Below are 144,179 nucleotides of genomic sequence, written 5' to 3' on the forward strand. Positions count from 1 at the left end.
AATACAGACACTTTAGTTCGAGTTCAATACACGCGATAGAATTTCAAAATAAAAGTTCGCACAATTTCTTTCGAAAGGTTGCACATATCTATCATTTAAACTAAGTAGTAACAATATGGCATTTTAATGCACTATTGTTTAAGACCACTAGGACTTAGATTATTCATTTCAAAATCATAATATAATAGGGAACGTTATATGTTTTTATGACAATATAATTGAATTGTTATTGATTTATGACTTCTGAATAGCGGTATTCTCATGTGGCCTTTATTTTTTTAATTGTAACATATGACTGATTTTTTCAACTCTAAATAAGTTAACAGATGTATTTATATTTATTTGCAAAAGGTCGATTTCTATCCGACACAACTCATTTTAAAATGATTTTACGAATGAAAATTTTCAAATAAGTTTGCAAATCTTCACACATGAAATTTTACTTCGATCCTTTACGGTATTTTATATAAAAAAAAACCAACAACACTATACTTCTTATGAGTCTTTTAATGTTTTTGTCTTTGGTTCCCTACTCAGATTAAATATTTAAAATACAGAAAATCCATGCTATTATAATAGATTTCACAAACATTATAGACATTTGATCTTTTTGACTTCATGTTATGCAAAACGTCCAAGGTCCCGTACAAGCTTTTCTTTAATTTTGCGTCCGTCGTCTGTCGGTCGTCCCATAACTTTTACAAAGACCGTCTCTATTTAAACTACAGGGCTAAATTTAACAAAAGTTAGCCACAATTATCATTGAGGTATGCAGTCTAAAAAACATGTCCCATTGGGCCTTCCAACATAGCCGACAAGACTAAAAACAGAAAATATGGATAAAATTGAGAATTGTTAAATATCTTGAAAACAACTTTCTGACCATGAAATATGAAATGTTCAAAATAATAAGATCTACCATCCGTTCAGAAAGACAAACCCGGTCAGACGACTTCACTGGTAACTCTCAAGTAATGACAAATTTTACCATTTTGCATATTATATAGAATATTATAGTACCAGTAGAGAGACTTAAACTTCATGTTACGAAAAAGGATAGTTAGACAAGTTACCCATCAGTCAAATGACTGAAATCGTATTGCCTATTATTTTTAAACTAAGTCGAAACTTTCATATATTTATATCAAAAGTGGACTACAGAAATATAAAAAAATAAAGAAGACTATAAAACAGTCAACAACAACACTTATAACAAACGGGCAATCTATTTATGTAAGAAGAAATGTGGATAGCATTTAAATATATATAAGAAGTATGTGTATGAGGACAAGAATTCTCCGCTCTAGCTTTACAATTTACTAAGTTAAAAAGAGGCATAATTTTATAACGTTAAATAACACATTGCCCAAATACGAACTTTTTTCGGTATGCTGTGGTTCTTGGCAATGTGTGTGAGTTTAGTAAAATTGAACGAGGAAAATTTATGTAAAAAAAGGCAACAGTATTATACAGATGTTCGAAACTCATAAATCGATAGGAAAAAAAAACAAATTCGGGTTGTAAGAGTGAAATCAAAGTATTGAAAGGACGATCAAGAATAACACTTTTAAAAAGCTCAATCTTTTTTTCACTAGTATTTTTTGTCATGGTGTTGTAAGTTTATCGTTGACATATAAGTTTGGAATTTCTACTTGGTATTTTTCACCTCTTTGGAACATATGTCCACCCTACGTAACGGTCCTCCATAATGATAAAAACACATACTATATAGTAAGATATAAATATCTCTCCATATTTGACAAAACGTGATAAAACACAAAGGGAAAAATCGACGGCCAAATACATAACGAAAAACAAATATGACAGAAATCCACCTAGCTAGTCTAGATTAGGCACATAAACCATGTATGTATATCTTCACACAATATAGACTTTCTCGGGAGTATATACCTTGCAGAAAACATCTATGGGCAGAAAGCCTGCAATTGAAACTATAATTACGGAAACTTTCACTAGATAGTGAATCGATATAAATTTTAGAAAAAAAGACTTTATTTATTTTTAACCAAATGTGATATAAATGTATAATAATAGGTAACAACGACCTGTAAAAATAATTAAACATGTAACATGCGTTGTTTGGTGTATTCAAGATCGCCATGACCAACTTTGGAAAACTGTACAAACAATTAAATTAGTACTGTAATTGGTATTTGGAGCTTTTTCACTCAAACTCGACGTACTGAAAATAAAAATATTTCATTTATTTTCTGTACAAAACGGTATTTGAAATGGCACAAAGAACCCTTCCCTACCCCTTCTGGAAACAAAACCGAGAACTATAACAAAAATTCTCATTTTATTTGAACTTTTGGTTAATATAAGTAAAAGCTGAAACGACAGTTTATGACAATACACATATCAACCCAAAATTTAATCATGTTTCGTTCTTTCATAGATGGTGGTTGGTACGTACCTTTGACCTATTCTTTATTTTTTATGAATACAAGTATTACATTTTGGTAAAGGTTGATATTAAAGTAAACAGGAAAATCAACGACAATATTTTTACGATTAGTGTTAAGCTTTTAATTCATTATTTGGTTTAAATACAATATTCTTGCCAAATCTTCAAGTCGAAATATTGTTAGTTTTTTGGTGTGGTGATCGTTACGTTAGTTCTTTATATAACTTTAATATTTACTTACTTTGGGCAAAGGATATTTTCAAAAACAAACACAAAATCCAAGGCAAAATTTTGAACTTCATTTTGAACTCATTTTGGTTTGAATGCTCCGTAATTGATAAGAGTTAAAAATTAATTTCAAGATTATATAGAATAACTTTTGTTGGACTCAGTTCATTATTAAACTAGGCTATTGACAATCAGTCGAAAGTAATGGTATATTCCGAAAGAAAAATATATCACATTTACATAATATCTCATCCATGTATAAACGGTCATGTCATGTAAAGTAATATCCTAAACTAAATTGAATTCCAACTACGGACCTACATTATTTTAACATTCAAAATACAAAGACGTGATACAAATAAACGACCAAATTTTTTTCAATTTTTGCGGTCGTATAAAAATGGAATAAAAGGTTCAATTTATTTCAAATACCTAATTTTTTCAGGATTATATACAGAAAATTAAAACCTGATTTTGACTGATTAAAAATACATCGAGAGTTTAATGTATTGTATCGATTGCGTATGCGTAAGGTTAAATTCAAAATTTATGACACAAAAGAGTGCCCACCATTTTATTGAACAACGGAAGCGTTGCATTAAAACAAACCACAGCTAAAGCATTCAAACAACTTTGCTCCGTTTGCAAACACTGTTTTGTTAGATCCGGTTTTAATTTGGAAGTGCTTATTTTGTTTGGTAAATTAAACGTGTCTTGAGAAGATACATGTGTGAGTCCGACTTCATATTCAGAGCCAAGAACGAGACAGTCCTAAAAAAGTGCAAAATGGCTATGACGTTAAGCACGATGTTGGTACTATTAAGCGTTTTACGGCCTTCCTAGAAATAAGGCTATTTCGACGATTTCAACGAAAGGTTCAGGCGTTATATTATTGATGAGGTAGATTTACTGATGTGAATTTGGTAACTGATTTCGGTTTGTCTACAAAAATGCATAGTTTTACAAATAAAATTCAAAGTGGTCGTATATTTTAATGAATATTCATTTCCAGGAGTTGTCAGTTTTTCCAGGGCATAATTGATAATTTTCCTTTCGATAGCAGTTCACATTGATGAATCCGATACATTAATTTCCAAATTTACGCAGATTTGTTTTATATTATAAATTGGATTTTGAATTCATATTCATATTTTATTGCAGATTTCTACATTTGTACATACTCCTTTTGTTGCATTTCTGACCTTTCCCGTTTCCTTTCGATATTTAATCATTTCCCGATGCTTTTTTGTCGCAAAATATTTAAGAAGTTAAACCTTCGGGATTCATGTTTTAAATTTTTTCATTTCCGTATTTCTTTGTTTGTTATAATTGCCAACAATGGGTTTTCTGTAGTTTATTTTATTATAAAAAAAAATATACATGTTACTTTAGACGATTTAAAACTTGCAGATAGACAATGTTCCTTACATAAAACAAATATGCTATAAAAACTTAGATCCCGATATTTTTTTTATATCAATCTCATTTGGTCAAAATTTGAATTTAAACTTAAACTGTTCCTTTCTCATACATTGGTTGTAATTTATATACATGTATTTTTTATTTTCATTCGAAATAAACCTGAAACAATTGGGACACAAAACAGCTATAATTTTCAAACGATCTAAAAACATTGTAGCCTAACGAAAAATATATAACACTATATTGTTTAAAAAGAAAAACAGAAAAACCTTTACCACCAAGTTTTATTTTCTATGATATAACTATGCTTATTTGATAGACAGCTGGATAAAACCTCAATTTTAAAGAAAGGCAGCTTTCTTTTCGTCGGCACAAGATGGCTATACTTTTTGAAGTCACTGCAATAGAAATTATACGCATGGTTTCCTGCAAAAAATATCATGTACCAGGAGAAAAAAAAACTTTCAAAGTATAATAAATACTTTTCCTCTCAGCTTTTTCATTTTCCCGGTTCAAATGCGCAATCTGAAATATACCTACTTTGCATATGCTTGGCCATATTTAAGACCGTTCACAAAAGAAACATTATTCAGATTACGGTTTCAGTGATATTGATTTTGCTTTAACACTCTAATATCTATAACAATAGCAATATTCTTGTGAAGTTTTACGATGATCGGAGAAAATACCTTTAGAAAGAAACGGAACTCCGATCTCTTGCACACAAAACGAGACGTTGGACAGTACGTTTTAGCGTAGAAATATGATAATTAAGTGTATATTTCTTGGAATTTTAAATGCTGGTTCCTTTTTTTCTTTAATTTCAAGTCTACTGTAATGAATTCAATGAGAAATCACTATACTTTTTATCGAACTGACCGGTCTACGTATTTATTTGTATGCTAATCTATAGCAAAATGGAATTGGTACCAACATCGTAAGCAACGTCTATGTGTTTTGCTTTTTTGAAATAACTTCATTTCTTCTCACCACACAAATATAAAATGTAACGATAATGCCCAGATCAAATGTAAATAGTAACATTTATTTAAAGGACAGGGTTCAAAACTGAATTGGTCATCATAACCCATAACTTTCCCCACAAAATTAGGCATGCTAGTAACGTGTTTCTCATTGTTTATAAGAGAAGACAAAGTATCTGTCTATAGTGCTAAACATGACTTTGAATAACCCTGTTAATGATAAGTGAATATTTCACCAAAGATTTCATGTGAAAGGCGAACGATACCAGAGGCATTCAAACTCATAAGGCGAAAATAAACTGACACCTCCATTGATAAAATAGACAAAGACAAACAATAGCACAAAAGCACACATAGAAAAACTAAATATTACTCAACCAGTGTGTGTCGTGTTATAAAAAGAAACCCCAATAAACTGACTTTAGGTCGTGTTCACATTGAGGTTTAATACGTGAGTGTAGTGTAAGTGTCCTCAAAACGTAAACTAAGTCTATATCGTTCCCAGTAATACAAATCAATAGTTACATGTTATTTAAATCGGAGTTTGATTACATGCAGTCGATAGTTTATGTGGGCCTTTTGTGATTAAAGTGTACATAACACAATATATTCATTAATCGAATACGATGATGAATTTCTTGGGAATTCACATGATCTTAATTTTATGCGACTATCATCAGTGAGAGGCTATACTAGCTATAAAACAAGATTAAATCCACAGTTTTCTACATAAGAAAATGCCTGTACTAAGAAAAGATAAATATCATGTAGATTCAGAAAAATATATGAAAATAGAATTTCTTATTTGAAACATTTTATCGCTGTTTTAGGAAATTTTCCTTTGATCTTGCTGACTGATAATTTCCTATCTCAGCGGATTCGAGTGATAGAAACTAATGGGACACGTGTCATTGTCACTGAAATTGACATCGTCGACAAAGGTAAAATAGCGATAACAGATTACCATTGGTCATTTCGACTCGATTTCTTTTTTCACTTTCGCTTTACCGACTAAAGCAAGAAAATCAATCTTTGAGATGATCAACGATGATCTATAAGCCTTGATATTATTATTTATTGTTATTATAGTTATTGCATAAACATGTTGCAAATAGTATTAAAAAAGGTATACCAAAATATCAAACTCAAAAGTAAAATAAACAAGAGAATCTCAAGAACTTGAATCGTTCACCTGTTATTTTATGCTTAAATTTATTTTCACAATAACAATTTTGCGTTACAGTTATATTAGTGAGTGTCTTAAAATTTCCATTTTAAATGTCTTTTGTATCTGTCCCATTTTCTTCAAAAGCCCCCCAAAAATTCATTTTATACCATAGGTTACATTTTAGCTATGTTTCTGACGTACAAAGAAATAAAATAACAAATGTATACTAGATATTCTTAATCTCATTCAGTCTAAGTTTTCGCTAAATTTGATTCAGCAGTTTTAAAGCAAGCAAACTAGATCAACAAATTCAGCAAAATTATCTTTGAAGGACAGTAACTCCTTAAGGGTCGATTGACAATTTTGGTCATATCAACTTATTTGTAGATATTACTTTGCTGAACATTTTTACGTTCTACAATTTTTCTTTATCATTAATAGTATTCAAGATAATAACTAAAATCTCTAAAATTTCCTTAAAATTACCATTCTAACATGACGCTTTGAGCCCACACCCGTGGAAAAATATGAATATATTTCATGGGCTGTTCCGATCGTACGTCATAAGATTTTTTAAGAATGAGCTTCCCTGCGTCATCGAACGATGACGTAAGAATATAAGCATTTTACGGGAAAATACACGCATGTGAAAACGAAAATTTGCACGAAACAAGGAAACGTAAACAAACGATGCTAAAATGTGATATAAGCTTTTTCTTAAAACATATCAGACATATAGGTAAATTATCATTTAAATTAATTCAAAACTATCTTAATACGTTATTGTAAATAGTTTAAGCATGTCACTAATTCAGTATGCTCCGTTCTTTTAGTGCGTTTATTCATGGGAACGGCAAATATTTGCCTCCACCTAGAGCGCTTTGATCCATGAGAATTGCAGTATTTGTCCTATTAGAATCTAAATATTTCATGGGAGCTTGAATATATCGTGATTTTACCACGGGTTGTTCCTTTATGCCGATATTTTACACCTCGCTATCGCTCAGGGTAAAATATTTGTCATAAAGGGCCAAACCGCAGTAAAATTACGATATATACAAGCCAACATGAATTATTTCTTAAATTAAGTGGTAGCAAACCAAATGAACAATTTCACTTTACATCAGATTTGCTCTAAATGCTTAAGTGTTTGAGATATAAGCTAAAAACTGCATTTTACCCCTATCTCTATATTAGTCATGGCGGCATGTTTTTTGACGAAACAGAAAATAAAACACAAACTTTATTCTAGATACCATAAGGATCATTTAGCTTAAGACTGGTTGGAATTAGTTCAGCGGTTTCAGAGGATAAGATTTATTCAAAGTTAGATAACATGATAAACAAATTGTGAATGCAATAACTCCTTAAGGGGTCAACTAACAATTTTGGTCATATCAACCTATTTGTAGATCTTACTTTGTTGAACGTTTTTGCGGTTTACAGTTCATTTTTCTCATAAAACTTTTAAAAAATATAGCCAAAAACTGCAAAATTTCCTTAAAATAACTAATTTATAACACGGGTTATCAGATTCATCTGAAAATTTCAGGGCTGATAAAGCTTTACCCAATGAACACTTTCACTCATGTCAGATTTGCTCTAAATGCTTTAGTTTTTGAAATATAAGCCAAAAACTGTATATGTTTTATTTTTAGCCATGGCGGCAATATTTGTAGATGGACACTACATACCCTAAGGAACATTCGTTTTAAGGCTAAAGGTATTTGGCTCAGTTGTTTCAGAGGAGAAGATTTTTTAAACAGTTTACGACGACAGACGATGACGACGGACGCCAAGTGATGGCAAAAGCTCACAGAATAAACAAACATAACAAAGAAAACTAAACATTGACCACTGATATATGAAAGTGAGGTCAAGGTCAGATGAACCATGACAGACAGGCATGTACACCTTACAATCAATGTATGCATTATATATACTAAATAGTTGACAGAAACTTTAAAACAAACTTAACAATGGAAACTTTTACCCATGAAAATGATGGTACCTGCCAGACAGACATATTATCCTTACAACTCTTCTATACAACAAATCTAGTTCGCCTATTGCTTACAGTTAAGAAAACAGACCAAAACACAAAACTTGAAATTAAGTAATGAACCGTGAAACTGAATAACGTCAATGTCAAATAAAACCTGCCAGACTGACATGTACATCATAAAATATGTCCATACACCAATAATAGTTGATATATTGCATATAGTATTAGAAATACATAGAGGCTCTATGTATGGGAATATCAAACAAAGAACACTCTCTAACATGGTTTATTAATAAATCTTGCCTTGCTGATAAATTTTGGGATTTATAGTGTTTATTTATCCATCATAATGAGACATAACAGACAAAAAATATATTACTCTAAATATCATAGTTTGCATGATAAATAGTAAAAATGAAGAAATAAATCCTAAAATTCGACATTTATGAGAAATAAGTCCTATAAGAATTTGTCTAACAGTTTTGGCATATATATGGACAATTATTAGGGCTCATTATTTTCCTATCAGAATTTCTCTATTTTTAACGGTTCAAAAATTAATAGACAATACTTGCTTTTTATCCCTATGTTCTACTTTAAGACATGTCAACCCTGTTGGTTGGTAGGTACGGTTATCTGACACATTTTTAACTAGATGTTATGGTGATTGGGGCCACATTTGGTTAAATGGTCATGTCCCGCTTTTTGTAGATCTTACTGCTGAACAGTTTTGCTGTTTACAGTTTATCTCTATTCATTTAAATATTCAAGATTATAACCAAACACTGTAAAATTTCTATAAATTTAGCAATTCTGAGACAGTTCATCAACTGATTGTCTAATTCTTCTGAAAAATCCAGGGCAGATAGGGTTTACCCTTATGAACGTATTCATTCCTGGTCAGATTTGTCATGGCGACCATCTTGTTTGGTGGACAGGGTCGTCGAGTAGATACCCTTAGGATCATTTCGACCGAGTTAGATTAAATTTGGCCAAGCAGTTACATAGAAGAACATTTTTTTGGTAAAAACTTACAAAATTTTACGAAAAGTTGTGAAAAGTCGACCTTAAAGGGCAATCACTCTTTTTGGGGTCAATTGACAATTTTGGCCATGTTGTCAACAATTTTGCTGTTTACAGACTATCTCTATCCATTAAAATATTCAAGATAATAACCAAACCCAGATGCTCCGCAGGGCGTTGCTTTATACGATCCCAGAGGTCGGACCCTGAACAGTTGGGGCAAGTATGGACACAACATTCAAGCTTGAAACAGCTCTAAAATTGGATTGTGATTAAATAGTTGACACAACATAGGTTTCTGACAAAGAATAAATATAGTCTCAGAACTTTAACTTAACTAGAGGCTCTAAAGAGCCTGTGTCGCTCACCTTGGTTTTTGTGAATATTAAACAAAGGACGCAGATGGATTCATGACAAAATTGTGTTTTGGTGATGGTAATGTGTTTGTTCATCTTACTTTACTGAGCATTCTAGCTGCTTACAATTATCTCTATCTATAATTAACTTGGCCCAGTAGTTTCAGAGAAGATTTTGGTGAAAGATTACTCAGATTTATGAAAAAATGGTTAAAACTTGACTATAAAGGGCAATAACTCTTGAAGGGGTCAACTGACAATTTCGGTCATGTTGACTTATTTATAGATCTTACTTTGCCAACATTTATTGTATTTTAAAGTTTATCTCTATCTATAATAATATTCAAGATAATAACCGAAAACAGCAAAATTTCCTTCAAAATTACCAGTTCAGGGGCAGCAACCCAACAACAGGTTGTCCAATTCATCTAAAAATTTCATTGCAGTTATATTTTAACTCCTAAAGGGGTCATTTGACCATTTCGGTCATGTTGACTTATTTGTAAATCTTACTTTGCTGAACATTATTGCTATTACAGTTTATCTCTATCTATAATAATATTCAAGATAATAACCAAAAAACAGCAAAATTTCCTTAAAATTACCAATTTAGGGGCAGCAAACCAACAACCGGTTGTCCGATTCATCTGACAGATAGATCTTGACCTTATGAACAATTTAACCCCATGTCAGATTTGCTCTAAATGCTTTGGTTTTTGAGTTATAAGCGAAAAACTGCATTTTACCCCTATGTTCTATTTTTAGCCGTGGCGGCCATCTTAGTTCGTTGACCAGGTTATCGGACACAATTTTTAAACTAGAAACCCGAATGATGATTGTGGCCAAGTTTGGTTAAATTTGGCCCAGTAGTTTCAGAGGAGAAGATTTTTGTAAAAGTAAACGACGACGGAGGACGACGACGGACGCAAAGTGATGGGAAAAGCTCACTTGGCCCTTCGGGCCAGGTGAGCTAAAAACTTAAAATTTTTAAATTGGACATTTACCTATTAGTATTATGGACCTATAACCAAAATGTAAATACATGGTTAGATTCAGCAAATCATAGAACCCCATGCCAAGAATTCAATTATTGATGAAATCAAATAATGTCCAATTTTTAGACCTTTATGTGGACCAATTTGAAAACAGGACCAAAAATTGAGAATCTAAATACATGGTTAGATTCAGCATATTGAAGAACCCAATATATTATTTTTTTGTTAAAATCAAACAAAGTTTAATTTTGTACCCTTTCGAACCCTAATTCCTAAACTGTTGGGACCAAAACTCAAAAAATAAATCCAAACCTTCCTTTTATGGTCATAAACCTTGTGGTAAAATTTCATAGATTTCTTTTTTCTTATACTAAAGTTATTGTGCAAAAACCAAGAAAAATGCTTATCTGGGACCATTTTTTGGCCCCTAATTCCTAAACTGTTGACACCAAAACTTCCAAAATCAATCCTAACCTTCCTTTTGTGGTCTTTAACCTTATGTTAAAACTTCATAGATTTATGTTTATTAATACGAAAGTTATTGTGCGAAAACCAAGAAAAATTCTTATGTGGGTCCTTTTTGAACCCTAAATACTAAACTGTTGGGACCGAAACTCCCAAAATCAATCAAAACTTCCTTTTATGGTCACAAACCTTGTGTTTAAATTTCCTAGATTTCTATTTACTTATACTAATGTTATGTTGCCAAAACCAAATGTTTTCAGACGACGATGGAGACAACGCCAACGTCATACCAATATACGACCAAAATGTTTTTGTGGTTGTATAAAAATGCAAAATTTCTTTAAAATTACCAATTTTAGGGCAGCATCTGAAAATTTCAAGTCAGAAAAATGTTGTCTCAAATTTACCCCACGTCAGATTTGCTCTAAAAGCTTTAGTTTCATAGCTATAAGCCAAACAATGCATTTTGCCCCCATGTTCTATTTTAAGCCATGGTGGTCATCGGATAATTTTTTAGAACTAGATACCCTAAAGATGATTTCATTAGGCCCAATAGTTTTAGAGGAAAGATTTTTTTAAAAAGTTTACGGACAATGAAGACAACGACAGACGCAGAGTGATGATAACAGCTCATTGGCCCTTTGGGCCAGGTGAGCTAAATAGACCAGCACTCAAAAACTTAACTGACAACTGAACCATGAAAATGAGGTCAAGGTCAGATGATACCTGCCAGTTGGACATGGTTGGTGTACTTTTTCTTTAGTTTTCTATGTTGTGCCTTGAGTATTATTGTTAGTCCATATTTTAATCTCATTTAGCCATGGTATTATTTTCGCCCTCTGAGTTTGAATGTCCATCTGATATCTTTTGCCCCTTTTTACAATTATTCAATACACCAAATATAGTAGACCTATTATTTCTTATAGTAACTGATATATGGACTTGACTACGAACATCTCAACAGCATTCCCTTATCCATCGAATAATGTGGACAAATAATTACTGTCTGGCCAGCATTAGGACCATGCAAGGTACGCACATACTAAATACAGTTATCCAATTCCTAATTATAACACGCATGCCCTGTCCACACTATCATTTTCTAGGGAAAATCTCTAATTTGGCAATAAATTAGAAAGATCATGTCATAGGGAACATATGTACTAAGTTTCAAGTTGATAATACTTCAAGTTCATCGAGACTACCTCGACCAAAAACTTTAACCTGAAGAAGGACGGACAAAGTAACGAACAGACGCACATACCAGAAAACATAATGCACATAAAAGGGGCAAAATAAGTGGGGTATAACAAAAGAATTTAACAGACAAAAGTCTGTGGTACATTACTCTTCATCAGATGTGAAGTATTGCTTCTAGATGTGTGGTTCATTCAAATTAAATCTGCTGCATTTGGATTTAAGTTTTGATTAGAACAAGTAACATACACTGTATGAGTTGTTTTCTATTGTTATGAGCCTAATGTACAAAAAAAATATATAGCAAACCCTTGTAATAATATGTTCTTTATCTAAAACATACCTATCTGTGTCTTTGATTTCAGCTTCCATGTTATAGGGAGTATAATCCACTAGAATTTCAGTCAAGTTGTGTACACATATTCCTTTCTGATTTAAAAGTCTCACATTATCTTTCTATTTTGTTGATATTTTCTAACTCTCCTTTTAATTTGAAAAATAACTTTCTGCAGCTCCTCAATTACTCACTCTGACTTCCTTCTTTTTTGTCACTAAATCCTCTTGTCAAGTCACTAATGTGACAGAACCGTAAACTCCATGTATGAAGAGGGAGTCAACAACATCGATTTTACTTGACTGTATTGTCAACTCAATATATAAGGTATAACATAATAATAAAACAACAGATACTAAAGATAAAGTGAGGACAACAACCATGAAAGAAGGGCTGACAGTGATATTAACAAACTGTCCATAAATCCTTGACAATATTAACATCAATCAGAACAAAGAAAATCTCCCGTACCAAAACTTGATACCTTAACTTTATGAAAAACTACATAAACAAAGGTTCAAGAAGTTTGAGTAACCCTTTTCAAAAGATGTGACCACCATTCTTTCTAAAATAATAGATGGCCTATAGAAGAAATGTGACTAAAAATTTTTAAACAGGTGAGCAATCAGATGTGGATTTGTAAAATTTCGAAAGCACTACTCCAAAAGTATTATACATGCTCCATTGAAAGATTATCTACATTGAATCATTATACGGAGCTTTATCTAATTGGAAAAGTAAATATGAAATGCTTGTCAAAGGACAAAGGTCTATGAAACAGAGACATTCCCTCAACATATACACTTAAAATGAATCATCAGAATGTTGGACTGTTTTTTATCAACAAATTTGGTGGATTTATATTTCAGCAGACAGTCAGAATTCCAGAGGGTTTTTAATTGTGTGGTTTGTTTTTGAACTTAGATGTGGTAGAAATAATACAAAAGACAAAAAGAAAAGAATCTTTTCAGATTTATTAATGATGTTCTGTCTCTGCATGAAAACAGAAGTTTATTTTAACATGAATAAAATGCTTCAACGAGCACAGCCTTATACAACCCCACACTCAATCCCAGCCTTCCCTTTGTGATATGGAACCTTATGTTACAATTTCAGAAAGATCCATACTTTTACACCCAAGTTTTGTCTTAAAACTACAAAATTTTTAAAAGCTTATTTGGGCCCCTTTTCGTCCCCTTATTCATTATATATAATTAGCTGTTGAGACCATAACCCCCAAAACCAGCCCCAATACCTTTTGTGGTTTCAAATCTTGTGTGTTAATTTCTTAGATTTCTATTCACTTATACATAAAGTTTTTGTCTGCAAACCAAATGTCTTAGAATGAAGCTGACGCCAACATAATACCAAAAAATTATGATACAAGCATATAATGTCACATGTTTAATTCACTGCAAACTTTACCTGACAATGTAAAAACTATCAGTGGTCAATATAGAGTGATCTTAATAATAGAGTTCTCATAAACATGATTTGAAGAAAATGGATAGTTTTCAAAAAGAAAACTAAATAGATTTAAAAAAAAAAGACTTATTTCAATTTTGATTGCTAAAAAAATATTCTCCTTTCTTATAATTTTTTTTTATAAATCAGCCCGAAACAGAATGCTGCCCCCCCCCCCCCCCCCCCCCTGATACTCTTATTTCAATTAAATTCAGTACTCTTTGATGTTTTTGAATACATTATTATTTGCATACCATGAAAATGGCATTGTATAATCACACCCATCCTATAAATTCCTAGAAATATGATTGGTTAAAAGCGTCTGAGTGGAGACCATGTATGTTCCATAAAAGATTAGAAGGGGACACATGGTGGAATATCTTCCTTAGAGTTTAGTAGCCTATTTAATGTTATTCTACAGGACAAATTTCCTTAACAATACAAAATGATTAAAACTTTAAGCAGATTTTACAGATTTATCTCCCTGTAATGTTATGTCCAACCACAAGTGGGTTATAAACGGTTATCATTATAACTTCATACATCAGACATTAATTTGTTTTCCACAATAACAGTTCTCCTAGTGTCCTTTCAGTATGTATTGTATCTGAGTGATCAAATAAAGTTGAAGTTGAAGTACACACGCTGAATAACTGTCTTCAATAGAAGGCAGGCATTCCATTCATTACAATGTTGAATATCGTAAATGATGAAATTGTGACAGATGCAATGGTTACACTCCCTAACACATAGGATTCTATTTCAACCCATTCTGAAAAGAGAACATAAAAATATAATAACAAACACAACTTATAGGGTGTTTTTGGCACTAATTATATACCTATTTTGTCATTGAAACTGATGATTTTGCTTTTTAAATAAGTTTTTATTGTCATCAAATATTATATAACTGTAATTGCAGCAACTGCCTACAGTTGTCAAATATTTTATTGTAAACTGGGTAATATTATATAAAGCGATATCAAATTAGCTAATAAGTGTTACCAGTTAAGAAATAGATAAGATTTTTCAAAAAACCAAGATATTCTGTAGTAGCCTGTATTGTAATTAAGGTGTGGTCATTAAGTGTAAATCAGAAAGAGTCAGTAGCCATAACATTGTCAAGAAAGTTTTGAGGAAATTCTTAAAATCGTTTCAAATATCAAAAATGTTTAAACATCCTTCCCCATCATTTGCATGACCTTTGTTGTCTGTATTCTAATGGCTTTTTAAACAACACTTATTTATAAGATTTTTTTTTCTCATTTTGTTTTCAAATATATGAGACACTCTAGGAACATTTAAATTAATGTATTGTTGTTTTTTTTTCAATTAAAGTGTGTATGTATGTGTGCATTTGTTTGTGAAGCAGTTAGTGTTCCTGTTGTTCTCTTGTAACAAACTTCATTCTGTATTCAAAAAACAGAATTACTACTCAATGCCGTCTCATATACCATATACCACAAATACTTCGTATTGGTCTCATATACCATATACCACAAATACTTCGTATTGGTCTCATATACAATATACCACAAATTCTTCGTATTGATGAAAATGTAAATTGCATACTGCTAAACAGTATGAAGAAAACAATAAACTCATAAATAAAGTGCAAAGCCACACGACAACGCCGCTGCTCAGTTTATTAAAGATATGAAACAATTCATATAACTTGTATACACAATACAACATTTCAACAATATAATTTCTAACTTTCCAAGCATAAAAACTACACTCCAGTCCTATCAATCATATAATTACGATAAAAGGGGGGACTTATAAATTAAAATTTACCAACTTACTTAAGAATTAAACTTTAGATAAATAAATGTGTGTTGACGGTTCGGCGCTGTCGTGCTGAATGACCAAAACCCCCGTTTTGGCGGGGAAAATGACCGTGCGATAAGCACGACACCTACATACATCATGAACAAACAAGAGAAAATAATTTCACTCTTATTCACTTCGTTCAAACGAAAGAAATTATATTTCTCTTGTAACAAACTTCATTCTGTATTCAAAAAACAGAATTACTACTCAATGCCGTCTCATATACCATATACCACAAATACTTCGTATTGGTCTCATATACCATATACCACAAATACTTCGTATTGGTCTCATATACAATATACCACAAATTCTTCGTATTGATGAAAATGTAAATGACATACTGCTAAACAGTATGAAGAAAACAATAAACTCATAAATAAAGTGCAAAGCCACACGACAACGCCGCTGCTGAACCAAAGAAAGGGACAATATGTAAAAAAGGACTAATAATTAATTTTGAAAAAATATACTAAAGACCCAAATTTTGTGAAACTAACATTCTGTCCGAAAACGAGTCCTTAACGTAACCGTCTTTTGCTGTCTCCGACCTCCAACGTCCATGCCTTTTGAAAAGTCTATCAGAAATACCAAAATTACAAGCTGCAGAAGCTCCACCAGACCTTAGACTGTGAAGGCCAAAAGATTTTATATTTGGCACAATCGGAGAAAATGCTTCTATAAATAGTTCACGCATTCTTGTATAAGAAAGAGGTTTGTTTTCTTTTCGGAACACATAATTTTCCTTGGTTTTTGTCAAATTCTGAAATACGAAAACATCAGTATCAAGTGGATTATTGCTCCATTCTAAAAAACTCTCCAAGTTCTTCACAGGACATAATTTATTCCCGGTTCTCGCAATGATTATTCGATCACCATCTCTGTAAATATCCGTTTTACTTTTCTGTATGAATACTGACATATGACTTAGAAAAAATTGAATATCACAGGTTCTCAAATTCAGCAATTCAGAAACACGTAAAAAACCAGAATAAGATAACAAACAAGCAGAAATAGTACGCTGGTTGTAAAGGTTATTTTCACAATATAACCTGTCGAACATCTGTGAAAGCATATCTGGAGTGATCGGTTCTTTCTTTTTAATCGGAACAGATAGACGTCTCTTAGCTCCTTCAAGAATATTTTTCACTAAATCAGAATCTGTAGGAGAAATAACACTAATAATTTTATGTGCCCATCTAATACTATAAAACGCTTGATTGATAGGACTGGGCGTACGATTTTGTTGCACTAAACATGCTAAATATATAGCCACATGTATTGGTTTGGCCGGTAAAATAAATTCACTAGATATTCCATTAGATAAAGCCCATTTTTTCCATCTCAAAAAACCATAATAATAATTTTGAACGGTGTTGTTAGATTTACTTTCGGTTAACAGATCAGGAAGTAAATGAATTTTCTCAATCAAAGTATCAGGTAATTCCAACAGATCACTTTGGAAAGCCTGCAAAAACATATGTAAAAATAAAAATCACATTAAAACATAATGTACAAAGCACATACAATTTGTATATAAACAATTTCACAATCTAATGTTCACATAACTCGTCTCGCATTTCACTTAAAATTAAACCACCACCACAGCCCCTCAGGCCTACTGTAACATTACCGCCACCAACTCAAGAACTTTTATATTAGTTGTTAAAAAGGTTCAAAATCAAGTCTCAAAGCCAACACCCTGAAGGGTAAATCAATATTTCCAAATACTGATTTATTCCCTTTACCAGAAGTATAGAATTTCTTGTATACAGCCTTTCACCTCTTTAATGAACCCTTCACCCGTAGGACATAACATCGGCCAAAAGCTTGCCGACTTCCATAAAGGTAAAACAAGTGTCCCATGAGCAAAACATTGCCTCATGTAACTTATTACTTTAGACACTAAACATACAGGTGGTACAAACCAACCATTGGCACCTTGCCAGTTAATAGTGAATGCATCGATACCAATCGAGTTCACCGTCCAATAACGGGAATAAAATACCGTTAACTTATGATTGTCATCATTTGCAAACCAGTCTATCTCATGAGGTCCCCATAGGGAATCTACATACATAAATAACTGTTCGTCAATACCCCAATCGTCATAATCAATAATACGACTGATGAAATCCGCTTTCTCATTCAAGGTTCGAGGAACCCAAACTACATCGATAGATATATTATGTATCAAACAATTCTCAAAAATGCACATAGCAATATCCTGTAACTCAGGTTTCATACTACCTTTTTCCACAATAGTTACTACATTCTGGTTATCACTGAACCATTTAATTCGTTTATCTTTTAATACATTGATCATAGATAATAGAATATTTCTAACAGCATTTAGCTCTTTCCAAGTAGAACTCTTTGAAGCCTCACATTCGGACCACATACCATGTGCTATATTAAAAGGTGTTTCTACAACATAGCCACCATATCCTGTATTGCTTGCATCACTATAAACTACAGATTGACATGACACATCTGAAGAAAACTTTTTAACATTTACGCGTTCTAAATTTTCTCTCCAAAATTTAATTTGTATCAAGCTTTCTGTTGATAAAACAATACAACTATTCCACGAAGTCATACTTAAAATATCAATGCTTAAATGTTTAGACATGATATAAGCAACGTTTCCAATGACGTATGACATGGACACTATTTGTCCCACTAAAGAAGCAACCAATCGTGCATGGACTTTGCCATGTTTAGATACATAATATTCAACGTCAGCAATAGTTTTTAAAACCTTTTGAACTCTTTCGTTCGGAATGGCTATAGTGCCACGGTTTGTGTCAATTGAATAACCCAAAAATACCAAAAGTTTCATAGGTGACCATTTAGATTTTTCATTTTTAGGAACAAATCCACTCTGAATTAAATCTTGTCTCACTTGATTTGACATAGTTTTGCAAGTTTCTTCGTCCGTATGAGTGCCTAAACCATCATCTAGGTACATTAAAACTTGTTTACCTTCACCCCTCCACTTTTTTATAAGTGGTCTTGTGATCTTAGTAAATATATAACATGCTGACGAAAGTCCAAACGGGAGAACCAAAAACTTATACCATTTTTCGGTGTTTTCATGCCTCCAGGAAAACCCTAAAAATTCTGTATGTGGCATAAAAATATTAACATGGTGATATGCCGACACAATATCAAACTGGAAACAAAAAGAATTGTTTGTGATAAACTGCATGGCTATGCGAACATCTTCAAATTTTACACTTGATTTCCAAAGATGTTTGTTAACATGACGGAGGTCTAAAATAAGGCGTTTTTTCCTACCGTCTGACGCTGAAACTGTAAGAGGATTTACAACACAAGGTTGAAATTCACATTCCTCAATCAAACCCCTTATAAGAAGATCATGTATATCTTCGGTAACAAACTCGCTATGGATGATTGCCGATCTATTGTTTTTTAAGCATATAGAAGGAGGGGTACTGTAAAAAGGAATTTTGTAACCATTCAAAATAGTATCTAAAATATAATCATAACAACCAATATTTTTCCAAAAAGAATAGTGACTTTTAAGCCTGTCCTTCACAATAATATGTGCCTGACCCTGTTCATACTCGTAGTAATCATTAGTGAGATTATCCGAGTCACTTATCGAAGATACTTTAGTTGTATTATTTTCAATTAAATAATCTATGCTACAATTATACTCATCTTTTATAAAGTCTGTACTATTTCGATTTTGGCTGGATAGGTCTGGGATTGAAGGGACACTGGCTTCTCCAGTGCTGGAACGATCCACAACCATAACATGCACCTTGTCTATTTTGTCGTTGATATCCGCTCGTGCTGGGTTGATTTTGATACAAGGCTTGACCATTGTACCATGACTGGGGTTCACGAAAGGGCTGATTTTTTGTTTGAAAAGTATCAACAAAATGAGAAGGAGTACTAGGAACAGAATAATTAGCCTTCTTAGAAGCAGACTTTTTTCCTTTTGCATTACGTTTGCGTATCGCCCTACTCTCAGCTTTATTAATTTTGCTCTCATCGTCGGAGTCACTGGCCACTGGATTACTTTCATATTGCCTAACAGTCTCCCAACCCCCTTCACTACTATCGGCAATCTTAACAAGTTTATTTCGTCTTTTAATCTTGTCAATTACTTCAGTAATAGTTTCCCGTGCGTAGTCGCTCTTTGAATTATCAATGGCCCAAATAGCTTGTGTCAGGTCTTCTAAAAATTCAGTATTTAGTAGAAATTGAACCTTATTTCCCTCATACTTCCAATTATATTGAGATTCAGTTTTTAACTTTTTAACCTGGGAAGCAACTGCAACGGTAGACCCGTGAACTTCATGTCTTAAATCGGAAATGTCTTTTCTAAGTTTTTCGTTAAAGTCACCCTGGGTTTTAACAGCTTTCATAACGTCTCTAAGAGACACCTCCTGTTCTGGGGTTTCCCTCTCTTCAGGGTCCGACATTACAAAAAATTTACCAACTTACTTAAGAATTAAACTTTAGATAAATAAATGTGTGTTGACGGTTCGGCGCTGTCGTGCTGAATGACCAAAACCCCCGTTTTGGCGGGGAAAATGACCGTGCGATAAGCACGACACCTACATACATCATGAACAAACAAGAGAAAATAATTTCACTCTTATTCACTTCGTTCAAACGAAAGAAATTATATTAATGTTGTTTTCCTCTTATAGTTGATGCATTTCTCTATGTTTTGGTTAGCAACATGGATTTGTTTTGATCAGGGGTATACTACTGTTAGTACATAGCTAAATATAAATTAATTCTATAAGGATTTAGTTTTTAATTAACCTACCCTCTGGCAATTCATTGTCTGTACTATCTTTAGAAATCTCTACTCTCAGGAAACCCAAGGTAGTATCTGTACCATCAAAACAGGATATGTAAATCTCATATTCAGGGAAGGTATCTGCGTTCAAGGTTGCAGAGCTACTCAGATGAATTGTCTGGTCTGAAATTCAAAAGTACATCTTTGTCATTGCCATTTGCAATTAAAACAGGACCTAAACAGGACTTACATAAAAACTAGAGGCTCCAAAGAGCCTGTGTCACTCACCTTGTCTATGTGAATATTAAACAAAGGACACAGATGGATTTATGACAAAATTGTGTTTTGGTGATGATGGGGATGTGTTTGTAGATCTGACTTTTCTAAACATTCTTGCTGCTTACAATTATCTCTATCTATAATGGACTCGGCCCAATAGATTCAGTGGAAAATGTTAACTTAGTGAAAATTTACAAATTTTATGAAAATTGTTAAAAATTGATTAAAAGGGCAATAACTCCCTAGGGGGTCAATTGAACATTTTGATCACGTTGACTTATCTTTAGGTCTTACTTTGCTGTACATAATTTCTGTTTACAGTTTATCTCTATCTATAGTAACATTCAAGATAATAACAAAAAAACGCAAAGTTTCCTTATAATTACCAATTCAGGGGTAGTAACCTAACAACGGGTTGTCTGATTCATCTGAAAATTTCAGGGAAGATAGATCTTCACCAGATAAACAAGTTTACACCGTCAAATTTGCTCTAAATGCCTTGGTTTTTGAGTTATAAGCCAAAAACTGCATTTTACCCCTATATAAAAAAGAAGATGTGGTATGATTGCCAATGAGACAACATTTACCCTATGTTCTATTTTTAGCCGTGGCGGCCATCTTGGTTGGTATGCCGGGTCACTGGACACAATTTTTAAACAAGACTCTAATGATGATTGTGGCTAAGTTTGTAAATTTGTGCCAGTAGTTTTAGAGAAGATTTTTCTAAAAGTTTACAGACGAAGGACATTGGACGCTGATAGATGACAGATGTCAAGTGATGAGAAAAGCTTACTAGCCCCTTTGGGCCAGGTGAGCTTAAAAGTTTGAAAAGAGAGTTTAGTTTTCAAAGTTATGTTTGTGGTACTTTTGTTTATAAATGAATCAATTCTTTGTAGAATAGCAAGTTTTATTCATAAATTCGCAATGAAGGTCTTTAAAATAAACAATTTAAATCGTTTGTCAAAAAAAAATTTTGCAGAATATCCTTCTTAAAGAATAATTGACAAAAAAAAAAGGATGAAGAAATGAAGGACCCCATTTAGAACATCCTTTATGTAAAACTTGTATGAAATACTCCATTGATTTTATTTGAGATTGGTCTTACCTACCAGGTTAAAGATATCTTCTGTTTCTGAATTTGTTTAATCATGTTGCATGTAATAGGTGGTAGACCTATAGAACTTAAGATTAGTCTAAGTCATATTAAATGTAACTGAGTCTAACCCTACTGATGGACATACCTTCTAGAAAAAAGACATCTTCTGTTTCTGGATTTGTTTTTGTCATGTTACATGTGATTGGGTCTGGCCCTTTAGATGGATCATCAACAGTGAAGGTATATAAAGCTCCAGTAGCTGTTTCTTCAATGTAAATCTTCTTGTTGAAATCTGGGAAGGTAGGCGGCTGAAATTCAATTGTTTAAACACATTAATTTGTAAAAGTAAGTTAATATTTCAAACTCTTTCCTGTTTATCAATATAAATTTGATGTTATATTCATGATATGAATCAACATGCATTAAAATAAATAAAAGTATTGTCATCGATATCAAAGAAATATGATCATTCAAATTCAATGATTTTGTTCTTCATAGAAATCGAAAGAAACAGTACAATATAATGCACATCCAATGTAAACTGTGGGACCTAGTTAAATTAATTCTTTTCACAGCACCTAGATATATGAACAGCAACAAATTCAAAGAACAGCCAATTATTGATATAAATAACTATACCCCATTAAATGTTGTTATGGTAACAGTTCCAGTAACTCTGTTGTAACAGGAATCCTCAGCCCACATAACATACAAGTGATACTGGTTTCTTTCTCCAACTATATGCAGCAGATCATCTTTCACATGAACAGATTCTATGAGAAATAAGTGTAATTTCTTACTGTAAAAGTTAGACACTAGGCAATCATTTTTCAAGAGAATTATGACAAGAAGCTATATTTGAAAATGAAAGAAAAAGATTTATGAGCACACTAAAATTATTAAATGCTCACATAAGGCATATGTTTGTAATCTTTATATTGTTCTACTAGTATATTGTCTTAAGTATATTTCTGTCCATTATGAATTGGTAAATGCTTTAAACATTGCCTTTCTGAATATTATATTAAAAGGAAACTGTGTTTTATTTTACATGTTAGTCATGTCATATGTTATCTAGATTTTATATTGTTTCAATTTTTATTGTTTTAATTTCATCAGTGTTCACTCAACCATAAACTTACTAGACCAAGTATCAAAGTAGAAGTACTGATCATTATCATATTCTGGTTGGTAATCAACAAACCAATCAGCATAATCTGTGTCATTGAAGAAAAAATCTATCAGACTGAAATCTATTGGTGAATGGTCTGGTATTGTCTTTTCATAACGTGACAAATTAAAGTAGGGTAGTGTATCTGAAAAATGAGAATATAAGGTTTTGAATTATCATTGTGTCAAAGTTAAATATCTAGAAATGAACATGATTATAAACAGATATTTAAAATTAAAGTATACAATTAAATTTGAAACAGTCAAATGCAAACACCTTATTCCAAATTTGAATAGAACATACTAACACTAACACTAAACAAATTCATAACAAAAATAAGAATGAAGTTCACATTAATATATGTGAAAAAAACAATCTTTGAAAATTTCATTAAAATTCAGTCTTTCAGGGAGGGAAGCTGTAGATAATAGTAACATTTCTAATTTAGTTTAATAACCCAATTTTAATAAAAGGGTGTATAAAAATTCAGGGACATCATCTTCCGTTTTGGGTCAATAATTAAATATAAAAGTTGTTTTCTCTTGCAAAGAGATTGATAATTTCTAGGAACAAAATATATGATGTACTAGCTTTAAACATAATTGTCCTGGAGAATAACATTAAATAGGCTACTAAACTCTATTAAAGGAAGATATTCCACCATGGTATACTGAAGGACAAACATTATTTCAAAATAATGAGTTATGAGAATCAAGACAAAAAAACTTTCAATGGGATAATCACCAGTATACATTATATAAAGTTCTACCCCTTCAAAACTGATAAAGAAACCCAAACATTGAATCTACAATGTACTAACTTTAAACAATAATAACATTTAAAGGGAGATAATCCATGTAGAACTTACTTTAGTTGAAACAATATTTATTAATGAAAAATTGCAATGTAAATATTACAATGATACATAAAGTTCAAATATGGGATTCAGAAACAAGTTTGAAAAACTTTTATAAGTCTATCTTCCTTATCTATGATGAGTTTATTTAACTTACTTTCAACAGTGGTATACTGAATAGCAAACACTTGTTCATACAAAATCTCTTTGGTCCCATTCCAGTTGACCACATCACCATCTTGGGGATCCTCTGTAACAATTTTATAAGTATCTGTAGGACACAGGTTTTCTCTGAGATCTCTGTGTTCAGGATAAGAAGCATTGTATGAAGCATTGCACCAATCATAAGATAAAATCTGAGCTCCACCATCAAACCTGAAATAATCTGGTATATAAGAAGCTCTTCAAATTCATCCTGCAAAATTTCCAAAATATCAAGGCAATTTCTCAACAAATTTTAAACTTTAATTTTTTAAATCATCTTAAAATTAACAACTTTAAAATTTTATTCAAAAATTCATTAAAAAGTGTTTTCATACAATACTGAAATGTTTGATTCCTGGAGGTAATTTGAACAGCATCAAGGGTCAAGGTCAGATTGATAAGATTTGTCATTTGGCATTTGTTACATACACTCCCAATTCATGATGCTTCTGCATCCAAAGTTATATATACTAACCATCCAATAAAATCTCTGGCGACTATTGTGATTCTTTGCTCATCTGGTGGAATGAAGGTGTTCATCTTGTTGAGGTCAGTATCTGTAACAAAGAAAATCATTTATATTAATTTATATTTTAATATACTACTATACTTTTTTTCAAAAGGGTCACTGAACCTTTGGTGACATTTATATGATAAAGATTCCACATGGATAATTTTAACTTATAATAACGACTGAAAGTATAGTATTTACATCTTTTTTTATCAATGTGGTATTTCCGCCTACTTTATAAAATAATTCTTTTAGTTCCAACTGGAGTTTTTTTCACCAGTTGTTTTTTTGTTTGTGTTTTTTTTTTCTTTTTTTCTTTTTTTTATAGTAAACCTAATCATTCATGACATAGTATTTTGTGTATTAAAGGAAAAGAAAATGTTTAATTTTTATTATTTTATCATATTTATGTTTAGTGGTGCCAGTTTGATATAGTGATGCAAGTTGGAATAACTAGGAAGAGTGTTTGAGTGGGGCAAATTGGCTGTGGGCCGAGTTGTCATCAATTCAAGACAAATTGAATACAAAACCAATTCTGCCTGTTTAGGACCAGTTACATAACTTTATTTGGGTTTTAATTAATTAAGTGTTGCTAATTAAAGCAATTACTATGTGAATTTACAAAGTACATTACATATAATAACTATTTATCACTATATAATACTTCAGACGATCATTGGCTCAGAAACAAACCAGCTAAAACAAAATTAATAGTATAGATACATGAGATTTATGCAATAATGTTTTCAAACTTTAATACACAGTAAATACCTGAGATATTAACAGAATTGGTTCCCACAACTTCTCTGTAACCAGGAACACCAATCGATCTCCACACAATAAATTTAAGAGTTCCAACATTCACTGGGTAAAACGTCCATGATGCTATTAGTCCACAACATCGTACAATATCAACTTCACTCTCCATTATATAGGCATTTTCTAATGAAGAAAAAGTACAGTTTATACTTTAATATATATGTGTATTCTGTCTCCAATTTGATCTAATCAGGTTGATTTATTGTTGACACTGAATGTTCCATTTTCATTTCATTCACTAATGGTATTAACTAAGGGTGATAAAATTCAAAAAAAATATATAAAACAAGAATGTGTCCTAAGTACAGGGATGCCCCACTCGCATAATCATTTTCTATGTTCAATGGACCGTGAAATAGAAAAAAATGTTCAATAGACCATGAAAATGGGGTCAAAAGTCTAGTTTGGCTTTAACATTATAATGATCATATCATAAGGAACATATGTGTACCAAGTTTCAAGTTGATTGGACTTCAGCTTCATCAAAAACTACCTTGACCAAAAACTTTAACCTGAAACTTGCACTATCATTTTCTATGTTCAGTGGACTGTGAAATTGGGGTCAAAAGGTCTAATTTGGCTTTAAAATTAGAAAAATTATATCATAAGGAAGATGTGAACTGTGAACTAAGTTTCAAGTTGATTGGACTTTAGCTTCATCAAAAAATGTAACCTGAAGCGAAACGAAAGGACAGACAACGGACAGATGAACGAACAGACAGACTGATGCACAGACCAGAAAACATAATGCCCTATACTATCGTAGGTGATCATAGGTGGGGCATAAAAAGAAAGTATAATTTGTTGGGTAGGTGGGACATATCCAATTTCGTCTAATAGTTAACAAGAGGCTCTCAAGAGCCTGAATCGCTCACCTAATTTTTTTTGGTTTAATCTCTCATCAATGATTATTTTGGCTTTTCAATTTATTTAAATGTTCTTTGAATCGTCCTATTCTCTTCAAAAGCAAAAAAAAAAAAAAATTCTACTATGTTCTATTTTAGCCAGAGGAGCTATGTTTCTTGACATACAAGGAAATGAAATATAAAATTTATACTAGATACTCTGAAACTCTAAGTTTGGCTGAAATTGATACAGCAGTTTCAAAGGAGAAGATTTTTTAAAGTAAGTCAACATGATGAACAAATTGTGAAAAAAGTCTTTAATGGGCAATAACTCCTTAAGAGGTCAATTGACAATTTTGGTCAAATTGACTTATTTGTAGATCTTACTTTGCTGATCATTTTTGCTGTTTACAGTTTATCTTTATCTATAACAATATTCAAGATAATGACCAAAAACTGCAAAATTTCCTTAAAATTACCAATTAAGTGGCAGCAACCCAACAATGGTTTGTTTGATTCATCTGAAAATTTTAGAGCTGATAGATATTGACCTAATGAACATTTTTACCCCCTGTCAGAGTTGCTCTAAATGCTTTCGTTTTTGAGATATAAGCCAAAAACTGCATTTGACCCCTATGTTCTATTTTAAGTAACAGCGGCCATGTTTTTTGACGGATCAAAAATCGAAGCACACACTTTGTGCAGGATAATCTAAGGAACAAACATTCTAAGTTTCATCCAAATCCATTCAGTAGTTTCAGAGGAGAAGATTTTTTAAAGTTAGCAAATATGATGAACAAATTGTGAAAAATTGTCATTAAAGGACAATAACCCCTTAAGGGGTCAATTGACAATTTTGGTCATATAACCTTATTTGTAGATCTTACTTTGCTGATCATTTTTGCTGTATACAGTTTATCTTTATCTATAATAATATTCAAGATAATGACCAAAAACTGCAAAATTTCCTTAAAATTACCAATTAAGTGGCAGCAACCCAACAATGGTTTGTTTGATTCATCTGAAAATTTCAGGGCTGATAGATCTTGACCTAATGAACATTTTTATCCCTTGTCAGATTTGCTCTAAATGCTTTCGTTTTTGAGATATAAGCCAAAAACTGCATTTGACCCCTATGTTCTATTTTAAGTAACGGCGGCCATGTTTTTTGACGGATCAAAAATCGAAGCGCACATTTTGTGCAGGATATACTAAGGAACAATCATGTTAAGTTTCATTCAGATCCATTCAGTAGTTTCAGAGGAGAAGATGTTTGAAAAATTGTTAACAACGACAGACGACGACGACGGACGCCAAGTGATGAGAAAAGCTCACATGGCCTTTTAGGCCAGGTGAGCTAAAAACAATATCTGTAAGGATCTCTTTTTAATATCTTTCACTGATAAATTTGAAAGGGTACCAGTATTAGCACAGTCTAGCTGCTTCATTGCATATTTTTTGTCAGTGTATTTTGCAGCCTTCACATTTAAATATACCTGAGGTTTTAACTTCTCATTTTGGCCCATCTCATATAGAAATTAAATATTTTATTAAGTATTAAGTGAAATTTATAATACCTTCTTCAGTGTCATTGACTGGTCCTAATGTTAAATTTCCGAGGTCTACATAACTAAAATTCCTGGCCTCACAATCTGTAATTATAGACAATCATATCTTAATATATTTAGTGTAAAAGAGCAGAAAAGTTTATTTTAAAAATATGTCATTTACACATTTTGGTATAGTCCTCACTGATTGATCTATGTCCCTCATTTGACACAACTTGCCAGGTAGAGGCAATTATCAATTCTTAAGTCAACTTCAAGGAATCTTCAAGGGCAGTTTATTAAGTTTTGATTCACAAATTATATGTTAGAGCACAGATCCTTATGTATTAGTCTAAGAATATAACCATTCCATTATTTTCAACTAATGACTTTTGTTGAGACATCTACAAATTACAAATTGAGTAACATACTGTCACTTAGCAGAGTAGAAATTCTTGACTCTTTCAGAGCACTCAAAATCACCCTTGATGTATATCTTTCATCGTTTTTTTTACCAGCATATTGTTTTTTTCTGATTCTACTAGTACTTGATCATCAATTGACCTTTGTGTATACCCCTTTACCTTCCTCTCAAAAACTAAGCATTAATTTTGAAATATTCAAAATTCAAAAAGAATGTATACATATATTCAGTTCGAGAAATATCCAATGAAAGGTTAGTATAACTTACAAGTACAGTATCTATGGTTTCCTTTAAGAAGACAGTCTCTTGTCTCCAGTGTATGAGGTTCATCACTCTTCTGTCCACATGTGTTGTTATATCCGTCTACAGTATTAGATTCTGTATCAGACTCACAATACCGAGTCCTTGTTTGATATCCTCTGTCACATGTGATAGAACAATCAGACCAGTGGGACCATTGTGACCATTGCGGGACTGTAGTAAAAAAATGTTTTCATTTCAATATATTATTGGGGATAATAGATAATACGTTCTGTGTGAAAATAAGGACAACTGAGAAACTACATCAACTGTTAAAGTAAGTCAACTGGCAAAATGGTATAGTTACGATGTACATAATATTACAGTTCAAGTGACAAATATAGACAACTGAGAATTGTTCAATTTCTTCAACTGACATCTGAAATTCAACCTAGATCCATAACTACTGCTCATATATGCAAATACCAGATTTTAACAGCATATTTAAGTTTTTAAATATACAAAACAAAGGAAAACAAAATTGCTTAGGCCACGGTTTTTTAATTTGTTGGTTTACGGATTTTCTCCATGAAAAAGTCGGGTCGGTCGGTCAGAAAAAGAAAAAGAAAAAAAATTAAGATCTTTCAAGACAGAAAACTGATATGCAAAATAAAAATATATTTCACCTTTCTAATAATATGTTTGTCATACTATTTTTTCATCGTTCTTAAATTTTAGTTTGATGAAATATTATTGCTGAGCTGTAAACATCGCATGACAATGTCTAATAATTTCCCGTAAAAAAAGGGGGGGAGGGTACACTGACAAAGACGAAATTAAATCGTCATTTCACAAACAAGAAAAACAGATTGACGTCAGTTATTTGACTTAGCTTTTAATCAAAACTTGGTGAACAATAATAAGCACGAAAACTGATAAAGAAAAAAATAGTAAAAACGTCGTACGAAAATAAGTTTCAACACACGTGTCAAAAACGTAATAGACTCGTCCACTGAAAAAACGAGAATATCAGGTTAAATAATTGATTCCAATCTGTTGTCATGCATTCCCGTTTTTTATTCAAATGGACGATATTTTTTTATTATCTATAAAACAAGAAAATATCAAATGAATTGTTTACATTCAGTATTTTAACTTGATGTCTTGAACTTTCACCTGTCCACATTTGGACAAGTCTATTTATATGAGAACATGCATCTTACGGACTGGTGACAAATAAGGGAAACGAACTTATAGTGTAATTGGTTTTAAACACAGGTTTCGTTCCGCAAAATTATTTGCGCAAACGACATTTCAAGGTCATTAATAATTGATTTGTCTATTTTTAGAAACGTAAACTAAAAGTTTAATTTTTCACAACAGAAAGTGTCATCACTTCTGTTAGTGATTAATGCATTTCATTTCATAAAAAAGGATATTTTAATTATTTTTCAGGAATAATGCATTTGTTAGGGTCGGCAAGAATAAAAAAAAGCCTGAAATTTCGATTTTATTTTTATTTTGGAAATCAGCAAAATTGGGTCGGCGGATCCGTAAACCAACAAATTAAAAAATCCTGGCCTTACCAGTAGCTGTGAAAATTTTATAAAGAGACATTGACTGTCTCATAGCCCATCTGGTGCAGAAAATTGGTCCTGTTTATGTTATTAAGTTGTTTAGTATAAAGCTAATAGCTACTATCTAATTTTTATATAAGAATATAAATTAGAAACCAATCAAGAATTGAAGCACTTTTTCTTTGATGTAGAGGTATCTCCACTTATATGTAGGGATATTTATTGTATACAGATCCTTTCAATTTACTTTTTCCTTAATTAAGGTAGCTTACTTATACATCCATATTCCCAGTACATAGTTCCACAGAAAGATATGTATCTATTGGTGTAGTAACTGACTTTAGTCCGTGAGCAGGCTTCATCCTCCCAGCCCCAACCACAGCGATAGTATTCTTTGTATGTAAACTCCACATCATAGTCTCTACTTGTATAACACCAGGTTAAACTGTCGTTAATCAAAACATCACAATCATAATGGTTATGACACAAGGAATCTGTATGAGTTATCCCATTGTGCCAGGTATCTTCTGGTTTATAGAACCAATAATCATCGGTGTTATAATCCCATGCACATCCATGTGTCCAGTTACTTAGAAGTATATCCAGTGAACCATTAGTGTGATAAATATGACATTCTGGAGAGAAGTAATCATTTCTACATGTTCTACCAGAATCTACAAAAAAAATCACGAAGTAAACAGGGATGTTTTATTGGTCTCTAATCATGTACATCTCCAGAATGTCTCCTGGTGAAGAGTACAAAAATGAATCTGGACCTCTTCTGGAGTTATCTGTAGAAGAAGCAATTAAATACAAATTCATCATGCGGTTGCATTTAACATAATGTTATATTTTGGATGACATGAATGAAGTTTGCCATGATTATAACTTATCAAATTCATTCATGGCATTTCATTCAATGCACATTGCTGTATAAGTGTGCTCTAATTTGGAATTGCTCCATTGCTGTTATAATATAGTAAGTGAAAAATAAAATTGGTTAGCAGAAATAGCTGTGTTCATGACATTTTTACTATATGCTTTCATAACTCAAAGCTCAGACCATTTGATTTTCAAGAATAATCTTGAGCTGTACAAGAATTTGTAAATGTTTGTCTGGTATATGATCCAAAAGGACATCTTGTCAAATGAAACCTCAAATTAAACAAAATAATGTATATGTTTAAAAAAAAATAAATGGATAATTTTCTTTATCAAACTTGTGTACATGTTCTTTTTACTGATAAAAATTATTTAGTTTGTTCACAATTAGAAGAAATTTTTATTTTAATCGCTTGCTTCCAGAAAGCAATTCGCCGACATATTTTCAGTATGCAAGCTACCTTAGCCTTCTCATTAAAATTTGGTGATTGTAATACACATGGATCTGTAATTAAAATAAAACTATTATCTGATTATACATGTTATACACATGCTTAATATCCATACTTCTTTGTTGATTGTTTACTATAAGGTGACAATCGGTAAACCTCAGATTCAAAACACTACAATTAATTACCTGCAATATTTTCACATCTTGACAGACAGAGAGAGAGAGAAAAAAATTGACGATTATACAATATGTTTGCGTAAAAAATGCTTAAATCGTGCACAAAAGATGCTATATATGATATATACGCATTGGTTCAAGAATTGGATAAACATTATTTTTCACCAGTCACTCATTTCATATGACTTTATTTTTATATAAGGTTGTCGCTTCATCTGAAAATTTCAGGGCAGATAGATTTTGACCTGATAAACAATTCTACAGCATCTCCAACTTGCTCTAAATGCTTTGTTTCAGAGATATATTCCAAAATCTACATTTTACCCCTATGTTCTATTTTTAGACAAAGTGGCCATCTCTGTTGATTGGCTGGGTCACTGGACACAATTTTAAACTAGACAGATCAATGATGATTGTAGCCATGTATGGTTAGATTTGGCCCAGTAGTTTCAGAGGAAAAGTTTTTGGTAAAAGTTAACAGTGACGTACTATCATGGACAACGGTGATGGACGACAGACACCAAGCGATGAGTAAAGCTCACTTGGACCTCTGGGCTGGGTGGTCTAAAAATGACATGTTTTGACCAAAATGAGATAATTTCGAGCTTTATCAACAATATCAACATTTTAAAAGGTCATCTGGGGTCAAAACAACAATAGGTTGTCTGATTCATCTAGAAATCTCAGGGCAGATGAACTTAACCTGATGAAAATTTTTAACCCCAAGTCAGATTTGCTCTAAATGCTTCGTTTCAGAGATATAGACCAAAAACTGTATTTTACCCCTATGTTCTATTTCTATCCATGCCAGCCATGTTGGTTAGCAGGCGGGGTCACCTGACACATTTTTTAAACAAGATATCCTTATGTCAAGTTTGGTTAAATTCTAAAAACGACAAATGTCGCAGATGACGGACAATATCAACGACAGAAGATGGATGCCAAGTAATGAGAAAAGCTCACTTGGTCCTTTGGACCAGGTAGCTCATTAAATACAGATTTTTTTTTTTTTTTTATTAACAACATTGGCATCCTACAAAAATAATTTTCTGTTGGATAACTTACATTCACAGGTATGTGTGTTACACCTCTCCCATTCGTCTGGTATACTGTCCTCACAATCTTTAGGACTACCAAAATAATTCCATGTTGGGTTGCTACAGTTCCTGTGTCTAACCCTATAACCTCCACCACAAGTACGAGTACAATCATGCCAGTTGTTCCACGTTGTCCAACCTGCATCTCCTGTAAATTAACATTTATTGAGTGATAATTTTCACATATATTTGGCTGTATTTTACTTTAAATTGTACTGGGATAGAAACTAGAGGCTCTAAAGAGCCTGTGTCGCTCACCTTGGTCTATGTGCATATTAAACAAAGGACACAAATGGATTCATGACAAAATTGTATTTTGGTGATGGTGATGTGTTTGAAGTTCTTACTTTACTGAACGATTTTGCTTCTTACAATTATATCTATCATGAACTTTGCCCATTAGTAACAGAGAACTATATTTGGTAAAAATTTACATAAATTTACCAAATTAATGAAAATTGTTAAAAATTGACTATAAAGGGCAATAACTCCTTAAGGGGTCAATTGACCATTTAGGTCATGTTGACTTATTTGTAGATCTTACTTTGCTGAACATAATGGCTGTTTAAAGTTTATCGCTATCTATAATAGTATTCAAGATAACCAAAAACGGCAAAATTTCTTTAAAAATTACCAATTGGAGGGCAGCAACCCAACAACCAGTTGTCCAATTCATCTGAAAAATTCAGGGCAGATAGATATTGACTTGATTAATAATTTAACTTCTTGTCAGATTTGCTCTAGATGCTTTGGTTTCATAGTTATAAGCAAAAAACTGCATTTTACCCACTTTGTTCTATTTTTAGCCCTGGCGGCCATCTTGGTTGAATGGCCAGGTCATCGGACACATTTTTCAAACTAGATACCCCAAAGATGATTGTGGCCTAGTAGTTTCAGTGGAGATTTTGTAAAAGATTACTTAGATTTATGAAAAATGGTTAAAGATTGACTATAAAGGGCAATAACTCCTAAAGGGGTCAACTGACCATTTTGGTCATGTTGACTTATTTGTAGATCTTACTTTGCTGAACATTATTGCTGTTTATAATTTATCTCTATCTATAATAATATTCAAGATAATAACCAAAAACAGCAAAATTTCCTCAAAATTACCAATTCAGGGGCAGCAACCCAACAACCGATTGACCTATTCATCTGAAAATTTCAGGGCAGATAGTTCTTGACCTGATAAACATTTTTATCCCATGTCAGATTTCCTCAAAATGCTTTGGTTTTTGAGTTATAAGCCAAAAACTGCATTTTACCCCTATGTTCTAGTTTTAGCGGTGGCGGCCATCTTGGTTGGTTGACCAGGTCACGCCACACATTTTTTAAACTAGATACCCCAAAGATGATTGTGGCCAAGTTTGGATTAATTTGGCCAAGTAGTTTCAGAGGAGAAGATTTTTGTAAAAGATTACTTTAATTTACGAAAAATGGTTAAAAATTGACTATAAAGGGCAATAACTCCTAAACGGGTCAACTGACCATTTGGGTCATGTTGACTTATTTGTAGATCTTACTTTGCTGAACATTATTGCTGTTTACAGTTTATCTCTATCTATAATAATATTCAAGATAATAACCAAAAACAGCAAAATTTCCTCAAAATTACCAATTCAGGGGCAGCAACCCAACAACCGATTGACCGATTCATCTGAAAATTTTAGGGCAGATAGATCTTGACCTGATAAACATTTTTATCCCATGTCAGATTTCCTCAAAATGCTTTGGTTTTTGAGTTATAAGCCAAAAACTGCATTTTACCCCTTTGTTCTATTTTTAGCCGTGGCGGCCATCTTGGTTGGTTGACCAGGTCACGCCACACATTTTTTAAACTAGATACCCCAAAGACGATTGTGGCCAAGTTTGGATTAATTTGGCCAAGTAGTTTCAGAGGAGAAGATTTTTGTAAAAGATTACTTTAATTAACGAAAAATGGTTAAAAATTGACTATAAAGGGCAATAACTCCTAAACGGGTCAACTGATCATTTTGGTCATGTTGACTTATTTGTAGATCTTACTTTGCTGAACATTATTGCTGTTTACAGTTTATCTCTAACTATAATAATATTCAAGATAATAACCAAAAACAGCAAAATTTCTTCAAAATTACCAATTCAGGGGCAGCAACCCAACAACCGATTGACCGATTCATCTGAAAATTTCAGAGCAGATAGATCTTGACCTGATAAACATTTTTATCCCATGTCAGATTTGCTCTAAATGCTTTGGTTTTTGAGTTATAAGCCAAAAACTGCATTTTACCCCTATGTTCTATTTTTAGCCGTGGCGGCCATCTTGGTTGGTTGACCGGGTCACGCCACACATTTTTTAAACTAGATACCCCAATGATGATTGTGGCCAAGTTTGGTTTGATTTGGCCCAGTAGTTTCAGAGGAGAAGATTTTTGTAAAAGTTAACGACGACGGACGACGACGACGGACGACGGACGCCAAGTGATGAGAAAAGCTCACTTGGCCCTTCGAGCCAGGTGAGCTAAAAATGAACCACTATTTTACCAAGTTGTCTTGAAAAGACTACAAAATAAAACAATTTCTTCCATCAATTGTTAGTAAAAAATATTCTTTAAACATCTTTGTTTACTCAATTAAACCATTTTGAATTATCCTCAACTTATGGCTGGGCATGTTAACAAAATATCAGCCAATATTTTGGTCAATAGATATTTTGATTACAACTGAGATAAAACTTCTGACTGGTGGTCATTCATTCAGGACTCAGAACGTCATTATTGACACAATCTACAGTTGATCATTTTTATTAATGCTTTGTTTGCAGTAGCTAAAAAATGTTTAAGTTATAAGTTAAAACCTATTTACATTTCCCCACATATGCCAGGTAAAGATATCTAAAAACGAGTATCTACATAAGCCTTGTGTTTCAGATGAAATATTATATCAACCTCATACTTACTAACACAATGGTAACGTATCCACAAGTTTGCTTCTCCTTCAGTACCACACTGACTGGCAACATTGGCATTAGTCACATTGAAGGAACAGTCAGTTTTGTTATCACACATGTCTTTTACCCCATAGGTCAAGTTATGTAAGCAGCCATAATGAGGTTCGTAGTTGTAGGTAACATTGTCAATGATGATGTAGACCTTTAGAGGTTCTATATAGTCTGGGTAGGTATAGGATTCTTCATGTTCAACCATACAAGATATAGAGGCTACCTGGCCTTCTCTAGATGTATACTCATAGTAAGCTGTTGTGTTAATATAATTTCAATGATATCAATAAGTTTAGAAAATTAATATAATGTAAAAGTATAAAATCAGGGAATAAAAGCAATGCATTTTTTCTTTGATGACCAATTCAAAATTTGACAGTATTTTACAAATTAATAAAGGCATCTCTTCAAATAAACTTATTGTACTGGTTTTCCTATCCTTATGCACCACAAAAGAAGAAGGTCTGTGAACCGAAACTAATCCTTTTTTTCATGAAAACTTAACAATTTTTATTAAAATCATAACAAAATGCCAAAAAATGAAAACCCTTTCTTAATCAAACATCATTTCTCTACATTGTTGAAGAACAAGGGAGGATACCAGTCTGACTTGGCTGGTTGTATATAATAATCCATTCAGTTCAATACAATAGATTATATTGTATGAAAGTATGCTCACTTCAAATCTGATACTAATAATACTTGTAACTAGAAGCAAAATTTGTAATAGCATTTCTAAAATTGACTTAAAAAATAGAAATTGCCATTAAAGACTGACAAAAATATTAATTTTATGCCTTTAAATCAAAAGACATTGTCTCATTCCTAAATTAAGCAAAAAATACTTAATTATTATAAAAGGTTTATATTTCAAAATGCCACTATTATATTATAATGAAATACTCCAATATGGTATGTTAAACTTAAATATACTGCAGCTGTGCTATTTGAGCAGTCAAACTGCATTGACCATATATTCATATGTGATATACAGTCACTGACCGTATATCACCTTGTTTATGATGTTGACAATGCATTTCCTTAGAGTTTCATTTATGGCGTCAATAAAACATACAGGTTCGCGGAAATTTTACGTCTTCAGCTTAAAATGAAGAAATGATTGTTTTTACCCTAAATACTTTATTTAGAACAGTTAAAGGGTTGCATTTTTTTAATATAAATAAGCCATTAGTTTTCTTGTTTGAATTGTTTTACATTGTCTTATCAGGGCCTTTTACATCTGACTATGAGGTATGGGCTTTGCTCATTGTTGAAGGCATACAGTGACTTATAGTTGTTAATGTCTGTGTCATTTTGGTTTCTTGTGGACAGTTGTCTCATTGGCAATCATACCACATCCTCTTTTTTATATTGCAGTATATAAAGAATAACCATACATGGTCTCGAAATATCAATATCAATATTATTTGTACTTGGCTCGAAACAGGTAGAAATGATCGGCACAGTTTTCTACATGTTTGTAAGCCTTGTACAAATAACATTGATATTTTGAGACAATGTATGGTTATTCTTTATATACAATGGCAGGGAAAATATTTCCGAAGTATATAATATAGTATAAGTAATTTAGGGTTGGCAATATTTTGTCTTTACACAAATAGCTGCCTAATTCTAAAATCTACTTAACATTTATTCCCAAGAAATCCAAGTATATCCAATTTATATGCAAATATTCATTATCAGTCTATTAAACATGTCATCAATTTCTCTATAAAGCTACATACTTGGATAGAGAACAATGTGTTCAATGAGATCTACAATCAGTGTAGATACTGTGAGTTCTGTCCCATCATTAGCTGTTATTGTGATCACATACTGGCTTACAGTATCAAAGTCAAGGTCAGCCCAGCCATACAAATATATAGTCATATCTGTAAAATATCATAATAAATTAATATGAAATATTTTACTGTATATACAGGTGAGAAAAGTTTATATGTGAATTGAACCAAACACATCACCATTAATATTCTGACCATTACTTTGGATAGTCTCCTTGCTCCTTTGAATACGACTTCATATCATCTAAAATCAACAACTAAAAATGTACTGAAGAGACCAATACATTTTAATTTTGAAAATAATCAATCTTTATAAAATCAAAGATCTTGCACACCTTCATATGTATATTCATGCATTTCATCAGAAAATTTTATTAATTCTGATATAAGAGAATAAAGAATGATTTATAAATCAACAGATTTCTTTACTTGAGTTTGCTCTCAGAAACCCACAGTATTCTTTGATAAAGCTTTATTTGTGCCTCCATCATGATCAAATTCAAACATGTTTCAATATTTTGGTGGTCATTATTGCAGCCTGATGTTTCATTAAAATGGACCAGTGACCTTTTAAAAACGCTTTATTGTTAAAAAAGATAACCTTGTTAAAGAGTCACTAGCTATGAGATATATAAAAAATCAAAAGTATGATTTTTTTAGTTCAATCATTAATGAAAGTGAAATAGTGAAATATTTTTTTGCTTTTATCAGCTAAAATGGTTCAATTTTGTCAAATTAAGCTAATAAACATTGATAATAACTTATTCACTTGCAAGTGAATAATTCAACCTCATTAAATCCTTATTCATGTGAGCTCCAATTGAACCCTGTAGAAAGAGACAGAATAACCCATGCATTGTCTGTGTACGGGTATTTAAAGGAAAAGAATGTCAACATTGAAAGTTAAACTAGGTAAATAATTTGATCAACTGGTTTGATCCACACAAAATCATTCTTATACAGGTAAAAACAATGATAAACATAAATTTTTAATCCACAATTCCAAATTTAATGTACCTATAAAAATACAATTGCACGAGTTGCTAAATCTATTTATATCTATGTTTATGTTTACATCGCTTATGTGGTCATAGAAGGTCAACTTGATAGTTAATTAGATGGCGTCTTTGCTAAACTTCACTTTTGATAGTTTGGTAAAATGTTTTACAGTGTTATAAATACAATATGAGAATTTGAGTCAAATCTGTGAACATGAATTTGGCAGCTAGTGCCCCTTTAAGTTTGCTAAACCAATAAAGGAAGCTTTTTATTAGTTGCCATTGTGTGTATCTTAGTTTTCAGCCTTTAATGGATGTGTTGTTCATGGCAGACTCTGTTGCATAGCTGCATTTTACAACTGTTAAATCTGTTATAAACTTGTGGAAGACTAATTGTTTTTTCTAGTGTCAGTGTGTAGTTAAGTGCCTGTCATAATGGTGTATAACACACTGTATCCCTTTGTGTATACTTAACCTAGAGCCTCAATATATTATTTCTTATATGACCTCAAACATTATATAATACTTGCTTTCCATGTAGAAGAAGTTGGTAGACGGACTAACTGTCATTTCCCAAGTAATAACATCCTCATCTGGATCAGTGAGGTTAAAAGTATATACCTCTCCTCCCCATTGTAATTCTGAAATGTTTACTGCTCCTGGCAAGTCATTAAATACTGGAGGCTGGAATAAGAACAAAATAACTTATAAGAAACATACAAACATCAAGAGCATTTGGCATGTTTTAAAATATGCAGTTGCTGATTTGATGGTTACGAGGAAGCATGCTTGTCTCAATTTAGGAAAGCCCTGGTTCAAATACAAATGAAAATGATGTTCAGTGTTTTGTAACAGAAATATTCCACAGCCTCCCCCAGTAACTATACAGTAACAATTAGTAAACAGAATTATAATATACCTTCCTAGTATGTATGTATAATATACCTACCCAGTTATATGTTGTTATGGTAACTGTTCCTGTGACTTTGTTATAGCAAGAATCTGCAGCCCACACTGTGTATTTGTAGTAGTGATATTTTTGTCCAACTTCATGAAACAACTTGGTCTTAACATGTATACTCTCTGTAATTAAATAAAGCTTTTAACTTCATAAAAAAAAAAAAAAAAAAATTCCTATGATATTTCAGAGGCAGATGCCATGTTATTCATCTTTTATATTTTTTATTGTTTGCTTAAGAAAATTTATGATTTACTTTGAATAGGGATGATAGTGCAGTTGGAAAGCAAGTCCTTCAATACATTCGTTGTCGTCAAGCTATATCAGCAACAATAGCAGGGGGAATTAATTAGGTGGCGCTACAGTCGTCCCTAATGTCAAAAAGTATGCCAAATCAATCGGCTAAAAGATTGATGTTAAAAGTATTTTTTGCAACTTGTCATGCTTTTATAATAATTAAATTTTAAAATTTGTAGGTTTTGTGACCAATATAATTTTTTTCGACATACAAACATTACAAAAAATGGCTATTGCTTTATCCTGTCCGTTCTAAAAAAAAATAGCAATCTTTTTTGTTCGCAAAAAATTTTTCGATTTTTCCTAATTTGACGTTTGCGTATCCAAATACAGAAAAGAACCGTTGTAGTATTAAATGAAACAGGGAAACCTATTTCAAATTTATACACTGTTTTGAAGCCATCATTTTTTACTTTTCTACATCAATTTTAGTGACCACCAGCCATGTCAATTTGTATCTGGTTTTAGCTACGTTTCTACTTCAAAACAGTGAAGTTTAGCTACTTTTCATTGTACCTGTTTCAAAGTGCTCTAAAATACTAATTTTATTAAAGACATGAATGAAATTTTGATTAAAAGCTGTGGATTTTCACAATTCCATACGGTACTTGTATTTTAAAGTATCTAAAACCCCTTTTGATCCCCTACACAAATTGACGGTGACAATGTTTTCTTTTTTCAACATACGTCATGTAACGTTTATAACAAAATATGTGTCAGGGTCATATGCAAAGTAAAAATTTACACGTTGGAAATTTAGTGAAACAACAAACAAAGATCTTCTTTATTGTGTTTAAAGCTAAACATCTTGGAAAATTCTGACAAATCTGACAAATTATTGATAGCCTACTGTAAGGATGGAGAAAAGCACAAAAATAGCAATAGAAAATGCATTGCAAAGAAAATTCTGTAGGAAAAAAAACATATGAAAAAAGGAAATAAAGGTCAGTTAATAAAATCTTGCTTATATTATTATCTCTTTACTTAGTAAGTTATATTTCCATTCTCAATTTTATAGTCATAAGAGCAAAAACAAGCTTATCAAGCCAAGTCAGCCAAACAAGAAGTTAATTCATAGAGATGTGTTCTTACAAAATTGAATTTATTCAAATGGCAAATTCTTGTAAAATTTAAGCATCATTGATCATTATTGAAGTAAAATGCACAAAATTTGTCCCACCAGTTTCATTTCACTTCCTATTACTAGTATTCAGGTAAAGAATATATACAATACTTTGTTTATAAATATGTAATTAAAGCAGCTGATACAGCAACCTGTTCAAGAAAAGAAGCCCCATTTTTTCCAAAAAGTTTACTTTCATAATCTATAAAATACCCTGAGAAATAAGACAAAGGGCTATGACATATACCTTTAGCTGATTATGACACATACCTTTAGTTGACTATGTCACAAACCTTTACTTGACTATGTCACATACCTTTAGTTGAGTCGTAATAGAAGTAATCATGGTTGTCAAACATGCCTTCAGCATTTTGCCAGAAGTCAGCATAATCATTATCAGTGAAATACAGGTCAATAACATGTTCATCAATTGCTGTGTAATCTGGTATTGATACACTGTATATAGGCATAGTATAGGTCGGGTTGTTGTCTACAATAGATAAACAATCAAAAGGTTTCGAACTTTGTCCATTACTGTTTTTTAACATATGAAGTATTTACTACTACTGCAAACTGATACGTTGAATACAAAGAATCACTTTTGTTGTGGATAAATGATAATTTATAATTTCCAAATATCATAAAATAGGAGCAACTGATTTCAACATTTTTCTTTGACTGCAAAATGTTAATAGCGTATATCCAACAGTTCAACTTGTGAGAAGTCTTAGTCCATTGTTAGCTATATATAGTAAAAGGCTAATTTAATCATGATGGCTGTTTTCATAGATTTTGAGTAATTAAGTGTTTTAAACAGAAATTCCATGTTACTGAACTACTATTTAATGTTAAAAAAAAACACTGAAATTTATCTGATTTCAAGGGACATAATCTCAGTTATGTGGAACACAAATCATGTCATGTCATTTGGTCTCTTGCGGAGAGTTGTCTCATTGACAATCATACCACATCTTCTTTTCAATATGATTTAATTTTAATTGTACACAAGATCTGTAACAATAATGTTTTTTAACCATGGGAGGTCTGTTCCTATAGAAGGCATACACAGACATGCTGCTTGAATAGTCTTTTATATACGGCTGTCCCCATATTTTGACTATTTTATTTATTATGTCTGTTTAGTTCATGCATCATTGTAAATATAACAGAATTTGATGATGAGACTGTCAACAGAGTGAGAGGTTTAGGGCTATAAAACCAGGTTTAATCCATCATTTTCTGAATTTGAAAATGCCTGTACCAAGTCAGAATATGACAGTTCTTGTCCATTCATTATGAATGTGTTTTGTCATTTGATCTTGCCATGTGGTAAGGGACTTTCCAAATTGATTTTCCTTCGAGTTCAGTATTTTTTTAATTTTATTTTTGATATACTTCAAATCTATGATTTGGTTGCAATTTCACCAAGGTGAAGAGTCAAATGCTCATTAATTTTCCTATATCAATTTTTGAATAAGTACTATTTTCTTGGTTTTAAATTCAGTTAAGATATCAAAATATGTATATGGGATAACAGAAAAATAGCTGCATGTCTGTAATTTCATGTTTAAAACCAGGCCTGTGGTTTGAACTTACTTGTTGTTGTGACAAACCGAACAGCATATACTTTGTCCTTGATCGGTGTTAATTCTGTAGTATTCCACTCTACAAGATTTCCATCCACTGGTTCACTAGTAGTCATTTTGTAAGTATCAGTAGGACATAAATTCTTTCTCCAGTCAATATGGTCATCAGTTGACGGGTCGTAAGTAGAATCACAATTATCATAACCAATGATGTTATTACTGTATTCATATCTACAATATAAACAATGGGTTATATAATTCTTATAATACATACTTTCTTTAGCCAATAAGATCAGGTGTATTTTGTTTTGTTCTGAATATAAATTTCTATAATTGTCATTAGTTTTTAAAAATATAATTGCAGTAAAAAAAAAAAAAAGGATTCTATGGAAATAAAGAGTTTCAGCAAATTTGAAAGAAATTGAAACAATCCTGCTTGATACATTTGCGTCTAAATGAGTCCACAGAAAGGTTGAGAATTGACATTCTTGTCATAAAATAACCACCTTCTTCTTTTTTAGTAATTCCCTCCTGTTTAGGAGCACTAAGATAAGACCGATAAATGTTAACAGTATCTGTACATTTTAATACACAATAAATCCTCATTTAAATATATACGAACAGTATCCTCCACCATAATAACCAGTGTATGTACAACAAGTCGTGAATTTATATATAAGCATTAATATAGGGACATTAAAAGTAATGTAATATTAAAATGACAAGAGACAAAAATAAATACATGTTCGTGAGGCTTGGGAATCATAGTTTTAAGTATTACTAAGTGCTTTTAATGCAATATTAAATCATAAACATGACTAATTTGAATGTTGAGTAATATCATTTAATAAGGCTGAACGTTAATTTAAAATGCCAAGATATAATATAATTAGCATGTTCTTTTAGTGTGAGAATCATAATATCAAGGTAAGTAAATGTTCTTATAAGATAAAAATGTATAAAATCTGAAATCAATAAAAAAAAATTATGGAAGTAGACCTGATTTTTCAGAAAATATGATTGTTTTTATTGTGTAACAATTTGTACACACTTATATTAAAAAAATGTAATTACAAAGGAACAGTAAAATGAAAAAAAAAGATCAAAATCAGCACAATTAAACTTTTACGAGTACGTGATACAAAGCAGTTGACCACTGACTCTTTTCCAAGGGATTCCATATTCATGGTGTAATTCCAAAAGTTTGAATACTAATGTTCAGATTTACAATTCAACAAGAAACCAAGTTTTGTCAGGTTTGTAATGTATTTAATAAATTTATATGTTTCCTATGTTTAACAAAAAGATGAAGAACAACAATAAAAGTTGCTGTTTCTTTACTTTTAGTATTTTTTGCAGTGCATGTGTTGATTTTGTGTCATGAATCAATACACCATATCCTTTGGGTTTTTTTATATAAAAAATAAACATACACTCCAATAAAATCTCCAGGAATAATAGTTATCTGTGAAGACAGTGGTTGGTTAAATGCTCTGTAGCCAACAGCTGTAAAATAATATAAATCATAGATTTAAATAGATTTTCAACAAAAAATGAACAAACATTTACAATACAATTGTATGGTACTGGCACTTGGATATATGAAGTTGAGAACTCCTAATACAATTAGTATAACAACTATGTTTTGGTCACCATGTTGCAGCAGATAAAATGTACTGAAAACAAGAATGTGTACATAGGACACTTATGCTCCATTGCACTATAATTTTCTGTGTTCAGTAGACCATGAAAATGATGTACAAACTCTAATTTGGCATTAAAATTGGGAAGTTCATATTGAAGTGAACATGTGTACAACGTTTAAAGTTGATTCGACTTCAACTTCATCAAAAACTATCCTAACTAAAAACTTTAACCTAAGGCAGACAGACGCAGGATCAAACAGATGGACAAATGCAGACCAAGAAACATAATGCCTACAAAACATAAATTAGTTATATATTTTTTTCATTCTGAAGATGAAAATGATGTGTTCTGTAAATTTATAAAAGTCATAAGAAACCTCAATTTAAAAAAATAATGCATATGTTTTTTCATAACTCAATGGATAGTTTTCATTATAAGACTTATGTACATTTACTTTTTTCTGACGAAAATTCTTTAATTTATTCACATTTAGAAGAAGTTTACTTTATTTTAATTGCTTCCTTCCAGGAAGCAATTTCTCCGACATATTTTCCGTATGCAAAGTGACCTCAGTGTGACCCATCTCCTAAAAATCCGGTGATTGCAATACGCATGGATGTCCTTAAAATAAACTATTGTCTGAATTTACAGGTTAAATACGTGCTCTATTTGCATGCTTTTTTGTTGATTGTTCACAAACAGGTGACAATTGTTAAACTTTGGCTTCAAAACTCAAACCTTCATTACCTGCCATATTTTCACAACAACACGACCGATTGAAAAAAAATTGACGATTACACAAAATTTATGCGAAAAAACTGAAAAATTCTTGAATAGAAGACTAATTTTTATGATGTTTGTTTGCATTGGTTCAAGAATTGGAAGAACATTATTTTTCACTGGTCACTCGTTTCTTTATGACTTTAAATAATTTAAATACCTGGCACATATTCTTTAACAGAACCAACCACTTCATATAGATGATTTTCTCCTGGATGTCTAGTTTTCCTCCATACAATAAACTTGATCCATCCTGTGTTCTTGGCCATTATTTTCCACTGACTGATCTTCCCACAGCATGATATCTCATCAATGTCACTCAATAGGAGATAAGCATTTCCTTAAAGTAAAAAGAAGTCTCTGAAATTCTACAACTAGTTTTATCAATTATTTTCTAATTTTTAACTTTACTACCCATTTTTGATTTATACAAATTATTATATTGTTGACAGTAATTGTTTCAGGAAATATGACATACACATGTAATTTGTTTCGAGACTGAAGACAATTATAAACTTCCAGTCTACAAATTCAATTAGCTTCATATTCTATTCTATTTTAGAAAACCAGCACTTAAACAAGAATTGTACTTAAGAACTAAAATGTCAATTGTTAAAAATACTGTTTCACTTGATTCTTGTAAGTCAATAGGAAACCATGCAAAATACAAAATACAAAATACATCTGCAATTGAACTATTTGAAACTTCAACAGTCCACCATTGTCTTTAACTGAACTTAATCAATTAATCAGACAAGACTGTACACTCCACTGTTTTACTTTTCCTTGAAATTAATTATGTTAAAAGTCTATAACATGATGGTTTTACCACAAGTATAATATAAACTTTACATTATCAGGGTTCTATGATAATGAGGTCATGGTCATATAAACCAGCCAAGACAGACATGTACACCTTACAATTATGCAATCAATACACTAAATGTAGATGACACTCACTCACTCACTCATGGCTTACAGTATCCGATAAACTGACAAAACTTAAGAAACACATCAACTGACTTAAGTTATTTTGTTAAGATCCTTGGAGTCAAATGATCATGAAGAACCCCTGTGAAAGATTCAGTCCATAGAGATATGTCATTAACTAGGAAAATAGTCTGCATACTTCTTATGTTTAGTAAGTATATTACACACCTGCTAATGTTTCTGTTTGGTAAGAACCATAGCTACTACTTAGAGTGGAGTAGGTATTATATGTTGTACCAACACCACAATCTGAAACAAAGTTGTATATTTATCATAAAACCTGTATTAATCTATATTAACCATACCTTTTCTATCTAGTTTTGTATAAGCTTATAACCTAATATTTTCAGGCTAAAATTTGTATGAACTGAACAATGTACAACAATTAGTAAAGTCAGAGACTAAATAAATTAAAATGGATACAGGAACAATTTTTATCATGTGTAAATTAAAATGGGAATTACAAAGTTGATATACTCACAGGGACAGAAATCATGTTCACCCTTCAATGGACAGTCTCTTGTCTCACTATTGTGTAATTCTGAACCTGGCTGGTTACATCTTTGTCGATAACCATCTTTGGTGTCAAATTCATTATCACACAACCTTTGTCGAGTCTGCTGTCCTCTTCCACAAGAAACAGAACAACCTGTCCATTCAGACCAGTAGGCCCACTGTGGTACTGAAAATAGAATAAAAGACTATTTGTAGTTAAGTAACATTCTATTATATAACCGATTTTGTTATACATATGCAAAATAAAAAGTGTAATTTTTTTTCCAATATTATGAATTATCACTAGAATTTAATTTCCAGGTATAAAAAAGTAAAATAAAAAAAAATACAGAACTACGAGGAAAACTCAAAACGGAAAATCCCTAACCAAATAGCAAAATCAAATGATATAACACATCAAACAAATGGACAACAACTGTCATATTCCTGACTTGGTAAAGGCATTTTTAAATTTATAGATTGATGATTGAACCTGGGTTTATAGCACCAAACCTCCCACTTATTTGACAGTTGCATCAAATTCTGTTATATTTACAATGATGCTTGAAAAAAATGGACATGACAGGTAAAATTACCAAAACATGGTTACAGCAGTCATCACTGTGTTACTATCTTAAATCAAACAAACATTTACAATATCGCACAAAAAGCATCTATCAAATTCAAAAAACACATTTATTGCTTTGCATGTTTGACGTCAGAAAATGTAAACGTCACAAAGGAAAAAGTAAAAAAACAAAAATACCGAACTCCGAGGAAAATTCAAAAAGGAAAATCCAAAATCAAAAGGCAATATCAAAAGTCCAAACACATCAAACGAATGGATAACAACTGTCATATTCCTGACTTGGTAAAGGCATTTTTAAATTTATAGATTGATGATTGAAGAAATTTTGTTGTTCAATGTATATTAAATAAAGATATAATTTCATTTCAGGAATGATATATAATTCAGGATGATTGAAATGTATGTTTTATACTGGTTTGTCACTAGAATAACTAAAATGCAAACCATTAATTCAAACACTAAATTAAATGTTATAAAATCAAGACAAATACCTATCCTCAAGTAAAGGTTAATTATGAGTGCACATTATGATTGGACAAGATCACAAATAAAGAAATAATTTTGTGTACAATTAAGGAATAACAGTACTGTAGTTGAAGAGTTGCCACCGTCAATTGTAGATTTGACGGTCGCAAATGCAGTTTTACTGGCGACGCGTAGCGGAGACAGTAAAAACGGAGATTTGCGACCGTCAAATCAAAATTGACGGTGGCAACTCTTCAACTACAGTACTGTTATTCCGATTCTAATGCATTACAAAAAGAAAAATACGATAAAAACTTGAAAAAATGTCTAAATTTGTCCAAAAAAAAAATCCCCGAAACTTCATGAATGATTTTGGCACAAAGACGTCATACAAATGAAAACTTACAAACTGGAGGTTATTACGTTACCTGTCCGATTCAAATTCGGATAACAATACATTAAAACGGCGAATTCGAGGTAGGTGTTGCTTTATTTTCGATTATATACAGTAGATTCCGGTTATTTGCATAGCCTATTTGTCAGACAAAATTATGCAATAAAGCGGAGTATGCTTATATCCGAAATGCCAAATGACAGAGTCAAATATATGAACATCGATAGACAGATTAGGACCTGAAGAAAGATGAACGTCTGTAATACACATACAACATACTGAATGTTGATTTATTCTAATAAAAATTATATGTCTAGTGTCATATGTGTTATTTTATTTTGTTTCTTAAAATAAAGATTATAAACACACTTTGTTTTAGTTTATTTGGGTTCAGACTTTCCTTTACCTGGGATACGAAAATAAACTGTTCTAAAACAGATTTGTTTCTATGACCCATATGTACAATGTACATTGCTATGCTTTTAATTAAAATTTTATAATTATTTTAACAATAGATGTGTAATGAATTGCCTTTGATATGCAGTTGGACATTGAAGTAACACCACGTATATATACGAAACTAACGAGGTGTTATGCAAAGCAGTAATGGGGCCCTGTACGGGTTATTTGCTGGACACAAGTGTTGAAAGTGAGAAAATATAATAATTAAAAGTAAAAACTCTTTTTATAAAATATCAACAACAAATAATTGATGTCTAAAATTCTCTAACCATATATAAATGCCCTACAATAATTAACATTAATACAGATCCCCCAAGCCCAATTACAAAAGTTCACATTGGTTATGTCATGATCGATAATTAGCAGGAGTAATTGTTTTTAAAATTAACCCCAAATGTAATCTATGGACAATTATTTCAATCCAATCAATTATTAACATCCTTTCAAGTTTGAGATAGAATGGTCAGTGTTTTTACAACAATTATCTGTTTGACAATTTTATGACCTCGAGGCTTAAAATAGAACATGGGAAACTTTACCTGTGTAGACATCGAGGTTTATTTTTAAACCAAATTCCATAATATAAACACGAAAGAAACTGTTTTAAAACTTTATTTGAATAACACAAAAGTAAATATATGTAATAATAACGAAAATAAGGATGCATTCAAGCAATTTATACTTACCAAATTGCCGTTTCCGGTCATAAATCTCGTCAGATTTAACTAAGCATATCTAGACGGCAATAATTTTCTATGCAATAAACCGAAAGGCCACTTGTAGAGCTATGCATATAACCGGACAATTTAACATTAGATGAGTGGGAAATGGTTTTGTGCAGGAGAAAACTATGCAATTAACCGAATTATGCTATTAAGCGGTATGCAATTAAGTGGAATCGACTGTAGTAGTAATCCAAAATTTGTTGATTCATCAATTCAAAATGGCAGGTCCCTCCTTAGTTACCCCTGGTCAACTGTGGATTTGACGGCAACTTTTAGCCAATGAAAAAATTTGTTACATCCAAATTGCATTAGAATCCCCCATATTAACTTGTACAGTTGTACTCCCAATACACAATACCACAGTATGACAGGTATTGATGGTTCATCAATGAGGTATTCCTTACTCACTTGTACAGTTGTACTCCCAATAAACAATACCACAGTATGACAGGTATTGATGGTTCATCAATGAGGTATTCCTTACTTACTTGTACAGTTGTACTCCCAATACACAATACCACAGTATGATAGGTATTGATGATTCATCAATGAGGTATTCCTTACTTACTTGTACAGTTGTACTCCCAATAAACAATACCACAGTATGACAGGTATCGATGGTTCATCAATGAGGTATTCCTTACTTACTTGTACAGTTGTACTCCCAATAAACAATACCACAGTATGACAGGTATTGATGATTCATCAATGAGGTATTCCTTACTTACTTGTACAGTTGTACTCCCAATAAACAATACCACAGTATGATAGGTATTGAAGGTTCATCAATGAGGTATTCCTTACTTACTTGTACAGTTGTACTCCCAATAAACAATACCACAGTATGACAGGTATTGATGGTTCATCAATGAGGTATTCATTACTCACTTGTACAGTTGTACTCCCAATAAACAATACCACAGTATGACAGGTATTGATGGTTCATCAATGAGGTATTCCTTACTCACTTGTACAGTTGTACTCCCAATAAACAATACCACAGTATGACAGGTATTGATGGTTCATCAATGAGGTATTCCTTACTTACTTGTACAGTTGTACTCCCAATAAACAATACCACAGTATGACAGGTATTGATGATTCATCAATGAGGTATTCCTTACTCACTTGTACAGTTGTACTCCCAATAAACAATACCACAGTATGATAGGTATTGATGGTTCATCAATGAGGTATTCCTTACTTACTTGTACAGTTGTACTCCCAATAAACAATACCACAGTATGACAGGTATTGATGGTTCATCACTGAGGTATTCATTACTCACTTGTACAGTTGTACTCCCAATAAACAATACCACAGTATGACAGGTATCGATGGTTCATCACTGAGGTATTAGTACGTTCACATTCTGTCCATCCTGTCTCACCACACATGTAGGTATCAGTAAAGTTATGATAAGATTCATGGGCATAGTCTGTGCTACAGAATACAATGTTATCATCACTGACCATCTCAACACAATCATAGTGGTCATTACAGTAACCTTGGAAGATTGATGTAACATCATGCCACACATCCTTGGTGTTATAGTTCCAGGCACAACCATAGGTATAGTTAGCATGTAATATTGTCACGTATCCCTTGGTATCGTAGCTGTTACATACAGGTTCAAAGTTAAATAACCTACAGGTATCACCAGAATCTAAAAAAAAAGATTTATTTTCACCTTAAACAATTGCTATTATTTGTTGATAATTACCTGAGATTGATTTTAACCTCAATCAATTGAGATCACCTTCAGTTTCTGGTGGGGTTTGTGTTGATCAGTCTTTGGTTTTCTATGTTGTTTGTCATATTCTTTTTTTGGGCATGATGTTTTCAGTTTATTTTTGATATATGAGTTTGAATATCTGTTCTGTATCCTTAACTTATCTTTTTGAAGATAATTTAATGTTGGCAACAACTTTTATTGACTGATATAATGTATACACCAAATTTCATGCTTGATAATCTGTCTACTCTATATATATAGCTAGTAAGCTTCTAAAATCAGTTAATTTCAACAAATTAATGTTCAATACAGAAAAATGATTTCTCACCCAAAATATGCAATTACTGTAAGATTAATAACTTTAAAAATGGTAAGAATGCAAAGGTTCCGGTCTTTTTAAAACATTGACATTTATGTTATACTTTATAGTACTATGTTACATGTACATGCAAGAATTATAATGAAATATCTGACGAAAGAATATTTAACTTAGGTAAAGCCAAGGAAATACCTTTATAAAATGGCAAAACCTCTCATTTGTATGACAGTCATAGTCACACTCTTCATTAAGATTTTAGTAACAAAAGTCATATATTTTTGTTCACTGTTAATTTTTGTTTACATATATGTGATAAGTACAGGATATTTTGGAAACTTTAAATGTCAGTATTGAATGTGTTTACATAGTTTATATATTGTTTTAACATAAACATATTTTGAAAAGTGTTTTTTTAAGTTGATTTATCTTAACTTGATGTACTTTATTGCTTTCAAGGTTACACTAATGTAAGTATATCTTAACTAATTCACTTACATGGACAGTCTTGTAAGTTACATCTCTGCATGTCATAATGGATGTCATCTTCATACACTTCTCTTTTACTGTGATAATTCGGTGTTGGATTTGTGAAGTTCCTTTCTCTACGTCTCCATCCTCCACTGCACGTCCTATCACATTCACCCCATTCACCCCAGGTAGTCCAACCACCATCCTCTATTAATATAAGTAATACATTAAATCAATAGTAAAGTATTATCATACTGAACTCAGCACACATCTCTATCTTCAGTAAAAAAACAAATCAAGTATGTTCATAATAACTTTGATGTCCTAATATCTCCCTGGGTAAAATATAACAGCTGAGAACATTTGACACGTAGTTAAACCTTATACTAAGAGGGTGGTAAAGCGGGGTACTGAACAGGGAAACATGTGAAATAAAAATCGCAAAAACATAGCACGAAAAATAAAAATCGGGGAAAAACGCAGCAGAAGAAATAAAATCGTAAATATTAAGAAAAAAAGTACCAGCAGTTATTACTCAGCCGTTCTTGGAGATCATGTGGACATTGTTAATGGACATAAAGACCTTGTGATTACCTTTTTAATACAGTATGCTACTTACGTATGATTTGAAAAAACAAAAATTTATGATGGACTTAATTACATGTATAGCATTATACAATAGAAAGAAGAATGGTAACAATATACATCAATTTCTATTATATTACACAAGTTTCAAAAGGTACTATAACTCAATGACTTTCAATTAGTTCCAATTTACTTTTTAATCAAATGCGGGACAATGCAAGAACGAGAAATCAAGAGCTCCGACACGGATCACGAAAAAAAATAAGGGGAAATACGAAGCACGCACATCGAACCAAACACGAGAAAACGAGAAATAAAACACCAAAACATGAAAACACGTGAAATAAAAAGGCCGAAAACGTTGCACAAAAATAACCCTTTACCACCCTCTACTAAGTGCTAAGGTTAATCTTAACTTTCAAATTAAACTGGTTGAGGATGTCGAGATTAATATATGTCATTGGATTTAAGTCTTGCTGTCTATCTGCCATATAACCTACTTGTGTTTTATAACTATTCACGTGCCTCTGATATACGTACATTCTACATATAAAACAGCAATTGCCAATAAAATAAACTATTTATAAATACAGTGATGAATCGTTATATCAACCAGTGATACCTTTAAGACTACTTACTAATACAGTGGTGAATGGTATATAAACCAGCAATACCACTGTCCCCAGTGCCACAGGAACTTTGAATGTTTGAATTGGTTACATTAAATGCACACTGTGTCCTATTGTCACATTTATCTTGGACTCCATGAGCATCACTATGGTTACATTCATGGTTATAAAACATATAATGTACAGAATCAATAACAATGTATGGATCTGTAGGTGGACTGTATCCCGGGTATGTCTCATAGGCTTCATTTTCCTCTACACAAGACAATGAGAGTTCCAGCCATTCTGTAGTGTTTGTATAGTAGTACACTGCAAAAGAACAAAAATGTAGGTTTCAACTCATCAGCAGAACACAAGACTGTACATCTAGAGTTATAGAAGTTTTTGAATTGTTTTGTTAAAACAAGTTTCACTGTCTCTTTTAGAGCTTGATTTTTTATTGTCATCACTTGAATTGATATTTGAATAGCAATATTTTTCTGTCTAATCCCACTAGTACTGAAAGACAAGTTTTATAATTTTCTATCTGCTTGTACCTTTTAAAAGGAAACTTTCTGAATGTTTAGCCCTAATTGCCCTCTAACTTCATATTTTATAAATCTTTTTAACTTGCTTCTTCCAAGCATAACTGGTGAGGAAACACACTTCTATCTTTTTCTTTGTAGCTGTCCACTCCACCAATGTTAACTACCTAACTTTGTGGCAGTAAAATTCTATTTAGCATGTTTATTTTCCTTACCTTCTGGAAGTCCTTCCTCTGTAATATTTCTTCTAATCATAAATGTGACATTACTTATTCCATAATCTGTTCCATCAAAGCATGACAGATGAATAAGATATTCATCACTGACAGCTTTATTCAAAGAGGCAGAATTATGTAGAGTAATGGTTTCTCCTACAACAAAAAGCAAAACATGGAAGATGTTGATAATCTTTTCAAAAAAATATAATTATAAAGTTATAATATAAATCTATCTAAATAAGTAATATTTTCAAAAGGCAGACCTTTTTACATTCATATAACTATATAATTATTGCTAATCAATCAATACTTGCTGCCATCAACATAAAACATAAATTTTGTTGATATGCAATAATCACCATCAAGATAGAGCATATGGATAGTTGCTAAGCAATACATACTATTAAGAAAAAACATAATATGAAATTGCTAAAGTATTGCCATCAAGATAGAAAATCTTTGCAATTGCTTAGCAATACTTACAATCCAGATAGAACATATTTGAAGTTGCATAGCAATACTAACCATCGAGAAAAAATATATTTGAAGTTGCATAGTATAATACTAACCATTGAGATATGAAATCTTTGAAGTTGCATAGTAATACTAATCATTGAGATAGAACATATTTGAAGTTGCATGATAATACTAACCATTGAGATAGAACATATTTGAAGTTGCATGATAATACTAACCATTGAGATAGAACATATTTGAAGTTGCATGATAATACTAACCATTGAGATAGAACATATTTGAAGTTGCATGATAATACTAACCATTGAGATAGAACATATTTGAAGTTGCATGATAATACTAACCATTGAGATAGAACATATTTGAAGTTGCATAGTAATACTAACCATTGAGGTAGAACATATTTGAAGTTGCATAGTAATACTAACCATTGAGATAGAACATATTTGAAGTTGCATAGTAATACTAACCGTCGAGATAGAACATATTTGAAGTTGCATGATAATACTAACCATTGAGATAGAACATATTTGAAGTTGCTGGCTCTGTACTAGATATATCACAACTTATAGGATCACCACCATTGGAATAATCTATATATTCAAAAGTATATAATCCTCCTGTTTGGATATCATCTATATATACACTCTCTGGTAGGTTTGGGAAATCTGGAGGCTAAAGACAAAATAAATAATATAAAATGATACAATTTTAAAAGCAATTCAAAATTAAGATTCTAAAATTGGAGAAAGAGAATGACATAAAATGTTAGATACTAAGAAATAAGATTTCATGTTCCACTTTTGATGAGTTTGGTTATTCTGTATGCATATCAATTAAAAGTATCATAGGAAGTATAAAAAAGAAGATGTGGTATGATTGCCAATATCATAGGAAGGTGTTTGTATGTAGTATTTGCAAATGGATGTTCAATATAAGCATCATTTTATTAATAATTTCATTTTTCATTGAGTGCATAACATTGGCCCAAATGCCATTAATCGGTTATTTGATTATTTGTTGTTTGTTTTACATCTAGATTTATTACATCTAAAGCATACAATACGATATGAAGCCAGTATGCCTATTCTGTAAAGCAGTGAACTTGTAATATAAACAGTTCTCTTCCTATGTATCTATGGTAACTTACCACATTATATGTTGTTATAGTAACAGTTCCTGTTACCCTGTTGTAGCAGGAATCCTCAGCCCAAACAACATATGTATGTTCCACCTCATGTGTTCCAACGGTATGAGGCAATGTGGCTTTTACATGGATAGAATCTGCAGTTCAAAGTTATTTACCACCATTAGAATTTCTTTTTTTATAGAGAACAAAATTTAGACATTACAACTATATTAGTTTTTTAGACTAGTATAGGAAATGTTAGTAAACAGACAATTTTTCTCTCATTGGTCTTTTTCTTTTAACATTGCAGAAAAAAATTGAACTAATGTTGTAAAAAAAATCCTTAATCTAGAGCAGCAGTTAACAATATTGATACAATTTATGTTTTTTTAACATATCGAATCAAATCAATCAATCAAATGTTGTATTGAAATTCAACTGTAATAAGGTAAACATTTGAAACTCACATACAATTTTTTCACTGAAATCCAGTACTGGGTTATGAGGAATTTTATGTACGTTATTTTGATGGATTGCAATTTACTGATAAAATTTTCACATCAATCACTATATAAAAGTTTTATTCAAAGCATGCTTACTTTTCTGCATTGGCTAGAGGTATTGGGGGAGGTTTCAGATCTCACAAACATGTTTAACCCTGCCACATTTTTGCGCCTGTCCCAAGTCAGGAGCCTCTGGCCTTTGTTAGTCTTGTATTATTTTAACTTTTAGTTTCTTGTGTACAATTTGGAGTTTAGTATGGCGTTCATTATAAATATCACTGAACTGAATATATTTGTTGCATTGAAGACCTGTTGGTGACCTTCTGCTGGTGTCTGCTCTATGGTCCGGTTGGTGTCTCTTTGGCACATATCCCATTTTCATTCTCAATTTTATTAGTACAGTACATGTATTAGCAACTGTAACATACCTGCATATTTGTTGATTTTAGTGGATTGCAATATATGGACAAAATTATCACATCAATCATTATATACAAGTGTTCTACAAAGCATTACTGCAGACCTGTTTTAGAGTGTAAAGGTAAAGATGAATTAGTACAGTATTTACAACTGCGACAAACTACATAGTTACCTGCTTGTGTATCAAGATAAAAATAGTCATCAGAATCATACTCTGGCTGAATATCCAGGAATCTATCACTGTAGTCTGAGTCATTGAAGTAGAAGTTCATAACAAACATATCTATAGCCCTGTGATCCTCTACTCTAACACTGAGCTCACTCATCACAAAATCTGGTTCCGTGTCTGAAAATGTTTTCATGGTTTAGTCTGATAACTAAATTACATATTAGCGAACCACTTTTAAACATTTACAGAGTGCAACAAGATACAATGTTACAAATATACATGCAGAGGCAGATTTAGATGTTTTTTAGGGAAAAAAATTGGTTGTTTATATACGGAATCACTGAAGCATGACTGGAAAGGGCCCCCTAATAGGCAGTCAGTGGGCTCCCATTATGAAAAAAAATCTGGATCCTCCACTGATATGCTTGATCCTGCATTATTAAAAACTAACTAAGTTGATTTCATGGTTTTGCTTAAAGAGGCACTAGCTAAGAGATATATAAAAAACTCAAAATATAATATTTTTGGTTCAATCATTAATGAAAGTAAAGTAGTGAAATAATAATTCGCTGTTAGTAGCCAGTATGTGGTCTAATTCTGTCAAAATAAGCGAAGAAACATTGATAATGTATTATTTACTTGCAAGTGAATAATTCCACCTCTTTAAATCTGTATAACTGTAAACTTCAATTTAACCCCTTAGCTAGTGATGGATAGCACATGAATTGTGGGTGTATAGTTATTTATAGGCAAGGTATGTCAACATTGAAAGTGAAACAAATGTAAATCACAAAAACCATTCTTATACAGATAAAAACGATGATTAACATATGTTTTTAATCCATAATGTAAAATTAAACAGACCTAGAATAATCCAATAACACAAGTTCCTTTTACCTATTTATATCTTTATTTATGTTTTTGATGGTTATCGGAAGTATTCGGAAGCCAACTCATTAATTAATTAGATGGTGCCTAGACTAAAAAACACACAAACCAAAGCTACATATTCTCGACACTGCTATGCCATGTTAATTGCTTATTTCATACTTTTTATGATTTGAATACCGTATATGTTTTACATTGTTACTTATCAAATACAAGAATTTTAGTCAAAACAGTGACCATGAATTTGACAGCTTAATTAAGTACCCCTTAAAGTCAGCATGTTCTAAATGTTTAAATGTTCCTTTAGAATATTTAAACTTCTTTGAACATTCAAATTCTTTGTTTCCCCATTCCAACAGAATCAATGAAAATTGGTTTTCAACAAATAATAATGAATCCAAAGTAAGTTGTTTTTCTTTTTCTGACATTTCAAAAATATTATTCCAAGTTGTTGTTTCTTCTGCAAAAATTGAGAATAAAATGTTGTTTTAGTTAACTGATTTATAAGTGTGATATTCATTTAAAAAATTGAGTATTGATTGCACAAATATTGTATAAATTAGTAATCTAACTGTACATGTGGAAATGAACATAAAACAAGAATGTGTTTCCATCCGCACTATCATTTTCTAGGTTCAGTGGACCGTGAAAATGGGGAAATCTCTCTTATTTGGCATTAAAAATAGAAAGATCATATCATTTGGGAACATGTGTACTAAGTTTCAAGTCGATTGGACTTCCATTTCATCAAAAACTACCTTGACCAAAAACTTTAACCTGAAGCAGGACAGATGGATGAACAGACGGACAGACGAACAAACAGACCAGAAAACTTAATGCCCATAAATGGTGCATAAAAATATTATTAAACTAATTACTTGTAGTAGTGGTAAATTCAATAGCATAAATAGTATCTGAGACTGGTGTTCCTGACCATTCTACAATATCACCATCCATGGGATCTTCAATGGTTGTTTTATATGTCATATCTGGACAATAGTTTATACGATAGTCTATATTATCATCAGTAGAAGGATTAAAAGAGGAATCACAGGAATCTAGTCCAATAATGTTTCCTCCATCATCAAAACTGTCAAATAAAGTTACAAGACATATCATTTACAAAAAATATAATAACAATTCATTGGGACTGTGCAGAAAAAAATCAATGTATTTTTCGACTATTGCAAATTGTACAATATTGAGTCAGATGAGAATTCATTTTGTGCAATAGTACTTTGGCAAATGTGTTAAATATTTGTTGGGACTAAAGGATGGATGGGGAACCACTGGCATGACAGCAGGAAAAACACTGCAACTGCTTTAAGCAGATGATAGAAGACAACAGATACGTTTGACTAAAATAGTCATCCCCTTTTCCTCAAATGGCACCTAAAGAATTAGACTGATCAATGAGTTTGTATTTACATGAGCTACACCATAGGTGCTACATGTGGAGCAGATTCCTGATAGTAAGATAGGGTTCTTGTTGTCAGTCTCTAGTTTTTTATGTAGTGTTTTTTGTCTGCTGGTCTTTTTGCTTTAGCTATGGCGATGTCAGTATATTTTCAACTTATGAGTTTGAAATTCCCTTTAGTATCTTTTGGCTCTTTTTTTATGCAAGTCTCCACCAATCAGGACTGTTTATTTAATACATACATTCCTATGCGATCCCCAGCTACAACAGCAATACGCTCTTCTACAGGAGGTGTGTATGTAAACACTTTGTTCAAATCAGCACCTAAAAAATGAGAAGATAAAATTCCTGTTCAAAAGTTGCTAATTTTTAAAGTTCAACTGGAAGAATTGGTATTTTCCAACTCTTAGCAGTATTTTATCCCTTTGTTGATTTTTTTATAAATAATAAATGTAATGTCAGCCATGTAGTTGAGAGAAAAAATAAAGAACTGAAGAAGGCCATTGGCTGAAACATCTTGAAAAATTGGTTTATTTAAACAATTATATAAAGTATGTTCCCTAATGGAATTTTGAAAACAAGGATTTTTTATAATCAGTGTGTGGTGCCCTAAATCTCAGCTTTCTCTTGTTAGTCAAAATTCTATGAGTAAAAGTTGTCCAGAGCCATGCGCTATTTTCTACAGTTACTGGAATAAAAGTCAAAATTTATTTGAAGACATAATGGTATAGTAATGGTAGAGAAATAAATATTAAGCAAATTAAAAATGATTTGAAATCAGTAAAATTACAGACTTTAATTGAGAACTAATAGTGAGGTAATATCAAAAGAAACAATCTAGTGATACAAAACTATTAGCCACATTTACCTGTAATTTCTACTGTGTTTATACCAACAACTTTTCTCAAATCTTTGTAATCATATACTCCTGCTTGGTTCCACTTCTCTCTACTCCATTCTACTGGTCTCCATACAATGAATTTCAGGGTACCAGTATTGACTGGGTAGATCGTCCAGTCTTTTATCAAACCACAGCAAGTGATAATGTGGATGTCACTTTCCAGAAGGAGTGCATTTCCTATATAAAAAAAATATTTTCAGATATCTATTCTTAGTTCTATCAAAGCACAGAAAGATCTGTGTTAGGCTTAAATTAAAATATTGATTGTTTGCCCTTTACCGACCGACCCTATAAATTCGTTGCGCCTGAAAATCTTTTATTTGTATTTACCAGCAAGATTTTATTTTATTCTATTTTTTCGTTCCTACCAAAAATCTTATATTTGTATTTCCCGCTCAAAACTATTTTATCCGGAATTCTCGGGTTTTATCTTTAACGTATAAGGTCCAGTCCGTTTGGTATCACCTGAGCGTTTGACATGAACTCTTGCATTTGAAGTTTCAAAGCATTTGTTTGAAATCGATGTTCAGCATGTGAACGCTTCCTGAAATCATGATATGACCTACGCTACTCTGTACCTTTATACTTAAAGAGCAGGGTTCATTTACAAATAAGTTCGCTTGATACAAAATTATCAACGTGTATACAAACTAATTTGTGAACGGACACGTTTGTATTCTTTGTAGGGATGGCCTTTTGTGATCCGCAGATCAGGATGATTATGTTAACGATGCCACTATATTATTTATTTCTGATTTGAATCAAAGAGACAAAACCCTGTAAAGTGGAGAATATCGGGCAGTAAAATAGCCAAGTTGTCCATACAGATCATTTATAAATGCGATGTAAAATACGTGACAATTGTCAGAGTTTAAGTCTTGTAGCATTTTTATTGGAAACAAAGGCACACACGATGTTTTTTAACACTCTAGGGACTTTTTCTACTAGTTATGTATGTCTGTCCAGACATATCTTATCAGTACAAAGTCATCTTTTACAGAAAATCTTAAGGTAAGCATACAAGGTACGTAGTACAGAATATAAGTGCAAGTTCAAACTCTTCAAACTTCCAGGCATATAAACGTTGAAGATATGCGGCACAGCTCTATATTTTGATATTTTAAAACAAAATAGTACTGTGCATATGAATTATCTTCACATTCTACGTGATATTTTTTTTTAAACTAATAGTCCCAGAAAACTTATTTGCAAAAAAAACGGACACAAATGACATTATGCAGAGTTTGAATCTATAAAATAAAATATTATACCTACCTGCCTACCCATGACAAATAATATACCGAGCCGAGTTATTTTTTGGGGGACAAAAATAAAATATTTTACCTACCTACCTACCCTGTTTCAAAACATAGGGTCGGAAAAGGGCAAACAAACAATATTTTAATTTAGGCCTTAACAAAAAACTTATTGAAACAGAACTCTTGAAACTTGAATCTGGAATCTGGAATCAGTAAAATAATTAACTTGTAAAAACTGAACAGGCACATCTAATCAAAACAAAATCTGTAGTTTCAAATTTAAAATATTAGATGAAAACAGAGTTCACTAAAATACATATCACTTGCTCAGAACTAATTAAGATAATCTTAATTGCATAAATACCAATAAATTAAATACAAATTTAATAGAAACAGTTTGCCCTTTGATCCTTATATCAGAAACAATGAATTTAAAATCAATAAATTGAGTATCTCTTACAAATTGCTAAATTGCCTATCTATCACATAGAAATTTAATAAAATTGTGTGTGTTCAGTACTCTTGCAAAACTGTTTGTTCTAATACTTGTGTGACAAAAAATACTGTATCAACAAAATACGTACAAATTTGAATTAATTGGAAATTTGGACCCTCAATGCTCTTCAACTTCATACTTGTTTGACTTTATAAATATTTTGATATAAGCGTCAATGATGAGTCTTATGTAGATCAAACTCATGTCTGGCGTACTAAATTATAATCCTGGTACCTTTGATAACTATTATCAACTCTAATAGCATGTATAATTTCGGAAACCAATAATTGCAAACTAAAATTTTTACAGTGACATTTTAGTGTGTGAACATAATTTATTTTACACAGCATTTCCTAGTATAATGAACAAAAAATGCCTGCTTGATATATTTCCTCAACATAGATTACCTGGCATTGTATCAGCGACAGGAGACAAAGTTGATACATCCTGGTAATTAAAGGTGTTCTCTTCACAATCTACCAAAATATATAATCCAATTAAAAAGGTTACCATACCAAGCATGCACATTTGTAAAGGAAATGTTGAATGGGGAGATGGTTTGGCTGCACTTATATTATACAAAACATTCATGATGAGATTCAGGAAGTCTTTCAGTTTACTGACAAAATTGTATAGCGGGTTGGTTATGATCAAATATACTATCAAACTCTATCTGCTCTCCTAGATAAATATGTTCTCCTAAACCCCTTTGTCAAAAGTGTTGGATTAAACAAACAAAAATTAATTAAGAGAAAATAATGAAAAAGTCTTTTTACTACTGGTGGAAAATTTCCATTATCCTCTGCTTTTAACAACCCTTTACTAATTTCAAGACCCTTCAAGCTCTTTTAATTTAACTAATAATCTTTTATATGTAAAAAATGTCATGTTTTAGTATATGTCAGTCATCCTTATATAAAGAATTTTACTAACAGAGGCGAATCATTCCTACTAAGCTTGTAGATCTTGAATATCTTAAATATCATCTTGTCCCTTTTACAATCACAATGTACTACTAGCTTCATTGTTAGTTTCAAATTATTAACTGTAAACCTACATGTACAAAAAGGTTGTGTACCATCCATGATACAGTCTCTATCTTCACTACTCTGTAGTTCTGAATTCTCCTGGGCACATGTCTGGAAATATCCATCATCTGTTGTTACTTCATTCTTACATGTCCTTGTCCTGGATTGATCGCCTCTTCCACATGTAACTGAACAGGACGACCATTCACTCCATTGAGCCCACTGAGGTACTACAAAATGAAATAGAGTGAAACTTGACCATAGATGTATAAATGTATAGGCCTGCCAAGAAAAGGGCTTGTTTTTGGTATTTGGTTTATTTGATGATGAAAATGGTACTACACAAAATGTTTTAAAGATAACAGTCATGTAAATAGAAATATGTTTCCAATAATTGGTCCATAATACTTTGCATGGGAAAAAACAACTTGAATGCAGTTTTTTTTCTCAACTTAAATAGATTTATTTTCCTTCTGAATTGATATAAACAACATTTAGAAGTATACAAAATAAAATAAGAAAATGTGGAATGATTGTAAATGAGACAACTAATCATAAGAGACCAAATGACCCAGAAATTCCCAACTATAGGTCACTGTAAGGGCTTCAAAAACAAGCAAAGTTTGAAAATCTGTGATACTCCAAAAAATACTATATAATATATTCTATAGATTGATCAATTCCTAATGTCTTGTAAAAACTTACTGTGACAGGTATAGCCCCAATACAATGCTCCACAGATAGAATAATACTGCTCAGGCTTGTATGACGGCAACAGTTTAGTACAAGTGTACCAGCCTTTATCATGGCACACATATGTATCAGTGTACTCAAACTCTGTTGTGGAAGATGTGTTTGTGTAGCAGGTGGCTAAGCTACTCTCTAAAATTGGAACTTCACATTTCCAATTATTGTCACAGTAACCTGAGACAGTAGTCTTAAGATTCATCCAAGGATTAGCATGATTATAGGACCATTCACATCCATAGCTCCATGTACCTTGAGTAATCTCAAGGGATCCATTAGTATCAAAACTTGTGCATACTGGTTGCCAGTTGTCATTTTTACAGGTGCTCCCTGTATCTGTAATCATATTAGCAATTATACATTATTACCATCTGTAAATTCAGAAATTATTGCGATTTTGTCATTTTAGACTGAAATGTGAGTTTAAATTATTGAGATTATAATCCTGTTGCTTTTTTCATAATAATTTCTGGCGTATATACTAAATTTAGTCCTGGTATCTATGATGAGTTTATTTTCTGAATTGACAGGAACTATTAAAATGATTGAAGCTCTATATAATGGACTCACTCAAACAGGTTCTTTACAAAAATACAGAAACTGAAACACATACTACTTATTTCAAATATTTATGAAAAATCATTGATGCTTTAAATCCAGTATATATATTTCAAATAACCTTAAATCTATTCTAAGGTCAATACATGATCAATCCATGACACAAAACAGCTACTCTCAAAACAGAATCAGTCAGAGTTGAAGTTTCACTAAACTAACTTAGCTGATTTATACTTTATCTGACAGGTTAAAATAAATAATAAACTTATCAAATGAACACATTTGTTGCAGGTCATTGTAAAAGAGAGATAAATCTATTATAGATTCCACCAACAAACCTCACACAATACAGTCAAATTTGAAAATTCAAGTTTTTATGTGAAAAATACTATTTCACACTTGTTGCCGTGGTAAAATCTATATTTAGATTCCCTGTCATCTAACTTACATGTACAACTGTTGGTATTACATTCTTGTGATTGATATTCTCTGTTGTCCTTGCAGATTTGGTTTTTACTATGATCATTTGGAGATGGATTGGTACAAGTTCTGGTACGAATCTGAATACCACCATCACATGATCTGTCACAACCACCCCAATCTGACCAAGATGTCCAAGCTCCATCCTCTGTAACATAGATGTAATAAATCAACAACGAAACAAAATATAAATAAATTATTTACAAAATTTTCAAAGAAACCATTCAAGTCCCCAAAAACCTATGGTATACTCTCCTTTTTTCGATTTTACATAAGTTTATATGCGTACGTTCATGTCAGAATTTCAAAACACTTTCTGACTTGAATTCATTTTATTCTGACTTGTTTATGTCATATCTCTGACTGATAATAACTTAATATTTTATTTTATTTTATGTCCTAAAACTGCAAAATTTCCTTAAAATTACAAATTCAGTTGCAGCCAGGCGGGAGTTTACAAGCTACTCCGTGGACTAAAACCATTCAAAGCCACTGGGCCTGATGAAATTCCAGCCTATATACTCAAAGAAGCAGCTGAACACATATATCACCATATCTGACCATAATTTACCAGAAATCTTTGGACACTGGAATTATTCCTGACGACTGGCGAGCTGCCAACATTGTCCCAGTCTTCAAAAAAGGAGAAAAACACAAAGCTTCTAATTATCGGCCAGTCTCATTGACTTCAATCTGCTGCAAACTATTGGAACATATTGTTCACAGCACCATCATGGATCACTTTGACCGCCACCAGATCCTTTGTGACCATCAACATGGTTTCAGATCCAAAAGATCTTGTGAAACACAACTCCTGATAACACTAGACGAAATTGGCAAGCATTTAGACCAAAGAGAACAGACAGACATCATTCTGCTTGATTTCTCCAAAGCCTTTGACAAAGTGCCCCACAAGAGACTCCTCCAAAAAATGGACTATTACGGAATACGTGGAGTAACACTCAAATGGATACAAGACTTCCTAAGCAAGAGAACACAAGCTGTATTGCTTGAAGGGCATAAGTCTGGCCCCCTAGATGTCATCTCAGGGGTGCCTCAGGGAACAGTCATCGGACCCCTATTATTTCTGGCTTACATTAATGACCTGCCACAATCAACATCTTCTGAGGCAAGGTTGTTTGCAGACGATTGCCTAGTTTATAGGAAAATAAAGAATGTGAAGGATAGACGATCTTAACAAACTCCAAGAGTGGGAATCACGATGGCAGATGAATTTCCATCCTGAGAAGTGCATCGTGATACGGATTACCAACAAAAGAAACCCACTGATAAGGAACTACCAACTACATGGTCACACACTAGATGCAGTCGAGCATGGGAAATACCTGGGAGTCACCATAAACCATGACCTACAGTGGAAGACACATATCAACCAGACAGTAGGCAAAGCATCAAGGACACTAGGCTTTCTGAGAAGGAACCTAGGACGGTGTAAACCAGAAGTCAAAGCCAACGCCTACATCACCATGGTCAGACCAACCCTGGAATATGCATCCACTGTATGGGACCCTTATCAACATAATCTTGAAAAAGAACTAGAACAAGTACAGAGAAGGGCAGCTAGGTTCGTGTACAATGAATACCAAGACGTATCCCCAGGTTGTGTCAGCTCCCTAATGGATAGACTAAAATGGGAGCCTCTTAAAGATCGCCGCTGCAAAGACCGACTCACCATGGCATACAAGATCCGCAATAGATTGGTGGATATTGACCCCTCTAATTATTACAAACCCGGAGATTCAAGGACCAGAGGAGGCCACCGCATACACCAACAGTGCACTCTAAAAGATCAATACAGGTACTCCTTCTTCCCAAGATCAACCAGGGAATGGAACACTCTACCGGAAAAAGCCACAACAGCAGCTACACTAGAAGAGTTCAAGGCCAACCTTACCATCCTGCCAGAGGCCTTGACAGGAGCTTCACACACCTAGAACTCCTTTGACCCCAGATGTACATAGTTTTATTTGTAAATTTTCTTGTAAATAGTTTTTATTAAGTGAGGAGGGAAGGCCTCGTGATTTAACGAGCAAGAGTCATTTTTACACTCAAGAAGAGTCCGACTCTGTACTGAAAGAAGAAGAAGAAGAAGAACCCAACAACAGGTTGTCTGATGCGTCTAAAAATTTCAGGAAATATAGACCTGATAAATATTTTAATAACGTCTCAGATTTGCTGTAAATGCTCAAAATCTGACAATATTGGGCAACCTGCAGCTTGCAAAAAAGGTCTGTAATGCATACTTTTACTGATATTTTTATTTTGTCAAGAGCATGATACAAACAACATGTTGGCAAATTAATTAATGAATTCTATCAATTTTTATTTCGTGCAATCATTTTTTAAAACAGTGCAATTAATAATTATAACAAGAGGCTGTCACAACGACAGCAAACTGGATTTATTAACATTTATTTGTGTCCTGCCAATATCACAAGAACCATAACTTATGAACAGTGAAAGTGAAAAATATCAATTTCAAATTTGACCTCAATTTTGTCATCAGTATCAATATATTAAAATTTAAAATGCTTAGGTTGAATGGTTCATGAGTAAATGCAACAACATGAATGGAAATGCCATTTTTTGTATCTTTCAAGGACCATAACTCTTAAACGGTAAAAGTAAAAATCGACATTATTGAACTTGACCTCCATTTTGTCATCAGTAACAACATATTAAAATTTGAAAAGCTTTGGTTGAATAGTTCATGAGTAAATGCCAGGACACGACTGGAATGGTCATTTTTCAATCTTACAAGAACCATAACTCCTGAACGGTAAAAGTCAAAATCTTCATTATTGAACTTGATCTCCATTTTGTCATCAGTAACTACATATTAAAATTTGGGAAATTTAGGTTGAACAGTTCATGCGTAAATGCATGGACACAACTGGAAATGCCATTTTTCAATCTTCTAAGAACCATAACTCCTGAACGGTAAAAGTCAAAATCGTCATTATTGGACTTGACCTTCATTTTGTTGTCAGTAACAACATATAAAAATTTGGGAAACTTTGGTTGAACAGTTCATGTGTAAATGCACGGACAACATTTGGTTGCCGCCCGCCGTACATCCCAAAATCAATAACCGACATTTTTGTCATAAAATCCGGTTAATAAAACTATGAGCAGTCATTTGATGATATATGATATATATAGATCTTGTAATTCTCTTTTGTGTTTTTTACAAATAATAGTTCTGATCTGGCAAGACTGTAGTTCACTTCTTAGTGTGAAATTATAGTAAAACTAGATTAGATGTGTCAAAGCAACACCATATAGCCTTGTCTTAAAAAGTTGAAAAATCTGCAATTTCAATAGTTATAAAAATATTATACTCATATTTCTCTTTATCTAAATAATATCGTCCAATTTTATTTTTCTAATTTCAGCAATATGCTTATTGTCTTATTTGTCAGTAAAATGATTTTCCCCCAAAAAAAATTACAGATTTTTTTTTAATTTATTATTCATTTGTCACAAAAGTAATGGCATTATAACTTAAGTTAAATATTTTTAATGTATTTTGTTCAATGAAACTAAATTGTGTAGTATAGATGAATTTGAAAAATTGAATGATCAAGTCAAGGCATTTCTAACGTTGATAAGTTGAACTTTTTTTTTGTATCTGGATCAGCTCAAAGTATATTTCAAAGTCCCCTCAATGAAAAATGGTCATCAATTAACCCAAGAGTGTCGAAGCTTGTAGTAAAAGAAAAAGAATGAATCAAAAATCAAAATTTAATGTTTGAGTATCAAGATAAGTTTCACTTGTTTTTCTTCGTCAACCACTATGTTTATATAAAAATCAGATTGGCATATTACACTTACACACAAGGGAAATTGGCTAAGGAGATAGGTAAAAAAAACTATACATCTAGCTGAAACAGTTTAGTTCGTTTCACAAAAATTTTCATGTTTAATGATTCTTATTTTTGTAAAAAAACTATCCATTTTTGTCACATTTTTTCCCCACATAATTTAGTTTTCAATACTGCATGTTCATTCAATGATTGGGATACTCAATACATTTTCTGTCATTACTTATCAGGGTGGCAAAAAGTAAAATCACAAAAATACTGAACTCAGAGGAAAATCAATTAGGAAAGTCCATAATCACATGGCAAAATCAAATAACAAAACGCATCAAAAACGAATGGACAAGAACTGTCATATTCCTAACTTGGTACAGGCATTTTAACACAAGGTTAACTATCAAAATGCTACACCATGATAAACTCACTACCTCTGATGACTCTTACCTCAAATGTATTTAATCCATTTGGCTGTATATGCAACTCTCTCTCAAGAAACTATATCAACCTGCCATACGTCACCATTTTGATAACTGTATTTGTCTTCTGGAAAACCGAGTTAAAATTTTTATACTTACTGATACAAATATAGGTAAAGTATAAGCCTCCCTGTCCATTAGTCCCACAAGAACTTCCAACATTGGCATTTGTCACTGGAAATGAACAAGATGTCTTATTTTCACACTGATCAGCCACTCCACGAATATCAGTGTGATTACAATCTCTGTATGTGTATCGAACATCAATGATTTTGATGTAAGGGTCTGGAGGAGAAACAAAATCAGTGTAAGTATAGTAAGTTGTCTTCTCTCCATTACAAGATATCGAGGCTGTGTTTCCTTCCAACTGATCATAGTAATAGATTGCTGAAACATAAACATTAAATATTTTAATCTTGAAAAAAACTCATTATATAAATAATATGCTCTAGACAAAACCTTTGGGGAGCCAAATCTATTAAGGGGGCTCCTGGGTATAAATAATTTTGAAATATTTTAAAAATTTTAATTTGCCATACTATTTTGACCCCCCTGCGGTATATTGAACCCCCTACTAAAAACCTAAAATTAAAACTAGAGGCTCTTAAGAGCCTGTGTCGCTCACCTTGGTTTATGTGAATATTAAACAAAGGAAGCAGATGGGACAATACCCCTAATGCGCCTTGAAATGAGGAACACAAAAGTCACGTGTAAACAAAAAATCTCTGTGTAGTGATATTTGACACATTTCTATGATAAACAAATAACTGAGCTGAACCATTAGTGTTAATTTAGAAAATAAGGGAACACAGAATAAATGTGTAAAAACCATGGAGCTATGAAATGTGTTCAAAGTATTAAAATTTCAAAGAACTTATTGTGTTAAAATTGGGATTTTTTACCATGAGGAGCCACATCGCAAAAGGATACTCGGGGTTTGCTAAATTACGGAAAAATGAATCACACTTCGTACCCCGAAAATTTAACCACATATGTAAAAATGTCTCAGCTTCGAAACAAGCCATCATACATATACAAGTTTACGATATGGGCTGAGCAACAGAAGAAAACGTTACCATTACGGCCTATGGAATAACAATTGCGCATATTGCCCCAGATGGATTCATGACAAAATTGTGTTTTGGTGATGGTGATGTGTTTGTAAATCTTACTGTAATAAACTGTCTTGCTGCTTACAATTATCTCTATCTATAATGAACTTGGCCCAGTAGTTTCAGTGGAAAATGTTAATAAAAATTTACCAATTTTATGAAAAGTGTTAAAAATTGACTATAAAGGACAATTACTCCTTAGGGGGTCAATTGACCATTTTGGTTATGTTGACTTATTTGTCAATCCTACTTTGCTGAACATTATTGATGTTTACAGTTTATCTCTATCTATAATAATATTCAAGATAATAACAAACTAGAAACTCTAAAGAGCCTGTGTCGCTCACCTTGGTCTATGTTCATATTAAACAAAGGACACAAATGGATTCATGACAAAATTGTATTTTGGTGATGGTGATGTGTTTGAAGTTCTTACTTTACTGAACGATTTTGCTTCTTACAATTATATCTATAATGAACTTTGCCCATTAGTAACAGAGAACTATATTTGGTAAAAATTTACATAAATTTACCAAATTAATGAAAATTGTTAAAAATTGACTATAAAGGGCAATAACTCCTTAAGGGGTCAATTGACCATTTAGGTCATGTTGACTTATTTGTAGATCTTACTTTGCTGAACATTATTGCTGTTTACAGTTTATCGCTATCTATAATAGTATTCAATATAACCAAAAACAGCAAAATTTCTTTAAAAATTACCAATTGGAGGGCAGCAACCCAACAACCAGTTGTCCAATTCATCTGAAAAAGGACAGATAGATATTGACTTGATTAACAATTTAACTTCTTGTCAGATTTGCTCTAAATGCTTTGGTTTCATAGTTATAAACCCAAAACTGCATTTTACCCCTATGTTCTATTTTTAGCCGTGGCGGCCATCTTGGTTGAATGGCCAGGTCATCGGACACATTTTTCAACCTAGATACCCCAAAGATGATTGTGGCCTAGTAGTTTCAGTGGAGATTTTTGTAAAAGATTACTTAGATTTACGAAAAATGGTTAAAAATTGACTATAAAGGGCAATAACTCCTAAAGGGGTCAACTGACCATTTTGGTCATGTTGATTTATTTGTAAATCTAACTTTGCTGAACATTATTGATGTTTACAGTTAATCTCTATCTATAATAATATTCAAGATAATAACCAAAAACAGCAAAATTTCCTCAAAATTACCAATTCAGGGGCAGCAACCCAACAACCTATTGACAGATTCATCTGAAAATTTCAGGGCAGATAGATCTTGACCTGATAAACATTTTTATCCCATGTCAGATTTCCTCAAAATGCTTTGGTTTTTGAGTTATAAGCCAAAAACTGCATTTTACCCCTATGTTCTATTTTTAGCCGTGGCGGCCATCTTGGTTGGTTGACCAGGTCACGCCACACATTTTTTAAACTAGATACCCCAAAGATGATTGTGGCCAAGTTTGGATTAACTTGGCCCAGTAGTTTCAGAGAAGAAGATTTTTTGTAAAAGATTACTTTAATTTACGAAAAATAATTAAAAATTGACTATAAAGGGTAATAACTCCTAAATGGGTCAACTGACCATTTTGGTCATGTTGAATTATTTGTAGATCTTACTTTGCTGAACATTATTGGTGTTTACAGTTTATCTCTATCTATAATAATATTCAAGATAATAACCAAAAACAGCAAAATTTCCTCAAAATTACCAATTCAGGGGCAGCAACCCAACAACCTATTGACCGATTCATCTGAAAATTTCAGGGCAGATAGATCTTGGCCTGATTAACATTTTTATTCCGTCAGATTTCCTCAAAATGCTTTGGTTTTTGAGAAATAAGCCAAAAACTGAATTTTACCCCTATGTTCTATTTTTAGCTGTGGTGGCCATCTTGGTTGGTTGACCAGGTCACGCCACACATTTTTTAAACTAGATACCCCAAAGATGATTGTGGCCAAGTTTGGATTAATTTGGCCCAGTAGTTTCAGAGAAGAAGATTTTTGTAAAAGATTACTTTAATTTACGAATAATGGTTAAAAATTGACTATAAAGGGCAATAACTCCTAAACTGGTCAACTGACCATTTTGGTCATGTTGACTTATTCGTAGATCTTACTTTGCTGAACATTATTGCTGTTTACAGTTTATCTTTATCTATAATAATATTCAAGATAATAACCAAAAACAGCAAAATTTCCTTAAAATTACCAATTCAGGGGCAGCAACCCAACAAAGGGTTGTCTGATTCGTCTGAAAATTTCAGGGCAGATAGATCTTGACCTGATAAACAATTAAACCCATGTCAGATTTGCTCTAAATGCTTTGGTTTTTGAGTTAAAAGCCAAAAACTGCATTTTACCCCTATGTTCTATTTTTAGCCGTGGCGGCCATCTTGGTTTGTTGACCGGGTCACGCCACACATTTTTTAAACTAGATACTCCAATTATGATTGTGGCCAAGTTTGGTTTAATTTGGCCCAGTAGTTTCAGATGAGAAGATTTTTCTAAAAGCTAACGACGACGGACGACGACGACGACGGACGACGACGGACGACGACGACGGACGCCGGACGCCAAGTGATGGGAAAAGCTCACTTGGCCCTTCGGGCCAGGTGAGCTAAAAATGATAGCCAACTTATTGAAAATTAGATTATCTGCAATACTATTTATCTTAAACAGGGGGTTCAATTTTTTCTTATGCCATTACTTTACTTTGGAAGTATTGTTATGCATAAAAACATTTGTATAATATTTTTTAAATTACAATAAAAAAATAAACAGGTTAGATCTAGATGATGATGCAATGTTTTGTAATGCTTTAAAGTTTTGAAACGGAAAAACAGGGTCAATACAGAAAAAAGTGGAAAAAAAGCTGTAGGGCTATTATAGAAAAAAACGGGGAAAAAAGCCCTAGGATAGTTCAGGCCATTCATTTCCAGTTTATAATTTACTTATAATCATTTAATAAAACTTTTTTAAGTGTTATGAACTTGCTGTTTTTGTATTAGCATTGGTATAGTTTCAAGGTTTGCTGTATTGGCCTCGAGACATGTAAACAGCCAGTTTTAATACTATAACATTCAATTACTTACTCATAGGTGTTTGTCTCAGTATATTGACATAGATGTAAGCATCTAATTATAACTTACTCATAGATATACATGTTTTCCTCAGTATATTGACATAGATGTAACCATATCTTGTATCACTTACTCATAGGTATACAAGTTTGTCTCAGTATATTGACATAGATGTAACCATATCTTGTATAACTTACTCATAGGTATACAAGTTTGTCTCAGTATATTGACATAGATGTAACCATATCTTGTATAACTTACTCATAGGTATACGAGTTTGTCTCAGTATATTGACATAGATGTAATCATATCTTGTATAACTTACTCATTGGTATACGAGTTTGTCTCAGTATATTGACATAGATGTAACCATATCTTGTATTACTGCCATCATAAGCTTTCATCTTTATTTCGTAGGAACTGGCCAGCGTATCTGTATTTAGTATTGCTCCATCTTTCTGCATCACAGTATGATCTACAAAAATGCATATATATAATTTGCTAGGAAGACATTATAAATGCTTGGTGATGATGTTGAGGAGTAGGCTGATCCTTAGATGTCTTGATTATGACTGCATTGCAAAACTGAATCAAAATCATTCCTGCCTAAAATGAAGGTCAGAGTTAACTTATTTCATTGTATGGTTCTTTCATCTCAACAAGGGTATCAACTGGTAAAACAACCGTTCCTTAAAGTGATGAAGATATATAGCTGCTGAGTTATGGACCTTACATTAATTCTAAAATGAAGTAAAGTTATACATGCCTAAAAGGAAGGTTAAAATTGTACCAAATTGTAGTTTGACTCCCACAAGTCGTAATACCAAAATTGGTCAACTTCAAAACCCAAGCTTATTTATAAAAAGGTCAAGCATCTACATGAAATTATGACAACATTGAAAGACAATGCTTTGTCTTCTAAAGAAAAAATATGCACGAGCTTTACCTTTAAGTTTAAACCTATTCATTTACTTTTTTCCTTAATCAGTCATCCCTTCTTTGTATCAACTATGTATTTGCATTGTATCACAAATCAAATTTATTTGTTTGTTTTGTATAATTTGTGTTAATACATTTTTTGATTGAGTTAAATTAAAGCCTCCCAATTGATAATTTATAGTGGTTTTTTTCTCTATTTTGATGTTATACTATTGTTTAAGAAAAAGGAGAAGGTTTGGTACCATTAAAACGTTTAATCCCACTTCGATTGTCTGCACCTGTTTGAATGGTTTTATTCAAGTAGTTTTTGGGGTCCTAAATTATAGATTGCTGTTCAGTTTAAGAAAATCAAGAATGAAAGCACATTTTTATAATAAATACAGTTTTCACTAATGCATAAGTCAAAAATAAATAAAAAACAACTTGTTTATGTGTGAGCTCTGACTGTATATGATTAAGGCCAGAAGATTATAAATTGCTTCACCAAGCACAGCTGGATATGACTGAAAAGGTCCAACCCTGAACAGTTAGGACTGGAAACAGTATACCTAACAATATATATGTTCCTGGTTGGGTCAAAAAAGGACACAATATTAGCACTTGATTCAGGTCTGAATTTGGATTGTTATTAAATAACTGACACATAATAGGTTTATGACACAGAATAAATGCAGTCAAAGAACTTGAATTGGTTTTGTGATTTGAATTTATATTTTTTTTTTTTTGCTTATCTCCACTACACTAAAGATGCTGTTGCCAATTGACCCCTCTGCCACTAAAAAAATATTTATTTGACTCCATCCCCACATTTTTTTAGCAAAGAAACCTAATATTTGTAGTAATTTTCTTTTCAATTTCTGAAATCTTGAGAACAAATTGTCCCCAATTTTCCCTTCAAGATATGCTTATAATCTCAATTCAAATTTCGGATTTTGAAACCATAATAACCCATTAAAATACATCATAAAAGTCTTAAATAGATGTTGACAAACATAATCATGGCTAAAATTAATCAATGTTCCTTAATCAGCATCTAAAAGGAACTTCTAAAAAGAAATTGACAGCTAATCATCTCAAAACAATACAAGATTTCTATATACATAAGTTAAAAGCCATGCAAGGGAGGTAATCAAAACATGAAATTGTGTTTGGATTATACCTAGATCCCTTACAATCGCTGCTTTTAAATTATGTTTTTGTACTTAAGCAATTGTCCATTTACAAGGACACCCTTGTTTTCCCCTTTTTTGCCCCTAATTTCTAAAAGGTTTGAGCCATTAGACCCCCCAAACGCCAATTTTTACCATCCCTTTGGGGTATAGAAATTTGTGGTATAATTTCAGAGGGATCTATACACCATTCCACAAGTCATTGTATGGAAAATGGAAAAATGCCCTTTTTGGCACTTAATTCCTAAACTGTATGGGTAACCCCCAAAATCAATCCCAACCTTCCTTTTGTTGTCATACACCTTGTGTTTAAATTTCATAAATTTCTATTCACTTATAGACTAAAGTTATTGTGCAAAAACCGAATGTCTTTAGACTACGTCGGTGACGACATCTTGATACCAATATACAACAATTAATTTAATATAGAATACATAGTTGAGGAAATACTAAGAATTGTGTGTGGTTATTATTAACATACCATCCAGATAGAATATATCTGTACTTGGTGTAACACTGAGGATTGTGTGTGTAAAATATAAACATACCACCCAGATAGAATATATCCATACCACCCAGATAGAATATATCTGTACTTGGTGTTATACTAAGGATTGTGTGTGTTTATTAATGACATACCATCTAGATAGAATATATCTGTACTTGGTGTAATTCTAAATATACTATGTGTATATACATCTCCTTCTGGGTCATTAATAGTAAAAGTGTAAACTTCTCCACCTGTTCTGTTCTCAGATAGTTCTACTGTGGCAGGTAAATCTGGGAATTCTGGAGCCTGAAAACATTTACAGATTTTCATGATTAACCTGAAGCAGAACAGATGAACAGACAGACAGAAGAACAAACAAACAGAAACACAGACTGAAAAAACATAATGCACCTAGCATCCTAGGTGGCCATTTAAACATTAAACTTATTCAGCATAGAATGATGTACTTGAATGCCATTCTTACAGGGCTTACCTCATTATATGTTGATATAGTAACAGTTCCAGTGGCTCTGTTATAACAAGAATCTTGTGTAGATATAGTCACTATATAACTATGATAAGTTGTTCCTACTTCATGTGGAAATGTTGACTTCACACGTAAATATCCTTAAAACATAAATCCATAAAAATGTTCAGTTTTGTTTATAAATGAATCTATTTCAAAACCGCTAATGCTATTCAGGAGAGTATTTTGGCTAGAAATAAAATAATTAAAAGTACAAAATAAATAAAAGGGAAATCCAAGGAAAATTCAAAACTTAATTCTTTATTGGCGAAATCAAAATTTCATACACATCAAACAAATGGAATACAACTGTAATATTCCTAACTTGAATAAGGCATTTCCTTACATAGAAATGATAGATTAATCCTGGTTAATTGCTTATTTGACCTTTACCTTTTTGACAGTCACATAATAACAACAAAGGGTGAGCAAAACAAACAGACATAATAGTAAAAAAAAATCAAAAATTGGGGTACAGAAGTCAACATTGTTTCTCTATCTCTATAAAGATAAATAATGAAGTCAACAAAGAAAAATACAAGGGGCTATCACGACAGAAAACCAGATTTATTAACATTTATTTCAGGAACCAGTCAACCAAAGCTTTTAAAATTTTCTCAGGGAAGATAAGTTATATAGCTTACTATGTAACCCTCTTAAAATAAAGTATTGTTGTTGTTGTTGTTGTTGTTGTTATTTGTGTCCTGGCAATATCACAAGAACCATTCTTAATGAATGGTGTAAGTGAAAATCGTCAATAAACCATTACACCTGATGGGTAAAAGTCAAAATCATCATTATTAAACTTGACCTCTATTTTGTCATCAGTAACAACATATAAAAATTTCAAAAGCTTTGGTTGAATGGTTCATGAGAAAATGCACGGACACAACTGGAAATACCATTTTTAATCTTTCAAGAACCATAACTCCTGAACGATAAAAGTAAAAATTATCATTATTGAACTTTATCTCCATTTTATCATCAGTAACAATATATTAAAATTTATGAAGCTTTGGTAGAACAGTTCATGTGTAAATGCACGGACACGACTGGAAACTCCATTTTTCAATCTTTCAAGAACCATAACTCCTGAATGGTAAAAGTCAAAATCGTCATTATTAAACTTGACCTCTATTTTGTCATCGGTAACAACATATTAAAATTTGGGAAACTTTGGAAAAACAGTTCATGCATGAATGCATGGACAGGACTGGAAACTCAATTTTTCAATCTTTCAAGAACCATAACTCCTGAACGATAAAAGTCAAAATCGCCATTATTGAACTTGACCTTCATTAAGTTGTCACTTATATTAAAATATTAACAACTTATTAAAATTTTAAAAGCTTTGGTTGACTGGTTCATGAATTAATGTATGGACAACATTTGATTGCTGCCTGCCCGCTGTACATCCCCAAATCAATAATCAACATTTTTGTCACAAAAATCTGGTTAAAAATGAAATACAGGAAGTCTATAGCAGACAAAACACATAAGTTGATTTAAAAGAAAAGAATACAAACTAGAGGCTCTCAAGAGCCTGTATCGCTCACCTGATTCTACTTGGGTTTTTGAAATCATATATAAAAAAAAAAAAAAAATTGGCTAAAAGTATTAACACAACCTCATAATGAAAGGAACATTTAGGCTATGTTTGATTTCTTTCAAAATGCCCCCACTGGAGGCCATCTTGGGTGATGGATCGGCTACAAAGTAACAACACTTAGTCAGCACCTCATAAGGAAGCTTTGAGAAACTACCGAACGTATGCATAAAATTTCGCGGAATTTATTTTCGCGATTTTCATTTATCAGCCAAAATAAGCGAAAATAAACACCCCGCGAAAATAACCCGCTATACGGTACCTCGTGATGAATCAAAATAAAAGTATGGATCACTGTAAGGCATATCATAGTAAGTATACATACCGCGTGATGTATCAAAATAAAAGTATGGATCACTGTAAGGCATATCATAGTAAGTATAAAAATCTCCGGCATCATCATCAGTAAAATAGAAATAGCTAGCTGTTGTATCTATAGCTCTGTCATCTGATCTATAGGTCCTTGTATTTGTTGTCCAATATGGTGCTCTATCTGCAAAAGACATTACAAACTATGCATACAAAAACGTTTATATACTTTATTTGATTATAATGTTAACTGGTTAACTGTAAATGTCTACTATTCACAGAAATTATTGCATGGTTTTTATAATTGCAAATAAAAGCTCTATTAACATGTCTAAAATTTAAGTAACCATTTTTAAAATGTCAACAAACCAAAAAACAATTTGAAGGTCTTGTCTTGCTGCTCCTTTTGTCATATCAAATTTCTCTTTTTAGTATATTTTTCAAGATTATAGGCTAAAAACTGGTAAATAAAATTGTGAATATTTTTATTTACTGGCAATTTAACCTGGCTAAAAATCCAAATAGTGATTTAGGTTAACATGAAGATCAATTAGTAGATTTTTTCTTGCTGCTTGTTTTCATAATTCAAAGTCTCTATTCTGCTACATGTATCAACATTATTATGATAACCGACCAAAAACACAAAAAAATGATAATACTTTTTCTTTCAGGGCAATAACTTTTACGTTAATATTATGTATATAGGCAAATTCCCAATCCTTTGACATTTTTCTTTTTTTTTTTTTTAGCTATATATATATGTCAGCCATTAGGTAATTCTTCCAAGTCATCCTCTATAATTCTACTATACTTACTTGGAGTTGTAATATACTGGACTGCAAATACTTTTTCTGTAATTACAGTTGGACTTGTGGTAAAGTCTACTTCTTGGCCAACACTAAATGAGTTCTTTGTTGTAACCAATGTACGGGTAGGGCAAAGGTTAATTCTGTAGTCATGGTGACTGTCAGTGGATGGATTGTAGGATGAATCACAGGTCTCATAGGGTATAACATTGTTTGGATCCCACCTGATTAGAATATATTATAAGACTGTTCACACTGAGATGTCTAATTTGCTTTAAGCATACCTGTCAACCTGTGACAATGAAAATGCAGGTCATGACCTGCATTGAAGAATCAAATCTCAGGTCATAACGCGTACGAACTTTTTCGAGCTGAATTTCAGTATTTATGGTACATTTTCTTATAATGTATATCAAAGATACCAAAACAACAATGCATGTTCACTTGGTTAAGTCATTTTAAATTTTATTTATTATTATCTCATTGCACTTTTAAAGATTTTTATAAGTTTGAGTGACACAGTATTTTGTTGTTTACTTTTTGTGATTATTGTAGAATGTAATTTTGTATCATGTATTTTTCAAATGTACTTATGGCTATATAGCCTTTCAACAATATTCCATTTATCAATATATGTGGAAATTAGACTATGATAAAATATAGTAATACAGTTAAAGGAAGTATAAATGTAAAAAACAATTTTCAACTTTTTCTTAAAAATTGTATAAAGGTATAAAAATAATGAATAGTTATTTTTCAATATGTATTTGAATTTTATATTTTTATGATTTAATCTTTTTCACCCATAAAACGTAAATATAAGGAATAATTTTGAATGGAGACAAATAAGGGGAAGTAACTATTTGAAATATTTTTGTAAATCAATAGGGCAATTTATTTACAGCCTAAAGCTAAGGTAATTGGTGTTAATTAACAGTGTGTTTGACACCAAAGCTGTCAAGTGAAGCCATGCACTTAATGGGTCACTTAATTTGACAGTTTACATAGCTAGATGAACTTCCTGTTCATGAAAGAATTACGCATTTGCCGGTATTTCAAAGGAATATTACTTATGAAATCAATCTCAACGCTAAGAAATACGGGTGAAATCGGGTCATTTTCAAAATTCCCGGGTTATTTCAATGACCCGGCGGGAGTCTCAGGTGATCCCTCAGAATTGTGAAAATCTCGGGTCACACCCGCAGAATATGGGTCAGTTGACAGGTATGTTTAAGGATAATAATTTATCTTATGTTGCAAGACTTTAAGATAAAGGTTTGTCATATGACAAGTAGCATATCAACATAACATTACAATTCCTGAAAAATAGGTCAAGGGCAGAAGAATCTTTTTAAAAACTTTTCTCTAGACATTATCTCAAAACAATTGTGCTTAAATTTCATTAAATCTTGAAGATTTGACAAAGTAAATTAGATGTACCAAACTCCATACTGTATCTACTTGTCAGCTGCTCAAATATAAGTCTTTTAAACAGTAAAAAAAGAGTACAGAGAAAAAGTAATTACATTCTCCAAATTCTACTCTAAATAAAATTGAGAATGGAAATGGGGAATGTGTCAAAGAGACAACAACCCGACCAAATAAAAAACAACAGCAGAAGGTCACCAACAGGTCTTCAATGTAGCGAGAAATTCCCGCACCCGGAGGCGTCCTTCAGCTGGCCCCTAAACAAATATATACTAGTTCAGTGATAATGAACGCCATACTAATTTCCAAATTGTACACAAGAAACTAATATAAAAATAATACAAGACTAACAAAGGCCAGAGGCTCCTGACTTGGGACAGGCGCAAAAATGCGGTGGGGTTAAACATGTTTGTGAGATGTCAACCCTCCCCCTATACCTCTAACCAATGTAGAAAAATAAACGCATAACAATACGCACATTAAAATTCAGTTCAAGAGAAGTCCGAGTCTGATGTCAAAAGATGTAACCAAAGAAAATAAACAAAATGACAATAATACATAAATAACAACAGACTACTAGCATTTCACTGACATGCCAGCTCCAGACTTCAATTAAACTGACTGAAAGATTATGATTTCATCATATGAACATCAGGCACAATCCTTTCCTGTTAGGGGTTTAGTATCATACCATCATAACATATATGAGAAGAACATAACCCGTGTCATGCCAACAACTGTTTTAAGAATAAATGTCTTTAGTTCCGACGCAAAGACCTTATCAGTGACTCAATATTAACGCCAAAATATGCAATCTTTAATGACTTGACAACAGTATCGTAATTATATCCCTTCTTAATCAGTCTATTTAAAGGTTTTGTAAGTTTCTGAGGTGAATACTGACACCTTTGTGCTTTATAAAGAATATTTCCATAAAAAATTGGATGTGAAATACCTGAACGTATAAAAAGTCTGCATGTTGAGCTATATTTACGAATGATGTCTTTATACCGATGATAAAATTTAGTAAAAGTTTTGACTAGTTTGTGATATCGAAAACCCTGGTGTAGTAATTTTTCAGTAATACATAAATTTCTCTAAAAACTATCTGTTGGTCATAAACATGATAAAGCTTTTGTCAAAATTTCATTAGATTAAATCTAACAAAGTCACTGATATTCAAAGAAAACATAATTGAACCACACCCTACATGATAACACCTAATGACAGAATCTATGATTGGTTTGTCTCCCTTTCGCACCATAAATGCTGCTGGCTCAACAAAATAAAAAAATAAAAATGCAACTAATCAAATGTTGTATTTCTCATTTTTACACAACAAAATAGCAATCTTACTTCCCAATTAACCATCTTATCAAGAATATTTTTATTTCCACATTGAATGAGAAAGAAACTTAACCAGGGTGTGAAATGTTTTTAATCATATGACCTCCATTGTTCCAGTTATTTCATTGAAAACACTAACTGTAGATATGAGCTTTATTCATAGAAGAATTTTGTTAATCAAAGAAGAACTATGTACATCAATCAATCTTACATACAATACATCCCATAACTTACCATCCAATCATATCTCCATCGGTGATAGCTATTCTTTGGTTACTAGGTACCTCATATGTGTAAACATCATGAAGCATGGAAGCTACAATGAAAAAGATGTTTAACAAGCATACATCCATTTATAACATCATTGAAAGATCAGAAATATTTGGGGTTTTATTTTCAGTCATTTTTATTAATTTAATTATGAAACAATTTCTATTATTATATATGTAATTTATTATTAATCATTGAGTATTCAAAACATGAGTTTAGGTGTTTAGTGGCCTCTAATGCTTGATATTGCAGACTTTTTAAAACATAGTCACTGACCAAGCTATATATGGATTAGAGGTTTTACTCCCAAAAGATGCTGCTTGAAAACTGATAGGGAAGTAATTTGACAACAAAGAATCATACCTCATCTCCTTATTTTCAAATTTTAATCCTTATTAAAGAAGAGGGACAAAGATACCATAGGGACAGTCAAACTCATAAATCTAAAACAAACTGACAATGCCATGGCAAAAAAATGAAAAAGACAAACAGACAAACCATAGTTAGTACAAATGACACAGCATAGAAAACCAAAGAATAAACAACACGAACCCCACCAAAAACTAGGGGTGATCTCAGGTGTTCCGGAGAGTAAGCAGATCCTGCTCTACATGTGGCACCCGTCATGTTGCTTATAATTATACACTTACTATTGTCAACATTAAATGTATTAAATCCAACAATTTCCCTTTTATTTTCAAAATCTTCTCCAGATCGCCTCCACACAATGAAATATAACCATCCTAAATCAACTGGATAGAACTCCCAGTAATGTATCACTCCACAGCATCTGACTATATGTACTGGACTTTCTAAGATATAGGTGTTTCCTGTGCAAAAAATAGACAATGTTTAAAAATAACATGATTTTGTCTCTAATTTCAGATGCATATATATATGTGTTCTATGCGAAAGTCATTTACATGGTTAAATATTTGCCAATTGATATTTCAAAATCATTTTTTGCAATTAGTATCTTTGTTTGACTGTTTACAATCTATACCTATCTCTATAAGTTCTTGAAAAAACTCTAAAATGCAATAAACTGATAACTAGTTAACTGATTAAGTCATTTTAACTTATTTGTAGATCTTATTTTGCTGACCTATATCATGTATATGTTACCTTCTATGGTCAAACATGATCTGAGTAATGTGGGATATAAGCAATGTGTATAAGTTTCAAAACATTTGTAAAAGGGGAATAACTCTAGAACATTAGCACTTACAGCACTAAAATTCAAACTGGATCTGTGGGTTTTTTTTTCAAAATCATACTCTCAAATATAAAATAAATTATACTTTACATCAATTATTTAATTAAATGGTTCAACCCTAGAAATGTTATGGTTTATGGCACCTAAATGTAACACACATAACATTGTACATACCTGACTCTGTATTGGATATGTAATTAGAGAAAGAACTGATTTCTTTGTAATTATATGTTTTACTTTCACAATCTACAAAGAAATAAAAAACTTCAATAATCATGTATCTTTTCTATATTTAAAAGGTTTTGTTGTTCATGTTACACTTTGATGGGTTATTCTTAAACACTACTTTCGATTGTTTCATTCATCATGGTTGATTTTATTTACATTCCAAATTGTCTTACATGATACATTATTTTGTTAAAATAAAAATATATTTTTTTCTAGCATAACAGAGTATTTCTTACTGTGCTTATCCACATCTTCTAATTTTTCTATTAATAGTTTTATTTCACCAACTGCACAAAAGATTGGTCCAAATATTTAGTAGAAAACAAGTGACCAAAATGATAATTTAGTAGTCTTAAGATATGCAAGTTGTTTGACAAAAGTGAAGAGTTCAAACAGCTTTTCATAATAATGCTGAAGAAGAAGAATATGTTTCTTTCATTGTGTATATTTCATTTTGTAATTGATGTGAATCAAGATCAAGTACTGTAAATTCTGAAACAATTGTGATGTTTTTATTATTGAAAAATGCGATAGGGTTGTAATAGCAATAATTTAAACTGGTATTTTGAATTTTTGTATATGTATTAAACATGATTTTTCTCAACATCGCAAAAATTAAAATTGCATTTTTGTCAAAAGTGACAAAATTGCAATAATAAAGGCACCCAATAATTTTTGAATTTACAGTTTCTGCTTTTAAACTTCATGTACAAGGAGACAGATTAGCATATGCACTTGTTACAATTTCTATTTTCATAAAAAAATATTGTTTACATTTACTTCAAACACAATTAACATTTAGTGATGTGTGAACAATAGAAATATGTCTTTGGTTTAATTATATTGCAGCAAAAGATACCTTATAAAAGTATTTCCTACAATAAGCTGCTTTTATTCCATTCTTAACATTTACCTTTCAAATATGACTTACATGTGCAGTATGGGTGTGTTCCATTGAACAGACAGTCTCTAGATTCTAAACTCTGCAATTCTGATCCTGTTTGAGCACATGTTCTTAATGCTCCATCTCTGGTTGTGTATTCATTTTCACATGATCTTGTCCTTGTTTGAGTTCCTTGACCACATGAAACTGAACAGGAAGACCATTCTGACCATGAGGCCCATTGTGGTGCTGAAAGTTAATCAAAGGTAAACTTGACAAATACAGTGTGGATGTACATGAGAAATATATTGCAACTGTACATGACCAATATACTGTAGCTTAACATGAGAAATATATTGTAGATGTACATGAGAAATATATTGCAGTTGTACATGAGAAATATCCCCGCAGAAAAACTAAGTCCATTTAAAAGTAAAATACGGAAAAAATAGATTTTTTTTTTACAAACTCTACTTCTGGACACTATCTTATGATCATAAACAAGATTCTGTCCAAGGCTGGTAGAAATCCAGTGTAGTTAAAGAAAATTATTAAAATTTCAAAAACTTTAACCACAGAGTGAATATTTGTTGACGCCGCCAACGACACTGACAACGACAATGCCGACAGAATGTAGGATCACTTAGTCTTGCTTTTTCGACTAAGTTGAAGGCTCGACAAAAAACATGTTTTTTTTAAATAATCAATCATAAACCTTTAACATGGAAACAGGGGTGAAATATCAGCTATCTGTTATAAAGCCTAATCAAGAATAAAAACTAACTAATACTTTAAAACTTACTTATACAAGAGTATTCCCAATGGAGTTTGCCACAGATCGAGTAAGATTGGAGATGGTTCCTTGATGAGGATGTTGTTGAACAAGAATACCATCCGTACTGATTACACCAGTAAGTGTCTGGGTATGTGTAAGAAATTCCCCAGTAAGTAGTAGCAGAAGTACAGCTTCCAATGTTCCCATCATTTACAACTGGATTACACTTCACGTAATTACTACAATGTCCTGATAAAGCTGACAATACATTTTGACTGGACGGTGTATTAGTGTTATACATCCAACCACAGCCCTCTGTCCATGAAGCACTTGTTATAGAAACCCTTCCATATGTATTGTAATCATAGCAATAGGCTTCAAAATTCTCATTTCTACAAGCAGTACCAGAATCTAAAAAATTTCAAAATAATATTTAAAGTTTCAGAAAATCAAATAGCGTGTGCCTATCAAATAACTCAATGACATATTGTTTATGATATCTCTCATAACATACTGCAGCTGAGCTATTTGCGCAATCAAATTGCGTTGACCATATATTTGTATGTGATTTACAGTCACTAACCGTCTATATCGCCATGTTAATGACTTTGACAATGCAAATGTAGAGTTTTATTTATGACATCATTAAACCATATAGTTCACAGAATTTTACTTCATCTACTCAAAATTATACAATGACGGTTGAAGGTTTTTACCCTAAGTATTTCATTTGGAACAGTTAAAGGAGTTAATTGTAGTATATAACGAATTATAACTATTCATTGTCTCGAAATATCAAATTTATTTGTACTCAAGTACTCAAGACAGGTACAAATGCTGGGCACAGCATCACTTTCTACCCATTTCTCAGCCTTAGAAATAGGAAGATATGGTATGAGTGCCAATGAGACAACTCTCCATCCAGGTAGCAATTCTTGACTCACATCAAATAATAAGAACATACATGTGCAGTGTTGTGTATTACATCGTTGTTTCTCATAATCTCTACTGTCTTCACACACTTTGTTTTTACTGTGGTAATTTGGTGAAGGGTTTGTACATGATCTGGTTCTCTGTTGATATCCACCAGCACAAGTTCTGTCACAGTCACCCCATTCTGACCAGGTCGTCCACGCTCCATCTCCTGGAAATCATAATCGTATAAAAAATTATACATATTTCTTTAATACAAAAAAAATATTCCCCATGTGCTCAGAGTCAATTATATCATTGAATATAAGTATAATGTCATAGGAGTTGCTATGACAAACTGTTGCAGTAGTATATTGGGGCAAATAAGTTCAAAGGGACGCAACTCCTAGAAAAAAAATTGTATCATAATTTCCTGTTGATATGCACATCTACATAGTATGACATTGTTTATGATGCATGCATGCGTATAGTTATGCGTTTACTTTTCTACATTAACTAGAGGTATATATAGAGGGAGGGTTGAGATCTCATAAACATGTTTAACCCCACCACATGTTTGCGCCTGTCCCAAGTCAGGAGCCTCTGGCCTTTGTTAGTCTTGTATTATTTTAATTTTAGTTTCTTGTGTACAACTTGGAAATTAGTATGGCATTCATTATCACTGAACTAGTAAATATGTGTTTAGAGGCCAGCTGAAGGATGCCTTTGGGTGCGGGAATTTCTCGCTACAGTGAAGACCTGTTGGTGACCTTCTGCTGTTGTTTTTTCTATGGTTGGGTTGTTGTTTCTTTGACACATTCTCCATTTCCATACTCAATTTTATCCTTATTATCTAAAAAGGTTTCATGCAATTCTGTTGTGTGGTATTACAGGAGTTGGACAGGTCAAAACATTTTACCAAACGCAACTTCTAAAAGAAGATTACAAAAATAATAGATTAACTTTCAACTCAGTCATTTCACTTGCATTGTATATTTACTTGATTCATTTTCTGTCCAAGTGTTTGCAAAACAGGAAGATTTTAAGTGATGGATCTGAAAACACATCATCCAGTATAAACCCGAAAAACCAAATTTCAGAAATCATTCTAATGAAGTTCCTGAGAAAGATGGAATGAACAAGTGAAACTGCAAGCTACTGCTCACTGATGATACCCCCGCCGCAAGTGGATAATATTAATAGTGTAAAAATATGCAAGTGTTCGGTAAACAGGAAGTTGTTGAGTGATGAGTCTGAAAAGGCATCACACGGTATAGCTGACTTATATCAAGTCTGAAACCAAATATCAGAAATCCTGGTAGTGCAGTTCCTGAGAAAAATGTGACGAAAAATTTTCAACTTGGCTATCAGGTGTAAAAATGATACAAGTGTTTGGTAAACAGGAAGTTGTCGAGTGATGAATCTGAAAACGCATCACACGGTATGGCTGACATATATAAATGTTGATACCAAATTACAGAAAGGGTGGATGTGTAGTTCCTGAGAAAAATGTGACGAAAGTTTCATGGGACGGACTGACTGACGGACGGACGGACGGACGGACTGACAGACAGAGGTAAAACAGTATACCACCCTTTTTTGAAAGCGGGGGTATAAAAAGATTCATGGGACAGATGTTAAACAGTATACCTCATCTTTTTTACATCGTATAAAAATACAATTTTGGCTAATAAATGACAGACGGACACAATGCCATGTAATAAATGATGAAGACTTACTGACACAATGTCATGTAATAAATGATTAAGACTTACAGACACAATGCCATGTAATAAATGATGAAGACTTACTGACACAATGTCATGTAAAAAATGATTAAGACTTACAGACACAATGCCATGTAATAAATGATGAAGACTTACTGACACAATGTCATGTAATAAATGATTAAGACTTACGGACACAATGTCATGTAATAAATGATGAAGACTTAGGCCGTGTTCACACCAAACGCTGTGTAGAGTAAACATGTTTACAATTAGTTTAGTGTAGTGTAAACTGGTTTCACATTACATTTGTTCACACCTATACACCTTGTTTATCTACCTGGACATAAGATTTGTTCCCACTTGTAAACTATATGTCATTTAGATGTTCATAACGTAGAACTGAATTCACAAAATGTTTGGACATTTATCTAGAGGTAAGGGAACAACCATTTAACTTCAAAAGGGGGTAGGGGTGGGAATGGAAATATTCCGATCCCCAATTTGATAATAAAAAAATGGTCATACAGATGATAAAAAAAATATTCTGAATCAAGAGTTTCCCCATACATTATAGTGTTAAATATTAAAAAAAAAGTATTTGATCACTAGCATCGAAAAACTAGAGGCTCTCAAGAGCCTGTGTCGCTCACCTGTTACTGTATTTACTGATGTCGGTCATCTTGGTTGGTAGGTGGGGTCATTAGACACTTTTTTTTGAAATAGATACCATAGTGATGATTGTGGCCACGTTAAGTTTAATATGGCCCATAGTTTTAGAAAAGAAGATTTTTGTACAAGTTACAAAAATGACGAAAACTTGTTCAAAATTAACTATAAAGGGCAATAACTCCTTAAGGGGTACTCTTACATTTTTTATCATGTTGACTTATTTGTAGATCCTACTTTGCTGAACAAAATTGCTGTTTATAGTTTATCTCTATCTATAATAGTATTCAAGATAATAACCAAAAACTGGAAAATTTCCTTAAAATTACCAATTTTAGGGCAGCAACCCAATAACGAGTTGTCAGATTCATCTGAAAATTTGCGAGAGGATAGATCTTATTCTGATGGACATTTAAATCTTGAAAGATTTGCCCTAAATGTCTTACTTTTAAAGATATAAATCAAAAACTGCATTTTACCACTATGTCCTAATTTTAGCCATGTCGGCCATTTTGTTTGGTAGGCGGTGTCATCGGACACATTTTTCAAACTATATACCACAATGATAATTATCGCCAAGTTTGGTTTAATTTGGCCATGTAGTTTCAGAGAAGAAGATTTTTGTACAAGTTAGAAAAACTGACGGAAATTTGTTAAAAATTGACTATAAAGGGCAATAACTCCTTAAGGGGTTGACTGACAATTTTGGTCATGTTGACTTATTTGTAGGTTTTACTTTGCTGAACATTATTGCTGTTTACAGTTTATCTCTATCTATAATAGTATTCAAGATAATAACCAAAAACTGCAAAATTTCCTTAAAATAACCAATTCAGGGGCAGCAACCTAACAACGGGTTGTCTGATTCATCTGAAAAGTCTAGGGCAGATAGATCTTGACCTGATTAACAATTTTACACCATGTCAGATTTGCTCTAAATGTTTTGGTTTCAAAGATATAAGCCAAAATATACATTTTACCCCTGTGTTCTATTTTTAGCCATGGCTGCCATCTTGGTTGGATGGCCAGGTCACCGGACACATTTTTTAAACTAGATACCTCAAGGATGAATGTGGCCAAGTTTGGTTAAATTTGGCCCAGTAGTTTCAGAGAAGAAGATTTTTGTAAAAATTTACGGACGACGGAAGACGGACGCCAAGTGATGAGAAAAGCTCACTTGACCTTTCAGGTCAGGTGAGCTAAAAAGTAATAAAAACGTACGCGCGAAAATAAATCTGACTCAGATAAAAAAAATAACCCTCCCCCTTTTTTTAAGTTAAGTGGTTGCTACTTTATGAAGTCATTTTTATAATTTGCGCATTAGAAAACGTTAGCTGCAGCAGTGTGCTTACAGCCGAAGAAAGGGATTGAGATATTAGGGATCACTACATTTTTATCTTTTCTGTTTGTTTCAAATGGTATTTCTTCTCCAAGGAGTATTTGGTAAAGAAATAGGATAACGTTTTTTTTTAATTTATTCAAAGTGTTATTTAACGGAGGGGGCGGGGGATATTGGTTTATTCCAGGACAAATTTTGGTTACAAGTTGAAATCAATTTTAGCATTATATATAGTGGCAGCTAAGGGTGAAACAAACAAATTTTTTTCAGGGCCAAAATCTGGAAACATTTTTTGTTTCCAAAACAAAATCCATAGCTAACCACCCCTACCCCCTTGCCTTTATGTTTTATACTCCACTATAATAGCCCCCCCCCCCCCAAAAAAAAATAAATAAATAAAAATAAAATAAAAATCAATTGGTTGCTGCCTTATGCATGGGTTCGGCAATGATGCTGTTTGATTCTTGATCAGGGGTTTTAAATTAAGTACGTTAATTTTTTTTTTTAACAAAAAAAAAATCTTTAAAATTTAGACAACAATTTCTGTAAAGAACTATACTGATAATTATCAAAAAAATCAATTTTACTCAAAAATAGTTGCCTCCTTAAATATATACACTGTAAAACTAATGTCCTAAATGCCTAGTTTTGTGTACACTTAACCTACACAAGGCCTACATTGACTATCGACTGTGTGTAGATAAAACATGATTTAAACTACATGTAAACATTGAGGTTTTATCAGTGGGAACGCAATTGTGTTTAGTTTACGTGTGAGTTACACTAACACAACACCGAATTTAGGTCAATGTGAACACGGCCTTACTGACACAATGTCATGTAATAAATGATGAAGACTTACTGACACAATGTCATGTAATAAATGATGAAGACTTACTGACACAATGTCATGTAATAAATGATGAAGACTTACTGACACAATGTCATGTGATAAATGATGAAGACTTACTGACACAATGTCATGTGATAAATGATGAAGACTTACTGACACAATGTCATGTAATTAATTATGAAGACTTACTGACACAATGTCATGTAATACATGATTAAGACTTGGACACAATGTCATGTAATAAATTATGAAGACTTACTGACACAATGTCATGTAATAAATGATAAAGACTTACTGACACAATGTCATGTAATAAATGATTAAGACTTGGACACAATGCCATGTAATAAATGATGAAGACTTACTGACACAATGTCATGTAATAAATGATTAAGACTTACTGACACAATGTCATGTAATAAATGATTAAGACTTACTGACACAATGTCATGTAATAAATGATGAAGACTTACTGACACAAAGTCATGTAATAAATGATTAAGACTTGGACACAATGCCATGTAATAAATGATGAAGACTTACTGACACAATGTCATGTAATAAATGATTAAGACTTACTGACACAATGTCATGTAATAAATTATGAAGACTTACTGACACAATGTCATGTAATACATGATTAAGACTTGGACACAATGCCATGTAATAAATGATGAAGACTTACGGACACAATGTCATGTAATAAATGATAAAGACTTACTGACACAATGTCATCTAATAAATGATTAAGACTTGGACACAATGCCATGTAATAAATGATGAAGACTTACTGACACAATGTCATGTAATAAATGATTAAGACTTACTGACACAATGTCATGTAATAAATTATTAAGACTTACTGACACAATGTCATGTAATAAATGATCAAGACTTACTGACACAATGTCATGTAATAAATGATTAAGACTTGGACACAATGCCATGTAATAAATGATAAAGACTTACTGACACAATGCCATGTAATAAATGATGAAGACTTACGGACACAATGCCATGTAATAAATGATGAAGACTTACTGACACAATGTCATGTAATAAATGATAAAGACTTACTGACACAATGTCATGTAATAAATGATTAAGACTTACTGACACAATGTCATGTAATAAATTATTAAGACTTACGGACACAATGCCATGTCATAAACAATCCAGCTACTCCATTATCTCCCAAATTATATGGCTGACCACATGAACTACCAACATTTGCATTAGTGACATCAAATGTACATTCTGTTTCATTGGCACAGAGACCTTCTATACCATATCTATCTGTACTTTTACACCAGAAGTAGGCATATTGTACTTCATCTATAACAATGTATGGTTCATCTGGCTTCACATAATCTGTATAGCTGTAAAGTCCTAATTGGATCTCACTGTCACATGATAAAGTAGCTACATCCCCCTCAGTAAACGTACTGTAGTAGTATACTAAAGTAATAGATAAAATAAAAATATTATGAAAATAATTTTCTATGCAAAGATCTATCTAGTATTTACACAAGCATAGAACATTGATATTAGCTGTATATAGTGAGGTCCATTTCTTTTAGTGGATTTTAAGTAGGCCAAAGATAATTACCAGCATTAGGAAATTAACTTAAAAGAGAAAGATATGTCAGCAGCAAAATAATGATAACATGAAGAAATCGGGTGTAAAATTTCGCGATTTTCATTGAACAAGGTATAAGAAATATTTTGGCGGTTATTATTTTGGCGGATTAAAAACTTGTATGCATACCTTTGTATGTACACCTTTAATTTGGCGGAACTTATTTTGGCGATTTTGTTCTATCCGCGAAAATAAGCGAAAATATGCACCCCGCGAAAATAACCCGCTATACGGTATTACCTAAGGGCATTACTCCAGTTCAAAAAAGAAGCTTCTTTTCAGACCATGATAATTTTGATTATTGATTCTTACATTGTGGTTCTCCTATTTCTGTTTCATTCCTACGAATATTCAGTGTAAATGTTGCTTCTGTATAATCTGTACCATCTGTACAAGCAATAGTGATCTCATAGCTCTCTCCAGTAAGTGTAGATCCACTATTCAACATCAGAGAATATCCTAATAAAATTACAAAAGTTAGAAGTACTCTTTAATAATGCTTTTAACACATATGCTACGCTTCATTTTTATTATTTCATATTGTGGTGTTATTAACTGGTTGTTTCTGTATTGGTCCTGATTTGATTCTGGGGTAGCTGTTATGACTCCAAGAGTTGATGGCTAATACCTTCTATGATAGGGCCAACACATAAACAGTCAGTTGGTTGCCCTTTTTATAAATGGTTACCCGGTATAATTCTTCCATTTAACTAAGAAAAAATACGTAAAATCACATTTGAACTTGTCTTTTCTAAGTCATGATCATTTGTTTTATCAATATTGATGATATTTATGATTTCTAGTCCAGGAAAAAATATTTGTCATTTGACAAAAGTTTGTCAGCCAAGGCTCCCTGTTGAAGGCCATATATTGCCCTATAATGGTTTACTTTTATAAATTGTTATTTGGATGGAGAGTTGTCTCATTGGCACTCACACCACATCTTCCTTTATCTAATAATTATGCAAGTAACTGCATGGTAACATGAATAAAAACAAGAATGTGTCCCAGTACACAGATGCCCCACTCACACTATCATTTTCTATGTTCATTGGACCTTAAAATTGGGGTAAAAAAATCTAATTTGGCATTAGAATTAGAAAGATCATATAATAGGGAACAGGTGTACTAAGTATCAAGTTGATTGGACTTCAACTTGACCAAAATTTTTAACCTAAACGTGACAGACAGACTAACAGATGGACAAACGAACGAATGAATGGATGCGCAGACCAAAAAACATAATGCCCCTCTACTATCGTTGGTGGGGCATAAAAATATCAAATATTCTTACCACTGACATAAAACAAAGAGGTTGCAGGACTGGTTGTCTCTAGTTTACATGTTGTATCATCTCCTGAGGGATCAGTAACAGTAAATGTATACAGGGTACCAGTATCAACATCATCAACAGTTACAGAAGCAGGCAAGTCTGGATAATCTGGTCCCTAGAACAAAACATTAAAAAAACATATTTCTAAGGGCCAGAACTCTTTAGAAATATTTCATCTGCACTGATTTTATTTTTGAACCAAAAGTAGTTAACTAAAACCAAAAATCTACACAATTAAAGTGATTGAGAACAAGAATGTGAGTGATGCCATGTAAAGGATGTTCACACCATGTAATGAAAACACCATGTGCAAACAGATGAAAACGTTTATTGCACACAAATAGCTTGTGAATTTGCAAGTATGTTTATGCATCTCATTTTTCAAACTTTATGCATACCACATTATATGTTGTTATGGTTACAGTTCCTGAAACACTGTTGTAGCAGGAATCCTGAGCCTTTACTGTAAATGTGCTCACTTTCTGGTGAGTGCCCACATAATGATACAGGCTTGTTTTTACATGGACAGACTCTGAAACAGATGATATTGTTTGATTATTTATCTTGCAATCAAAACATAATTGTCAAATATGCTTGTTAAATCAAAAATATTTTTTTCTGTGGTTATATGTTGTGAAGTGTGTGCAGGTAATATGAGGTCAATTAAACATTCCTTTAATACCTCTGCTACTTTTAAATCTTTATATTTTTAGACAAACCCATATGTATAATATATTCTTGCTTTAGAACATAATTCTGTATCAAAAGTTTGAAAAAAAAAGTTTCCTTTTTGCTACTCTCAATAAATGTATCATAAATTTTAACATACAAAGACTTTATATCAAACAATGCTAAAGAATGATGTGGCACTTACAAGTATTCAAAAAGTTAGGATTTCAAAGTAATACTCAATTCAAAATAAAGAAACATTGGAGGTAGTGTATATATCAATGCCTTCTTTTACTCTAGAAAGCCTTGTACTATAGAGTTAGGGTTCATTTATGTTTAGGGTTCTGTTAGGGATGTTATATAAGTTTTAGGGTTAGGATTGAGTAAAGCTCTTAAGAACCCTAAATTAAATAAGGTACATACAATGACATATGGCAATGTGTCAAAATCTCATACGGAAATTTAAGCAAAAATGGAAAAGGTTTCAACAAAGCAACTCCATATGTATGAAAATTCAACCATCTCCATAAAAAATTTGGTAACTTGCCCAAAAGAGGTTGTAAGAGTCAGACTGGCGACCACAGTTCAGTATAATTCCTGTTGATTTACAATTTTGACTAAATATTGACTATATGCAGTATTAATATTTGGAGAGTTTGTACAAAAGACAAGTGAAGGTACATTTTTTTTAATGAGATCATGAAATCAATATTTCATTTATTTTCTCTCTTTCAAATAGATTACATACAAATAAAATCATGGAACAGAATAATGTGTCAATAGAACAGAGATGCCAACACTTGTAAATATGGCAAATTCAGCAACATAAGTTCGAACTTCATCGGTGTTTGGTGGTTATAAGAATTGAGTATTATAAAGTTTAAAAAACATTTGTTCAAGGCAAACAAGAGTTGGAGATAAAAAATTTCAGGTTAGACATATGGACTTACAGACGACAAGGGTACAACCTTAATGGCATAAACAATTTGTTTGTTTCTATATTAACACATGTATAAATATATGTACAGGATACATTGTTTATAAACAGAATTATTATTTCTATACCTACAGGTACATGTTTACCATTAAGTAATTTTTTGTTATCCTACCTTCATTTGAGTCAAAGTAGAAGTATGAGTGTCCATCATCTGGTACAATCAACCTATAGTAATCTCCATAGTCAGCATCAGTGAAGAAGAAATCCATTATACTGCTATCTATTGGGGTGTGGTCTGGTATGGAGGCTGTGTATGTTGACATTGTAAACGTTGGTATGGTATCTAAAACATCAACAAATTACTAACATTATTTGCTAGCGTCAAAGATATACTCAAAACCAAAGAGTTCATGGACAATACTATTGGGTGCTGTTTATTGACAGTTGATTATTTCTGGATCTAATTCATTCCTTAGGTCATGTAGGTAATGTTCCCAAAAGTGTGCACTAACACATTGTTATTGGTTATAAAGGTCCTAAACAATAAAAATTCAACTGATAATGTTAAGTAATACTTTGTTTTGGAAAACATGATCACTAGCTCTATAGATTCTGAAACTGTTAATCAATAATTTCATAATCAACAGATAGAAAACAGCTGTCACATGATCTGGAAAAACTCATGTTGGTTTCATTAACAAAATAGTCTGAAGAGTTCCAAATAGTATGCTCAACAGGTTGCAGCTTGAAACTACAGTAGAAGTCAAAGGCATTTAAACTTGATGCAGCTCTGAATTATGATTGTGATTAAAAGTTTGACACATCATAGGTTTCTGACACAAGATTTAGCATATATCAAACCACTCCAATAAGTTTAATTTTTGACATTTTGAACCTACATGTTGTGGACCGATTTGAAGATAGGTCCCAAAATTAAACATCTAAATGCATCTAAATACATAGTTCCATTCTGCATAATTAAGAACACCAATAATTCAATTGTTGATACAATATATTACTAAGCTTAATTTTTTACCCTTTAGACCTTGCAATTTGATATTCAGACCAGTACAAAAACAGGGCCCAAAATCCAAAAAACAAATATTACAATCATCATATTAAAGAAGCACAAGAAATCAAGATTTGGAATTTAACCCAATTAAAATTGGTCAAGAAATAACCAACTTACATGACTTATCAATACAAAGTATAACAAAAGTATTGTTTTTAGCCCCTTTTTCCTGAACAGTTTGTTCATAACCCTCAAAATCAATTCCAACCTTCCTTTTATAGTATATTTTTTTGCAGTTCAATTTCATAACGATCTGTACACTTGTTCAGATATATAGTTTTTAATTTGATATAAAAACTAATTAAATGCGTTACTGAATATTGATGCTTTAATAAATAGAATAAATCATACTAATATATACTGGAAGATGTGGTATGATTTTCAATGAGACAACTATCAATCCAAGTCACAATTTATAAAAGTAAACCATTATAGATCAAGGTTCCGTCTTCAACATGGAGCCTTGGCTCACACTGTACAGCAAGTTATTAAGCTTAGGGCCCGACAAAATAACTAGTGTAAAACCATTCATAGGGGAATACAAATGGTCTTGTGTATAAAAAATAAAATTCTTCACTCTGCGCAGCCTGATTCGACTGCAGAGGTCAAACCCTGAACAGTTGATGAAAGTTTGGACAAAATATTCAAGCTTGATCACTGCCTGAATTTGGATTGTGATCAAGATTTTGACATAATATAGCGTTTTGACACAAAATGAATGTGGCTACTGCATAGTATTGTGCTATAGCGCAGTACTGTGCAAAAGAAGGTTTCTTGCTATTGCTAAATACATGTACTGTGCAATGGGGATGTTTCTTGCTATTGTGCAATACTGTGCAACTGATGATTTCTTGCTATTGCACAATGCTGAGCAATTGAAGATTTCTTGCTATTGTGCATTACTGTGCAATTGAAGAGTTCTTGCTATTGTACAATACTATGCAAATGAAGATTTCCAAGGCTACTGGTATTGCATAATACCTAATATAATAATTAACACATCCTGTTTGGTGTATATCTCCTGCCATACCACTTTTTTTTGCTTTTATATATAAATCAGAAATAATCAATGTGAAAATATAAAATTTTAAGAAGAAAAAAAAAGAAAAAATTATGAAAAAAATAATTCCCTTCCCAATTTTTTTAACCCCCTTTGGAGCAATTACCTCTAAAATCAATCTCTACCTTCCCTTGTTTTTTGCCATTGTGCAATACTGTGCAATTGAAGATTTTTTTACTATTGGACAATACTGTGCAATTGAAGATTTCTTGCTATTGTGCATTACTATGCAAATGAAGATTTCTAGCTATTGCACAATACCTAATACAATAATAACACATCCTGTTTGGTGTGTATCTCCAGTATTCTTTTCTTTTATTATATATAAATCAGAAATAATCAATGTGAAAATATAAAATTTTAAGAAGAAAAAAAAAAGAAAAAATTATGAAAAAAATAATTCCATTCCCAAATTTTTTAACCTCCTTTGGAAAAGTACCTCTTAACTCAATCTTTGCCTTCCCTTTGAAGAATAGTACCTTGCAGTACAATTTCAGAGAGAGCCAAACACTTGAACACAAGTTAATGTCTGGAAACTAGAAAAATGCTTGTTTTTGGCCATTTTTCGGCCCCAATTCCTAAACTGTTGGTACATAATAACCCCCATAATCAATCCCAACAATCCTTTTGTGGTATTGAACCTTATGATAAAATTTCATAGAGATCCATTCCCTTAAACTTAACTTATTGTCCAGATACCAAACGTGTCTTCAGACAACGACGAGGATGATGATGTGATACCAATATACAACCACACAAACAAACAACAACTTCTAAACATCAGATTCCTATGTAAAATATTAAAGTTACTGAACAAAACACGTACTAGATGTTGTTTCATACTGCACAGCATACATTCTTCCTGATAAAAGTGTACTGGACCAGTCTTCTGTGTTCCCAACAGCTGGATAAGATATCGTCTTCTTGTAAGTATTTGTGGGACAATAATTTGGACTATAATTCTTCTGACTTGAGTCTCCAGACACTGAGGGATTGAATGTTGAATCACAGACTTCATAAGAAATAATGTTTCTACCCCCATCGTATCTGCAAAAAAATAAAAAAAATTGAATTACATTTTTTATGTTTATGCCCTATTATATTGGCAATAAAATAAAAACTGAATTACAGCAAATTAACTCAGGATACAACTTTAAATATTAATCAAATATTAGAAATGATATTACTAATAATCCTGACTTTCCTGACCAGTCACTCCAAACAAAGACACAGCCTATTAGGCATTAGACTGCCAATTGACACAACCTACAGCAATGGAACTTAGACATTTAATCTAAACAAAATTACTAGGATATATAGCAATGATAGCAAATGTATAGTTAAAATTTTCGTTGCTAATTTACTTTTCTAGAAGAAGAAAAATCTGCCTTGATCAGCTAATTATCATGATCATAAAACATGCAATATAATCATGATAATTGCTCAGGATTACTGTAACATTATCATATATAACAGAACCAAACTTGCTATATTGGCTTGAGCATTACTTTATTTCATTCTACATGTTCTATGATCTATTTCAAGCAATAAAAAACATATAAAGCTTTAGTCCACATACTATTTTACTAATTTTAAGCTCAAATTGGACTGGTAGTTACATAATGGTTATTCGAAGAAAACTGCATATGGATATTACCAATAGCCAATATTTTTTTTTATTCTCATACATTTTGTATATCCATATATCATTGCTTTATTTATTAATTTCTATTAGGAAAGCTATATTATTCTCATACATTTTGTATATCCATATATCATTGCTTTATTTATTAATTTCTATTAGGAAAGCTATGTGCTTACCAATAGTCATATTTTTATCAGAGGTTCTGCATCAAATAAAAATACATTAGTCCAAACTTAAACAAGACATAAATGAGAAAATTGTCCCCCCTTTTTTCTTTTAATTGGAAAAGGGCTTATTTTTGAAATAAACTATAATTCTGTGCTAAAACATAGATTATTAAGAGCAATTTATATGTCCCTAAGCTAGATAACTTGCTAAACTGGTTCAAAATTGCATGTACAGTGAGATTTTTGAATTCTTGTATGAGTGTATACTATTTGCCTAGATTGTAAAAGGCTACCATAAGAAACACAATAAAACTTGAAAAATCATAGAATTATTTTGACAAAGAGCTATTTTGTACTATATAAAAGTCATAAAATACCTGTTTTATTGATTTCAATCACAAAAAATGCAAAAATAAGAACTTGGAGTAATAAGTCTTAACTGCATGCATGTTGTATGACCATAAAAGGCTAAAATACTTGAGTATGCCAATTTAAGAGCTTAAATTTCTCATTATTAGGATGGTTCACCAAAAATAGATGATTAAACATGATTACTAACACCAAAATTTGAAGTATTTTCATTGGAATATATGTACAACTTCTAAAAATTGGATTTCTGATGATTGTCTGTAATAAGAAGTACACAATTAACTAATTCATGGTCCCATTGCTTTCTATGTTAAATTCCTCTGTTTCAAGCAGGCACACCTCTTTTGTTTTAAGTTCAAATAAAGTGGCAATCTTTGCATTTCAAAGCAACACTTTATGGTGTCTTGAACTGAAAAAATTAACATACCTTTAATGGCATACATTGTATAAGAAAGAACTGGTTCCTGGAACTTTGGATGTACCAAAACAGGTACTTCAGATTTGACAAATAGACAAAATGTACCCTCTTTTTAAAATTTAGTGCAGTTTTTTTAATATTCAAAATTAAAAGTCCAAAAGTGTTCTACAATGATCTGCACCAGTCCTTCAGCTTTCCTTTAATACCAAAATCCTTGCTGTAATTCATCTTTTTTTAGAAATATATTTATACATTCCTTTTAGAACAAAAAAATAGTTATGTCCCAAGAGAGAGAAAAAACACCCAAACAATTATTATAGATAAATATTCTATACCTGTATACCTTCAAAATCCACTCACTTGACGACCAGGTGAACTCTGACAAGTTTGGGATGTATTGTTACATAACAATATATTGTAAGGTAGACGTGCATACCAAAAGCAACCAGGTGACATTAAACATACTGTGTATACATGTATTACCAGAGTTCGAATTTGTGATATACAAAAGTTTTAATACTGTACAATTTGTGATATTTAATAGACAAAAGTTTTCATACTGTACAAATATATCTTCTCCCTCTGTGAGTGAGTGTCAAACCAGAAGAAGAATGTATCATAATCATGATAATAAACTAAGAAAATATGAAAATTATAAAACAATTTCTTTAAAAAAAAATTTTTTTTGCTTTATTAGATAATCAGATTAATATTTTTGTTTTCTTTTACATCAATTTACTAGTGGCACTAAGTGCTTTTAATTATACTATGCCTTCACCTAGAGGCTACAGCATGTCTATCAAAAACAATTGCCTGAAGTATGGGTCCTATATAATAGCATGATTAGAATCAAATAATTCAGGGGGGGGGGGGGGCTATCTAACAGGGTAAAATAATGTCATAAAGGGCCAAGCCATGGTAAAATCACGATAAATTCATCTTGTTCATGCAAGCTTCATGAATTATTTCTTTAATATTCCATTCTCAATTCTATTACCTCACCAGGCACAATTACAAACGATTTTTAAACATGTTAAACTGTGATTAATATTTTTTTTACACTACTTTTCTTGAATTTTTTATACAATAGAATTTAAGATGTATGAAGGCTTTCCATTTTGCATCATAACCCACATAATTTTGTATTCACGTAAGGATACTTTAGAAAGATTTGCTCGACCTCGTTTTACGGATCAAGAGAGCCACAGTCATATGGATGCAATTCCGAACAGCACTATATTCATATATCTTGCAGAAGAATCAATGACAACCGGGATGACAACAGTCTAGATTGATAAAGCATACAATTATCTTAATCTCAAACACATTTTCATAGGCAAATAAGATGCATAAGTTTGTATTTTACTTCAATTAATTCAGCAGTGGTCGCAGACGAAATGTCTGTAATTTGTTAAAGAAAGATTTCTGATTTTTTTTGTTTTTGTGCAAGTTCCTCCTTTAAACATTTAAATTCAAGTGCATCCATTTCAGTGGTGAACTTATCATTCATCTATGATTTTTTTTATATAGATCAACATTTCTTTCGGAGTTCTCTGGACTTTTCTATAAAATTAACATATTTTCGTTTGACCTGTTTATGTTTTTTTTTATATAATTTGCAGGCCAGATTGTCGTTCTTCTAATATTTTCAGAACGATTTTGATTTTTGTCATCGTCATCAACTTTTCCAAGTGCAAATGAATTATTTTATAGTGAAAACAAGGGAATTTTTAATAGGGTTTGATATATAAAAACATTTATTGATAAATATAAATAAGTATGATCTCAGAGAGCAAACATTGGAAACTGAGATTGGAATTCTTTCGTAATTGTGTCCAGTCGTAACTGCGTCCTATGGACATAGGTACAGAAGAATTCGGTCTAATTCCATAGTTATGATGCAAGGAAATTAAAGAGTATATGAACCTGTACTACCTCTGCCTTACTGAAATGATTACATTTGGAATATATATTCCACATTCACATGGCACAAAGGATGGACATAAATTGTAGCGGGGAGTGAATTTAGTGTTTCATTGTTTTATGTATCCGGGTCCTTTCGCGCTGCCTGCTCACGTTCGCATGTCTGGCTCAAAGAGTTTAAGTGGTCATTGGTTCCTTGTAACAGAGATATATGGGGCATTAGTAATTGGAGGTACCTCGTTCAATGTGTTCTGCCTATTTAATTTTACGTGCATCGTGATTTTCAAGTGTTTTATTTTGCGTATTTTTCAGGTCTACTGTAAATGAGGGGGAGGACAGGGGGTACCCTTCTCCCTTCTCCCACCCTCTTCTCCTTTCTCCTACCCCTCATCTCCTTTCTCCTACCCCTCTTCTGAGAATCTCCTTATTTTATTTTTTTTAATTTACCGGAAAAAAGAGAGATATTTTTTTTTCATATTTTATTTTTTTCTCCAACTTTTTCTCCTTTCTCCCAGCCTTCCTCTCCTTTCTCCTATCCCCTTTCTCCTTTTTCCTTTCTCCCACCCCTTTCTCCTTTCTCCTACCCTCTTTCTCCCTGTCTCCCTTACCCCTGTCCTCCCCCTCGTAAATGTTTTTGAAGTATACTGATATTTCTATATGAAGATAACTTCAAATGCAAAATATTCTTAAGCTTGAAAACGTGCTTGTTTGAATATAATCATCTGAAAACTTAGATTAAAGGGTGTTTGAAATTTCCTGATTTTTTGTCAATGGAGGACACATATTCGCCGTTTTTACATACATGTATCTATTTAAAACCAAATAAACGCAGCTTTAAACAACATTAATCAAATCAATTTCATTATAGGTAAATAGCAGACATTTCAAAGATGTTTAGAACTGAAATTTTGGGCATTCAGTCAAAAAATTACTTAGAAATACTTCTTTGAATTCGTGTATTTTCTTCAGGAAATTGGCCCAAAATCGTTTTCTGTTTTTTGGTCCTTTTCAGTGGGTGCCGCAATTTTGTCTCAATTCAAAAACAATAATCATATTTGTTATATAATATTATTTACCGGTATATGTCTTCCATTTCAGACACCCTTTGAAGTTTTTACACCTCAAAATCATAAAACGGCGAAATTGTGTCCCCGGCGAATATGGGCACCTCACTCTACTAGGTATTTTCAGATTTTTCTAATAAAATTCAAACACTTGGCAGGGATCGTCAAGAAATACTTTTTTAAAAGCCGTAACCCATTTATATTATAAATGTGTATACCAAATCGGGAATATCAAGTAAAACAGAGAGTTTCATAGGCGGATCCAGGGGGCCCTGGGGTCCGCCCCCCCTTTTCGTGGGAAAAATTTGGTTGATTATATAGGGAATCATTGAAGCATGACTGGAGCGGCCCCCCTTTAGGTCAGTCAGCGGGACCCCCTTAGGAAAAGTTCTAGATTCGCCACTGAGTTTATATATAAGGAGACAGTGACTCAGTCACTAAAGGTTCACATCAAAGTCTTTATTTTTCGTGAAACGTGAAATTATGTCTTATTTCACGTTTTTTTCCCGTGCAAGCACCCCTTTACCACCCCCTTTAGACGTGATCTTCACTGTATTAATGGCTACTTCGCGTCTTCGAGTACCTATGCGTGACCTATGCATCCGTATAATTTGATAAGATGAGGTATGCATGCCAGATGCCAATTCAAGTCACAATGTATAAACAGTAAACAATTGTTGGTCAAAGTAGGACCATCAACGACTTGGCTCACATCGAAAATCAAGCTATATAAAGGGCTCCAAAATTACTAGTGTAAAACAATTCAAACAGGAAAACTAATGGTTGTATCTCACGGTACAAAACAATACATTTCCATGTTTAATGTTTTATAACTCCTGATGAGGTTTAATCCAGAAAAGTGCTTTGAACGCACTTAATTTTGAAGTGTCATTTAATCATTTTGCGTCTGAACATCTATTGGTTTTCTTTGGACCATTCATTGTCTTCTCCTCATCCTAAATTTAATCATCTTTTCGATACTAGCTTTTTTAAAGGTAACGTAACATAAAAACTAAAATCTGAGAGAGAGATATTATACTTACATTCCAATCATATCTCCTGCAGTAATAGCTATTCGTTCTGAATTCGATGGCTTATATCCCTTCTTCTTATTTAAATCACTTCCTGCAGATAAAACAAATACGAGCTAATCCCATTCTCAATTTTACAACTTCTTTTGAAAAAAAAATACAATTCTAAAAAGGATCTAGTGAATATGTTGTTAAGTAATGAGGAACTTGCAACTATAAGTTACTCAAATCAAATATTTTATTGTCGTACACACTTTACAGTTTGTGACCAACATATATTAACACAATAAACATAAAATATATAGAGATTAATACATGGCCTTTTCCATATCAGCCTGGGTATCATCCCGAGACCCCCATATCAGCCCGAGACGGAGTCGAGGCGCTGATATGGGTCGAGGGATGATACCCAGGCTGATATGGAAAAGGCCATGTATTAATCGCTTTATCATATACTTCCGACAATAGTTTTATGTAAGGAAAAAAAAAACAAATGCAACAACTAAAACAGTCAAAAACTTTATTAAGAAGTTAAGTTATAAATTCAATATACTATAATTGTCAACTAACAGCATCACTACCTCCATATATATGTACATTGTATGGTAACATTTCCTATAGAGGCATTTTGAAACATTGAATATTTGGAAGAGTTTCATGATCATTACTACTCCATGTTTGTTGTACTATAAAATGATTCATAATTGCCAATGGCATTTGTAAGCAAGTACTAAACTATCCCCACAAAAGTTCCCGTAAATTTTGACGTCGTCATCAATATCTGGCGTCACAATGGAAAAATAAACAACCGATACCGGAAACACCGGAAGTAACTTGCACGAGAAGCACTGTTATGGGTTTTTGCACGAGACGCCCCTGATATGGGTTATCAGACCGGGCTGATATGGGTTATCAGCCTGGGTGGGAAATTATGGCTTGTGTACTTCCGTTCATTACACATATGCAAAAGCTATCATATTAATGCTAAGTATATGATAAACATGCATATTAAACATACACAAAAACAACAGGGTCAAAATTTATAACAACAAACAAGCTGTTAAAAGTCCCCTGCCCTCAGTTATTATTTTCAGTACATATGTGTTGAAAAAAGTCATTTCTCATCCTCTAGTATTTTACATTTATGACATAGTCGTTCCTCTCTTGGGATTTTAAAATATCTCCCCTTTTCAATCAAGAGGGAGTGATAACTTATTCGAAATTTAGTGATTAATCTCCATATCTGAAAATTAGATGTATTTAGATAAGATTCTAGTTTGTAATATATTTTAAAAAGTGTTTTATAAAGATAAAATTTACTTTTTTCATCAATGTTTTGAAATTTAGTTTGAATTAAATCTTCATATCTATTTTTTTATTTTTAACTATCGTTTTTTATTTTATTTACATCTTTTATGTCCTTACAAGTAGAAAGAATATTAAGGTCAACATTATTCTCTTCAACACTATTTTTTGCATATGTATACCACGAGTAAGTTCCTGTCAAATCTAGAGACTGTGCTAGAGAAAACGCATCCTTTATCAATGGATTACTGAACGAATGAATGCAGGCTGTTACAGATGATCTGATGAAATATGTGTTTTAATTGTCATTATAAGCTCAAATATTTCCACACAATAAAATCTTTTGAAAAAAAATATATTCGATTTTGGAAAGGTTTTTGACCGTAAACACATGACTACAATTGTAACATTGTTTTTATTCTTGCTGGATCGCTTATTAAATTGTTAAACTTTATACCGACTTGAATCTTCACCTTAGTCTTAAATCACCCAGCAAATAGTCTGGCTATACATGGTGCTAGAGACTCGTGAGTGTTAATTTTTATAGATTAACACAAGATTCCGATTCCTCAGTAGGCAAGCGAAAGGAGTAGGGGACAAGGCCCTTATTTGGCCCAAAATTACTGCAAATTTAAAAGTTATCATACATATTCTAAAATAACTAAAAACTTGACTTAAGTATAAGGTACTGAGAAAAACAAAACAAATTTGACATCGAACAAGTTACCATGGCAACAAATCATAACCTAATTTGCATATTTTGTTAAATTTCGTGATTTTCCTTGTTTTTTATCAAATTTTAAGTATATTTTAGATTGAAAAGTATGTGCGCACCCAAGAAACCACTTTATATTTGGTCAGAATATACCAATAGTTATAATAAAGCTTCTGTTGTTTCTCGGCTGCGCAGGATGTTTTCAGAACGGATTTAAAGATAGAAAACTGCATAAATTCTGTATTTTTTTTATTGTTTTTGTGAAATCAGCACAATTTATGACGTAATTGTGACGTCATCAGATAAAAATCTTTATGTTTTTCATTTATATTTTTTGATCCTATGCATTTCTTAAAAAAGTATGTGCCAATCTGAAATGGCTATCAAACATTTTATTTTCTTGGGCCAAACCTAGCCTTTAATGCCCCAAAAGCAAGTTACAGACATGTGACTAGTTTACCCCAGAATAATTATATTTCGGACGAACTATATTTTGACAGTACTATTGAATTAAATGGATTATTAAGGATATTCCTTAAGACCACAGTGGATGTGGTATTGTTCGCCGTATCACTTTAATCTAGAGAGAAAGGAGCTTATCAGAGTGTGTGGGAAATATGGAAAACCAACATATACCAACAAGAATTTGTGTGCCGCAAGAAATTCAAAATGCTTCAAATGTAAAAAAAAAAAAACAGGTAATTTTACTCGTCGTGCTTCAATTTCAACACAAACGGAAAATTGTAAAAATAAGAAATCAATTAAGAAAAGAAAATGGATTTTAAAAGACTTCAAGATTATTAGGATCAGCTGATTAGGATCCAAAACAGACACTTCAGGAACTTCCATTTAACAAAACCGGGAATACTGTCTTCATTTCAACTATCAGTAGTTTTCTAAAGGACCAAATTGAAACATAAAAAACGAAATTGGAAGACGAAAGCTTCAACCATACATCTACATTATTGGAATTGCAAGAAGAACAAACTAGAGGCTCTTGAGAGCCTGTGTCGCTCACCTTGGTCTATGTGCATATTCAACAAAAGACACAGATGGATTACCGGTAATGACAAAATTGTGTTTTGGTGATGGTGATGAGTTTGTATATCTTACTTTACTAAACATTCTTGCTACCTACAATTATCTTCATCTTTGAACTTTGCTCATTAGTTACAGAGGAAAATATTTTGTTAAAAATTAACAAAAATTTACAAAATTTATGAAAATTGTTAAAAATTTTGCTGTAAAGGGCTGTAACACCTTAAGGGGTCAACTGACCATTTCGGTCATGTTGACTAATTTGTGAATCTTACTTTGCTCAACATTATTGCTACTTACAGTTTATCTTTATCTATAATAATATTCAAGATAATAACCAAAATCAGCCAAATTTCCTTAAAATTACCAATTCAGGGATCGATTCATCTGAAAATTTCAGGGCATATAGATCTTGACTTGATAAACAATTTAACCCGATGTCAGATTTGCTCTAAATGCTTTGGAATTTGAGTTATAAGCCAAAAACTACATTTTACCCCTATGCTCTATTTATATTATTATTTATGATTGTGGTCAAGTTTGGTTTAAGTAGTAGTTTCCCAGTAGTTTCAGAGGAGAAGATTTTTGTAATAGTTAACGGACGACACGACGACGACGACGGACGACGGACGCAAAGTGATGAGAAAAGCTCACTTGGCCCTTCGGGCCAGGTGAGCTAAAAACTGTTCGGAAGCTTCGTAAAACAAATAAAAATCGAGTCGCTAAAACTATCGAACACCGTACGGCAAAAATATGAGAGAGGTCACGATAAATTGGTAGACTATATCACTGAGCTAAAAGTAGAAAAACAAAATTGGAAATACAGTGAAATGATGTTTCAGAATTGTACAATGAAGTTAGTAAATTAAAGTGAACTTGATTTAAAAGAAATTTGAAAAAAATACAAAAAATTAACTATAACAAGTAAGAAACAAAACTCAAAAATGTTCAGGAAATAATCATCAAAACAGCTTTAGGACACCTACGGGTGCGGGAGTGTCTCGCTACACTGAAGACCCATTGGTGGCCTTCGGCTGGTGTCTGCTCTATGGTCGGGTTGTTGTCGCTCTGACACATTCTTATTTTCTTCCCTTTAAATTTTATGTAACTATCAATAACGTGGAAGAAGAATTTAGTTCCAAAAAAATCCTATCCCGTGGACGTGATTCTGGACGAGAGAGACAAATATGACCGGATGAAAATTGTGTTAACTATTTGGACTTAAAATCATTATATCTTTTAATTGTCATTATTACCTCAAATAGTCCCACCTATGGTTAAAAATGTATGTTTCTACTAAACCGATAATGTATCGACGTGTCAAAGACAGTTTTATCAGATTATCCGAAAAATGAACAATAATTGCTTAATCCGTAGTTACATAGATTTCTTATTTATTCAGTTTTATATAATTCTTAAAAATAATTCATATTCAGTTTTGGAAACTAAGGTTCTCGAACCGTAAATACCAGACTCAATATGATCCAATATTGTAACATCGTTTATATTCTTGTTGGATCGTTTATTAAATTGTTAAACTTTATACCGAATCTTCACTTCAATACCCAGCAAATAGTCTGGCTATATAAGGATAATAAACACCCAACTAGAGGGGTTGTACTTGATTTTCATATGATGACAACCTAATCTTTTAATCAAGTTATTTGAGGGACTTGAGCTGGAATGTTAGTAACTGCAAGTAGTCATTTGTTAAGGTATGGGTCATTTTACTTACTAGTTTCTTCTGTTACCTGTTCTGACATCGGACTCGAACTTCTTTTAAACCGAGTTAACTTTTACTGTACGTATTACTATGTTTTTTCTTTATTCTTCATTGACCAGAGGAATAGGGGAGGAGTGAGATCTCACAATACATGTTTAACCCCGCCGCATTTTTGCACCTGTCCCAAGTCATGTCTTTCACAGTCTTGTTTTTTTTTTTTTATTTTAGTTCATATATATGTTTTGGAGTTAAGTGTGACGTCCATTTTCATTGAAATAGTACACAATTTTATTAATGGTCTAGCGAAATTCCGGTTGCGTTATTTTTCTCTCTCTCTGCGTTGAAGACACATTAATGGCCGTTCGGCTGTTTCTGCTCTTACGTTGGGTTGTTGTCTCTTTGACATTTTCCCCATTACCATTCTAAATTTTATTACTAAGAAGAAATATGACATAAATCCAACCCACACTGAATTAAAAACTGAACTTCATGTATCATGTTTATATGCAAACCCTACCAGTAACTGTAACTTTATTGATTCCTACAATGGTACGCTTCCTTTCCTCTCCAGCTTTTCCAGTTGGTCGCCAAACAATAAAAATCAATTCACCAGTATTCTTAGGATAAATCTCCCATTTATGAATAAGCCCACAACATCTTACAACATGGATGTCACTTTCTAGTATGATTCCATTTCCTATAGAAAATGCAAATCGCATCAAACATAATAAAGTTTTTTAAATTGATTTGTGTTTAATTCACATTTAACTAGCTTCATGCTGATTAAATGTTTTACGTCTATGCATACATTTCTAGAAAGGTAAAGATCTTTTTAAAATGAGAAAAAACTCGAGAGCAACCACTCTAAGGTAGCATATATACCAAAAGCAATTAGTTGTAATTTGTATATCATATAACCTCATATGCTCAATTCAACATAGCGAAGATTTGTTGTTGGTTCTGAAATATAAACATTTGATTTTAACGTCTTTGTCTTACAAGAAATATATTCGAATCAGTACAATAATCGTCCGTAATTTCCATACTGCAAATTGAATCCCTTTTTTGATAATTATTTACCTGACACCGAATCTGTACTGTGTGACATACTATCTATTTCTTTAAAACGATCTGGTTTTTCTGAACAGTCTGTAATAAAATTTCATATCATAGTTCTCATACAATCTTATATAAATTTTTCACAAATATTATAGAACTTGCGTTCTATATAACATGTTCTATTCTTTTATTTGTCTTTTTGAATATAACTGTTGCTGTTTAGTGTATTTTATGTGATATCCATTTGACGTGGCTCCGAACTTGTACGTCCTGTCATTGTGTTATTGTGCTATGGTAATTTTTTGTATGTTTGTCTTTCATTTTTAGGTCAAGTGAGCTTTCTTGTTGAAGGCCGTACGGTGACCTATAGTTGTTAATGTGTGTGTCATTTTGGTCTTTTGTTGTCTCATTGGCAATCATACCACATCTTCTTTGTTATATTTTCTCACTACTTGGCGTTTAGCGTCCGTCGTCGTTCGTCGTCGTCGTCATCGTTTGTTAACTTTTACAAAATCTTCTTCCCTTAAACTAATGGCCCAAATTTAAACAAACTTAGCCACAATCATCACTAGGGTATTTAGTTTAGCAAATATGTCCAAGAAATAGAACAGAGGGGTACGATGCAGTTTTTGGATTAAATCTCTGAAACTAAAGCATTTAGAGCAAATCTGACATGGGGATAAGATCTATCCGTCCTATTTTTGTTTCAGACGAATCCGACAGCCCATTGTTGGGGTGCTGCCTTTGAAATGATAATTTTAAGGAAATTTTGCAGTTTTTGGCTATTATCTTATAATATTAATATAGATAGAGATACACTGTAAACAGTAATAATGTTCAGCAAAGTAGGATCTACAAATAATTCGACATGACCAAAATATTGTCACTCTTTTAGGAGCTATTTGCCCTTTTGATATAGTCAATTTTAACAATGATTCATAATTTTTTTAATTTAAAATAATCTTCTGTAAAACTGCTGAGACAAATTTAACCATACTTGGCCACAATCATTATTAGGGTATCTTGTTTTAAAATGTGTATGATGACTCCACCTTCTAACCATCATAGCCGACATGGTCAAAAATAGAACGTAGGGGTAAAATGTAGTTAAAATGTGGTTTAATATGTTTATAACTTTGCTGAACATTATTACTGTTTACAGTGTATCTCTATCTATATTAATATTATTGGTTTATGTTTATAACTCTGCGACTAAAGTATTTAGAGCAAATCTGTCAGGTGGCAGAAGATCAGATTTAGATTTATCTGCCCTGACATTTTCAGACGAATCCGACAACCCGTTAGTTAGTAAGTTTACGGAAATTTTGCAGTTTTTGTTATTATCTAAAATACCATTATAATATCTAATATCTAATACTATTAATTATCATTTTAACCTTATTTTACATGCTTTTCAAAGCATCAGTAAATACAGGTGAGCAACACAGGCTTTTGAGAGTCTCTAGTTGCTTATGTGCTTTGCCTTTATAGTTATTGCCCTTTTATGTTTCTTTGTTACATATTTGTTTGTTTTTATTGTGATTAAGATTATAACACATTGTTGACTGTTGTACCTCTATTTTGACATTTGACCTATTACGTTTGTTTGTTTTGTTCACACATCGATGTCAATGTAATGGAATTTCATGCGACTGTCATACAAGAAAGAGATTTAGCTAGCTATAAAACCAGGTTTAATCCATTATTTCAAAACAGGAAATATGTTTATCAAGTCTTTATGAATATGACACCTGTTATCCATTCGTTTGATGTGTAACTATATGAGCTTTGAGCTTTTGATATTGCCATTTAATAAGGGAATTTCCGTTTTGAACTTCCTCAGAGCTCGATATTTATTTTTTAATTTAATTTTTTTCATTGGTAAATATTATTCTTATTAAAATTGAACATTCCATACACTAACTAAAATTCGACGTGGCAGTATGTCTTTTTGTATGAAAAACTCGTCATCTTTAAGCCATGTTCGACTGTATTTGTAAACATGATATTCCTGTAAACTAGATAACTAGAACCCTGGTTTTTGTTAATACAGACGTTATAGTTTTCCTCACTGTAACGAGTATTTTAACAGAAATCTAACATATCGAAAATCAATAGTAATTCTAGATAGCATGAATTAAAGAAAACATGTAGTTGACTTCAATTAGGCATCGACTTCAAAATACACGTAAAACAAAAGATATTCCCATATTTAACACTGACTACATACATGTACAATATGGCTGTGTTCCAACCAACAAACATTCTCTTGTTTCTTCATCTTGGAGTTCTGAAATAGTTTGTGCGCAATGTACATAAGATCCATCAGTTGTTGTTATTGCGTTATTACATGATCTTGTTCTTCTTTGTGAACCTCTGTCACATGATGTGGAACAGTCTGACCATGACCCCCAAATACTCCATTGAGGTACTGAAAATAAGTTTTATAAATAAAATTCAAAATTTTTTTTCATTAGCTAATAAATCATGTATATGTCTATAGCATGCAATCTATAAGTAGCTTCAAGATACTTGGTATGTTTTTCATTTCAAACATGTACTACAGACTTATTTATTATAACGATACGTAGTTCCATAGGCATTATCATTACATGGATGATACCTTTAAACAAGACTTATTTGTACATACGTAGTTTCTTAGACATTAATATCATATCTATGCTCCTTTCAAAAATAAGACTAACTTGTTCATTTGTAGTTCCACAGGCATAATTATTATATGGATGCTCCCGTTTTATCACTACGACTTACCTTTACATATATAGTTCCACAGGCATAATAATCATTTGGATGCTCCATTTAAACTAACTTAAAGACTAGCATGTACATATGTAGTTTTACAGGCATACTTGTTATTTGGATTCTCCATTTAAACAAAGACTTACTAGTTCATACATATATTGCTGTTCCTTTTATACTTATACTTACTTGTACATACGTAATTCCAGTAAAGAATACCGCAGATGGAAGTTGTGCGAGTTGAGTAATAATATATTTGTGCGTAATACACAGTTCTGCTTTGTGTGCACCATCCACCATTCCAAAAACCACACCTGGAATATAAATTGTATTGTAATTCATTTAATGAAACACAATCAATAGGACCTGTTTGTAGATTGGTTGTTTTCTTTAAAACAGCATAATTTTCGGCAAATTTTCTAACAGATAAAAAATAAATATTTCAGATTTTTTTGATATTAAGGTCTAATGTTATTTTCTATAATATGGTCATTCTTCAATAGGTAAAATCGTCTATTTGTAATCCTGTAATCCTTCTTTTCAATATTCTTTTTAGGGTAAAACCTATTAAACAATCCATTTAGAACGTTGGTAGATGAATTTAGTATATTATTGTGTACGTGCATTTGATTTTGTTTGTTTGTATATTAGAACAAACCTTTTTAAACGGCAATAAAATTTTGAATTCAATTGAATTGAAAGGCTGAACTTTAAATACCTATTTCTTTTCTTTTCCTTAAAACTATTTTTGGTGTTTTCAATAACTCTTTTCACTTACCAGGTTGAATAGTACTCTATATATGAACGCTGGAGGTAGTAAGAATGTTGGTTGTAGTGATGAACGTAGCAGTTTTGTGCCATGTTACCGCCAGATATCTGTACACTGCAGTCGTAGTGGTTATCGCAATAATTCTGCATGGTAGATAATTCATCGTATGTAGATGTGTATGTATTGGATGTATACGAACAACCTTGTGTCCATGTTGCACCAGTCATAGTGATATAGCCCTTCGTATTGTGGACATAACATGTTGGTTGAAAGTAATAGTCTCTGCAGGTACTCCCAGACTCTAAAAGAAACGATGAAGATTTAACAATGGATAAGCAGACATTTTTGAAGGCCACCAAAGACCAAAACACGCAGATGTAAGCTACGAATTAATGCTCTTATACGTTTTGCAATTTTGAATTATTAATCTATTTGTTTCGAGATTTTTTAAACAGATATGAATTTCATTCTTATATAAATAAAAAAAACAACAACAGAGGAATCAACAGAGTATCTATGTATTTCCCTTTAATACAAGTGGGATAATTGGCTACTCCCACTCCCAGTGAACAAAATGTCACTTTTATATTTGCATGCAACACGGTAGATAATTTGGTTTAAAAAAATATCGTTTCTATGCCGTTTTACATGAATACAATCCATGACCACTTCAAGTTTACATAGTCAATTCCAGTTGACCTTTTGCAATGCCGTATGCCGCCCAGTCTTATGACTTTATCATGTCGCACTATAAGGTAATAGCAAAGTTCAAAATTTGGATATCAAATTTGACTTTGTCCTTAACTTGGATTTCAAGGTAAGAGGTTATGAATTGCATATCAAAAATACTCAAGGTCAATAACTATATAGGTTTGTTTACAAAGTTAAGTAACCAAAAAGCTAATTCTAAAGACTTAAGGAGATAGAATTCCTATTAAATGAGCTTTTCAACCCAACTGTATTGGTGTAGCTTTATATAGCAACATATAATTAACTAAAACTGTATGTCGTTAACCTTTACTGTTTCAGAGGAGTTGTAATCAAAGTTGTAAACTCTAAAAAGCTAAAATTACGGAATGTCAAACACAAAAAGTTTATAATCCTGTTGCATATAACCGGACTCCAGTAAGACCTCTTTTTGGCCCCAAAATATGGCAGTTTTACAAAATTGTTAAAATGTAAAGTTTTAGTTCTGTATTGGACAGACGAATGCTTCAACTACATACATATGGGCTGTTTTGCGCGCGTCTGGCGTATAAAATTATAATCCTAGTACTTTTGATAACTATGAACACCACTGGGTCGATGCCACTTTTTCGTCCCCGAGGGTATCACCAGCCCAGTAGTCAGCACTTCGGTGTTGACATGAATATCAATTATATGGTCATATAAATTTTCTGTTTACAAAACTTTGAATTTTTCGAAAAACTAAGGATTTTCTTACCCAGGAGTAGATTACCTTAGCCGTATTTGGCACAACTTTTTGGAATTTTGGGTCCTCAATGCTTTTCAACTTAGTATTTGTTTGGCTTTTTAACTATTTTGATCTGAGCGTCACTGATGAGTCTTATGTAGACGAAACGTGCGTCTGGCGTATAAAATTATAATCCTGGTACTTTTGATAATTATTTGACAATACCATGTACATATATCGGTTAGTAGCACCATTAAGTCATGCTAAATTACAGAAATCGTCACATTTCTAACATTTTAGTTAAATTTAAAACGGTTTCCGCGTAAAACAAAAGTGGCCGCATCCTTCATATTGAAATATAAGTTGTATTTGATGATAATACATAACATATATAAAGGTTGAGAATGAACACGGATGCGACCACTTCGTTTTTGACAAAAACCATCTGAAAAGTGACATTGTTCGGCATATTTTTCATATTTGAGCCTGAATCGGATCGTTTTTAATGACTAACTCAGTTAAAATCTTTCACATAAACTAATTGAATCAAAAGAAATGTCAAAATCTTTCGTCAGGTGAACCTGAAGTTTGAGGCCAAAATCGGTCCTTACCGGACCTACTCCTTTAACAGATCACTGTTATGAATAAGCAAACGTTTCTGAAAAAAAAATTAGGCGCAGCAGAAACAAAAAAGACAGTATATTTGGAAAGGACATATACAAAGTGTGCTTTTAAAAAGTGGGATTTTCCAAAGTTTAATTATTGTTTAATATTTTATACAAAATATATCATTAACTAGTAGCGAAATAAAAGCACTAATTTAGAAACAAAATATGGCACACACAAAAAAAGACGAAAAGGCGGTTACCTTTGTGGAGTTATCTCCCATCTCTGAATCTTCTATATCACAAACTGATTAAGAAGATACACATCTAGGTAAGAAACAAAACCCTAAGCAGTCCAAAAGGGAGTAATACCGAGTAGTTGGTTAACAGTTCAATATGGATCTAAATCAAGAAAACATACAATCTAATTTAAATGAAAAGGTCTGATAAGTGCACGAACCCAATCAAAACCAGGGATAATCTTTGGTGCTCAGAAAAGGTAAGCAGATCCTGCTCCATATGTGTCATCCCTCGTGGGTAATCTGTAAGTGAAGACCATATGATAAATCTAATTCGGTAGTTGAAATTCGTACATAAGAGGACAGGATTGTGGTAACGACGATTGAAAAAGAAATCGTAGTCGTCTGTGAAACAGATATTCCATAACGGTCAGCCAACTCGTTTTGGCTTCAGCAAAAGTTTAAGAAGGGATGACTTCAACTTCCAAGCTTGTGTCTCTTGGTTTAATAGTTTTTTGGTTGTCAGCAATCCTCTATCAAAGAATCATAAAAGGATAAGATACCTCTGGAAAACTGACATCCAAAACATAAACATTTGAAAGGTCGTTCGTCTTTTTGAAGTTCTGTTTGGAGTTAAATAATGGCTAATTTTATATTAAAGATCTGACAGAAAAAAGAACAAAAATACAAAAACAATTTCTAAAATAGTTTGGGCAATCAACAAATAAATAGCAACATTCTTCTTTTAATTGTACACATACTTGGACATGTTCCTGTGTTACACCGTTGTTGTTCGTAATCCCGACTATCTCTACAGGTACTGTCAGAACCAAAGTAATTCCTTGGTGGATTATTACAAGTACGTGTACGTGTCTGGTATCCTCCACCACATGAACGTGTACATGATCCATAACCTGACCAGTTAGACCAGGCTCCTTCGCCTACAACAAGAATGCCAAATGAGATAAGTTTTCTCCTTATTTCTTTTCCTTATGATACTAGTTTTAAGTAGTAGTCTATACTATATTTTATACAAACTATTTGCCAAAATGTGCGTTCTTATAAGCTGGTAAAGTCAACTTGATTTCGCATAATATTATGTTCGTCAAGTATGCTAATGTGTTTGAAATTGTATGGGAACCGAATATTGGTATTATAATCAGAAAGGAAAACAGGCATCATGAGAAAGATTTGAAGTTCCACCCAGATTACTAAACGTTAGCATTTAAATATTTGAAATACTGGCATGCGTTCTATAATTTAATTAAGGCAACAGTAGTATACTGCTGTTCGAAATAATTATATACCTATATAGAGTTATTTTCTTTCAGAACGACAGGTCATTCTTTTTCAGAATCAACCCGGACGATACCATGTTTCAATGAAATATGCTCAAAGGCATAAAATAATGACCTGTGTGAGGTCATTATTTTCCTTGATAAGAATGCATCTATAATTTACTTCAAAATTTTATTTGTCTGATAGTTTTTTGTTGCCGATTTGGAAATTTATATTTTTAAGTTCAATCGATCATTGATGTAAAAGAAACCTTCATTGTCCGCATTTTAATTTTAGAAACAAATAACGCGTGAAGTTTTGTTAATTTATTTCCACAATAAAGAAACATTATAATATATGTCAGATGAATTTTAATGAAGACTTTCATAAAGAAAAAGCCAGATTTAACATATTCGTGTGTTAACTTTTGAAAATCATATTGAGTCACAATAAATAGGTTGGTTGATTTTTGGTTGCTTGCTTAACGTCCTGTGGCAAATATTGCATGCATGTTCAGGACGATAAACGCTGAATAGGAAATCATACTGTGACCTACATGTATTTATATTCGTCTTTGTGTCAGTTCTTAACTTTTTTAAATTTATGTATACCTTTTACTCTATCAAATGATCAACTAATAAGATAATCTTATATTGTATTGAATAACATTAACGTAACTCAGAAAAGGGTCGCCGCTGCCGAGGGAATATAATTATATCCTGATTATCTGTTAATAAAATGTATTGGTATTCAAAAGACAATCTTTCTGATATTTTCATTCGATTCAATTAAAAATAAATAAATTTGGTGAATTTACTGTCTTCTGATTGGTTAAAATAATTAGCTTTATTTTCAATGTTATCAATTTTTATGGCGACAGGCCCACTCTAACGTTGTGTATTCATACGCAAACATCTGTGCACGTTGTTATTCGTATTAATATATATCTTTGAGCCTTATTTTTGATAGAAATTTATTTATAATGAATGGCAATAATTTATTTTGAAATTATTGAACCATAAAATTAATTTTTGACTCTTTACATTTAACATAATCCGCTTCGCGGATTATTCAATGTGAAGAGTCAAAAATTAATTTTATGGTTCAATAAATTCAAAATAAATAACAGCCATTCATTAATTGTTAAAAAAAAATAACCACTTTTCCGCGATAGAAATGACATTACAAATAGAAAAAAAACCATACACCTCCCCCTTTTCCATAAACTAAGTGGTACAGTAAATTACTTACAATGTGTCTTGTATTTGTCATACACATACACTGGTATCGGATGGTAACAATACATTTGTGTCTTACTTCATGCAGTTACAGTAATATTTTTATTGTGTATGGATAATATTTTTTAAAAGGTTTATATCTAGATTTATTAGTGAGTTTTATTTCACATTCTAAATGAGCCGTAGGGCGTATTAAAACCTGAACGCATTAGAAAGGAATGTCCCACTTTAGTGTTGTCGGTAATATAGGATACTAAATTTTGCAAATCTTTATAAAAAATATTTTTTTTTTGACGGTAAATAAGTCAGATAATGCATATTTTAAGGTTTTTCTTGTCGTAGAACACACCTCGGGTGTCAGGATTGCTCAAAGAAAGACTCCCTACGGTCGGTCTTTCATTTGATCAATCCTGACACCCCTCGATGTGTTCTACGACAAGAAAAACCTTAAAATATGCATTATCTATAACATAGCCCTTTTCTTTATTGTGTTTTGTTGTAATTTAACAACGAGTTTCTTGAATTACAACTTAATTTATCTTAATTTATTGGGGTTCGTGTTGTTTATTCTTTAGTTTTCTATGTTGTGTCATGTGTACTATTGTTTTTCTGTTTGTCTTTTTCATTTTTAGCCATGGCGTTGTCAGTTTGTTTTAGATTTATGAGTTTGACTGTCCCTTTGGTATCTTTCGTCCCTCTTTTATCTCACTCAGTCGTTTGGAATTTAATAATTGTATAATTAATTGTTCCTTCTCCCATAACATCATATTTGTAAGTTTGCAAAAATATAGTTTGTCATTGTGTGTAATGTGCATTGAAAAAGAAGAGAAGTGTTGTAGAAGCATGTTAAAAAGAACTACATTTAATTTACAAAACTCGAATTTGCAGACAGTGTACAAGTATATAACAACATTCATATTTCGAGAAAATACATTTGTTAATATAAGGAACCTTTTTACCAGTTTTTTTTTAAAGAAAAAGCGAATGACAAAATTTGAAAAAAAACCTCACATAACCACATTGTATTTATGAAATTGTTATTAATACTGATCCTTTATTAATCTTAATGACTAATTCAATTAGCAAATAAATAATTATCAATTATTCAAACGTATTGAGGAATTGTAAATATATTCTTAAATTTCATAATCAGCAAAGTTTATAAAATTCAAATACATTATTTCTTTTAGTGATCAAATTCAGTGTGTTGGTGTTGTCACGTATTGTGTCTTTTCATGGAAAAAAACCAGATTGCCAATATATATATATATGACATGAACGTATTTGAAAGTCATCTTTAACTAAAGAAGTGTTTGAAGATAAATCTAATAGATTGTTTATTCATATCTTCATATTTTACAGCTTTGATAAATCAGTGTTGTCATAATTTAGGCTTATATTATATTTTATTAATAAATATCTGGCATTTATAATATACATAATATACTAGTAACATAATTCCACAATGAACGCATTCAAATAAATTGAAGTGTTCATTGTTCTCTGGTTATAATAAATACATTAAAACATTATATACTTACGAACACAATGATACTGTATTTTCAGGCCTCCAACACCACCATTTCCACAAGAACTTCCGACCAGTGTATTGGTTACGACGAAATTACATGCTGTTTGGTTGTCACACTTGTTTTTGATACCATGGTTGTTTGTATGAGAACAGCTGTCAAATGTAAACAGTATATCATCCACTACAATGTATGGGTCTGCAGGTGCTACATATCCTGAATATGAGCTGTAACTTATTTTTTCTGAAGTACACGTAAGTGACACAGTATCACCTTCCTTTGCATTCGTATAATAGTAATCTGTAAAGTCAATGATACAGATAGTTATTCCCAGGGGTAACAAACTAAAACTGAGGGAAACGCATTAAATATATACGAAAGCCGAGAAGGATCATTCAAAATTCAAAATTCAAAATTCAAAATTCAAAATTCAAAATTCAAAATTCAAAATTCAAAATTCAAAACTCAAAATTCTCACATCAACAATTCCGATTTGGATTCCCGCCCTTTCTTTGTCACGTGGTCTCTGCGCCTCAACTTACCTCTGTGAAGAATGGCTGCTGGTTAAGATGTTATATAGTTTATTATAATGTTAAGAATGTATACTAATTATTAATTGAAGTAATGAATAATAATTAGAAAAAGGCTAAACAATATTAGCCAACAATTACCAAAAAAATAGGATGAATAGGACTCTTTGAAAAACGGTTTCCACTCAACACTACTTTGATAAGTTGGCACTCACACCACATCTTCCTATATCTATATAATTATAGAGCAGGCATTTCTAGCTACATTTTTAATAGGATACATTGTCGTATTGTCGTGTTATAGTATGGTTATGTCCGTCCGTCTGTGTCGGTGTTGCGCCTCCCCTCGGTCACGTTACAATATTTGAATTTAATTCTGCTATGTAATTATCTCGGTTTTAATAGGTTATTGCAAGGTCATTTCTCATGATATCTTCTTTCTGTTACAGCATTTCTTTCCTATAAATTTTTGCTTGCAGTGGTGGATCCAGAGGGGGGCTATCGGGCGTACACCCCCCTTTTTTGTTTGCACTTTTTTTTGGTGTTAAATGATTAATCAAACTAGACTGTGGACTTTGCTATTTCCCGTGCATTTAATTTTTAAGCGACGATTCTTTACTTATAAAGATATATTTCGCTAGTATTTACTGTAATATATTATTGATAATGTCAAAGTCATGTGATTCGCCACGATGGAGTTGACTCGTGCGTCCAAAAAGCGTTACTCAAGTCGAATTTCAAATACAAAATGGATAATTTGTCAAAACGACAACAACCCGACTATAGAGCAGGCATCAAATTTCTGTAAGTAACACATTGCTTATGCTGAGTTGAAAAGCATGACACCACCAAAGCGAAAGGATTTAGTAAGAACATATTGACCTTAAATTTACTTCACAATTTCACTAAACAGAAAGAAATACTATATTAGTACACTCTCGTGAAACAAAAAGTTTCACATCAATATTATTTACCTACGAAAGCAATATTTAACCCCATACGCCCCAGTCTATTTTAAATAACATAGCTGAATAATGATCCCCAGTCAGTAATCTCTAGATAGATTTTGATTCTGACGTAAGACCCATTTGTTATAAAGAGGCAGTTTGTGTTTTGCCTTAAAAAAATTCTGGCTGTATATATCTGCAATGAAAACAATAATCTTGTCCGGTTTTTTTTGTTTGGCTATTAGAAACAAACATTTCTAGTATTAAATGAACATGATGAATAAAAAACGGGCATATTTTTTTTTTAGGGGGGGCTGGGTTAACGGTTAACATGCAAATTCCATATCTGACCAGAGTGTCTGTTTCGCTGGACTGCTATATTGAATACTTGTTTTCAAGGCACAAATGCAACCTGCCTGCCGGTTGTGGCCTTTATGTCTCCATTTGTTGACCGTCATTCATATATTCGTTGTCATTTCAGACTCTTTCGTAGCCTTTAGTTGATTTGGAACCCCTCACTTCCCTTGTTGGGTGTCAAACATTTGGATAAATATTGCTTGTTTGTCTTTCTTAACTCGAGTCGGATACATACACATGTATTGCTTGTTAGTCTTTCCTAACTCGAGTCGGATACATATTGCTTGTTTGTCTTTCTTAACTCGAGTCGGATACATAGTGCTTGTTTTTCTTTCTTAACTCGAGTCGGATACATATTGCTTGTTCGTCTTTCTTATCTCGTGTGTGGGAGTTTCTGGCAACATTGAAGAACCTTTGGTGGGCTACGGCTGTTGTCTCCACTATGGTCGAATTGTTGTCACTTTGACACATTCCCAATTTCCATTCTAAATTTTACTATTGTAAATTTAATTGAATAGCCTGGCTTATATCTCGTTTACAACACGAAGTCTGTGAGGTTATGCTACCTTAACATACAACAAATGAAAATCTTCGATGTTCATTTTCACTGGTAAGTCCCACATCAAATACATTTATATAGCTTTCATCCAAAGGATCCATCCAATCATTTTATAATAGACACTTATTTTGGAGAATACGGCATATAAATATCCAACCCCTACACTTGAACTATAAAATATACACGTCCCGCGTCAGGCACCGTTGCAAAAGTGTATTTTACACTTATTTTATGTTGTTTAAGCCAAAAAAGGTTAAAAAAACCATTTTATATTTCGCCCACCCCCTTTCCAAAATCCTAGATCCCCTAGCTTGTCATGCATGCATTAGGGGACGACCATTTGATATTCTGGGGGAGAGGAGGATGATTTTGAAAATAAATAACATAGCCTTTATAATCACAAAAATAAGTGGTTTGTTCTGTGGTAGTTTTAAAATAAATTACCTGACATGCATTGCATTGCAAAATAAATAACTCAGCAGGTCCAATCGAATGTATGAGATGGCACCAGATTCTTCATAAATTCATCTTTTTTTTTCAAAAAAAATCGGGGAAAAACTTCCAAAACCTTTAATAAAAGTATCTTAAATATTATTTAAATATACTTGAAATGACTGAAAATTGGTTTCATTTAACATGAGGTATCATTTAACATAATGTACATTTTCTCAGTAACCCTTACCTCACTTTTATTACAGGGCCATAACTTCATTGAGGCAAATACCTCATGTAGGAAATTTCCAAATTAAATGCTTGTCTCCATATCAAATTGTGTTCACGTCGAGTGCCTTGCAAGAAGCAAGTTATGTTGTCCCTCAGACGTAGCCCCTGATTTTTCAGAATCAATGTTTCTTATTTATTTGTCTTTAAAATTTGTTGATTGATTGCCCTTCTATATTCTGTTAGTGTGTCATTCCTTTTGTAATTAGTAATTTTGTTATTAACTTGATCATGAGTTTTAATAAAAACAAGAATGTGTCTATAGTACACGGATGCCCCACTCGCACTATAATTTTCTATGTTTAGTGGACCGTCAAATTGGGGTAAAAACTCTAATTTTGGCATTAAAATTAGAAAGATCATATTATAGGGCACATGTGTACTAAATTTCAAGTTGATTGGACTTCAACTACATCAACAACAACCTCGACCAAAAACTTTAACCTGAAGCGGGACAGACGGGCGAACGGAAGGACGACGGGACGCACAGACCAGAAAACATAGTGCCCCTCTTCTAAAAGAGAAGCCACAGACTAAACTATGTGAATTATATTTTTGCTTTATCATGCATATTGGTGTTTTGATGTTGTCGCTATAAACTTACGTCTTACACTGAATCTATACATTTTGCTTTGAGACCAAAAGATTGTCAAAATATTATTTACACAGAACTTGCATCTTCAGATTAAGAAAGAGTCTGGGGAACACAGAAAAAGCATGATTTTGCATCAACATGATCATTTGTTCTATAGCTTTTTGGGGTTCAGTGGCTTCAAAACCTTTCAATTTTTTTGTTTGCATCGTTCCGCTCGGCGAAACACGTTTGACAATATTTTTAAAAAGTGCTAGAAACAACCAAACTTTAAAACTGTGTATGTTTGCCATACATGTATATGCAGTTCAGATTATAGAAGATTCATTTCTGCAGAGGATGATGATTAGTTCTGATTGAATGGTACATTATGACTTGACTAATTTTTAATACATGTAATATTTATAATAAACAAATAATTTAAAAATTGTATGTTTTCGAATATTATAAATATAGTTGTGAAAATAAATAATCAGTCCCTTCGTTTTATGAAAATGAAAAATCTTGCTTCAATAGTGCAGAAATGAGATAACGTTTCCTCTTAGTTTACAAAAATAAATAACCGATCCAAAACATATCCTCCTCATCAACGAATGTCAAATTATATAGGCTTGTATGCAGACTTCCACAAAACCATGAAAGTAAATATCCACGAATATGCAAGTTTCTGACTGAGGCAAATTAAATCACTTTTGACCACAATCATCATAAGAATATCTAGTTTTTAAAATATATCGGATCACCCCACCCAACCCACCAACCAATATGGCTGACATGGCTAGAATAGAACACAAGGGGTAAAATGCAGATTTTTTTCTTCTATCTTTGAAACTAAAGCATTTAAAGCAAATCTGAAATGCGGTAAAAGATTTTATGTGGTTATGATATATATCTTCCCTGAAATTTATAGACAAATCAGACAACCCGTAGTTGGGTTGCTGTCCCTGAATTGGTAATTGTAAGGACAAGTTTGCAGTTTTTGGTTTATCTTGAATATCATTATAGACAAAGATAAACTGTAAACAGCAGATATGGTCAGCAAAGTAAGATCAACAAATAAGCAAACATAGCCAAAATGGTCAATTGATCCGAAGGAGTTATTGCCCTTTATAGGCAATTGTTAACACATTTTGTAAACTTTTACAAAAATCTTCTTCACTCAATCAACTGGTCCAAATAGAATTAAGATTAGCCACAATTTCAGTAGGGTATTTTTATTAAAAAATGTATCCGATGATCCTGCCATCCAACCAACATTGCTGCCATGGCTAAAAGGAGATTGATTTTTTTATTAACGTCCAGTGGCAAATATTCATGCATGTGCAGGACGAAAATATGACATAGGGGTTTTCTGTAGTCAATGGGAAATGTTAAAAAACTATTTCAAATGCTCACAACTTGAACACTTGATATCTAAATAGTGATAAGTGGTCTTCAGTGTAGCTAATGTAAGACTACTCTGCAGGATTGACCTGCTATTAATTTAACTACATTGTATTAGGGTAAATTAAACCAAACTTGGTCTTAATCCGCGTTATATGGGTATCTTGTACTATTTGTTATGATTTTCACCTTATTTTACATGATTTTCAAAACCACATTAGACACATGTGAGCGACATAGGCTCCTTAGAGCCTTAAGTTTCATTCATATTGTGCTTTGTGAAGAACTTATATTACTGCATTCCAATTGTCAGTTCACTGGGACCCTTTTGCCAAAGTAAGGCACTTTTTTCTTTACAAGAAACAAAAAAAAAAAAAAACACCCTGCAGTTGTCTCTAAGGCCTCTCATACAAGAATCGACGTGTCAAACAACTGAAGTCTCACACATATTTCTCGGTGTCATTGCTTCATGTTCATTTTCTTCGCCACACTTCAAGTTTTGTCCACGGGACACATACATGAATGATGACCCGCTATTCCAACTTGATTTGAGTTTTGGAGTTATAAGTATTGTTTAAGTAAGTAAAATATTTATTATAGTGACATGTGTATTTCACAGAATATTATATGATACAGTGATATATAAAACAATAATTAGATCACCCGACCCTTTGGGTCTATAAGTCACTTTAAACATAAATTTCAATGGTACGACGAACAAAAATAAATACAATGTTATCCAAAATTTTCATATAAAAAGTGTTTTCTCTTACTGAAAGCTTGCAATAGATATTTAGCAGTTTTTCTCGGATGTTGACATAGTAAATATTTGTGTAAGGTTCATAACATTTTGTTGAGGCAAACAAAACTTAGAGAATGGAAACGAAAAATTCGGCATTTTTTTCATGTCTAAAGGGGCATAACGATAGAACGGAAAAATTGACACAACCCAGATTATTTTTTTCTGTGTTTTGTGGTGCATAACATTGCATATTAGTCTTATATACTATTGGTTGGGGCAAACTAGAGTTAGACAGCGTATTGACTGTTGGGCGATGAGACGGACAAGTCTAACACTTAAAAGTTCTCCTCTTTCGTGGCGGGGGCTAACAAATTAGACATTTTATTTATTGCACGTTTGGTACTGAATATGTTCTCACCCGACGAATACCGATTATTTCTCCGACCAATACTATTATACGATCAGGTCGATCATGTCTGGTCAGGATCGGGTTGAGATCGAAGATTGCTGATTTATTCGAGAATATCGATCAAAGATCGTAAATTGGTCAAGATCATCTAAAAGATATTGAACTAGTGGTTAGATTTCATAAGTCGTGAAGAAGATGTGAAGGAGTCGTTAATGGTCAAGTTTGAGACTTTTACGATCTGGTAGCAGTCGGGTAGAAATTCCTAAATGCAAACAGGCCCGATCAAGAACTTAGTTACTAGTACGCTTGATCGTGGAAATTTGAGCAATCGGGTATAGAATTGATCTGATCGGCTGTGTCAATCTAGTTTAATCGAGAATATCTTGCGATCGTGTCAGTCTATTTTCAGTCTATTTTGTGTTAAAGGTTTGGACATCTGTCTAAAACTGTTCTAGCTGTATAACTGACCAAACCTGTCAGGACGGTAGAACAGTTCTGAATGACGTCACTGCAGTTAGGGCATCTCACTGGTCACCATTCAGTGTTATTACAATCGTTGATAAAGCCACATGTAAAATACATATTATATTATTATTCTATTTATATTTAAGGCAAAGAGTTCTTAAAACTTTTCTATGAATAGAACTAACTAAATCAATTCCAGTCGTAGAACTGTCTAAAACTTTGTCTAAAACTTTGGTCAGTTCTATGTAGAACTGTCTAAAACTGTTCTAGGGTAGAACTGTCAGGATCAGTTATAGGTAGAACTTTGTGAACGGTGTCAGGATGACAGTTCTTCATACCAGAAACACGTGTTATGTTTTCGCAAAATATTTTTTTTTGTGTTTTGAATTTTGAGTTTTGAATTTTTAATTCTGAATTTTGAATTTTGAATGATCCTTCTCGGCTTTCGTAAATATATGAGGAGAACATCGACACAACATAATAATGTAACACCCACACAGAAACGGACTAAGCATTAGACAAAATCATTATAACATTTGTAAAAATAAAATGCATTCTTGTCAACATTTCTACAAGGTTTCTCAAATTCAATCAGTTTTTGTGCTGGAATTCAAGTCGTGGTTATAATTATCACACCAATATTAAACGGAAACTAAATCATATATACTCTTAACATTACTATAGCTCTACAAACGTTTTCTTATTGAGAGTAAGGAAAGTATTTAAAAAACAAGTCATCATAAAAATGCTACATTCTGTTATGAATCTTTAATATTTCTTAAAATTTTCGGTGCCTGAATATTTAGTTAAGATATCAGGCTTAATACATGTAAATGACTACTTTTGGAAAGGACTCAAGAATAAATTGACAAGGGGTTTGTAGTTACAACGTAAGGAATAAATAAAATCAACGGTACCAATTTTGTTGCACCAGATGCGCATTTCGAAAATACATGTCTCTTCAGTGATGCTCGTGGCCAAAATATTTGAAATCCAAAGCTTATATAAAAGATGAAGAGCTATAATCCAAAAGGAATAAGGAACATATCCGATATCATTTGTGAAACGGTTATTTCATAACGGTCAACCAACTCGTGATGGCGTCCGAGATCAGAGTTATCACCATAGTTGGTCTGTCCAAAGCTTATTAAATGGATCGATTCAAATATTTCAGTCCAAATATTATATAAAGAAATAAAAATTGTAAGCATTCTTTTTTAAACTCAAACTTAATTTAGCCAGTGTCTGACTATTACGTATATATTTCCATTAGTTTTTTTAAAGGGCTTATAAACAAAGTTGTATGTCAAAGAGAAATCATAAGCAACGGTTCTATTGATTACTAAATATGTGCATAAGAGGTCATGTACACATTTACATTAACAACAGTAGGTGTATTATTATGATTGTGTATTTAAGGATAGTATGCCTGATTTGTTGATAGACCAGAATATGTATTTAAAATTGAGAAAGGAAATGGGAATGTGTCAACGGACAACAACCCAACCAAAGAGTAAAAAAGGTCGAATGCCACCAATGGGTTTTCAACACAGAAAGAAAATCCCGCAACAAAAGTCGTGTTTCGACTGGCCTCTTGACAGAATTGTGTACTGCAATGTAGTTGATTGATAACGGAGGACATACTAAACTCCAAAACATATAAATGAATTCAAATAGAGATCAGACAATACTAACAAATACTAGAGGTACATCACGCATGGAAGCTTACGTTTAACGCATCCGTTAAATCATTTTAATAATACACCCCATTTTACGCTTCGTTTACGCATGAGTTATATACGGTTGATTTACGGTTTGTTGATAATTTGCGATAACTTTCTTAATAGTAATATTAACAACTCTAATAACGACTGGTGTGATTTTACATTTCTCATTTTTGACATTTTTACCTTTTGTAGACATTAGAAGATATGGTAGGAGTGCCAAAGAATCAACTCTCCATCTAAGTAAATTTTTTATTGTGTCTGTTTGTTTTGTTCACACATAGTTTTCAATATTAAGAAATTTTATGCGACTGTAATACAAGTGAGAGGTTTAGCTAGCTATAAAACTATAAACCCGGATGTGCTCCCTCTATGTTCTACATAATATGTAATTATAATAAAATTCTTTATTTAACGAAGGTAGCTCATTTAACAATTACATGTTAATCTTCCATGAGGCCTTCAAAAACTATTAATACAAATAGAAAACGGACAAAATGCATACAAAATGAAATACATAATAAAGTTAAATATAGCAACTTAAATATTGAATAAGTACATATGCATTCAGTAGAAAAAGAAAAAAATACATTAATTTCGTGCATCTTTATTCTGTTCAGGTAGAAAATAGTTTGAACAGTTGGTCTTAAATGTATCTAAATTATCTATTTCTTTAATATTATGTGGTAAATCATTCCATTTAATAAGACCAGAATATTTAAATGTACTTTAAAAAAATCAGAATTAGGTCTTGGTACATGAAAAAGTCCTGATGTTGTCGACCTCAGACAATAATTATAAAGATCAGCACAAGCAGTAAATTTAAAAGATATATCATCAGGTACAACAGTAGTCAATAATGGGTAATATATAGCTATTGTACAAAAGAATAAGACCCTTTAAAGGTAAATTACTTTTCAACCTTTTAAACAAATATATTCTGGTTGAAATAGTTTCGCATATTTTATCAATTTGAATTGACCATGATATATTTTTATCAATATGAATTCCGAGAAGATTTGCAACTTTTACATTATCTAGCGCGATAATATCTTGTGATAAAACACATAAACATTCATTAAAATTTAACAGTTTTCTGTCTGATCCAACAAGCATACATTTTGATTTCTTGCTATTTATCGTCATATCATTTTCTTTACACCATTTAATAACATTGTCTAAGTCTTTATTGTATTGTGTATTTTTGTATTTTTGTATATATGTTATGTTTGTCACATATCATGTTTTTGATTTATATGGCAATAAAATTATTTGATTTTGATTTGATTTGATTCAAACATATATTTAAATTTACAATAGATTTAGATGACAAATGTAAAGTTGTATCATCAGCATAAAGATCAGATTCTGTATATTCTAAGGTTAATGATAAGTCAATTATATAAATGACGAACAATAAAGGTCAAAGTATAGAACCTTGAGGAACTCCAAAAGTTACAGTTTTATATTCTGATTCAGTGGTTCCTAACTTAACTTGCAGTCTCTGAGAGAGGTACGATGAAAAGCGTTTTACAAAGTGGTCATCACATTTGTATAGTTTAAGTTTTGATAAAAGTATATTGTGATTTACCGTACCAAAAGCCTTTTTAAAATCTAAAAAGAGAATGGCGGAAAATGTCCATTGTCCAATTGTTCTAACCATTTATCAATTATTTTAATGAGTGGTGTATGGCAAGAATGTTTTTTCTCTAAATCCAGACTGCTGTTGTATTAATAATTTGTGTGGTTAAGAATAAATATAGTTATTTAAAGACAGTTTTTTCAAATAACTTTGTCACAGTTGGTAAAATTGAAATGGGTCGGTTATTTTTTGGGTCTGTTTTATCCCCTCCTTAAAATTTTGGAGCAACTTCAGCAGATTTTAATATATTAGGAAATATTCCAGTACATAAACTAAGGTTTATTATGTGAGCAAGAGGGCTTGCTACAATCGACCTTGATAGTTTTAAAACTCTTGGTCCAACTCCATCAGTTCCAGTTGATTTAGTTGTGTCTAGATTTTTTAGACCTTGTAGAACCTCGTCATTTGTGACAGTATATAATGAGAATTTAGTATCATCAATTATTTTAGAATGGACATAGTTATTAATTTTCTTAGATTTAAAACTTTGATGAGGATTTGATATAAGCTTCTCACCTACTGTGCTAAAATGATCATTTAAGCAGTTAGCAATGTCATTTTTGTTTATAAGTACTTTTCCTTCGTGTGTTAAAATGTCAATTTCCTGTTTTGTTGTTAATTCATATGCTTTAAATGCCTCCAAAGAATTTTACAGTTTTTATCGTTATCTATCGCATCCATAAAACATTTTACTTTTGCAGAACGGATTAATTTACTAGTTTTATTCTAGTAAGAAAATGCCGATACCAAGTCAGAAATATAACAGTTGAAATCCATTCGTTTGATGTGTTTCAGCTTTTGATTTTGCCATTTGCTTAGGGACTTTCCGTTTAGAATTTTCCTTGTTCGATATTTTTGTTATTTTACTACTTTTACAACAAACAAACAAATTCAAAACAAATCAGCCGTATTGTCCTTTTTTTTCTCATTTAAATTAAAATTTAAGAACAGTAACTGTTATCATGTGTGGCAAAATACAGAGGTCATAGTATAACAAACATGTATGAATGTACAAATTAACTTGTAATTAATATACCCTTAGTACTAACGACTATTTTATATAGTAACCTATGATGCATACATGTTTTTGTGTTGATGGGATATTCATTAATGCTCAAATCTTCATAAAACTTTCAAAATTATTTTCCTTTATTATTTTCCTTATTTATATAGAGCTGTTGTAATGCTTGAATTTGTCCTGCAATAATGCAGAACATATGTCTCGTCTTCATTAGCATTGCACGAGTGACATACACAGTTTTCTCGGAAAAAAATGTTTAGATATATAGAAGTTTGACAAACACTAATTTTGATCATTGAGAAGCCTTATATTTCCTTTCCTATACAACGTGATTAAAACGTTTAGTTGATTATACAGAATTATCTCCCTGTAGTATAATCTAGATTTATATTGGTGATACTAGTTTAATAATAAAGTTAGTGTTTATGATATATATGAAGTAATGGTACATTATAGTTGAACTTTCGAGTTAATTACACACAATGATACCCATTATTTCCAATATGAATAAATGATTTAAAAAACAAAATTGTCACGATTTTGAATATCTTTGTTTCCTTTTTATATGTTTAATTTATGTTTGTACGTATGCACTAGTTGTTCTCATTTTGATCCACAATTCACGTTGAAAAGTACTTTGCCAAAACTATGCCCATAAATCAATTGACAGTTCAAGATCAAAATCGGTTAGTCTTTGTTTTTAAAAATAGCAATATTGTTAGTGTACGTTCTAGATGATCAAACACGATTAAATTTCAAAATAAAATACCTCTAAATTGTCACACTTTTTCCTTCACAAAAGCTAGATATTATCTATGAATGCGTTAATGTCAACATGACATGTATTGTACGTTCGTTTGATTATTTCGCCTTTTTTTTTCATGCTTGTAAAACTATTTAAAGATATGTTTTCCAATGACTTATTTGTCAAATGAGTCAGAGAACCATATTCTAATTTCTGTTCCTACTACTAGTAACGATATACTTGTATACAAAAAATATCAATCAAATATTCATTGTATTGTACAAATAATACGGTACAAAGCCCTTTATTTAATAGACAAAAGTAAAGAATGGTATCAAATCTTTCGGACAATGAACAGAGTGTATAATTAAGGTAAAACCATAAGACACACTTGATGGTCTGTTAGATATACTAAGAGAAAACTATATAATATATATATATATATTCTACACCAAATGCATGTATATGAACATCCTGCTTAAATTAATTATTTTACCCAATATGTTCATGTTTATGCTACGCAATTAGCAGGGGTTTGCTCCTGAGACAAATGTGTGCATAAAGCAAAGTAACTCAAATACCGAATTAAGAAGAAAATTCAAAACGGAAAGTCCTAAATCAAATGACAAAATAAAAAGATCAAACACATCAAACGAATGGATTACTGTCATTTTTCTGACTTGGTAGAATCATTAACTGATGGATAAAACAAGGTTTCATAGATAGCTAGCTCAAACTCTCACTTGTATGATATCCCCATGAAATTCCTTGATATTGACAATAATTTGTGAACAAAACAAACAGACATAACAGGTAAAAATGTCAAAAATAGGGGTACATCAGTCAATACTGTGTCATAAACTAAATCCCTATAAAAACAAAAAAACAAAAAAACCTAAAAGGAATGCAGTCAAAACACATTAGCAAAAACTAAAGACAAGAATACAAAAAATGTACCCTAGCACAATACATTTTTAACACAATATCGGGATGTATAAAATACCAAGCCACGTCTAAAGAATATCCCCAAAAATAGTAAAATTTATAATTTCCAAAGGCAAATAAAAGAACAACTTTTTAACACGTAACTAGGATGAAAAACGACGTCAGTACTATAGAATCTATGCAACTAGAAATATTTTGGAGGAAAAAGACAGAAATCAATACTTTAGAAGTTTGATGATGATCGTCATGGATTGGATGGCCAATAAGATATTTGTGTGCCTCAAATCTCAAATATTGATATAAAAGTACCAGAATAGTAGTCTAGTCGTCTGTTAGCTTAACGTTTGTTATTTTTTTACTTATTTGGTCTTCATTTCCGAGTCAAAGAAAAGGAGGTTTTGCAACTTTTTTTTATTACAATCATAAAATTATTTACAATCCCCAATCCATAGATTTTTCGTAAAAACTATATGCTGATGGTATATAATTTCCGAAGGTTTTAGAATTTTAGTATTTTGGACTCGAGCATTACTGTAGAGACATCAATAGTGGAAATGCGCACCTGATGCAATGAAATAGATATCGGTAATATTTTTCTAAGGTATATAAATCGACGGTGCCAATGGAAAAGTTAAAAAGAAGCTAAAGAACGTATACATCATGAAACCCCATTAAGGGTGACATATAATGTCAACTGTTTGAGACAAAAGACAGAGAAAGAACAGTTCAACATCACTCTTTTAAACTAATTCCAGATGCTAGAAGAACTTGATTACATTTAGTACCTGTGGAGTCCCAATAAAAAAGATAATATATATACCATCTTCGGCTTTTACACCAGTTATCACGAGAGCTTCAAATAAACCTTATCATACCAACAAAATTAGAAATGAAACAAGAAAGAAAAGTTGAAATCCGACAAATCAGCAGGTCCAGGCAGTACTCGACCAGTAGCCCATAAGACCAGTCGTAACCAAATAGCTAAATTTTAACATGAGCAAATTAATAATCAACAAAGCCAGAGTCATGTTTAACATTCTATAGAAAGTACGGAGTACCAAGAACACCTCAAAAGAAGCACAAAACTGAAAACGTTTGACTCAAACGAAACAAATGTACTATACTGTTGTATGGAACAGAAACATAGAGAACACTTAAAAAAGTGTTGTCAAGACTCCAAATGTTCATCAACTACTGTCAGAGTAGAATCATGAACATCTGATGGTTTGACAAAGAACCCATTGCCATCCAAATCAAGGGGGAAATTGTATGGATAAGCCACACACCGCGAAAACCAACAGGCAACATTACAAGGCAGGCACTTAAATGGAACCATCAAGGAGAAAGAAACAGAAGATATCCTGGCGCAGAAACACACAATTTGAAATAAAGCAACATTTTAGAAAACCTGGCGCTAAATGGGGTCAGATGGAGGGTGTTCGTCAGTTGTGTATACTTCCCGGAGGAGCCAAGTGCTAAGTACGCAGGTAGATAAAGGTGTTAGGAAAATTAAGGTTTAAGGCAGTTTATGTGAAACTGTCAATTTTATTTTTACTTTGTATGATAATAATATTTTAAAATGTTCATACATCTAGAAATTGACAATGCGGGTTGGTTGAAAAAGATCTTTACGACAAAAGAGATGGTTTTAGCTTCCCAATTGTGTGCTTTTCGTTTCCATGTAGCAATATTTCAGCAGCGCTTGTATACGGAGTAGATATCTCTCAATTAATACGATATTCCAGGATTTGTATTTGCTATCATGATTTCCTTGATAGAGTGTTGCTGCTCATAAGGAAACTATCAAACCGTGAGTTCCAAATGGTGAAGTTGAAATCATTCCTTCGTAAATTTTGCGGACGCCATCACGAGTTGGTTTACCATTATGGGATAATCGTTTCACAGATGATATTGGATATGTTTTATGTTGTTATAACATATCCTTCCCTTTTAATGAACGTGACCTACCGGATTATTCCTTTTATAGGGTTTGTAATAACATGAGCATCACGACAGGTGCCACGTGTAGAGCAGGGTCTGCTTATCCTTCCTTTGGTTGGGTTCGTGTTGCTCAATCTTTTGTTTTCTATGTTGTGTCGTGTGTAATATTATTTGTCTGTCTTTTTCTTTGTAAGCCATGGCTTTGTCAGTTTATTTTCGATGTATGAGTTTGGCTATCCCTTCGGTAACTTTCGCTTCTCTTCTTTAACAAGAAATAGGCTACAAAATACCGAGGAAAACATTGGCATGATAAAATATACCAGTAAAATAAAACAAGTCACTGTTGTCTTCCGTTAGTTTTAATATTTTATAAGACTTAGATGATTTGTTTTTATTGGAATATCATGTGAATATATTACATAAACAATCTATTTTATAATCAGTTTTAACTGGATTGTTCTTACATCATTTTTTTTTAAATATTAAACTAGCTACCAGAAGGAATATAGTTACAAACTGCCTATGGTAAATACTTGTCAGGAATATTATACGGAAGCGTATTAGGGACATAATCGGCAGTGAACTTTTTTTTCAAAGTCGAAATTTTGACTTTTCAAATCTCGAAATTTTGACTTCAACTTGAAATTTTGACTTTTCAAATCCCGAAATTTTGACTTCAACTTGAAATTTTGACTTTTCAAATCCCGAAATTTTGACTTAAACTTGAAATTTTGACTTTTTAAAATCTTGAAATTTCAACTTTTGAAAAGTCAAAATTTCCACTTTAAACTCGAAATTTCGACTTATTTTAAACTCAAAATTTCAACTTATTTAAAACTTGAAATTTCAACTTATTTTAAACTCAAAATTTTAACTTATTTTAAACTCAAAATTTCGACTTTTTTAAAACTAAAAATTTCGACTTTTTGTAAACTCAAAACTTCGACTTTTTGTAAACTCAAAATTTCGACTGTTGAAATCTCGAAATTTTGACTTTTTCTAAGTACTTCTAAAACTTCGATGTTAGTATTCAAAAACAGGTATTACAATTTTAGAAGGAGTAGACATGGACGCAAATAATTAAAGCGTCATCTACACATTTTGGCAATTAATATTCAGAAATTGGTTTTGTTCATTAATTAAGATATGGATTCGCATTTAATATTGAAGAATTTATTCGTAAAGAACATGCATGTTGGCAGAATCCCCCCCCCCCCTCCCCATATTCAATTTTTTAGTTTCCACGACACTATCTTCGGATCGTCAGATCTGAGGACATATAGCATCACAGTTTCAAAGGCCTGTTTGGTATCCCAATAGCAAGTCACTGACTTTGCCTTGTTTAACAATAGTTAATCAAGTAGCCACAAATGCCATGCATATTCGGAAGGACCAATGAGCTGCTCAGTTTTCTAGTTTTAGAAGTTTGCATTCTCATAACACAACTATTAACCCTTGTCCTTATATATTAGACTGTTGAATAAAAGTATGTCAACAATGAGCAAAATCCGTATTGCAAAGCAAGATATAGAAGACCCCTACATTTAAAAATAAATGAACAATTCAATCTCAAAACCAAACGGCTTCAGTTATGAACAATTCAACAAAGGATCAAAATAAATTTGAAATACAGCAACAAACGACAATAACTGAATTACATGATCCTGACTTAGGGCAGATCCAAACATAATGTTTAAACAAGTTTGCGGGTAAACCTTCTCCTATCCTGGTACAGTTACATAAAATCAGAAACATAAGAACAACCGATAAAGTTTTATATAAAAATCAGTTAAAAAGGGCTTGACCCATCAGTTTGATACAATTCTCAATACACAAAGTACAGACCCGAGGGTACTTGTAGTGGCTGAAAGCTATTTGAAAGCCAATAACAACTAAAAAATCAATTAGTATGCATCAAACAAATTAGTGGTATAGGAGCATAGCCGATAAAAAAAAAATCCTATTAGTTCTAAACCTAAGTAGAATTTTCAGTGTGAAATTGACATAAATAAATCTTGAAAAAGAAGTAGTTTGATGTTTATAGGATTCCATTTAGAAGTGGCTGTCCTTGGGTAAGTTACGGTAGTACATTTTGACAATTCTAGTTTATAAAACTGAAAAACATCATTGTAACGATATGTGTTGTGGAATTTGTCAATCAATTTAAATTTAGACGGAACGTTACTGCGTTTGACCATAAACTTTGATTCATAACAATGAAGGAACAAGTCTGCTATTAAAGTGGTGCAATTAATATTCATAGGAATACCTACAACAAAGTTGAGTTTTCGGAAGTGTTTTTTTTTTTAAATTCCCGTCTCATTTGTCTTACATATTGTAAACCACACTTTGGTTTATTCAAGAAACCAGAAATTAAGGCTTTAAGTATTTTCAAGTTAGTTATGGTACATGAAAAGGAAAGCAAAAAGGGTCTCCAAATCACTCAAAATAAACAAAACTTTACTTGTAACTTTTTTCACACGAATGATTTGTAAGAATAAAAGCAACATTTTTTTTCTTTTTAATTGAGCTCAAATTAATGATCTGATATATTTTATAATATTAAAACACTTCTACACAGTACAATGTTCATCCGTCCATTAATTCATCTTCAGACGCGCATGTTCAAAGTGGTATCATGTCTAGCTTCACAGATATAAAAATACCCAGATTTCAGATTTGTGTCAGGAATGTTTATCGCTTACGAGCCCTCCCATTTTTCATTTCCTGGCGTAAGAAACTAACGACGCACGTGTTTCTATCAAATTCTGATAACTGCATGCATTTACGTATACGTCGCCTTTTAAAAAAGTTTCTTCATAATCCAGATGTCTTAATAAGCTTTTTTTTACTTTTCTGTATTTAATTAATAAATGGATTCATTTGAAATTGTTTTGCACTCACCATTTATAGGTGAGAAAAAATTGTCATCGAACTTTACTCAACTTGGAGGGACGCACTGTTTTAATCTTTTTATTCACAAGAGATAACATCCGGAGCAAAACTTCTTTCGTTCGTATTCATATTTCTGTGTTCAACTGATGAATTTACTTAGGGTTTTTGGGGTCAATCTTACACTTCCATACTGACAAAAGCAGCTGTATTTGAAATACAGTGTTCAACGGAACCTTGACGAATTTTATAATCTTTAAACACATATACAAACATTTTCTCCCATTTATATCTAAAATTACGTATTAACGGAAATATACAATAAATTCAAAAGTACACATCAAAACATTTGGAAAATAAGCCAGTATTAATTTTCACCAAATCCGATATAAATATTGTTTGTTAGTATAATAAAGCTAAACAAGTTACATTTTTTTTTAAATCTTCATATCTCTCTAAAATCATGATAAAATAAGACAAATTCTTAATTTGAATATAAATTAAGCAAACCTATGTACAAACACTTGCTTTTGCATAAAATCAAAAGTTTAGAAAGTGATAACATATGTATTTAGCGCAAAATAAATTGGAATTAGATAAACTTAACAAACTGTTGCTTGGAGTTGAAAAAATTTACAATCATGTTTTTTCCCCACTTCTAAGAATATAATTAACAGTTCTTAATGTATTTATTTAGATAACTTGTACTTCTTTGGGCACAATATATTTCAAAAAGAAAACACAAAACCAAAGAAAAAATTCTGAACTTCATCTTTTGTTATAATTTAAAAGTAAATGTTTAACACAAAGTTCAGTGACAGAACATACCTTATATTGAAAATTATTTTGACGCAATGTTAACTGCCGAATCATATTATTTCGTTACTAAGACACTTTACAATACAGATATTAAAACTGTCCACAGTTTTCTGCCTTTCGCTTTTGTATTTTTCCTTTTTACCAGAGACATACATAGCAATCATGTCTCTGGTTTAGGTTAACGTTTAAGGATTCAATATTTACTTTTTGACCAATTGTTTTAGTTTTGTGTATTACTATATTATATACTTACTCTGGGCAAGGCATGTATCAAAAAGCAAACACAAAATCCACGGCAAAATTTTGAACTTCATTTTTTTACATTCTTACTCATTTGGAATAATTTAAAAGATTCCTTGGTTAATAAGAGTCAAAAAATTCCTATGAAAAAAACAATAACCTTGATTTGCTTGACAACTAGTTTATTTTTTAAATGGGGTATCGCAGGTTTAATCGAAAGTTATGGCACGGAACAACATTGAATCAACATTCAGGTCACGCGTTCGTACGTGTAAATTTACATCAAAATTTTGATAGTTATATGACAAATATATATTTTTTTAATTGGCAAAGAGTTCTTGTGAACATTTTGATATTTTTTAATCGAAAATACTTTCATATAACATTTGAAATTTTCTGTCAAAATAACGAAAGTAAACATCATTTATAGATGAAATGATATAAATCAAAAAGTCAAAATAGTTTTTTCAAGATCTTCTTTCAATACCAAACACAAACATTTCTGAATATCCCAAAAGAAAATAAGAATAACGAAAATTCACGAATGGGGTCGATCTTTTTTCTTACACTACAACTAGTTGTGTTTATAACTTTCTATTGCAACTACTTGTTTTATTTCCTAGATACAGTTACACAGCTATATGTTGTGCAAAGCCAATTTCATCATTGAACACTTTTTCCACAGTCATGGGATCATTAAGGGGTGCAAATAAGTTTGAAATTTGTGTTACAACTTGAAAAGCTATCAATTTATTTATTTAATAAAATTGAGAATGGAAATGGGGAATGTGTCAAAGAGACAACAACCCGACCATATAAAAAAACAACAGCAGAAGGTCACCAACAGGTCTTCAATGTAGCGTGAAATTCTCGCACCCGGAGACGTCCTTCAGATGGCCCCTAAACAAATATATACTAGTTCAGTGATAATGAACGCCATACTAATTTCCAAATTGTACACAAGAAACTAAAATTAAAAGATACAAGACTAACAAAGGCCAGAGGCTCCTGGCTTGGGACAGGCGCATAAATGCGGCGGGGTTAAACATGTTTATGAGATCTCAACCCTCCCCTATACATCTAGCCAATGTAGAAAAGTAAATGCATAACAATACGCACATTTTGAATTCAATTCAAGAGAAGTCCGAGTCTGATGTCAGAAGATGTAACCAAAGGAAATAAACAAAGTGACCATTATACATAAATAACAACAGACTACTAGCAGTTAACTGACATACCAGCTCCAGACTTCAGTTAAACTGATTGAAAGATTATGATTTCATCAAATGAATATCAGGCACAATCCTTACCGTTATGGGTTTAGTATCATACCATCATAACATATACATGTATCAGAAGAACATAACCCGTGTCATGGCAACAACTGGTTTTTGAATAAATGTGTTTAGTTCCGATACAAAGACCTATAAGTGAATCAATATTAACGCCAAAATAAGCAGTCTTTAATGACCTGACAACAGTATCGTAACTATATCCCTTCTTGATAAGTATATTTAAAGGTTTTGTTAGTTTCTTAGGTGAATACTGACATTTTTGTGCTTTATAAAGATTAAGTTACAGTATAAAAAAAAAAATTAGTTCAATGTCTAACATTGACCTCATATTGTATATTTATTTCCTATATAGAGTAACATAGCTATATTTTGTATAATGTCAATTTCATCATGGAACACTTTCTCCACAATTAGGGGTTCATTAAGGGCTGAAAATAAGTTTGGCATTTGTGTTACGATTAGAAAAGCTATCAATGAATAAGTTCTAGTAGCAGTATAAAAACAATATTAAGTCAACGTCATAAAATATAAACTTTTTTGTACTCGGCCCAAAACTGACGAAGGGGTATGCATAAACAGGCTGATGTGCCAACCCTCCCATGGATAATTATTAGAAATATATTTTGTTATTGATGTTTAAAAAACAACTTTGTCTTGTGAATTAAACGCATGATGATGATAATGACCCCCCCACAATAGTCAGATAAATGCAAAGTCCGGAGTCTAGATAAAATATTTTTACAAAAGATACATTATTATTGCATTAAACATGTAACTACATGTCTTTATTTTCCTCCTCTAGCAGGAGCATCGCTTGTAAAGCGTAATGATTTGCTCTCATATACAACATTTTGTCAATAGAGTGAAAAAATATTAGATTTAGAGAAGAAAGCGGAAAATAATCAAGCCAGATTTATCAACCGGGTGGAACAAAATGAGGATTTCACCTCATGACCTTACGTTATAAGGGGACAGTTTGGTTTACATTAAACAATTATATTCAGAGGTAAAGTTTTAAACACGACCAACGGATAAATTGAAGCCGTAGGTAATGATTCTTATTTGAGATAACGTTCTTACTAAATACTAAAGTAACTATTGGCATCTGAACTGTTGGCAGCTGTTTTTGGTACAAGTTTTTTATTTATAGTTTCCTTAGACACTTTCCTTTTGCCATCTTAATTTTAAAGTTAAATAACACAATTATCCAATGTTTTATTGATTTGAATCGTCTTATGATATGATTTAATTCATGGTGGCTTTTTTAAATATTTAAATCTATACCACGCGAAAAAAAACTGTCGAAAATAAAGACAAGTGTACTGTAATTTAGGTGACCGTATTATTCATATATAATGTTTGTTTATTGGTATTGTTATTGTGCACTGTATTGTATACTATAAATATAATTTATTATTGGTGGTACGTATTGTTTTAAAGTTTTAGTGTGAAACGCAGTAAAACTTTAAAACAATACGTAGTTTCGCGTACTATTGATAAAAGATATCAGATAGCGGTATCACCTGCGGTATAATATGTTACTCAATAAGGTCAAGGAATAGTTCATGTCGCACGCTATTTTTGGCGTCAAACCACTATTATGATCTTCTTCAAAGTATAATATATCTGTTAAAATATATACATGAAATGAAATTGATAATGCGTTCATAAAAAAATATAAATAAATATTTTTCAGAACATATATATATCTCACAATTCCATCTATAACATTTTTTCCGCAGAATGATATTTCATCCGGATATAATTTTGCTTTACGCATGCAGTTTAATGTTGTAGGACATAAAACGCCTTTTTGATGTGATAAAGAATAATTTTAATGCATTATATAAAAAGTTACAGAACAAATAAAAAGTCGTTGATCTACCCGAATGAGAGATCAATTGTTGTTTATAATTTTGTGTGGGCGCATTGCATTTGTACCATTTTTTTTTTTTTTTTTTTTTACAAAATCCAATGTTTCATTTGCGCCACAAGGTTATATATAGTTTGCGCCACTGGCAAAAACTAAACCTTCAAATGCCATTTCACAGGTAACATATAATGGAATAGTTACAATATTCATTGCTATATAGTGAATACGATATTTTTGAAGTATTGCACCTGGGTAACTCAGAGACTTCTAAATCTAAGGACATACTAGTACGTACTGGTTTCTTATATAAATCTGTGAGTCACTTTAGTTAAAAATTATATGGCGTTCAAATTTTTTGGGGTTCAATTCTGATTAGTATTTCACCAATCCTATTAATATTGCAAATGATATTCAGCAACACAAATAAGTAAAAAAAGAATTATTATATTTATAATATTGGTAATTATCGTACAAACAAACTTTCGTTTGTCGTTATCACAATACAAATGAATATATATTAAACAGTAAAAATTAAAAAGAAAGAACAAAAGAAACGAATCGTTGAGATACGGAAAATGCAGATATAAGTTGGTATTTTTAGCAATGTGATGACGATTCTGAAAAAAATAATTAAATGTTTGGGCGTGAGATTTGTGTTTCCGGATATCATTTGCAATAGCAGTGGTGGAATATTAAAACAGGATCAGAGATAAAGTAACGAATGTCTTTATAGAGACTTAGTGATAATTTATACAGTCAGAGATATAATAATGAATTTCTATTCATAGTTATTAAGGATCTACTTTTTTTTTATCAAGATAATAATAAAAATAAGAAGAAAAGCAATAACCAAAGGCAACTCAATGTCACCAGACAGTTAGTTTTCTCGTTTGAATTGTTTTACATTTGTCATGTCGAGGTTATAGGTTTCTCTATTGGGTATAGGTTTTGTTCATGTTCACGGCAGGCCAAGCTGTAACATAAATATAACTTAATTCAGTTCTACGTCATTTTAGTCTCTGCTGGAGATCTTTTTGTTCAAATACAAAAACCATGATCGTTAATCTTATTTAAAAATACAAGTTAACCCTAGATATTGCGACAAAATTTTAAAGGCACTATTTTGGAGTGTTAAATGCAGAAATTATATGTTATATCCTTACACTTCATCAATGAATATGCGCCCTTACAATAATTAAATTTGTATAAAACGATTAAAAGACACACTGAGTAATATTTCTCAGAACACTTCCCCTCTCCCAAACACACACTCATTCAAAATTAGAATAAAACTGGAAGAAGCAGGTGCACAACTGCATGTCCAACCTAAAGGAAAAATCAGTGCTTTCTGGGAATTCAATCAATATTTTCCAAGGAGTTAAGGGAAAATCTGTATTCATAAGCAAATGAAGAGGATTTAGTTGACAATATTTTTTGAAGAAAAATGTGACAACATTATAAATTAGACGATAGTACGGTCCCTTTTAGGGCCATGCTAATTTACTTTTTACATTGTCAATTAGATATAACAAATTATTTAAAATGATAAATAAGAAGGTACCTCCTATAAACAATTCAGGATTCGACAATGAACGTTACGTTTACGTGGTAAGGTCAATTTCTTTGAATGATTTATTGAATAACTGTTATGTGTACATATTTAAAGTATCTGGTATGGTTCATCTGACTTTGACTTCATTTTCAAGATTTTTTGGTTAACAGTTGGTTCCATAATTTGAGGTCCATGTTTTTGTGTTTATGTTTTTTAATTGGACGAAGACAATAAGGCTACGGTGTTCGTCAGTGCAATATAGAATACAAGTTATTAACTAAAAATTACATACACATATACTGCATATAACCTTGGTGGCAACTTTCTGTTTTAACTGTTTATATGGTTAAAATGGTATATCAAATAGACGTAAATTTAGGGGCCAGCTGAAGGACGCCTCCGGATGCGGGAATTTCTCGTTTCCTGTTGGTAACCTTCTTCTGTTGTTTTTTTCTATGGTCGGGTTGTTGTCTCTTGGACACATTTCCCATTTCCATTCTCAATTTTATTGTATTAATACTTGTATGTGTTCCAGAACGTATGAGTATTTGGACCGTACGCGTACGGTCTGCATGACTAATATTAAAAAGTTGGTCAAGTTTATTAGATACAAATGCATATACTAGACATGTTACGAAAAGGTATATTCTCGACGCTGAGGTTGACAAATAAGACTTTAAATTTGGGGACGATGTCAAAACATTGAGTATTGATTGAAATACTAGTAGGTAAAATTTAAATCCTTTGCGTCTTGGTAAATTCAACTCGCATTTAGCTAGAACATCATAATGTAACATCCGATATGATATTTGCGTTTGTAATATCATTGCTGGCTATCATAAAACATGACATGTGTACGCGTGCAGGAGTGAGTGGGCTAGAAAAAGGGGGACTGAGAGTTATACAATTTCATTCGATTCTAGATTGATAATATATACATAGTAAGCTAATTATATATTAGTTTTATTGTTGTATTACAGTTCCTGAAAAAGTTCATTCTGTCGCTTCACAAATCCGACACAATGCTCTACAGTCAGGTTGATTTTTTCTCTCGGGTGTCTCCATAAGGCGTCCAATGACTGAAAGTGTGTAAGCGCCTTACAGCGTGTTTTCGACTTATATCCGACACTCTGATATACGCAATTATATTTTTTACATTTTCTTCTTTTTACTCGTTTTTAGCTCTTAGTTGATGGCGTCTGTAGGGGTAACCATTTACGAAGAACAAATATGACAGGCAGTAGCTAACGACCACCACTGAACTACAGGCTGCTCTGACTTAGGACATGTTAATGAAAAGTATTGCGGGCTTTTCTGTCCGGACTGTTTATTATTTTATTCTGCCTTTTTTAAAACTCGGAACTCCTGTCCTGCCTTTTTTCAAATTATATCCTAGCCCCCTCCCCATCCTTTAAAAAAGGTCCCTCCGTAGAGTAGTAATAGGTACACATCCAACAGATTTAGTATAAAAACGCCATAGATATTTTTAGAGAACCCCTAGCATTGTTATCTTAAATAAAGGAAAGACCCATCGGTCATCGGTTTTAATTTTAACGTTTCGGGAATTTATAAAATACAAACTGCAAAAATCGGTGTTAAGGTGTAAATGCAAAGTCATTATGCAATGCATTTGAAACGCTGCAGGGATGTTTAACCGGTGAGTAGTGAGTCATATATTACACAAACCTCTAA

General features: G+C 32.1%; 2 protein-coding genes across 2 annotated transcripts; both read right to left on the bottom strand.

The window, feature by feature from the left end:
• Window positions 1-14,263: 14,263 nt before the first annotated feature.
• LOC134690110 (uncharacterized) lies at window positions 14,264-49,537 on the bottom strand. The gene is made up of 23 exons (XM_063550081.1): window positions 49,480-49,537; window positions 46,503-46,703; window positions 46,190-46,270; window positions 45,192-45,371; window positions 44,038-44,110; window positions 42,615-42,835; window positions 41,335-41,508; window positions 39,590-39,723; window positions 39,171-39,324; window positions 37,586-37,732; window positions 35,799-36,095; window positions 32,829-33,008; window positions 30,526-30,927; window positions 28,704-28,910; window positions 28,043-28,117; window positions 25,573-25,743; window positions 24,766-24,847; window positions 24,244-24,461; window positions 23,202-23,375; window positions 22,699-22,832; window positions 22,205-22,367; window positions 20,712-20,867; window positions 14,264-14,840 (listed from the first exon to the last, which is right to left on the bottom strand). The coding sequence occupies exons 1-23, from the start codon at window positions 49,535-49,537 to the stop codon at window positions 14,728-14,730; spliced, it is 3,795 nt and encodes a 1,264-aa protein (XP_063406151.1). The 3' UTR covers window positions 14,264-14,727.
• Window positions 49,538-50,331: 794 nt separating this feature from the next.
• Window positions 50,332-101,405, bottom strand: LOC134690111 (uncharacterized). The gene is made up of 33 exons (XM_063550082.1): window positions 101,340-101,405; window positions 97,632-97,852; window positions 94,846-95,016; window positions 93,466-93,599; window positions 93,029-93,182; window positions 92,047-92,193; window positions 91,245-91,553; window positions 85,560-85,739; window positions 84,623-85,006; window positions 83,869-84,069; window positions 82,884-82,955; window positions 82,144-82,323; window positions 81,458-81,539; window positions 78,458-78,672; window positions 77,659-77,826; window positions 75,695-75,828; window positions 75,351-75,507; window positions 72,929-73,078; window positions 68,519-68,806; window positions 64,070-64,249; window positions 63,022-63,399; window positions 62,346-62,546; window positions 61,696-61,764; window positions 59,501-59,710; window positions 58,875-58,956; window positions 58,094-58,305; window positions 56,331-56,504; window positions 55,257-55,390; window positions 54,619-54,781; window positions 53,627-53,782; window positions 52,897-53,196; window positions 51,701-51,880; window positions 50,332-50,817 (listed from the first exon to the last, which is right to left on the bottom strand). The coding sequence occupies exons 2-33, from the start codon at window positions 97,660-97,662 to the stop codon at window positions 50,432-50,434; spliced, it is 5,982 nt and encodes a 1,993-aa protein (XP_063406152.1). The 5' UTR covers window positions 97,663-97,852; window positions 101,340-101,405; the 3' UTR covers window positions 50,332-50,431.
• Window positions 101,406-144,179: the final 42,774 nt, after the last annotated feature.

Source organism: Mytilus trossulus, chromosome 11 (genome assembly GCF_036588685.1).
Source record: "Mytilus trossulus isolate FHL-02 chromosome 11, PNRI_Mtr1.1.1.hap1, whole genome shotgun sequence".
Classification (NCBI taxonomy): Eukaryota; Metazoa; Mollusca; class Bivalvia; order Mytilida; family Mytilidae; genus Mytilus; species Mytilus trossulus.

Coding starts and splice junctions, on each gene's coding strand:
- LOC134690110 (XM_063550081.1), bottom strand. CDS start 49,537: ATGAACCATCAATACCTGTCATACTGTGGTATTGTGTATTGGGAGTAC. Junction 24,462..24,765: donor GCCAGAGATTTTATTGGATG/GTTAGTATATAT, acceptor AGATTATTTCAG/GTTTGATGGTGGAGCTCAGA. Junction 20,868..22,204: donor AGATGTCTTTTTTCTAGAAG/GTATGTCCATCA, acceptor TTTGAATTTCAG/ACCAGACAATTCATCTGAGT.
- LOC134690111 (XM_063550082.1), bottom strand. CDS start 97,662: ATGTATGCTGTGCAGTATGAAACAACATCTA. Junction 81,540..82,143: donor TACATTTAATGTTGACAATA/GTAAGTGTATAA, acceptor TTTTCATTGTAG/CTTCCATGCTTCATGATGTT. Junction 75,508..75,694: donor CTATATCAACATATAATGAG/GTAAGCCCTGTA, acceptor AAATGTTTTCAG/GCTCCAGAATTCCCAGATTT.